We start from the raw sequence: 125,898 nt of genomic DNA, 5'->3' as shown, positions 1-125,898 counted from the left end.
CCCGCCGGTGTTGCTAGGGTAAAAATCTTCCGACGATCGTGCACGCGGCGCGCGCACACCTAATGGAATGGATATGAGCAAGCACTCGAAGAAGAACATAAGAATAGCCACACTAAATCAGGCCAAAGGTCCATCTAGCCCAGTGTCCTGTCATCTGGCAGTGACAAATACCAGGTGCTTCACAGAGAATGAACAGAACAGGTAATCATCAGGTGACCCATCCCCCATTGCCCATTCCCAGCTTCTGGCAAACAGAGGCTAGGGACACCATCCCTGCCCATCCTGGCTAATAGCCATTGATGGACCTATCCTCCATGAACTTATCTAGTTCTTTTTTGAACCCTGTTATAGTCTTGGCCTTCACAACATGCTCTGGCCAAGAGTTCCATGGGTTGACTGTGTGTTGTGTGAAGAAATACATTGCCTTTCCATCCCTTTTAATATTTTCCATGGAATCAGGCATGGCTGTTCGGTATTACACTTGTTGTGTGCTTTGGCTATAGAGTCCATAGTCTTGAAGATTAAACAACTTTCTTTGATCAGGGAGTGGAAGGGTGACATGGGAGCGGAAGCCACACCAGGCAATGTTCTCTGTGAGTTTGCTCTGGATGACGCACCTTGGTAATTTGCTGGAGCAGCGCAGGGCAGTGCCAAGGTACAGAGTGAACCATAGGGAAACATCTGACTGGTGTTTCTGCCTGACGCCACCCAGATTCTTTTACCCGTGTAACTTTAAGTGGCTCGTCAGCAGCACAATGATTTAGTGCATGCATTTCTACCAGTTTGGACAGGCTATTTATGGTGACTTTCCCCAAAATAACGTCAGGGAAAATGTTGCAAGAGGGACTGTTTTTCAGTGACAATATTACATACTGCTCTCACCCTAACCCACTACTGGAACTACGAGTGCTGGGGGTGCAGCAGCACTCCCTGGCTTCATGTAGTAGTAAAAACCAAATACATGGTTCCGGCTTTCAGCACCCCCACTATAAAAGTTGTCCCAACACCCCTATATAGCCTCCTCTATGCCAGTCAGAAACCTCAAGGTCTCCTCCCGCCTTCTGTCCACTCAATGTCATCCTACCTGTTTTTCTAACTAGCTCCCTTCTCATCTCCACCCACTCACTTTTCCTTAACTTCTCTTCCCTCTCTGGGCTCCTTTCCTGCCCCTTTCAAGCAGGATCTTGTTTCCCTTATCAAGAAGAAACCCAGTCTCAAAATCATTTGTCTTTCTAGTTACCAACCCTTCTCATTCCTTCCCTTCCAACCTGTCTATTCCAGCTGCCTCCACCTCCTTCCCTCAGTTCCCTCCAAAATGCCTCCCATCCTCACCAACCAAAAATGCTCACACTGAAGTAATTAGCAACCTCTTCCTGGCCAAAGGGACTCTTCTCTATGCACTGTCTCTTCCATCTCTCCTCTTTAGCACTGTCGACCTGCCCCTTCTCCCTCACACCTTTCCCCTCTCTGTGCTTCTGACACTATCTAGATCCCTTCCTTTCCCACCAACCACTCCTTCTGCGTCTCCCCTTTGATGACTTCTCATCCTCCTCTCTCCTGGCATTCATCAGGATCCAGCCTCAGACCCTTCCTTTTTCCTCCCGCTAAACTAATTTCCCAAGCAATTTCATGATACATGAATGACTCTCAAATCGAACTCTACCCCAGGCCTGTCACCTCAGCTGTAACCTCCTCCTCTCTGGAGAACCACTATTGCCTCGTTTTGTGACCCATCTGTGCAGTTTGAGCGTTGGTCCCTCTGTGACACTTTGCACCCCATATTCACCATGGTGATCTAATTATATGTTTTGAAAAAACTATGCCTTGTGCGGTATCATTTTAAAAGTCTTAATCGGCTGACCATTAATATCCTGTGAAGTGGTATGTGCTATCACTGCATATGAAGTTTTGCTATGTTTGTGCCACTGAAACATGGTGTGAGGCTGGAAACACCCACAAGCAGCCTTTCAGGTACAACAATAAAAAGGCCAAACAACATTGATGGCTCACTGAGGCGAATACAAACACTGACAAGGGTTACCCCAGGAACTGTGTACAATGGAAACCTCTCAGAGATCGCGCATACCCAAGGGGGACTGTTTGACTCACGTCACAGCAAAAGACCTTTCCAGCAAGTTGGAAGAAGATATAAAAGGGGGAAGTGGCCTCATGACTTGGCCTCATTCCCCCTACATCAGAGCACCTGGAAACACCTTAGGAACAAAGACTGACCTGGGAAGGGGGGCCCCAGGTGGGAAAGAAGGAAACCTGCCTGTGTATGGAAGCTGGGTGGACTGTTTGTACTATCTAACAGGGTGAGACACTGCTCGATTCAAATCCTATCCAGCTTAGAGAACATAGATTGCAATTTTGTTTTATTTCTTCGGTAATCTGCTTTGATCTGTACGCTGTTACTTATAATCCCCTAAAATCTCTCTTTCTGTGGTTAATAAATCTATTTTATATTTACCTAAAACCAGCCTGGTTTAAGTGAAGTGCTTGGGGGAAAATCTCAGCTCAGGCAAAGGCTTGTGCCTGTTCCGCTCCACATTGAGGGAGAGGCGGACTGGGTAATAAATTTATACTGGGCAGGCTTTTGACCAGGGCAAGAGGGCACAGCTCTGGGGTCCTAGGCTGTGGAGCTGGGGAGAAGCCTTTGTGTGTCCCTGCCTCTGTAAAGGTTTGTGCGCGTGCAGGACTGGGAGGGCTCTGCAGCTTGTCACAGCAGCACAGTGCGAGAGGGAGCCCAGGCTGCTGAGACAGAGGGCTCAGTGGTTCCCCAGTTCCAGGTTGCACTCTGGGGGGTCCTGTCACACCCTCCTCTTCACGTCAGTCGGGAAAGCTGGCAAACAATAAGAAAGCAGCATACTCGGATCCCTCAGCAGGAGCAATGCAACCCTCACTCTGCTTCTGGCCAGGCTAATCCCAGTTTCCCATGGAAGCAGGGAAATGGAGGTTGCTCCATCATCAGCTCCCGGTGTCCTTCCTGTAGCGCCCGATTGTGCCTGGTTAGCGAAATCTCTTTTCAAGCCAATGCCTTGCTGTAGGTCTAACTTAGCGGTGAGCAAACTTTTTGGCTCGAGGGCCACATCTGGGTGGGGAAATTGCTTGCAGGGCCATGAATGTAGGACTGGGGCAGGGGTTGGGATGTGGGAGAGAGTGCAGAGTGTGGGAGGGGGTGCAGTGTGCAGGAAGGGCCTCAGGGCAAGGGACTGGGGTAGACAAGGGGTGCAGAGTATATGAGGGGGCTCAGGGAAGGGGGAGGGGGTGCACAGTGCGGGAAGAGTCTCAGGGCAGGGGGTTGGGGTGCAGGGTGTGGCAGGGGCTCAGGGAGTTGGGGTGCAGGAGGGGTTCAGGGTGTGGGCTCCAGGTAGCAGCGGCATGCATCAGGGCCAGGGCAGGCTCCCTGTCTGCCTGCCCCAGACCCGCGCCACTCCGGGAAGTGGCTGGCACCACGTCCCTGCAGCCCCCGGGGGAGGGGTGACAGAGGGCTCCGCTTGCTGCCCTTGCCTGTGGGTACCTCCCCCAAGCTCCCATTGGCTAGGAACAGGGAACCGTTCCCAGCCAATGGGAGCTGTGGGAGAGGTACCCATAGGCAAGGCTCCGTGCGCTGCCCCTCTTTCCCTCCCCCCGGGCCTCAGGGACGTGGTGCCAGCCGCTTCTGGAGCAGGACGGGGCCTGCAGCAGCACGGGGGTGGCAATCCCGCAGGCTGGATCAAAAGCCCTGAGGAGCCGGATCCAGCCCACAGGCTGTAGTTTGCCCACCCCTGATCTAGCCAAACATCCCAGACTGAATGCATTCCAGTACCAATTGCTCCCTTTTTAACCTAGTAATATGTGCACTAGAAAAGACAAGGGCCCCCTCTTCTGGCCAGTACATGAACTACAGGGACTGGAAATGCAAGAATGCTCCATTGCAATATATTGACTGGCTCCAGCAGAGGAAGGACAGCACAGTGCCAGAGTGGATTTCTTTTCCACTGCAGGAAGCATGAGTCTGAGGGCCATCAAATAATCCTGAAAATGTCATCTTGAACGTCCTGTCTCCAGAGTGAACGTGCTTACATGAGCAGTTTTGGGGTTTGGGGTTGTTGGGTTTTTTTCGTTTGAGGCAGATAGGAAGTAAAGTGGTAATTGAGAAGAAGTAGGAAAGATTCTGAGCAGCAGCAGTTGCCTTGGAAAAGATACTTGAGTACAAGGAATAAATATTTGAGGTTAAGGACTGTGACTGAGGGTTAGGCAAGAACCGGGCAGCTCCAATCAAACAATGCAGAATGGAGCTAGTTAAACAGAGCTTTGCTTAATTTGTGGATGGAGGGGAGCTGGAAGGCTAATTAAACCATTAGTCTGAGGCTAGAAATAGGCACAGGAAGGAAGTGTGGGGGGGGGGGAACAGACAGAGGGGGAGGAGAGAGATTGCCCTTCCCTGCTTGTTGCAGGAGCTGCGGGCTCCCTCAGACTGTTGGAGCAGAGCTGTATATAGTGTGAAGAAGGTGGGCATCCACATTGCAAATAAATTACACAAGGTGTTTGACCAGCGCAAGACTCTCTGAGCAGTTTGTCAACCAGAGCACAGGGTGGGATGAGAGAAGCCCTCAAATCTGACCGCTGATTTGGCTAACTGCAACCAGTGAATTGCAGGTACCCTTTGGATTAATGAGCTTGTGTTGCTGGACGTCTCTGTCCCAGTCACACAAAGTCCTTCAAAGTCCCAGTAAAGACACTTAACATATGCTAATAAATCTGGAAAACATTTATGACTCTTGAAAATGATTCAGTTCTAAAATCTGGCTCATCCACCAGTTGCAACGGGACTGTAAGGTTCTAGAGAGAGGATCACCCCCAGTTAGTATTTCAGGCTCAGCTTGGGAAGTTAGACGTGGACTCTCCAAATCAGTGAGGCAAAGACTAAAAGGTTCATGCTGGCCCCAGACTCCCCTGAAAAATACATCATCCAAGAACACAAAGCTGAATGGTTCGCGCATCTGTAAAGACAGAACAACATACACTGATGTGTGTGCACTCTCCACGCACAGGATTTATTTAATAAAGTGCTCAGTGTTCAAGCCTGCTGCCTTCAGACGCCCGTCTATTCAGAGGCTGTTGTAACTCAGTGCAGTGCAGCTGGTGAGCGCTTTCCCTCCAGCTGTGTCTACTGTAATCTTCCTCTGACGCTGTGCTACAATAACACTCCCTCCTTGGGCTGTACAACCATTACAGACTTCACCAACGCCGCAGGTGCCTCACAGTAAACGGAGGAAATGTTTGGGTTTTTTTTTTTTTAAATGATAATAAAGAATTCATTGCTAAACTAAACTAGTAACCTTGTGAAAAGGAAAATGGAAGAAAAATATTTCCCTTGGGGAAACAAACAGCAAAAAGCTGCAGCGAGAACAACTCAACTGGAGAGAATAGTTCAAGCTCTTACTGACCATTACTCCTCCGCATCAACTAGTGGAGGTACTGGTCACTTGTGGGTGCTGTGCTTAACAGCCCAGAATTTTAGATATGGAGCACTGCGAACACAGTAATGTGCTGGCAGCAGGAGCCCAAGAGTTGGTATCAGAGATCAAGAATAACAGGTAAGTAATAGATAGAAAGGTTTACTCTTGTTTTAGTCCCAAATGTAGGCCTGCACAGAGCTAAGAGAAAATGGCATGGGTAATTGTATCTATGGAAAAGGGAATAAAGGCTTCTTTCTCCACAAACTTTCCATCTACGTCCAGGAAACTGGGCTGAAGAAAGAAGGGTTCGGGTTCTCCCAGTGTTGCTGATCAACCGTCACAGAATTCATATTCAAGATCACCACAGTACCTTAAAAAGCAGAAGGGAAGATCTATCTGAAATCAGCACTTAGTATAGAGTCAGAGCTCTCCCACTAAGGAAGAGCTAGGATGAAGAATTAACCCTTTCGTATGGTCAGTCTCTGAAATACTACGCTGTCCAGCAGGAATAGAATATGACATGAGAAATATCTGTTCTCAATCTTAGTATTGCTGCTGCAAGGTATCAGGCTTTTGACTGGGAATTCATATTTGAAGTCTGTATGGGTATGCGGCAAGCCATACTGTAGTGTAGACCACCTCTCAATAGAGTATCTCATGGACCACCTCTCCTCCCATTAGTAGTCACTTGACCACCCACAGTAACTAAAGTGATTCCTTACATAGAAGTGGAATACTAGAAACAATGCAGATTAGCTATTTTCATACAGTTAGCGGCTGGAAACGAGGACAGCCAGCAATACACAATGAGCTGTCTCTCCGCTGACCAGCAGCAGCTGCTCCACAGACCGGTGTCTGCAAACCTCTGAGCTAACAGGATAATTGAATTAGAAGCATCAGTCTCTGTAGCAGAAGAACTTTTCATAATGTGCATTAAAAGGCTCAAATTCCTGAGGGCCAAGTTAAAAACAATTTTTGGTGCCAAACACAGTTATGAGATTCAAACAGGTTTTGACAGGAAATTTTCTGAGGTTGAATATTTTTTAGAAGTGATATGAAAAGGTACTAAGGATCTGCAGAGAATCGTCTATCTGAACTGCTGTGAGCTCTTCATTGGGCAAAACCTACCTGGCACCAGCATCTCTTGGGACTGACCTGCCTCCAGAATTCCAAGTTCAGACTGAAGAGCTTCATTCTTGGATCTATGAACCTGCCTGGGAATTTCATTATGTGAGTGGGAGGGAACATCACCGAATTTCAGATTTTTTCTAGCTGCTCTCACGCTGTCTTGAAACAAGAATGAAAGATTTTTAAAAAGCTAAACTCTACCCACTACTTACTTTAGGAATTAGGTAACCATGAAACTGGACATCCCCATGGACCCCTGTTGGTGTGATGTTAGCAGGGAGAATTATAGTGTAAAACAACCCGGGAAATCCCATGCTAACTGCACTTTTGCACTAACCTAACTGCCAAATGTTAAATGGCCCAGCCTTCAGCTCAGATGAGAAATACATTTTAAATTCAGTCTCTCAAGCAATTAATAATTGGCCCAGAGATGCATGTTTGTCCTACATTGGTATTAGACAGATTACTTCTGGTTTATCTTTCCTGTTCCTCCTCCTTTTATGTAGCCAAAATTTCAGCACAAACAGCATTTCATGCATAGACGTCTATTGGCAAAAGATAACACACAGAAAATAACTGGGACATGCTCTTCCTCCTTCCAGAAAAATTCTACACTGAGATTGACAGCAACATTGACCATTCTTTCCCACCCTGCCTGGAGGTCCTTCATATTACTTGCCTTGCACTTCATGATGTTTCAGCAGAAAGAGCAGTGCCCAACGCAGAATGGTTTCAGGGCCACAAAAAAAACAAAAAACACACCATCTATGAAAACATAAACCAGGTTCTCTTCAAAGAACGTGCTGTCAGCTCCATCCTGCATTGGTTGATAGAGAATATGCCAGCCACATGCATCTGTGCAAAAGGTTTGGAAAGATCAAAGCCATGGGCAATGGGGACTACTCTGTGGAAGCTACTAACTTCAATACACCAGAGCCTGGAACCTCCCACATCAAGTTTCGCTCAGAGAGCTGCAAGTTACTAGGGAGAGCAGAAATGGTTAGATAGCCCTCAGCCCTCTCCCTGCTCACCCATAAAAGTCCAACTAAACTACATGAAGGAAGAGGGGGTCAGACTTGCACCCAGAAGTCAACTAATGGCTTTACTAGAAATAATAAATAATTATAATACCACCATCACTCTTATATAGCACTTTTCATCAGTAGATCTAATGAAAGTGCTTTACAAAGGATGATCAGTATAATTAGCCTCATTTTACACATGGGGAAACTGAGGCACAGAAAGGGGATGAGTCTCCACTCCCCTTGAATCTCTAAATATTTCCTTTTTATTTATTTTTTTTAGTTCTCAATAAGATTTCCCAATCCAGATCAGGCTGTTAGTCCACCAAGCCCAGTATCCTGCCTCTGGCAGTTTCCCATAGCCAATGCTTCATAAAAGGGCCAAAAAATTCCCAATAGAGTTGGAAGAAGAATATCTTTCAAGATGATCGGCTGACCCCATGGAGCGTGAAACCCAATGGTCACCATTTAACTGGCAAAATATTGGGCACAAATTATCCCTCTTAATTTTAAATCCTCCCACAGCACACTCAAACTTGTCCTTAATTTTCTCCCCAGAAAAGTTACAGGTGGTAGGTCCAGTACTGCCAGCCTTGTCAATGTCGTCAGCTGTTCCAGTCCTGGCAGTCTCTAGGGTGAAAGCTCTCCTATTTACCAGTGTGAGATGATCTATTTCATTCAGCAGTCCATGAAATCGAGCGGCTCCTCTAGGTCATCGCTCTCCAAGTGGCAGCTGATCTGTTCCCTCACAAACTGCTTGATCACCTCCCAGTTACAGGAAATCCTCTGATGTTGCCCTGGGCCAATTTCCATGAGGAATGGGAAGGCATTGTACAGCTTCAAAAAAATCCAGAGAAGTTTAAAAGCTATTATTGGCAGAATTACAGCGGTATCTTATTGCAACAGGAACTCACACCAAGTAGGCAGCTGCAGAACAGATATTTATTGGGTAAACGCGTAACCTAACATTACCGACCCCCAAAAAGTTTATTTGGCATGACATTCCCTCACTACTCACACTAATTCCTGAATGGCAATTTGATACTCACAGACGGCTACCAGCTGGGCTATCTCCCATAGCACTCCAGTGCAGGGCTAGAGTATTCCACACCACGGCCAGGCTGTGCACCACTTCGGAAGCTCTGCTCTCAGACAATTGCAAAGCTGATGCATAACCTGCCAGGGCCTGAATGCAAGATCATCTCAGTCACAAATGGTACCACGGCTAACCCCCAATACTTCAGAAAAGCGTCCTAGTGTCTCAGGATGGAAGTGCAGACCAACTGAATAGGAGTCTCACTATTTCCAGCAGTGACATAAGACAAAGCAAGAAGAGGCTGGTGCTCCAATGTGGAGTGCACCTAATACTGTCAAATGCACATTCACATGCGATGGAAGGACAAAAGAATAACACTATGTACATCGTGTAGGATGCAGCTGTAATGGACTCTAAAACGAAGGGTAGTTCAGTCTTGTTATTTGAAAGCACCAGGACCTCAACAAGGAAGCTGTTCTGCAAAGACAAAGGCTTGAATTAAAATGTAATAACTCTTTGGCAAACCTTGGGATTCTACCACACCAGCTGCTCTACACACCATGATGCAAAAACTAAAATCACCATTCATGAAAACCTTGTGTGACCAGGGGAATCAATTACCACAAACTGGAAAGAAATCTGGGTTGTTAAAGAAATTGTCTGGATATTTGAAACTGTAGAACAACAAGGGAGACTTTACCGTGGAGGAGAATAAACCCAATACAGAATCCTGTCGCATCTCCTGCCCAGTAGTGTAGCTAGCGGGGTGCAGGGGAAGCAGCCACTTCCCCTCAGCACATTTTCCAAAAGCGGCGCCTGCTGGGCCGGCACTGGGGGCAGCACGGCCGGAGGAGCCATGGGGGGGGGGGGAAGGGGGGCGCGGCAGGCGGGGCCGGAGGATCGAGGGGGCCGGCTCCTCGGCCATCGCGCCCCACACTCAGCGCGGCCCCAACATCGCTGCAGGCGCAGCCACCTCCTGCGGCGGCTCAGGGCTCGGCGGCCAAGCGCTCCCCGCCCCGAGCCGGAGCTGGGATCTGCCCGTGGCGCGGGGCCGGGATCGGCCCGGGACAGGCGGCGGCGCAGGACAGAAGGTGAGTGGCGGGGGTCTGGTGCCTTGCACTGGGGGGTCCAGGCGAGGGGCTCCCCGGGGCTGGGCCCGCAGGGCAGGGGCGCAAGCCGTGCTGTCTGGACGGGGGGCCCTGGTGCGGCGCAGGAGCCTGGAGCCCGGGGCGGGGGGAGGGGGGTGCAGCCCGGCGGGGGACACCTGCAGACCGGGCTGGGCAGGAGAGACTCTCCCGGGACCGCGGGGGGACGGGGGGATCTGCACTCACGGGAAGCCCACAGGAGTCCTGAACCGGGCCCCAGGGTTAATCTGGGGAGGGAAACCGGAGGAGCCAAGGGGGGGCGTGGCCAGAGGAGCCAAGGGGGGATGCCTTTTTTATGTTTGCTCCCCCTACACTTAGACCCTGGCTACGCCACTGCTCCTGCCTGTACCCAGAGCCTCCCATTCACTTCTGTAGACTCTTCCAGCAGGGCTAGAAATCACTGGTCAAAGCAATTTCCAAAGACAATGGCACAGATCACATTTGAGGTAGCTTTATTTATCATTAAATGGAGATGGACAAGCTGTGGTGACAAAAAATAAAAATAAAAAAGCATGGATCTCCTTATTTATAATGATCAATATATTTCCTTCCCCATCAACCTGTAAAGAATCACAAAAGCAGGAAATCCAGAAATAAAGGTGCCAACCCATCCATACCTCACCTTTATTAAACCATATAGAATATGAACCCCTGCAGAGTGACCCTTGCCGTGGGACAAGAGACAATAGTGCCAGGTACCTTCCCAGTGCTTGTAGATTACACACATACCCTTTAACCTTATTCTGATTCAGTATTTAAAAAAAATGCCAAGGCAACATTATTGTGTCATCAGAAGTCGGTAACTTCAGAGCCAAGGTCTCACCAGGTGGGATGGCCCTTTAAGGAAATTCAATCTCGTCATAAACATACAGCTAAGGGTAGCATAAAATCCCTCCTTTACCTGTAAGGGGTTAATCAGTTCTATTAACCTAGTTGGCACCTGACCAGAAGGACCAATGGGAAAAGAAGATACTTTCAAATCGGGGGGGGGGGGGGGAGGGGAGGAGGTTTTGTTTGTGCTTCTTTTGTGTGTTCCCTCTTGAGACAGAGAAAGACACCAAGCAGGTAATCCAGTTCCTACTAAAATGATACATCTAAAATTACAAAAATTGTAAGTAATTGCAAGGAAATGCGTTAGATTATCTTTTGTTTTAGCTTGTGAATTTTCCCTATGCTAAGAGGGATGTTTAGTCCTGTTTTGTAACTTTGAAATTGAGCCTAGAGGGGGATCTCTGTGTTTTAAATCTTTTCATTACCCTGTAAAATTACCTTCCATCCTGATTTTACAGAGGTGCTTCTTTTACTTTTTTTTCTTTATAATAAAGTTCTTCTTTAAAAACCTGATTGGTTTTTAGTGTCCTAAAAACCCAAGGGTCTGCTCACCTTTTTAACCTATTTGGTTGGTATATTATTCTCAAGCCTCCCCAGGAAAGGGGGTGAAGAGGTTTGGGGGATATTTTTGGGGAGGTAGGGCTCCAAGTGGCCCGTCCATGAATGTTTGTTTAAATCACTTGGTGATCGCAGCAATATCGTGAAAGGAATTAGTGTCTTGGGGAAGTTTTTAACCTAAGCTAGTGGAATATAAGCTTAGGGGGTCTTTCATGCAGGTCCCCACATCTGTACTCCAGAGTGGAAAGGGAACCCTGACAGATCTTAACTCTCACCTCTGACTAATTTGCTCCCTCGCACGTGATGGGTCTGTTGCCAAGGATAAAGTGATAGCCATCAGATCACCAGGCCCTCAGATCCAAGCCCAACAAAAAGCTTGGTTAGGGAGTGACACACCTGCTGGAAGCAGGCAGTCTCCTGCAGGAGATTCTAGATTGGAAGAATGAAGCAGTAACTGCAGTCACCTTATCAGGTGTATCAGCCTTTACTCTAGCAAGTTGGAAAATATATTTAGGGGCCCAGTTACTGTTCTGACAACTCAAACAATAGGATGTATTTAATCTGAGTAACAATAATAAAACTAGCTTTTGCAGATGGTTCAGAATATACAATCAACCAGCACTCTTGAGACTGTTACTGGAATACTGCATCTAGTTCTGGTGCCCACACTTCTAAAAGGATGTTGAAAAACTGGGGAAGGGTCCACAAAAGAACTCCAAGAATGTTTTGCAATGCAGAAAACATGCCATACAGTGAGCAACTTAAGATGCTCAATCTATTTAGTTTATTCATGAGAAGGTTAATAGGTGACTTGATCACAATCTACAAATACCTGCATGGGGAAGAGATTTCTGATGATAAATGGCTCTTTCATTTGGCAGAAAAAGGCACAGTGCGAATCCAGGGGCCGAAAGTTACAAGTAGACAAATTCAGTCTAGAAATCAGGCACAATTTCTTTTTTTAGCAATGAGGGTAATTAACAGTTGGAACAACTTATCTAGGAACATAATGAATTCTCCTGATTTAAAGACTTTAGAAAGACATACACTCCACCATTTAAAAGATACACTATAGTTCAAACAGAAGTTATGGGCGTAATGAATCTAACCCCGTGATTTCTTCTATGACCTGTGTTATGCAGGAGGTCAGACTAGATGATCATAATGGTTTCTTCTGGCCTTAAAATACATGAACAGAGACATGTAAAACAAGTATCACTAGATTTATGAAGGATTTAAAATGTCAGAGCAGGAGGCAGCCTGAAGGATTTTCTTACTTTGTATGTTTACCTTTCACAAATATGTTTCCATTTTTTTTAATCCCTTTGCAATAAACAGAAATGCACCCCAGAAAAACACCTCTATGAATATTCAAGGCAGCCACCAGACCCTATAATAGAGCTAACCATGGCCTAGACCATCGAGACCATAACCATTGGAATTATTTGGCATGCCAGAGATAGGATAGGACCCTCATAGACCACCACTAGTCTCCCTACTGCTAGGTCTACACAAGGATTGTGTGAGTATGCCTATGACATGACGCTGGACATAAAATTAATATTGCCTTACTGTTACATTCTTGTTTGATTAGAACTTGTGTGTGTTTACTAACCTTGTTAATAAAACTATTGAAAGCTTAGAACATTTTTCTTAAGTGTGATTGTTGTAACCACGCATTTCGGGGTTTCCAGTTTAATTGTAATTCTAATAACTCTGGACCTGGCCTAGGAACTGAAACCTGTCAAACCTCAGAGTGTTAATTTGTCAATTGGGGATTATTAAATTATTAATACACAATAAATAGATCAGGCAACAATTTCAATATACTGTAATATAATAGATAACATTTACCTTAGACTGTGGACTTTTCCCTCTCTCCGAGGCTCATGCCATGTTTTTGCCAGACAGCTCTGATGTAGCTTCTAAAATTCAGGTGTGCGGTACATCTTTTCAGCAAATAACAAAACAAAGACAACACACCCTGCTTGCTCTTCCATTTGTTTATAATATGCCACCAATTTTCATTAAAAATTGCACAGCATTCGGATGGGCGCAAAGGACAAAAATAGTCACCCTACATTAAGATTTGAAAAATTCTTGTTTAGTCTATTTCCCACAGATTACTTCTTCACTTCCTACACAATTGTGTGCCTTTCTCTCACACACCCTACTACCCACTCCTCTTTCCAACCATGATCCTTTGTCTTGTTTCTTCTCAAGTTAACAGTACAAAGCTCGTCGATATCCGGCAGGGACACAGTAAGGCAGAAAGGTTAGACACGTCACAAAGCTTAGTTTAATTTGATATTTAATCATAAGGCATCAATGTAAATTAAAAAATTTCCACCAGGGTCATATACATTCTCCCGCAAAATAAAATGCTGTAAAACCAAGGCCTGGTGCTGCAAGTGAGGCTAGTGGTCACTGGTTTTAGCCAGGCTGTCACTGCCGGCAGTGGTGTCCAGGATTCTCAGAGCCAACAATGGCAATAAAGGAAGTGGAAAGGTCAACTTGCATAAATCAGCGTAACAAGGTAACAATGAACAAAAGGAAAGAGAATTGTACAGAAAACCCCACTGAACAAAAAAGGTTAATCCCATTAAAAGAGCAAAGAGCACAGCTTGGAGATGTCAAGCTCCCAAATGCTGACGGTACATTTTGGAAACGACTGTAGTACTCTGCAGGCCTGAGTTCATTATTGCTTTATCCCAGTTTGGCCCAGGCTAAGGCGAATGTGAAATCCAACTTCATTTAAGGCCAGAAACATAGATCAATAACAGCACCTAAATCCCCATCAGTACATGGGTGTAAACTGATTTAATTTGGTGTAATATCTCCCAAGTTCCCTTCCTTGCCAATGCTATGTACATCTTCACAGCAACGCTAAAACGTCTGTCAGAACAAATGATGTTACATGGAAATCACTTTTTAAATGGGGAGGTCACTAGAGCAGGCATGTCTAACAGGCACTTAGTAACAGCCCCTCTCAGAAAACACAGACAGGCTTATTTTAAAAACACCCTTTCTTCCGAAAAAGGCCGCTTCCAGCTCAGTTCTCCTTTAGCTGAGACGACTCTGAAGCGTTCACCGTTTACTCAAGCTAGTGTACTTGCTACAATGCTACATCAGTTCCAAGAGAGCTGCAGGACGCCCACGGAGAGGCACTTAGAGACTGCCCACGCTTCAGTACAGAAAAGGTTCTTTAGAATCTGCACTGTATTGCCTGTGTTGTGTCATTTATTGGGGCTGCACTAGCGATTCCCAAAGGATTCCCCATGTGTTTATTTCTGATGAGCAACCACAACAATGCTTTGCCCACAGGGAACGGACAGTGGAGATTCTCTCTCTAGTCAGGTGAGCCTGGCCAGCGATCCTGGGGAACCACTCTGGGTAGCTGCCTGGGCACTGCACTGCCTTTAGGAGTCACGGAGCAGACTTGAGTAAACTGGGGTTTAGGCTCCAGCGTTTTGCATCCAGAGAAAGGTTGCTTCCCTCATCCCTCTAACAGACTATTATTCAGACCAAGGGAGGGGAAAAAAATAGAAAATAGAGTTTTAGCATGGTCACCATCTCCATGGTTGTCTTGCAGGTCCAGTGCACGCAGGTGGTTTTTTAAAATTAAATAAAGGTCCCATTTATTATTCCCAAAGGAAAGTAAGTAGGAAGAACACACAGGCCATTTGAAGGATGCAGATGCTCTACATGCCAGGAAACTAGTGAGGGATGAAGCTGAGCTTGTCAAAGGAGTTTAAGGGATTTAGGTTTCCAACTTCCATTGAAATTCAATGGCATCTGGGCACTGAACTCCATTAGGCCCCTTTGAAAATTGCAATCTGTTTGCTCGTCATTCCCAACCAGTGCAAAGGGAACATAGAGGGTAGGGTTGAGTTAATGGGGAAGATTTTAAATCCTCCATGAGGTTTCTATGCTCTCCATATTTATCCATCTGCTGTTTTAAACTAGATTCTCAATTATATAAGCATTAGTTCTCCACCTTCCAAATCCCACATTTCTGTCACAGAAAGGAGCACAAGCAGAAAACATGTTCGCCACCACTTCAAATTCTTAAAAGTCTATTCTTTACAGAGCTCTGGCCCAAATCCCCATTATCCTGCTTCTTGACCCTCCTGGCAACACACACACACAGAGCATGTACTGTGTGTCACCTCCGATTACTCAACACCAACAAACCCATCCATAAGAACCCCGAAGAAGAGAACTATCCACTTGCAGAGGGGAAACAACTCCATGAAGTCCCTGTCCATGACGCAATGAATCAAAATATCCATCCCACAGTAGTTCCTGCTCGCATCTGAAAAAGATCCCTGAAACCTGGCCATGTCACTGGGTTGGGCACTTGAAGGCACATTTGCTTTGTGTCCGGGGACTTTAAAAAAAAATCCAGTTACAAAAGACTGCAGCTGTAGGGCTGAGGAAAAAGAGGCATTGTATTTCTCCTCTGTTCCTGTCCCGCTCTTGAAGCGTCGTGCCTGGCATGAGATGGTGATCTAAGCAGACACGTTAACATCCCTGAGAGAAATGGCACTGTTAGCGGCTTCTGAGGGTTTGTCCTCAAGCACCATAGTTGGTGTGTCTGTGGCAACTGCTGTAGTGTCTGTGGTGGGAAGAGGATTCAAGCCCTGTGTCAAAATCTGCTGAATGGTTTTCCGCAAGTTGGGATGCAGCTGGTTCTGGGTCTGGTAGAAAACTTCTAAGGCAAAGGACTTCAGGGTGCCAGTACAGATGTCCTCATACAGTGGAATTGTGTACATTCGAGACATCTACAATAAAAATAAAACTGGATAACACATAATACCTATAAAGGTTAAGAGACTCGGCTATGCAACGAATACACCAGACAGTTCTCCATGACCTAAGATCATAGGCAGTTACTATATTTCTTCAAACTCTCTCTTTGGTTAGACTTTTATGAAATTACTTTAAATCAGGTGAACCTGAAGCCAGATCGGTATCAGTAAGACAACAGGCTTTTCTTTGAATGTCTAAGACTAGTTAATTCCACTACTCATGCACAACTAATAGCTCAACCCGCAGGCCAAGGGGAAAAGACACAGTGATGAAACGCAACAGCTTTTCACTTCTGCTCAATCAAGCAACTAATGAATGGCGTCTGATAGGCCTCAACCTAGTCCATGGATATTTATCCACTGGACAACAAAACTATCACACAGATTGGTATGGGTTGCAGTCTCTGCTCTACAGAGCCCAGAACTGGAAAAGCAGGACAAGACTGAGGTGGGCAGAGCTAGGTTGGGGGTGGGGAGCCAGACTAGAATAGTACAGACTATGCACAGGCAAGTCAAATTATGTCCTAGCCAATCCTTCATCACAGGAGGAAGGCACCAAACAGAAATATGGTCAGGACAACGTTGTGTTCTCTCACTTGCCGCCATCCCCACCCACTAGCAGGTGAACCAAGCTCAGCCCCTTCGCAACACACCTGATCTATACTTGGCCAGGAAGCAGAAGTTCCAAGGTTCTTTCACGTCGCATGTCTCATGCACATGTCTCATGCACTGAGAGGTGCAGTGCTGTTTAATCCAGCAGTTAGTACCTGGTATTCCAAGAAGTGTCGGACTTTGTAAAAATCTGGGTAATAGTCATTTCGGACTACGATCTGCAACCAGCGGATACGGATCTCTGCATTCATGGTGTCCAGCTGAGAGGAGTAACATTCTGAAAGCTTTTTTATCACCTCTGAAGAGAACGCATACACAAAGAGAGAGAGAGTTTGTTACGAGGAGGTATTTTGGCAAGTTTAAAAGAAATTAGACAAAAACGGATGAAAAACATTAACCTAGGGTGAGGGGCTGTGTGTTAAGAGAGCAAAGTTAGCAATAACATTATTTCCTTCACTGTTTGTACCAGGAACACTTGCCTACTGCTTTGCTCCAGTACTCACCAGGAGGCAACGGTGACCCATCCAGCAATCTGTCCAAAAAAAGCACAGTTTGGAACGGTCTCCATTTAGTGATGTCAACACTGCTAGCAGCAGCAACGGCATCAAGAGGCTCAGTGGTCCAGAGTTTGAAGAGTGTCTCCACTGGTCTGATCAGACTGGATCCCTGAGATAAGTCTGGCTCAGCTAATGGAGGTCCTGTAGCATTGAGCCAACGTTCAAACTCCAGTCCTGGAACGAGGAGCACCGAAAGGGTCAAGCAGGAGTCTCTGCAGCTGACTTGACTGTCTCAAGGCCCAGGACTGCTTCTAGCGTAGTTAAAAAAAGTTCTAACAAGAGCAATTGGATCAACTTCTAATGGTGGCAATACAGCAGGGAGCAAAATCCCAATAGTGACCCTACCAGTCTTAGCTATTTTCTCTGCACTATATAGATTTATCGGGTTAGGCTGTTGCTGCCTCCCTTCCAACCATAACACATCACTGTCTAATACTAACCCTGATGCTATCTAGTGCTTAGTCACTGTGCTGATGGTAACTCAAAATACCCAAGATGATAATGTTGAGATAGACAGAAAGGAAGATGAGGCATCTTGGATCCAACTTTCTCTCAGACTCCCCTTCATGCACGTCAAATTCTCGGCAATTTTAAGACCTCAGTTCTGACAGAGACTCAAGTAGAGACTAAAACGCAGGTAGGAATTGGGAGAGAGCTCCAGCTCTGTAGAAAGGGGGACAGGTGACTGCCCCACTAGGGGGAACGTAAATGATTTCAGATTTATTCCCACTATCAAAAGAAAGACCAAAATAACCTCCTTTAATGCACAGAGCCCTGCAAACCCATTTGTAGAATCAATGGCAGGATACAGAAAAGCATTTATACGTGAACTTCAGGGAAGTATACAGGCTGCAGCTACATAGTGAGAGAAATGTGTAACTAAATTCCACTATTTTAATTATAGAAAACGTTTCTTTTCTACCCTCTTTCTCTAGCTTCGATGACTGACATTACAAGCAGAGTGATAACGGCATGAATCACGTTTATAACGGTTTGAATGCCAAAGATGAATCAGTAAGGAAGTTTCATTTTCTTCAGATCCAGCATTTCCCTATACACCCTCTAATCCCAGCCTAGGCTGCTCCTTTCAAACTGTCTTTGCTTAAACAAAGAAACTCTCTTTCCCACCTGCTTTGTTGTCAACACTTTGCTCTTTCAGTTCTGGAAAAAAATTCAGGAAGGAATCCAAAAGATCTTGGGCTACAACGCTGGTGAACTTGTATTTCTCAATGTATGCCTGAAACAGAGTGAAAGAGTGAAGTATGGTTAGGAAGACAGTGAGAGTTGGTGGGAGAATCATGGAGCCTGATGTGAAAATACAGAGATGGGAGAGTGAGAACAGCTATTGGAAAGGGGTTCTGGTATAAAAGGAAGGTGAAGAGGAGGGGAGATCTGTATAAGAAGCTAGGTAAGGGAAGCACCATTGTATCCAGAAAAATGGTGCAGTCACAGAAAGGTTCCCAGTTCAGTACAAACTGCCCTAAGCAAGAGCTCTGCCACACTGAAGTATCAATGGCAGGAGGGGAAGGTTTCAGCACATTCACACTTGTGAAAATTAGAACACAACTGACCACCAAGCTATTCACCAACCGGGTACGGATTACAGGAGACGTACAGACGTCTCTGTACATACTTGATGTATTAAGGAGAGAAAGAAGATGAGCCAGAAGATATTAAGAGAAAGAGAGCATAGTGAGGTGACAGCAATGTGAAAGCCAAGGAGAGAAAAGTCAAGAGAAGAGCAAATGAGCTTGGTCGTCAGTTTTTAAACACAATTCAGCAGAGACCTCAATGTATACAGCATTTGCCATAGTGCCACTGGATACCAAGGCTTCCCCACCTATAATAAAAAGTGCTCTATCCAGGGAGTCCCGATCGTTGGGTTTGCTAGTCACGCATGCAAAAACCACAACAAACTAGGGACTCTCATTAGTAAACTGAAGGTCATCCCAGTGATAACTAAACTATTCCATGCAGTGTTTTCCACCGAAGCCCCAAATGAGTTACAAAGATACACTGATTGTCAGAGCACTATTAATTTAGTCATTGGCAATCTCATGACACCCTTTCAGCTTGCAGCTGGAGATGGACGGGAGCCTGTCCACGTTCAGTTAGGAGATAACCCAGGAGATACTTCTCTCTTGTGGTGTCTGTCAGAATTGGAGTGATGGCGGTATCGTTCTTCTGCTGTCTCAGACCAAATTGCCTCCCAGTCTCTCCTCACTTAGGCCATGTCTACACTACCACTTATGTTGGCAAAACGTATGTCGCCCAGGGATATGAAAAAAACACCTCCCTGACATAAGCGTTGACACCATAAATGTACGTGAGTGGTAGTGAGAAGGTAGTTTTACTAGGTTGACAGAGCTCTCTCCCGTCAGCATAGAACGGCTACACGAGCGATTTTACAGCGGCGCGGTTGCATCAGTACAGCTCTGCCACTGTAAGTTCGCTAGTACAGACATGGCCTTAGCTGCAGTGACAAAACCGGACATAACAGCAGTTAGAGACACAGGTGGAAATGTGCGCAGGACGAGGTATGTATTCACACTAACTCTGAGGAAGGAGTCGAAGTGTTTGGGGTCTCCGCAAAGCTGGGACAGGTAGTAAACAAAGCAGTAGCCTTTCTCGTAGGTGAACAGGTTCATCAGATTACTCGGATTCACCCCTGAAAGGAAAAGATAAACAACAGCATTGTAGGGCACTGTATAGCCTGGGATATTCTCTAAACTAAGCATAAAATCCCTATGATTTGAGCCATTTCAAATTCCAGACCAGTCTCTAAGGCCTCTCTTTGGAAAGGGATCTTTTTCTCAGTTCCATATTCTTCAATGCAAACCTTCGGAACCTCTCAGCATACACAAAGTCCTTGTCAGTGACTCTTGAGATGCCAACACTTGGCACCTTCAGTATTTTTCAACCTGTACTAAATTCTTATATGCATTTTATTTTGCTCTATGTGACACCTAGACTGTAAGACTACTTCGTGCTCTGTGTCCTTTTACACAGTCAAAAAAATATATAAACCAAGTACAAAGACAGAAAACCAGCACCAGGAAAAAAACCCACATCCGGGAGTAGAAATAAATTTAATTGAGGGAGTAACAACAGATCAGCCTCTAATACTGCAGAGCTGTATCAACAGGAAAGCAAACCAGGCATTTTAATGTGTGCACACGAGTATATACAAATATATAATTATGATATATGTGCACACCAGGGCATCTAATAGAGCAGACTTTCACCTAGGTTGCAAAACAAATCGTTTTCTTTATAACCACTTATTCTGACATGTTCAAATTTTCAAAAGTATTCAGCTTTCAGGGCAAAAATTTTCAGGGCAGAAAGATGTTTTGTCTTTGCCCAATGATGCTTATTTAAGAAACTGGGGGGAGGGGGAGAGGGGGAGAGGAGAAATCCATTCAAACATCTGAGTTTAGCAAAGGTTAAAAAAAAATAACCTTTTCCAAAAAATATATATATTTTTTTTAATTTATTTTTAAGACAGGGCTAGAATGAAAAATGCCAGGGGACCAGCTGCTCACCAAAGGCAAGTTCCTTCATTTATTTAAATTGATCTTCAAATTAAACTGACTGAAAATATAGGCCAAGATTTAAAAAAACTGGGTGTCTACACTTAGACTACTGAGTACATATTTAGGCATTTAAATATATGGGCTGTTTCTTGCAACAGCAACTCCCAGCAGTTCCAGGATCAGCCGTACCTGGCTCCAGCTTAACCTGAAGCTTGCTAACAGGGTTGTCCTCCCCAAGGAGCTTCATCTGTCTGTGGAGGGCATCAAGACGGAATGCAGTCTCCAGGCATGTGAAGGCAGCACCTGCCCCACGAGAGAGAGAGATTATACACACTATCCAGTTCCCAGGCAGACAACTGCCTCACTGGCACATGTAAAAGATACAGGTTACTGAAAAGTGAAAGACAAATGTCACAACAGGAGAAAATCAAATGAAAGTACTTTACAGAGAAACCAACCATAGAAATCCCTTGCAATTAGTGAAAAATATTTGCAATGAAAGTCTGAACTTGAAACATTGTATTTCCGAATTCTGGCTACATATCAGTCTGAAACAAAAAGGAACTCGTGGAATTAATCAACACAAAAACATTAATAGATTTCCCACTGCAGGCTCTTCTCTGATTAGATTTTACAAGCTAAGCAGAGTGGTACCTGGGCAATCTTTGAATGGGAAACTTCCAAGGAACACCCAGGTGATACAGGAAGCGATATTGGGAGTAGAGTAGTGGGCACTTTTCTTACCGTTCAGTATTTCATCAGTACCTCAGCCTGTTTGGGACACTGCTGAAGGATATGCCATCTCACGGAGGAGATATAGAGACACGTTCTGACAAAGTGTGGCTATTAAAGGTTCTATAGCTCTTTTTGAAGCAGTAAGGGCTTTACCTGTAGTCTCCTAGCCAAATTCTGATTCAAGTTGTATCTCCTTCTCTCTCTCCTGTAGCTGAAATTAGGTAAAAGTATTCTACATTTCCTGTCCCTAATTTCTGTGCAGAATTGCTCTGTGCTGTTAAGGCACCGCTGCTTTCACCCTACAGCTGGCTGCAATTTTTTGGTGACGGACGTGATCTCACCTATACCTTCACAGACACAGGGCGGTGTTGGAGAGAGGGCCTAACAGCTAACTTTTGAGTAAGAAAATGACTTAAGTCCAGGCCCTCTAAGGCAGGCTAGTTCCTACCTTTTCCGACACTGCACTGTGCCCCGGAAGCGGCCAGCAGCAGGTCCGGCTCCTGGGGGGGTGGGAGGAGGACCATAGGGCTCCGTGCGCTGCCCCCATCCCTAGCACCGGCTCCACACTCCCATTGGGAGCTGGGGGTGGGGTGTACCTGTGGGTGAGAGCCGCGCGGATTCACTTGTGCACCTCCACCTAGGAGCCAGACCTGCTACTAGCCGTTGCTGGGGTGCAGCGCGGTCCGCGGTGCCAGGACAGGCAGGAAGCCTGCCTTAGCACCCCCACTGCGCTGCTGACAAGGAGCTGCTGGAGGTAAGCCTGTGCCCCAAACCCACGCCCCAATCCCCTGCCCCAACCCTCTCCCCATGAGCTGGGAGAAGTACAGTGTCAGACACACACGTCAAACAAAAACAATCGCAACATCTATACCATAGGTCTCGGTGGTGATCCGGCGTTGTGCATATGTGGCCAGCCCCTCGCTCAGCCACATCTCCTCCCACGTGGCGTTGGTGACTGCATTGCCAAACCAGCTGTGGGCAATCTCATGAATGACGTCGATGATGAGGAAATCGTCACTCTCCAGAATGGAAGAGATTATGAAGGTCAGGCATGGGTTCTCCATAGCAACGATGGGGAAGGATGGAGGAAGAAAAACAATATCATACCTGGAATGGAGGGAGACGGAAAAAGAGAAGCCAGAGGAGCCAAATTACTTTAATTTATCCAAAATTACACAGAAGCTTTGTTGACGGAAAGCGTACTTGAAGGTTAATGTGTTTTCCCCGTTTCACCTCCTAACCCATTACTTGAGCCCTCTAGTCAATGCACTCCAGGTCAGACTGCAGCAACCCCCCGATCTCCCCCACCAGGTGATCAGCACTGGCCCATGATCAGAGAGCACTGCAATCAGCTTTGGTGGGTAGGAAAGCTTTCCTCCTGCCTATTCTTAACAAAGAAATACAGAAGCCCTGTGTACGGAGCTTACCCTAAGAACAAAAGCAATTCCCTCAAAAACAACAGACTCATCTGATAGTACCAAAGCTTCGAGTCAAAGTCAGACTGAACTCCAACAATCAGTTATAGGGGGTGTAGGACCCTGTAGTGAGGCTGTGTGGGTCCCCGCTACCCCAGAGAGAGACGAGCCCCTCTGGACACCAGAGTGGGCAGAGCCAGGGAGCTCTGAGCCCACCCCCAAGAGGGTCAGGCGTGGCACAGGAAGTATAAAGGCCCAACCCCAGAGCTCACTGGGAGGGCAGCCGCCGTGGAGACCAGATGCCTGTGGCCTACCTCCCGGCTGGGAAGCCCCAGCAACCTGCAGCAGACCCAAAGGGTGGCCGGGCCTGCCCCAGGCCAGCTACCCGGAGGACTTGCCGAGCCTGCCCGAAGCCAGCTATCCCAAGGAAACCATGGTGTTGGACCCCCCTGAGGATACCATCCTGACCCAGGTACCTGAAGAGGGGGAGTCTGGAAGTAGCCTGGGGGCAGTCGACCCTCGTCTGGCTGCAGCACTGCCAGAGCCCACGTCAGTGTGTTGCGGCCAGGATCCCCACTGACACAGCAGCGGGTCTTCTGCTGCTGCTAGGGCCCTGGGCTGGGACGCAGTGGAGTGGGAGGGCCTGCGTCCCCCCTGCCACCCAACTCACGGGTCGCTGTCTCCCCCTCTCCCAGGCCTTCAGACCCAGGGCCTGGGCTCACTGTTTATATACTGTTACTGCTCATCTCCTGCCTGAGCACCTGACTCACCATTGCCCCACCCTGACGGGCTGACGAATAACTGTGTTGTTTCTGCACTCACAAAGGCCGCGTAGGTAGACTCCTGAGGTCAGACTAATTCCCTGCTAGACCTCTTCCCGAACTTAGTGAGGCAGTGTGGGTCCTCGCTGCCCTAGAGAGAGACGAGCTCCGGCTAACCTCTCTACAGACCCACCCCTGCAAAGTGCTAAGCGCCATCAACTCCCACTTCAATAGAAGATGAGCGCATTTAGCATCTCACAGAAGGCTCTCCACACCTTGCAAGATTGGGCTCCTAGCAAAGTACTGACTCTTACACTTGGCTAGGTGAGGCTCAAGCCCACCTTGTCCCAAGGACATAAAACAAAAGTAAAAGGAAAGGGCTGGAATGAAGGAAATGGGGAGAGAGTTTGGGCTTAATCCCTAGAGGAGGGAAGGCTGCATCACAAAGTGCTATGGCACGTCTGAAGGACTTCACCACTCCACAAGATTCAGTGTCCAGAAAGCTCCAGTCCTCAACACTGCCCACCCCGATGATCACGAGTACAAATACCAAATGGTGAGAGAAAAATGGATTCTCCAAAGCAAAAATAAGAGGAAGATTGCTGTTCTTGTTTTGAATAAATTAAGTTTGCTTCCCCCATATTCTTCCTTTTTGCGACATTCTGAATTTCAGAGATTGATGATCTAACCATAACATGAACCATTCCCCCTCCCAAGCGGAATGCTGTGAAAGTTGAAGTAAAGACATTTTCCATTTTAACAAAAAAGAGTGTCGGCGAATCCAGAAGGAACTTTTATCATCTGCCTTCAAATTATTACACAAGCTACACAAATCCAGAGGAAGATAATGTAGCAAAATACACAAACGGTTTAAATACTGCAGGATGACACATGAAGTCAAGTGGGACTTAGCAAACATTAAATTTCTCAATTTCAGCTGAAAATTCCAAAGTCTCATGGGGAATATGGTGTAAAGAATAATATTGATTGCTACTCACAAAAGGAAAAAAAAAAAAAAACCACACACACACTAGGAGGTCAGCATATGATCTAGAACTGGTTAAGGCTACGCAGAGCCTAGTTAGCCCAGATTGTCTGCAGCTTCCTGGAAGGCACTGAACTTTCCCCTTGTGCCACATCCTTTAAGCTTTTGCTGAAGGCCAATTCTAGGCCGCTGAGCTTCACTTATTTTAATGTTTTGTAGTATTTTATTGTGCAGAACTTATAGAGCACGTATTGAGCGGTATATAAGTCTGCTGACTAGATAACGTGTATTATTAAATACTTTATTTTATATGTATGCTGTGTTTATAGCATAGATTTTCTTGTAATTTTCTTTTGGAAAATTAAACTGAAAAACAAGTGTGTGTGTTTGATCCTCCGCATGACTTCCGTCCACTGCTGAACCGAGACTCTGCAGTCAGTTATTAACTCCACACTATACACTCCTGAGATGCTCATCAGGCCTGCCAGATACAGTGACCCTTATGATGGAGCTCTATGTCCATCTTCTATATTCCTTTATATATTCCTGTCATGAGTATCCAGAAGAATTCTATTGAACTCACCTTCCCCATATGTAAGGGCCATAGAGGCTCTCTGCAGCACTCAGCCAACGCTCCACCATGCCAGACAGCTTGCTGATGGCTGTTGGCAGCAGACAAGGTTCTGCCCACACCCTGCTCCTGTCACAAAGCAGAAAATTGGAGCCAATAATTCAAACAGAATTAATTCCCTCTCTGAAAGAATAAAACCTCATCTTTCCACCACACTTTTATTTCATATCTGTATTCCAGTAGTGAATTGAGAGGTCTCAGGTCAGGATCAGGGCCCTTCTGTGCCAAGCACTGTATGGACACACAGGGAAAGATGGTCGCTGCCCCAAAGATCTTACAATTTATTAAGACTCAAGTAGATGTGCCCATCGGAAGGAACACGGAAGCTTGGTTGAGGGCAAATAATAAACACATAAATTAGGGCCGTCAAGCGATTAATTTTTTTAATCGTGATAAATCGTGCTGTTAAACAATAATAGAATACCATTTATTTAAATATTTTTGGATGTTTTCTACATTTTCAAATATATTGATTTCAATTATAACAGAATATGAAGTGTACAGTGCTCACTTTATATTTACTTTTGATTACAAATATTTGTACTGTAAAAAACAAAATAGTATTTTTCAATTCCCCCATTGCAAGTACTGTAGTGCAATCTCTTCATCGTGAAAGTTGAATTTACAAATGTAGAATTATGTTACAAAAAACCTGCATTCAAAAATAAAAATGTAAAACTTTAGAGCCTACAAGTCCACTCAGTCCTACTTCTTGTTCAACCAATCGCAAAGACAAACATTTGCAGGAGATAATGCCCGCTTCTTGTTTACAATGTCACCTGAAAGTGACAACAGGCATTCACATGGCATGTCACAAGATATTTACGTGCCAAATGCCCTAAAGATTCATATGTCCCTTTATGCATCAACCACCATTCCAGAAGACATTTGTTCACGCTGATGTCGGGTTCTGCTCGATAACAATCCAAAGCATGTTCATTTTCATCATTTGAGTCAGATGCCACCAGCAGAAGATTGAGTTTATTTTTTGATGGTTCAGGATCTGTAGTTTCCACATCAGAGTGTTGCTCTTTTAAGGCTTCTGAAAGCATACTCCACACCTCATCCCTCTCAGATTTTGGAAGGCACTTCAGATTCTTAAACCATGGGTCGTGAGCTGTAGCTATCTTTAGAAATCTCACATTGGTACCTTCTTTGTGTTTTGCCAAATCTGCAGTGAAAGTGTTCTTAAAACAGACAACATGTGCTAGGTCATCATCCGAGATTGCTATAACATGAAATATATGCAGAATGCGGGTAAAACAGAGCAGGAGACATACAATTCTCCCCCCAAGGAATTCAGTCATAAATTTAATTAACGCATTTTTTTTTTTACATTTGAACGTCATCTGCACGGAAGCATGTCCTCTGGAATGGTAGCCAAAGCATGAAGGTGCATACGAATGTTTAGCATATCTGGCATGTAAATACCTTGCAATGCCAGCTACAAAAGTTGACATGCGAATGTCTGTTCTCACTTTCAGGTGACATTGTAAATAAGAAGCAGGTAGCATTATGTCCCATAAATGTGAACAAACTTCTTTATCTTCGGGATTGGCTGAACAAGAAGTAGGACTGAGTGGACGTGTAGGCTCTAAAATGTTACATTGTTTTGTTTTTGAGTGCAGTTATGCAACAACAACAAAAATCTACATTTGTAACTTGCACTTTCACGATAAAGAGATTGCACTACAGTATTTGTAGGAGGTGAACTGAAAAATACTATTTCTTTTATCATTTTTAGAGTGCAAATATTTGTGATAAAAAATAATATAAAGTGAGCACTGTACACTTTGTATTCTGTGTTGTAACTGAAATCAATACATTTGAAAATGTAGAAAAACATCCAAAATATTTAATAGATTTCAATTGGTATTCTACCGCTTAACAGTGCGATTAAAACTACAATTAATTTTTAATCAGGATTAATTTTTTTTGAGTTAATCATGTGAGTTAACTGCGATTAATCGACAGCTCTAATACAAACAAACAAACAACAACATGTTAATATAAGATCACAGTGCCTAGGAACCCCAGTCTTGGACCGGGACCCCATTGTGTAGGCCAGGGGTAGGCAACCTATGGTACACATGCCGAAGTCAGCACGTGAGCTGATTTTCAGTGGCACTCACACTACCTAGATCCTGGCCACCGGTCTAGGGGGCTCTGCATTTTAATTTAATTTTAAATGAAGCTTCTTAAACGTTTTAAAAACCTTATTTATTTTACATACTACAATAGTTTAGTTATATATTATAGACTTATAGAAAGAGACCTTCTAAAAATGTATTACTGGCACGAAAAACCTTAAATTAGAGTGAATAAATGAAGACTCGGCACACCACTTCTGAAAGGTTGCTGACCCCTGGTGTAGGCGCTGTATAAACTGAGGACAAAAAGAGAGTCTGAAGAGCTCACACTAAGTACAGCTCCTGCAGTCCAATTCTGTGGAGTTTCTTATACCCAAGTAGACCTCCTGCTCTCTGAAGGGTCACAGCTCTCAATCCCAGATGGTAGCACAAAATGCTGCATTAACCCTTACCCACACTACCGTCCAACCCCCCAGCACAGCTTTACATGGACACAAGGAATAAAGTAGAAGCAGCTGGCTGCCAATCTCACCTGGGGCCAATGTCTGCAGAGATAAGGTCCCCTGCCACCAGAGCCACGAGATAGGCAGGAACTGGATATTCCATATAAAACTGGTATATGCCCTCCTGCTCCAAGTAGGTACTTTGGGTGGCACTCATCAACACCTGGATACCCGCGGGGGCCTGAAACACCAACACACATCTACTTAAGCTGGCTCAACAGGTTAAGATGATTGGGGTCAAGGGACCAGACTCGCAGATCTTACTTTTCCTGGAAGGATGTAATTTAATGGATGGGAAAACATTTGATAGAGAGAGAAAGAGGCAGAGTAAGGTCAGGTTTTATTTTTTTTTTTAAATCTGGATAAGCTGTCTGTGAAGTGACCATGACCAACCCCATTACAGAATGTACATGTGACTATTGGTGTTCCAGGAGCGCTCACATACCAAGTGGCTCCATCCACCCAAGAGATCACATTACCTGGTACTGCTTTTTCAGAACTGTGCACTGCCTCGTCATCAATGGGGAGGGTTACCCCCTCAATAACCACTGCTGGAAGCTACCACCCAATCTAATTCTCTCTTTCATAATATCCACTGCAGAACGAATGGTCCCAGAGGACCTTGGCTATTGGAATGCAAGGCCTGGGAGTTGCTTCAAAGTGGCTATTCTGGTTTTGTTCAGGGAGGACCTAAAGTCTCATGTCTGCTACTAGATCACCATTTCTTCTCTCTCATTAGTTGTCACTGGAGCACTGTGTTGTTCCTACCCAAGATTTCCACTGCAGTTACCTACCTTGACTGTAGCTGAATAGGTGCATTTCACTGCCGGTGTGTCAAAGCAGGGAAAGAAGGACCGATTACACACTGAATGGCCCTGGGTGAAGACAAACGGCTTGGCTTTGCCACAAGTTAGCTCTGGGTCCAGCCACCAGATCTGTTGGAATGTCAGATGGAGCAGAGGTGAGCAAAAGGAACAAAATTGATACAAGGGCAGAGGAGCTGAAATTAAGAGGTATGCTGAAAGAATCAGAGGGAGTTAGTGATTCTTCATTCATACGCCTGGGGTAATGCATATTTCCACTTCCAACAATTTCAGCCGCCATACATTTGCCATGGCCATCCAAACAGAGTAATTTTCTTTCACTCTCTGGCTATATAATGCAGTGCACAGCAAACCATAAACCCGCTCGGCTCAGGCCCTGCAATAACTGGAAATACGGATTTTCTTGGGGAGTAATCACCTGCCAAACCTGCAAAAAAACATCTCCTTGAGTAAAATGTAGTGCAGATGTTACAAAAGTAAGAACATATGGGGTCAGTAGTGCAAGCTTCCAAAAGCAGGTTCAAACAGTGTAAATATCATTATAGGGTGATAATAGCCAATATGGATGTGTCAAGAACCAACCAACCGACCTAGTATTAATATAAAGTGGGTGCATAACTGGTTGAAAAACCATACTCAAAGACTAGTTATCAATGGCTTGCTGTCAAACTGGGGGACATATCTAGTATGGGGTCTGTCCTAAGTCTGGTACTATTCAATATTTTCATCAATGATTAGGATAATGGTGTGGAGGGTATGCTTATAAAATTTGTGAATGACACCAAGTTGGGAAGGATCGCAAGTGCTTTGGAGGACAGGATTAGAATTCAAATCAACATGATGAAATTCAACAAATACAAGTGCAGTACTAACTACACTTAGGTAGGAAAAAATCAAATGCACAACTACAAACAGAGACTAACTGGCTAGGCAGTAGTACTGCAGAAAAGGATCTGAGGGTTAGGGCTTGTCTACACTTGCCGCAGGATCGACGCTGCGGTGATTTAATGCATCAGCAGTCGATTTAGCAGGTCTAGTGAAGACCCGCTAAATCGACCGCCGGTCACTCTCCTGTCTACTCCTGTACTCCACCCGATCGAGAAGAGTAAGGAGAGTCGACGGGAGAGTGTCTCCAGGCGATGTCACGTAGTGTGGACCCCACAGCAAGTAGATCTAAGCTACGTTGATTTGAGTTACACTATTCATGTAACTCAAATTGCGTAGCTTAGATCGACTTTTCCCTTTAGTGTAGACAAAACTTCACAGGGGATCACAAATTGAATACAAGTCAACAATGTGATGCAGTTGCAAAGAAACCTAATATTCTGGGGTGTATTAACAGGAATATCACATGTATGACATGGGAAGCAACTGTTCCACTCTACTTGGCACTGGTGAGGCTCAGTTGGAATACTGTGTCCAGTTTTGGGCACCGCACTTAAAGAAAAATGTGAACAAATGGGAGAGAGACCAGAGGAGAGCAACCAAAATTGTAAAAGATTTAGAAAACCTAAGAGGAAAGGTTAAAAAATCTGGGCATCTTTAGTCTTGAGAAAAGACAACGGAGAGGGACCGGTTAATAGTTTTCAAATTTGTTCAGGCTGTCATAAAGAGAAAGGTGGTCAATTCTTCTTCACATCCACTGTATATAGGACAAGTAGTAATGGGCTTAATTTGCAGCAAGAGAAATTTAGGCTAGATATTAAAAAAAGCTTTCTAACTATAAGGATAGCACTGGAATAGGTTACCAAGGGAGGCTGTGGAATCCCTGTTCATACAGGTTTTTAAGAGCAGCTTAAACAAACACTTGTCAGTGATGGTCTAGGTATACTTGGTCCTGCACAGGGGATGGACTAGACGTCCTTTCAAGGTCCCTTCCAACCCTACATTTCTATGATTCTATGATCACTGGTCCCCAAAACAGCCCTGCTAACTGCAGCACCATTGAAATGCAGCCATCTCTGGGGGAAATGGCAGCAGCCAAACAGAGGGGTACACAGCATACATACCATATTCAGAGAGTAGAAAATTTTGGCCAATGACACCAAAGCAAAGCTTTTTTAAAAAAATAGGGGCAATGGGATCTTTAGTATCCAGCAAAGCAATCAGCACCTGTTTCTTCTGTCTCACGCATGCAGGCAGGCAGGCAGGCTAAGAACTGTATGGAAAAAGAGAGCTCTTCTATTGTCTCACATTAGCCTCAGAATTATTACTACTGAGTCACATGGGCGAACTCAATTAGTTCCAACCAGAATATAAAGGGATAATAGTGTCTCTTTGGGCCACTTATACTGTAAACCAGTATTTCCCAAACTTGGGACGCCGCTTGTTTAGGAAAAGCCCCTGACGGGACGGGCCAGTTTGTTTACCTGCCGCGTCTGCAGGTTCGGACGATCACGGATCCCACTGGCCGCGGTTCGCTGCTCCAGGCCAATGGGGGCTGCGGGCTGAGGGATGTGCTGGCCACCGCTTCCAGCAGCCCCCGTTGGCCTAGAGCAGCGAACCACGGCCACTGGGAGCCGCGATCGGCCGAACCTGCAGACGCGGCAGGTAAACAAACCGGCCCAGCCCGCTACGTCCCAAGTTTGGGAAACACTGGTGTAAACAGACCGGTTACTGAGTCCAGGCTGTGCTGGTACAGGTGCTGGATAGAACCAGACGTAGGGACATAGCCTGGGAGGCACTGATTGGGGAAGGTACAGGGAATTAGGGTGAGAAAGCAGGACCTTTTATATATATATTTTTAATTTGTTTAAATTCTTAGTGTTTTCTAAATGTTTTAAAAGAAAGAACTTACAACACAGATGAAATCCTCCCCTTCTCCATTATCCATATCCCTGAACCAGGGGAAACACACATGCCTCTGATGGACTTCTAAGGTCTGCAAGAAAGATGCCCCACTTTGGTGCACCTCATAAGCTCCGTTGAAGCAGAGCTTCCCTCCTATAGGCCTTACACACCAACATGATTTATACTAACAGTGAAGTTAAAAAACAAAAAACCAACCACCACCAAGGAAAGTCCCAAATAAAATAAAATAAAATAAAAACTTAAAAGAAGAACTACAGCTGGATGCGTGTTTCAATGGAGTCCACTTAAAGCCCAAAAATTCATATTGCATTTTCTTTAAAAAATAAAAGAATGGTGAAAGGATCTAGTCCATTCTTCACTGCCACATAACCCTTCATTCATTAAATACCCCCAACCAACTTCTAGCACTCTCTCAACTTTAGATTTGCACAAGTGTATGCAAAAGTAAAGCCAACAATTATAAAATCCTATTTCCTTTTCAAGGATCCATCGCCAACATTCTGTAACATGAACACACTACAACATTACTCAGTACGACATACATATTAGCTGCAACACAGTTAACAATAAAAGGTATAAACTTGCAACGTCTCATGCGGTTACATAAAGCGATTATCATCTTACAATCAACACATATCCTACTGCAACAGACCACTCCAATCCTGTTCAGAAAAATATCCCGTCTACCCCACCATCACATCCCCCTGTGCTGCGTGGTGGTACTGAGGGGTGGCTCAAATGACCCCACGAAGAGCCATGCCCCTGCTTGTGTTGCTGCCTGCCCCGAGATTGGAAAAAAACTCACTCTTCCCCATATCACACATGCTGCTTTCCTTACCATCCAGTCGTGGCTTTCCCTGTCAGACATTTCCAGGTGTGTGAAATACCCAGCGTCCCCTACCTTAGAGAAACAGGGGGATGGCTGCTTTGCCTAATTCCCTCCACTGAAAGAAAGGTGGTTTCCCACAGTCTGTCTCTCCCTCTCCACATGAGAAGTGGGGCACTGACAATGCATCTCAAGCCACCAGCGCAAAACTTCATATTTTACTGAACCAGATAAGCATTTGTATGTATCCGCTGTGTGCCCCCAAGCCAGATAGTTCCTGCAGTTCTGAAACCCACAGCTGATACGGTGTTTATTATTGGTCAAGCCATTGGAAACACCACCAGCGCCCCAGTTTCTCTGCAGGGTTGGCATTCACACCCGTGGTGAGGAACGGGCTGCTCCATCTGAAACAAGAATCTCAGATCTATAGGAAGCAATTAAACTGCCCATCTGAAATACAGAGGACTTGGGTAAAAGAGAGAGACACACTTGGGGAGCAGGGAGTGAAGTGTCACTCAGTGATGTAGGAAGAACTATGACATCTCCAACTGAAATGGTACAGAGGTCAGTTGTTGTCTGAACACAGGTTGACTTTTGTGCTGTATCACAGGAAGGATGAAATACTAACCATTTTTATAACCTGCAATGCAAACCCTGGCTTGTCCCATTGTCATGGAAAGAAAACAAGAGTGGATGACAACATATTAAATGCCAAGTCAGGGACACGTCACATCTGGAGATTTGAAGTGCATGTAGAATTTACTTTCCCTGGAACGGCACAAATAAATTTTTTTTTTTTTTTTGCAGAACATCTCTAGTCCTGAAAGGTTGGGACTGAATTACCCTCACTTCAACATATTTCACACCTGTATGAAGTCCACATGCCACTAGGGTAGTGCTGTGCTTAACACACGCTTGCTCCTGGAGTGTGAAGGTGGTATACAGATCGTAGTTCCCTAACGGAACACAGCCCCAGAAAGGAACCGGAATACTCTGTGAAAGACAGATTTAAACTCCCAGCTGTCCCTTCAGAGCCATCCACCATACAAAGATATTGGCTCCTGCCAGATCTGCTTGAGGAATAATGGACAGCTGAACAACATACACGGATAGCTAAAGCCAAATAAATAAATGCAACACAATTCCATGTTTCAATCAGCTATTTCTAGCCTCTCATGCTACCTTACTGCTGATACCTCTATGCTGGATTGAAACACTAATTTATTATTTAATAACACCACCCACAAAGGTACTAGGGGCCTCACAGGAAACAGTCCCTGCCCCCAAAAAACTCATCTTAAAAAAGATCTTGCAAAGACTGAAAAGATCCAGGGAAGGGCAGTGAAGATGGTTCTAAGTCTAGGTAGGACTTCTATGAGAGAGAAGTCTCAAAATCTAAAGTTATTTAGCCTGCAAAGAGAAGAGAGTTTGTGAGGAATTTACTAATGTATTGACAATTATAAAGAATGAAAACAAATCACTCTAAACACTGGGTCACCTGTATTTACAGTATAGTGCTACACTAAAAACAATCAAACAATGGCACCACATTCTCACCACTCAATTGCTCTAGAGCCAGTAAGACCGAAAAAGTGTAAGTGACAGCGTCGGCTCAGACATGATGGGGCTGAGGAGCAGATGTTCACTGAAGGCATAATTTGGCTTGCAGAGTATTTATGCCAATGTGCAGGTCAGAAAACACAATGGGGCTTTGAGATTGTGAAGCAAAGGTGAGCCCACTCTCTGCTGCCAACAATATCCTTAGGACACCAGGCTTTGTAACTGTATTTCAACGGCATCAGTCAATGCGATCAGAAAGAGAGCAAAAAGGCCGCAAGAGAAAAGCCCCAGGAGAAAGAACATCTGCCTCACACTTAATCCCGGAAAGACCAAACCAATGATGATGGGACTGGAGAATCCGGATGAGGGTCTGGACACAGCATCCATGCATTTGTCATCTCCGGACTAGATTACTGCAATACATTGTATCCAAGGGTAAAAGCAGAAGCTCCTGCAGAACAAGGCAGATCACATAAGCAGGATGAGACAATAAGAGAACATCACCCAAGTGCTCTGCATTCTCCAGTGATTCTCAGTGCACTTCTAATGCCAACAGTCTTGGCTCAGGATGTAGCTAGGTCTGAGACCACTTCTCCATCCATGACCCAAGACAATTCTGCCTGTGGCATAATGCAGCTGGCAAAAGCCAGCACAAAGATAAAACATTCTCAGTCAAGATGACTAGACTGTGGAATCAGCTTCCAGAACAAGCATGTACACCTCTACCTCGATACAACGCTGTCTTCAGGAGCCAACAAATCTTACTGCGTTATAGGTGAAACCGCATTATATCGAACTTACTTTGATCCACCGGAGTGCGCAGCCCCGCCCCCCTGGAGCACTGCTTTACCGCGTTATAGCCGAATTTGTGTTATAGTGGGTCGCATTACATTGAGGTAGAGGTAAAGATCTAATTTACCTTTTCAGTTCTTAGAAGCTACAGTGAGGAGCTCTATAAGAACAACCAAGACAGAATATATATTGTTATATAGTTCATGCGGTAACAGCCAGAGATACTCTTTTCTTACTTCTAAGCTGAGCAAATTTGATATGGAGTTGTGGGGCCAATTTTTACTGTCACTTCTCAGGACAGAACTACACTTGAAATATCAGCACATTTAGACCAAAAGGAATCCTCACTTAAGTAGCAAATAGCATATGCAAATCACTGCCACGGTTGAGTCAAATTTTTAAGTGGCGGGATAATTTTAGATCGCTGAGGGTTTTTGCAGAGTTATAAACTATGATAAGACCTAGATACCAGTGTTCACGGTGCTTTAGAAATGCTGTGTGATTAGGTAATTTTATGCCCTATTGCCGGTCATTGTCACGAGAGAATCCCCATTTCCACCCCCTGGTACCACATGCAGCAAATGCGCAATTGGCCAAGTGCATTCTGGAGGTTTTTCTTCCATACCATCAGGCATCAAGCAACATCAGAGGCAGGATGATGAAACTGATCTGATCATATCAACATGGCAAATCTAATAGGGACCTCCAGTTTCATGACATGGTGGTCACACCTACCAGACAATCTGGGCTTGACGGAGACAGAGATCACAGCAACTAGAAAAAAAAATTCTGCGTATTCTGAATTTTAACCACTTTCTCAAGTGGCAACATTGCTGTTTATTTTCTGGACTGCTCTAAATCAGGCAGAGAGATGGCTCTTCGTGGGACATTTCCAGGATGATCATCATTCCTGACCCGGCAGCTGGGGACTTAATGAGAAAAGTGCTATAGCACCCCAGCTAAAGGTTCTAAAATCAAGATTATAGAGACTTCGTGTGTAGCACTATAGAAAGAAGAATACAGAAAGGAAGGTCCAGTGGTCAGGGTGCTAATCTGAGATCCAGGTTCAATACCCAGCTCTGACATAGGCTTCCTGCGTGAATTTGAGCAAGTCACTTATTCTCTCTGTCCAATGGGGATAACAGCACTGCTCTACCTCAGTGCAGGTTGTGAGGTACTCAAGTACTATAGTAATGAATGGGGACCCGATAAATACCTGAGATAGAGAGAGAGAGAGAAATCTGGTAAATCACTTCTACCTGGAAATCTGTTCTTTTCACAAGGATGTGTGACCTCCTACTTGTTGTCTACTAGATTATTTTGCCATAAACTGATTTTTTCAGTTTTTTTCCCCTTAGATTTTCTGTCTGAATAATTTTCAGCAATTAAAACAATTACACGTGCTAGTCCCATTATTTTTGTGACCCTAAAGCTAGATGCAGTACATTATACTAAACAAACAAGCTGCTATAGGTAAGGGTAAATCACATCAGATAAAATGAGCATGTCCATCACATTAGAGTATCAAAGTTTTGCGAGTCTCACAAAACCCTCATGAGACCTTATTACATTTTGCAAAGGGACGTACGCAGCCCAAGTGAGCAAAGCACCTTCGTATTACAGCTAAATACAAAGACAAGGGATATTGTACTGTTCAGTTACACAGAGCTGAATTTAACTTAATTTAATAAAGTCCAGTGATTGCTTAGATATGTTTATTTCCATAATCCCTTGGAATTTCAAGATCAGCTGGGTATTGACTGAAAGTTCAGGGTCCAAGTGGTTACAGAGAATTATAGGAATCCAAATGAGCAGCAAAATTTGTAAAGCTCTCTCTTTACCGCAGAAAAAAGTTGCTTGTCCCATGCAGATTAGCCAGTCAGGGGCCACCACTAGGTGGGCCTGTTGAGCATACTGTGTTATAATCCAATTAAACACTGCCAAAGCCAGACACATCCAATAGAATGTCTTCCCAAAATACTGGTACACGGCTATTCGTGCCTGAATTGTGTATTAAATGCAAGCATCACAATTCCAGCTCCCTGCTGTTGTTACCAAAATGTAACTGGCTATCTAAAGCCTAATTTTTGCAAACATTTGGCAAAAGTCCACTGTATTCTGGCTTACTTGCAGATACCCGACCTGCTCAGAAGCATTCTGAATGAGGCAGAAAAGGAAAGGAACCAAGGCCAGGTACACATTACAGACTTTTGCTGGCATGGGCAGGGGTGCTATGAGGTGTGCTTTATGACCAATACACGTGCCAGCAAAAGCCCTTAGTGTAGATGCAGTTATACTGGCAAAACTGCAGCTGGAGCTTAAAATAATGCATACCCAACATGCAAGGAGTGCTTTGGCAGTATAGATACCAATATGGCTATACTGGCAAAGCACTTCTAGTGTAGACCTGTCTGAGTGTACACCGCTTGCCAACAACCATGTTGATTTTAAGGGCGTAACTCTGAGCTGCTTATGCCCATAGTGGCAAGGAACAGGGGCATCAACTTTTGAGAGCCCATAGAAAGAGCAAGTGGCTCACTCAGCGCATGTGTTGTAAAAAGCCTTTGTTGCACCCATCACAGGTTGGGGCCTCAGAAGAGGGTTCGTGTTTATTCAGTGTCACATCCTGAGGTACGCCCTTGTTGAGTGAAGAGAGATGTCACACACACTGACTCAGAAGGAGCACGCTGAGTAGGAAGGGGAAAGCTGCTGTCTACACACAGACCATCTGGTAATCAGACAAATGGCAGGATAACGTAGCAGTGAAATTCTGATTTTCCTCTAACGCCAGCCCACACGCAGGCACCAACTTCAAAGACAGCGAATTATAGGTCAAAAATGAAAAAAACAATAATATGAAAATAAGTAACCTCATGATATTACATAGGGTAGACGCCCCCTCGTTCCTACACCTCCACTTGTCTGCTGTCATCTCCCCCTGGGTCAAGCTTTGGCTCATCTAATCTAGACTGCAAGTGCCTCAGACGGGCACTGTGTCTTCGTAGGTGTCCGATAGATGGATAACAAGACAGTGAATTGCCCAAGATAGTGAACTGCCAATATGGGAAACCAGCTCCACTGTCACTCCCATGTAATCAAACCACCTACCGCTACCATCCACAGCAGCAAATGCTTCAAAATGACAGGCAAGGTCATTTAGGCTGGGCCCAGGCAAAACCCCAGGAGAAAGCCCACGAAACCCCAAAGCACAACCTGCCAGCGAAGACAGTATTTCAACCCACCCCTTCTGCTGTACCCTGGCAGAAGGAGAGAGAAATCCAGGCCTAGGTCTGGGAAGATAGCCGAGGGCACAGGCTATACTCCTGGCCGCTGGTATTTTTGCTGCCCGTCAGGGTACCCAGACACCCCCTCCGAGAAGGAACAAAGGAGACAGGGGCTCGGAAAGGCTACTTACGGCCGGGCCGTCGGTGGTGGTGTAGCGGACGATGATCTGGAAGGGCTGGTGAGGCTGCAGGGCAGCGGGCAGGGAGATGGTGAGGGAGGAGCCATACTCAGTGAAGGGGTCTACCCTGAAGACGAGCGGGCAGCAGGCTGCGGAAGGGTCGGGGAAGGTGGGGAAGGGAGGGGGCGGCAGGTCGGGCGCAGGGGGGCAGTCCGGGGAGGGACACGCCGGGGGGCTGGAAGGGAGGGCAGCGAGCTGGGCCCCGGCCCCGGCCCCGGGCTCAGGGCTCAGCCCCGGGGTGGCAGGCGCGGAGAGCGGGGTGGAGGCGGTGGAAGGGGCGGACAGGGGGGACGAGGAGGCGGTGGAGGGGTCGGGCAGGAGCGGGGTGAGGGCACAGGCGGAGCCGCAGGGCAGGAGCGGCTCGGCCGGCGGGGGGCCGGGGCCCGCGGGGAAGCCGAAGGCGCAGGGCCCCTCCCCGGCCGGGGCGCGGCGGTAGCCGGCCGAGAGGACGCGCAGGGCCGGGTGCGTGTCCAGCACCAGGGCGCGGGGCCGGGCCCGCAGGGCGCAGAGCTCCAGCACCAGGCAGCCGGCCAGCGCGCGGGCCGCGGGCCGCAGCTCCAGCCCCAGCTGCAGGTGGCGGAGGCGGAAGAGCTGCGAGCTCGAGGCCGAGGCCACGTCCGGCGGGGGCTCGGGCGGGGGCGGCGGCGGGGCCGGCGGCGCCTCGGGCCCGGGCGGGGGCCCCTTGCGGCAGCAGCACAGGCCGGGCGGCCGCGGAGCCGGAGCCGGAGCCGGAGCCGCCATGGAGCGGAGGAGGCGGAGGCGGCGGCCGCTATGTGAAATCCATGGGCGGGCGGGGAGGAGGGAGGCCCCGCGGCCGAGGCCACCGGGGGGAGGAGAGCCGCGCAGGCCCCGCTCGGCACCGGCCCTCGGGAGCGCCGGACCCGGCCGGCAGCACCGAGAAGGGGCGGGATGGCGGCCGCCAGGGGGCGCCGGGGTCAGCAATCCCGGCCGCGGCCGCCAGGGGGCGCCGCAGGGCGCGAGCGATCGGCGGGGCGCGGCCGCCAGGGGGCGCCCGGGAAGGGAACGTGCCGGGGAGTCGCGAGGCGGGGGCTTGGCTCCCCACGGCCCCAGCTGCAGGGGCACCACCAACGCCTGGCATAGCTGGGAGGGCTGGAGTCTGTGGCTGGCTAGTGGGGGCGGCCCCAACTCAGCGTCCACCCATGGCATAGAGCCATAGACACCCCCTCCTTAAGGGCAACCCGCCACCCACCTGCCACCCAGACACCGCTCCTCCTGGGGCACAGCCTACACCCTGCGTCCACCCACAGACGTCCCTTCCAGGAGTACAGCCCATGCCCATCATCCACGTGCCACCCAGACACCCCTCCTCCTGGGGCACAGCCTACGCCCGGCATCCAGCCCCCCCAGACATCCCCCCCTCCAGGGGCACAGCCCACACCCGGCATCCACCCATGGCACAGACCCCCCCTCCCCCCGGGGCACAACCCCCCCCCCGCCACCCCCCCCCCCCCCCCCGACATCTCCTCCAGGGCAACCCATCATCCACCCACCCCCACAGATGCCCCCTCTTCCAGGGGCACAGCCCACACCCGTCATCCACCCATGGCACAGACGCCCCCTTCTTCGGGGCAACCCGCACCCACCATCCACCTGTCACCCAGACACCCCCTCTTCCAGGGGGCAGCCCATGTCCAGCATCCACCCATGGCACAGACACCTCCTCCTTTGGTGTAACCCACCCCTGGCATCCACCCACCCCACAGACACCCCCTCCTCCAGGGGCACAGCCCACACCCAGCATGCACCCACCCCACAGATGCCCCCCTCTGCCTGGGAATGGCCTGGACCCAGCCTCCATCTGCCACACTGATGCTCCCCACCCATGACCCCGACACCCCCTCCTGCAGGGAATGACCCTGAGCCAGTGTCCATCCACAACACAATTGCCCCCCTCCTCCAGCTGGGCAGCCCGCACCTGGTGTCCACTCATGACACAGACACCTCCTCCTCCAGAATGGCTGCCCAGACCCCTTGATCTGCCCAGAGCCTACTGTCTCCCAGAGAGGAATTTACACTGCTGGGGACAGGCAGGACACAAACCCAAGTGGCAGCAGTGCTACCCTGGCCCTTGCCCATGGTCCCCTGAGGATGACAACAAGGCCTCTCTGATGCTGTCCTTCTTCACACCCGCTCCGCCCAGTGGTCTGTTAACGTCCACAGATACACACACTGCACCCCAGCTCTCCCAGTGCCCAATTCAAACTGCCCTTCCCAACTGCCCACATTCGAACATCCCTATTCCCAACTAGCACCTCCCCAAAACCCCATTCAGAATGTCCTCCACAACAACTGCCAGTCAGACCATCCCTCCCCACAACCAAACTCCAACCGTCACAGTCCCAGCTGCCCTAAATCCCATCTGTTGCTTCCAGCCATCATCCCCTTTTCAAATTCCCTTCAAAAGGACCCTTTCTTACCAGCCATTTCTCATTCTCCCTCCCAGGTGCCCCAACTCCCAATGGCTCAGCTCCCTCTCTCCAGTTCAAACTCACTCCTGGTCTGCACTAAAAAGTTAAGTCGGCCCAGCTGTGTCACTCAGGGGTGTGAAAAATCCATAGCCCTGAGCAATGTACCTATACCCACCTAACCCCTGCTGTGGACATGCTAGGCTGGTGGAAGAATTCTGTAGACCTAGCTACCGCCTCTTGGAGTGATGGATGACCTATGCTGATGGGAGAACCCCTCTCATTGGTGTAGGTAGACTACAGCAGAACAGCTGTAGCTTTCCAAGTGTAGACAAGCCCTTACTCTCCTGTGACCTGTCACTGCCAACTAATGCAGATCCACAGGTCCCAATTTAAACTGCTACTTCCTGACTAGCTGTTCACACCTGCCTGGTTCCAACTGCCCTTCCCAACTGTCCCAGTTCAAACACCCCACCCCACCCCATCCCACTCCAAACTGCCACCATGACCAGGCCCGGTTCCACCTGTCCCTACCAGCGTTCCTTCTAGTCTGTGAGTGTAGAATGACAGCGCTCCAGTTCAAACCCTCTGGTCGCAGCAGCATTGGCAAACATGGTCATAGGCTGGCATGGTAGCACCAGGGCAGAATATTGGGAGCCGGTGCGGTGCTCGACCTTGGGTACTTTCTCTGGTAGTGGATGCAGAGGGCCTGGCACTAGCTTCCCCAGCAGCAGGAGAGGGAGTCTACTCAAGAATGGTGCTTCGAGCAGCACTGACTGAACTCCATGAAGGGTGCAGGGTGCATCTATGTGCAGCTTCTCGGACATCCAGCCACTGCCCATGTGGAATTGCTACAGGTCCCCCTGGAACCTTGGATCTCATTGCCCAAAACCATCCAGTTGCAAATTTGAGGCCTTTGTCTTGCCAGGGTACAATAAAATTGCTGATTTCCACTGCTCTCTTCCTAGCCCCTCCACCCCCATGGCTTCCTTGAAGTTAAGTAAGGAACACAGTTTTGCCAGGGTGCTTGCAGTGCAGATAGAAATGTAGCTACCTTCTCCTCCCAATCACAGTGATAAGTGTCCATCACCTGCTCTAGCCTCCAGCTTCCAGACCCCACTGGATTAATAAAATGGACCCTGTTTAATTTCCAAAATCTGGTCACCCTCTGTGCTGTGGCTATGATAGGAACTTGTCACCTTTGATGTACGTGTGTGTGTTTATGGAGGGGGTAGCTATACTTCTTTCTGGTCACTTATCCCCTGCAGCAACATTGCAGCATGGAGTGGAGATTGGGTGACCAGATGTCCCAATCTTATAGGGACAATCCCGATTTTGGGGTCTTTTTCTTATATAGGCTCCTATTACCACCCCCCACCCCCATCCCAATTTTTCACACTTGCTGTCTGGTCACCCTAAGTGGAGAGGGGATACACCATCAGCCTCTGTTAGCACTAATAGTACCTTATGCATAACAAATACTTCCAGGCCCCAATTCTGAAGCCTTTATATCCCGCATAACTTGCTTTCTGATTACAAGGGAACATGGGTGCTACTGCCACAGGATGGGAAAGGGGCAGGAACCGTTTTGAACCAAGAAGTAACAAGCTTCTCACACATTATACTCACTTGTTTCTGTCTCTATGAAACTTCTTTTTTTGCAGGCGGGGGGTGGGGGGAGAGAAGTAGGTGAAAGAGGGAGGTTTGCTGGATCTAAATGTAAGTAAATCCCTCAAAGGCAGAGGCCCACCTCTCTAGGGATGGGGTACAGGAAACCTGGCTCTGACCCATGCTGACTCCAAATTCCACTCCCCGTTTTTTTGAGGACACGTCTATTCAGCAAGGGGCAGCAGGGTTGGTGAAAGCGTGGGGGGAGTGACAGCAGCGTGGAGAAACCTCCACAGCCCTGGGGTGGGCCCAGCTGCACCTTCTGATTGAGTTCTCCCTGCATCTCCATATTTTTCTTTCTGCTTAGGAACCGAAGGCAGGAGCCCCTGTGCTACCTCGTTGGTGTGAACTGAACTTGGCAATTGCATTCAGGCTGAGGGTGGGACAAAACAGCAGATTTTTCAAGAACTGTCCAAACTACGGATTTGGGGGAAAGGCTCCACTCCACTCTTCATTAACGAATCTGCGACTTGTGGTCTCAGTAGATCATTAAATACAAACAAACAAACTAGAAACGAACGATGCTTTCTGTGCTGCTCATCTGCATGCCAACACCCAGAAAGCTTTTCTACTTTTGTGGTTTCCCTGTGGTAGTGATGGCCGAGCTGTCAGCCCCAGTTTCTTTGTTATTATACTCAGGCCCAGATCCTTCAAATCTGTATGTGACACAACCGGAAATACAAGAGTTGGTGTGGGTAGCGAACGGGGGTTTGAGGAGACATGGGCATAAACAGGATCCAGTCTAGACTATCAGGGTGGTTAAGTAAGCTCTACACTCCCGTCTCAGGCCTCACTCTTACTACAGGGCAGAATCTCATTAATGCCAGACTGGGGTCCCCTGTGCTCCCTGTCCGGCTCAGCACTTAAACTTGTAGCACCTCCGTACTGGGCAACGTGGAAATAATCCACTGTACTCTTAAAGAAACTGATCTGTCCTAAAGGGAAAGTCAGCTCCAGCTTGATGCCTCAAGAGAAACCCCCGATTGTGAGAACTCTTCAGCGGTGGAGCTCTGCCAACGGCCGCAACAGACCTGCGGCTCAACAGCGGTTTATGTGCCTCAAAGAAACAGCTTCACGCAACAAGAGTTTACAAAACCCAAAATAGTTTTATTCGCTTTTTCAGATTTTTGCCTCGATGAGACATTTTGCGAACATGCTAAGGCTACAAAATGTCCAAGTTGACAAAGACATGCAATGCTGACCATTCAATAAGTCACAGCTATAACTGGAGTGACCGCGCCCACCTGGGCCCCACAGAACAGGGATGGTGTACAGTAATCATGGTAACGTACCACAGAGGACTCAGCAACCTGAGGTAGGTCTCTTTACAGTAAGAAAAGAGCTTCCTTCCAGTGTCACACCCTGATCAGCAGGAACCTGTTCAAAGCTGCAGAAGACTTCAGGGTGTTGTTAAGGTAATAAGTGTGCAAGACCAAAACAGGAAACGCTGATGTATTTTAAGCTTAGTGTAAGTGAACAGCACGAAGAGTGAGTGTTATGTATGCCAATAAGAACCAACCTCAACCTGTCAAAGAACATTAGCAGCCTCAAGATATAGGATTCAGCTGGAGCAGCTCAGGAAAGAAAAGACTTTACTGCCAGCAACCCAGGGTTTGGATTTGAACTTCAGAGGGCGATTGTTTTACTGCAGGTTGTTCTATGAACATTTAGATTCTGGTCACGAGTTAGATCAGCGAAGCAGGAGTTTGATTATTTTAATGGAAACAAAACCCGAACTCCATTGATACATTAGGGAATGGTGCTGCATTCCCATTATTGCCCCAGGACACTGCACGCGAAAGAGCTGCTACATTCCCATCACTGCACCAGGACACGGAGTGATCGTGGAACTTTCCTGTGACCCAGAAGTGGTCTTCTCCCTGAACCACTCAGGGGATCATAAAAAAGCTACCCTGGGAAAGCATCATGGGAAGCAACAGCAGCAGCTGCCACCATGAACAATAGTGATGCTCCAAACAGCTTTGACAATAGTTACGATGCAATAGAGTTACACCACAGAGCCCTTCCCCCCTGTGCAGGACGATAACGATGGGACATTGAAGGACACTACTGCAAAGCTTCACTTCCATTCAGACACGCAGAAAATCCGGCACTATGAAAAGACCAGCTGTAAGAGACTAAATGATGTCTGATACAGTCTGATAACAAAGCCAGCTCTCTAGTACCGTAAACTGTACAAAAATTATAGAAAAGAATATGCACTGTTATTAATACAGTGCTCATTTTAATATAAAATAAACAGCTTACATTTCCACTGTAAATATAGGCTATGTACAGAATTATGTATAGATATAGCTACATGTATAAAGCTTCATTATAGGCCTCTGATACATTTATAACTATGGCTCCCTGAGCCATTTGTAGAGTGCATTTAGTAACAAAAAAATTTAGTAATATGAATATGGAATAAATACAATAAAAACAGGAAGAATTCTTACAGGGTCTTAAAAAGTCTCCAGGTTTGACACATTGTGCTAAAAATTAAAAAGATGAAAAGGCAATAATCTGCTTTGAGAATGAGAATGAGGAGGAGGAGGAGGAGCTGGCCTGCCACAGGCAGGGAGTGGAACCCTCCAAATTAAAGTGACTTTATCCTGAATTTTAGCCCTTGACAGCAACCTTGTTGTCTGCAGCAGCAAACATGGCATAGAAGCGCGAGTTCTCGTTGGACAGAAGGGCAGACGGAGTGTCGAATTCCACTACCTAAAACAAACAAGGTGGGGAGTTTTCATTAATGAAATTCAGCATAGAACAGGTAGCCAGAACAGAGGGTATGCTAACATCACAGTGATGAACCAGGGAACTCAATGCAAGGGACTGTGCCCAGGGCAGCTATATTCCAGGTCCCAATCTGACTCCCTGCCCACATCATCTCCCGAGGCCACACAGACAGACTGCATAATGCCAAGTTTGGGGCACCCCTTATTGGTTCAGCATCTTTTTTTCCAAATCATTCCATGGATGCCCACATGCTAGAAAGACTGCAACAGCTGACAGCCTCCTGGTTCATTATCCAGGTCTCCTTTTGCAGATCTGGCTTTAGCCTACTAATGGCATCTGCTTTAAGACTTTAAATTGTGTTCCATTAGCTTCCCTCGTTCATTTTCTTACCACCATCAAGAGTTTCCATTATTATTTTTTGCCAAGCACCCAGCCCCACAGGAAGAAAGAGTCCCTGCCCTAGGAGCATTGTTCTGACATAAATGAGTGGCACAGAACAAAGAGGGAGGAATGAAGAGCGCTCAGCAATGGATGAAGGCAACAATAAGAGCACATGATTACTCAGAGGGCACGGATGTCTCTTGGTGCCTTCACCAAATTAGCCTTAAAAGCCTAGACGTGGCTCCTGCTCCACGTGCCAGCTAGAGTTTTAATGAGAAGCAGTGCTCCCAGCTCCCTACCGGCCCAGAGTGCAAGAGCAAACTCTGACCCCCAGCAGCAAGGCATTGATAGGTGGCATGGTAACAGTCTATACATATTTGAAGGGGGTAAACGTCAAGCAGGGATAGGAATTACTTAGGCAGGGGTGTAACTTGGAGGAATGGGGAGAAATTAAGAAAATGTAAGCTAAACGTCAGGGGGAAAAAAAGTTTCCTAAGAGGAGACTGATCCAGCTGTGGACTAGGCTCCTGGGGGTCAGGGGTGCAGATGTCCTGTCTCTTGGAACATTTCAACTGAGACTGGACAAAACACTAGGAATGTACAATTGTGAGCAACCCTGCACAGGCTCAGACAGACAGACTTGGTGGGACCCAACGGGTCTTTCCTTCTCTGACTTCTAGGACCTCACCATGTTCTTCACATTTGGAGTTTACTGAATAGAGCCCCCATATGAAAGTCTGACGCGTGTCTCTCACAGCCAGTTATTACTGTAGGGCTGCACAACAGCGCTAGGGCAAATGGCACTGAACCCTAAGGAGATGCAGGCAGCTCTTACACCTGCTGGAATTAATCTGCCTGTGGAGTTTCCAAGTGATGAGATTGCTCCTACATACCTGCTTCTAAATGGGTTTGGTGTGTTTTGAGGAAAAGCGGGAGAAGGAAAATTCATTCCCTTTGATCTTGTCATGAGGAGCAGTCCCTTATTCCAACACAGAGAACTACTGCCAAAGGGGTGAAAGAACATACAGCCACATGTACCATGGCTTTCCACACTGTGGAGAGACAAGCTCAGCCTGGCTATGTAACCAGCACCAGCAAGCAGGCTATACCTAGAGCCAAAGCAATCTACAATGCCAGCCCCAAAGGCAAAGTGAGACTAATTACCTGTCCTTGTGTTAGCACCATGATCCGATCGGAGCCCAGCACAGTGTGCAGGCGGTGAGCAATTGTTAGCATAGTGCAGTCTGCAAACGCCTCCCGGACAGTCTCCTGAATCAGTACATCGGTCTCAGTGTCCATAGCAGCTGTTGCTTCATCTAGTATCAAAACCTGCAAATGGCACATAATGCAGGGTGTTACATTATAGCTAACCCACTCCCCCCCAGGACACAGGCACACAGTGCGGTCCGAAGACAATCCTGCTAATTGCCATGACAAGGGTGACTGATAATCCTAACAATGCCTCTTGCACTTGAGAAGGGCATCTTGCGTAACTGCCTTGGACGCAATCACTCCCTGGGCCTTGTTTGCTGGAAGCATTTTACGATCGCCTGTCCCACAGCCCTATAACAGGAGGGGCCGTGGCATAGGGCTCAGACATCAATCTCGTTCAGTTTTATATTCCACATCTGAATCTCAGATTTGAACTTTAACCAGTGAACTATTCCTGATGGAACCAGCACCTCCAGCACTCTCAGGAGAAGGCTTTTGGAGAGAGGATGAGATGAATGGAGGCTAGGAAGCCTGCATCATCAATCAGCTGTCTGGGACTAAAAAGCACTGTGCTGTGGGCCTGCTCACTCCATTAATGCTGGTGCCTACCTTGTAGCAGCTCTCACTAGCTAGCCTGAGAAAGGAAGAGATTCCTTCCCTTTTCCCACCATCCAGCCCTCGCTTAGCTCAAGCCCATGCCCTCATTGTCACCTATCTATGGTAATAGCTCGAACACGGCAACTCACATAGTATTTATTGTTCCCTTTAGTCTCTGCTTCGAAGTTTTCATACACAGTACTACAGTTCAGAGACACTATTCCCCTTCTGAGGATACCTCCCTCTCTCAAGGTTCCATGTTGCTACTCCCATCTGGAGTTAGTCAATATTGCTCTTTAGTAGCCTAAAGGGGATCGTTGTTAAACAAGGACATCCTCTTTCTCTTCAGATCCAGACAACCACACTACTGGAATGACAGCTCATCAAATCTCATTGGCTAAGCTAGGTGGACATCATTGGTATTTCACGTGATACAAGAGAAACCCAGGGTACTGCAGAGAGAGGTGTGGGGATCTTAGAGGAGACCACAGGTCCTTCCAAGCTTGCACTGAATCTGATGGCCTGAGTGGTGGGATGAAGGTGGGAAGGCGGTGGGGGGGCACTGTGCTGATGGAGGTGCCATTTTTTGATGAGATATAAAAACTGAGGATGTGAAAACTCAACGAGAGCCACTTTTTAAAAAGAAAAAGGCAGTTTAGCCCTGAGTCCTGGTCAAGTTCCACTTGGGTCCGTCTGTTCTGAGCTACCTAAAATCCTTTCTTCACTGAAATTATTATTCAGTTTCCCCTCCTAAAGGAGCAAAAATCTGGATAATTTTGGCAGCACAGGTCCCATGTTCCACTTCTAGGAGTTACATTTAAGTGGAAGGGGAAGTGATCCTTACACCACAAGCAAAAGACTTAGATATCGTCAGGGTGAATGGAGCCATGTAAAGTATCAGCGCTGCAACAATCTTGGCGAGCTCTAGCAAAGGGCGGGAGACAGAACCTAGTGCTCTCACGCACAGGGCTAAGCCACAAGGACAGCCTAAGACTCTAGCTGGTAACAAGTAACAAATCTCTGGATACAGTACTTGGGAGACGTATGGATCGTAGGAAGTCCTGAAGAACTGACATCTGCCTAAGGAATGCCTTCCCCACTCTCCTGACCCCACCTACTCTGTGGGTCACATTAACTGTTGGGTGTCACTCCCTTGACATCAATGGAATTAGAACAGGGATGAATTTGGCCCTGGAGAGCAGTCTTCTCATGCTGCAGTGACTGTGACCTCTCCAGCTCTTTCCCCTCCCGCAGACACTCACCTTACAGCGACGCAGCAAGGCTCTGGCTATGCACAGTAACTGTCTCTCCCCCACAGAGAAGTTTTCCCCATTTTCCATCACTTCCGATTCCAGTTTCATGGGCAGCTGAGCAATCTGGAAGGAAAGAAGAGGGGAGATTGAAGCCACTGTTCTGGGCTGTTGCGCCACCAACACGGGAACAAGACAAGTGGCAATGCTGCTTCTCTGCAACTTCAATCCCACCACAGGGCTAAGAAAAGTTCCATCCATCCTGTGCCCCTCACCATGCTGTCCAAGTGCTTCTCCCCCCCTCCATCTTCCAGAAGAAACAGATCATTTCACTTGCACCACAGCTCAGAGAGCCAAGAAGCGAACACCACACAGAACTAGAACCCGTTTAAAGTAAGCAGGTCGGATAGCTTGAACGTCTAGTAAGTCTGGCTGAAATGCCTCATGTATTTGATAACACTACTGTGAATTTACACTAGAATTCTGGACATGCAGGGCTAGACTAGAAGAGAGGTAACCTTGCAGTGACATTAGCTTAAAATAGGTGAACAAGTCTCATTCATAAAAGCCTACAGCATATTCTTAAGTCACATCAGTATGAATACCCTGTCTCCTGACATCCTCCCCCATCAAGAGCAAACCGTGAACTTGGCCCTGTGCTGGGCAAGCTCCTACATGCTAGAGCAGGGGTTGGCAACCGATGGCACGCGTGCCAAAGATGGCACGCGAGCCGATTTTTAATGTTCACTATATGCACCCACACCCTCACCTCATGACCAGAAAGTGACACACGCCTTTCCCATAAGCAGAAGAGACTGCAAGGACAGATTGAACTTTACCTGCAAGTCTTTAAAGCAGAAGTGGCTACTAGTGGGATATGCAGGTAAGATCTTTGTCGCTCTCTCTCTCTAACATAACCATACCCTTCTCCTCTCCTCCCCCTCCCACCATGCATCATACTTACACACTCCTTCATGTGAGTCCTTTCCAAGGCATCCCAGATTTGCTCCTCACTGTACTGGTTGAAAGGATCCAAGTTTGATCTAGAGGAGGAGGGAGAAAATGAAAAGGAATCTTTCACCAGATCAACACTGAATGACAAAACGGTGGAGTTCTAACCCCTCAGCATGGACAGCTCATATCCACCCAATGCAGCAACAAGTCACACCACGGAAGTCAGACACTCCTGGCACACAAGGGTTAAAATGGCCAAAAAAACAAAAGGGTGGAAAAAACCCACAAAGAAGCAGAATCTAATGGAGATTTAAAGTGGGAGGCTACATGTAAGACAACACACAGCAATGATCATGCTCAACTCAGAGTCTCTACCAATACCCAGCCTGAACTCAGATTTCACTTGCTTGTGTGTCACAAGCTTGTTATAGTTTTAAAAGCCTGTTAGAACAGTTATGCTAAAATAAAAGGTTAGAAGCGTTCTAACTAGACTACCGCTCCCGGGCTCTTGCAATACACACGCTGAAGGCAGGAGCAGGCCAGTGCCAGAAGGCCCAGCTTCTGCTCCCAAACCACCATATCGCACCAGGTATCACACACAACAGCAAATGGTAATTCCGTGGCACCCAGTTTTCTGAAGCTGCTGTTGTTGTTTCCTAGGATCAGGATTCTAGTCAGTTTCCCTTTGCTGCTATCCACACATGGTGCAAAATGTAATGAGAAAATGAACACAGGAGGAGGGATGTATATGCCACAGAAGAATCAGTCAAGATGAACTGCTGAATGCTACACTATTGAGTCACTCTAGTTAGTGCCCTGGGGAGAAACCCACTGCTTGGGACATTTAAAATTAGACTGAACAATACACCACAGAAATAATCTTTCAAGGTTCATGTCAATCTAATGGCCCTTTTCTATCTCCATTGTCTATGGTCTTACTAACCTCACAGTTCCACTGAATAACACAGGCTCCTGAGGGATTATTGAGAGTTTGCTGCGGAGATCTGCTAAACCAATGTCATTGATTTTCACTCCATCGATTTTAATGCAGCCTCCAGACAGTTCAACGAGACGAAAGAGTGCCATTCCAAGGGAGGACTTCCCTGCAAGGATGGAGGAAAAAAGTAAGTCAGCCAGTGGTTTTTGGGAGCAGCAACTCAGTACAGCTGGTATTGTAGAGACACAGAGACAGTTTAAAAGAATAGAAGTGTTTCAAAATATTGATACAAAGGGGCCTCCAAACAGTTCTGGGTGGGTCTAATCCAAGCTGGGCTTCATCATCTTTAAAATCCTAAGCAACACCGATTCCTCATTTAGAAACAAGAATACTGAAACTTAGCTATTCACCTGATATCATCCTACTCAACTGTGGTTTTAAACGAACAGGCCTCTTAAGATGATTTAGGGCCAAATTTGGCTGCCACATCCATGCAAACAACTCCCAGCAAAACCGCAACAAGCGTATTTTGGGGGAAGAATTTGGCCATTACAAGAAAGAGTTGGATAGCCATACGTTGGCTGAGTAGACAAACAAAGTAGCTACTTGATACTGGGCAACAGCCGTAGATGACAGAAGAGGTGTTACTTAGGACTGTGTTGTCTGGAGTATAGCTGGGCTTCCCCTCTTCAAGAGGGATTTTTTTTTGTTAGAGTCTTCATCTGTGTGGATCCCACTCAAGGCGTGCAAGTGCTTTATGAGCATGTTCACACACACAAGGCTCATGGCACACCTTGAGTGGGATCTGCACAAACAATTCTGAAGAACCAGTTACATAAGGTAAGTAAATCGTTCTTGTCCGGCTCCCATTCAAATGCCTTCAGTTCAGATCCTGAAGGAAGCATCTTCACAGTGGTGCAGAGGCTTTCACGTTAATCAGAGCTAACCAGTTATAGCCTCAACTTTGCCAGCAAAGTTATTTAACTCCACCCAAAGCTCCTCCTCACCTGACCCCGTCCGCCCCACGATGCCAATCTTTTCCTTGGGTTTGATGGTAAAAGACACTTTCTTAAGCACCAGCGGGAGGTTCTCTCGGTACCGCATCTCTGCATTTTCAAAGACAACTTCGCCTTCATGGGGCCAGTCCAGAGGGGGAGCTTTATTCTTAATTCGAGCTGGAGCCTCCAGAGAAAGGGTCTTTAACAAAAACAAAAACAAGACGGAAAAGTCAAAAAGCATCAACATCCCAAATTGTTTACTGCAGTTCTGAACAGGAGTTAGTTTCTTTGGATGATAGATTTTCCCCTTTCTTTTCTCACTGCTAAGCTGAGGAGGGAAGCTGTGCCCTCAAAATTGATCCCAGATCCCTTGAATGGTGCTCTGCATTTCCCCACTACAGGGTCAGCCCCACATGCTGCTTTAAATGCCACCTTAATGAGCATTTAAGGAAGGCAATGTTGCCTAGTGGCAAAGGCACCAGATTCGGAGTCAGGAGACCAGAGTTCAGTTCCTGGTTAGAACATAAGAACGGTCACACTGGGTCAGACCAAAGATCTGTCTAGCCCAGTATCCTGTCTTCCGGGTGCCAGGTGCTTCAGAGTGAACGAACAGAACAGGTAATCATCAGGTGACCCATCCAGTCACCCATTCCCAACTTCTGGTTCTACTACTGGTTTGCTGGGTTACCTTGGGCAAGTCACTCCCCCCCGCCCCATGTCTCTATTTCCCCATCTGTAAAATGGGACATTTTATTCTTAATTCAAGTTTTACTTTTGCAAAAAGTGCGGATGGAAAATGCTAAGTAAGAGCTAGATACTGTTTATAGACAGAAACCATGAAGTTTCTCTGGGGGAGGGATAGCTCAGTGGTTTGAGCATTGGCCTGCTAAACCCAGGGCTGTGAGTTCAATCCTTGAGGGAGCCACTTAGGGATCTGGGGCAAAATCAGTACTTGGTCCTGCTAGTGAAGGCAGGGGGCTGGACTCAATGACCTTTCAAGGTCCCTTCCAGTTCTAGGAGATAATAAATAATAAATTAATGGAAATATCCTAAGTTCTTGGGAGCCTGCAGAGAGATTTTATGGCTGTGGGACCCAGCAACTATCTTCAAATCACAATTTGACTGCAATGCTACACAGTGCCATAGAAATGCTGATTCACCCACATTTGCTGTGCGAGGGTCACATATTAGTTCTGCTCATGGATCAAGTGTGATCTGCATTTATAAAGTGGATAAAAAGTGAAATTCAATGAGTGGTGCCCCCCAAATTTCATCTACCAACCCAGCCAGGTTGGCAGTAGATCTGCTGTGTCCACTAGACAAATCTCTGCTTTCTAGCAAGAAGATGGTCTTGGCAGAAATTGAACATCTACTGATGTTCAAAAGGGATGCTGCTCAATTAGCATAGTACTGTATTTCCTTGAACTAGGTGCTAGTAAAAGAAATCTGAACAGCCACACTGAAAAGATGCCAAACCCAGGGCTTCATGGGGCACAGAAACTGCTGGGAGCTTGTTTTCTAGCACACAGACACCCATGCCATCCCCAAGACGAAGAACTGAGACTCTGTTTGCTATGGCCAAAGATACAGAATGCCATGGCTGGCACACAGCAAAAACTGTGATGGGAAAGGACAACAAGTCAAATGTGCTTTATATTACAATCAAAACAGTTTTAAACAAGTTCATGATACGATGACCATTTAGACAGCCAACAGGGTAGGAAATCATGGAGTCGTCTTGCTCAATAGCAAGCCGTCCAGGGTGACAGTCAGTGACTTTACAAAACCCTATGAAAGGCCTGGGTTTTGTCCCTGAAGACATGGCCATGACAAACACTGCACTGCTCAGTGAGAGCTAGACTGGGCCTTTCACAGGGTGGGAAGGTGCAGGAATTCCTGGGATGGTTACCTCAGCTTCCGCAGTTAGAAAACTTCACCTCGGAAGGCTGCACAAGATTGCTAGTTTCCTTTTGTTTCTTTGTGTAGCTACAAAATTAAACTAATGTTTCTTTCTCCTGTACATGCAGTCTCTAGAGTAGAATGGGATAAACTATCCCATATATGAGCTGCTTAAAGGCCTGGAGTTTCCAGAGAGATGCACCTCTATGGCGATCGTCTGAGATAGCTGACCTACTCACTCAGGGTCAACTCCTCAAACAGCACAAGAAGAAAGAACCGCGCTCTGCAACTCCTGTGTCTGTGGACCTGGAAAAGAGGCTAGTCTGCAAAGGCACATATCAGACCCACTGTATAAGCTTCTCTGGGCCCCCTCTCTTCCCACAGCATCAACACACAGAGCCCACTGTAGTGTAGAAAAAGGTGTGGCGCAGGATTTGCTGCTACCTTGAGCAACAGTAACTTGTTATACATTTAGCATGGCAAGCTGCACATCTGTACAAGGACAGCAAGTTGATTAGTGGCTGTCCTGACTCGTCCCGGTCCACCTCCCCCTCTTAGCTGTCTTAAGGTTCTCAGCTGCCAACTTCAATTCTGGAAAGGATTCCATAACTTTCAAAATATATTTTACAGCAGACAGCTGTGTGGACAACAAGAGTGACTCAATGGGGACACAGTGACTTTAAACGCTGAGCAAGTAGAGTCAAGTCTTCAAAGAGCCACTAATAAAGTAAACCTTTCAGGCCTGAAGTGACTCAAACATGCCAGAGAGTGGGTATTATGCAGCTGCCCTAAAATATTGAAAGGATTTCCTACAGTGAGCCCTTCTCACCGCCCCCATTTCCTTCCTTCTCGCTGCAGGACCCCTTACAAACATGCAGAGTGTATTAGGCTTCACTGCCACTGGGCAGAAGCCCTGACAGTTTATGTACCAAGCTAATGAATCCTTAGGCCCCAGTCCTGAAAACACTAAGCGCACCACTAGCCCTAGTGAAGTCAATTTTAAACACAGGCATGTTTGCAGGAGCAGGGCCTTATTTCCTATTCTAAAGCAGGTTCCAATGCAGATACAGGCCAGCTCTCCTTCCTCTCATGTCAAGAGCACGAACAGCAACAAAGAATTGCACAAGAAAGAATGAGAAGGTGAACTAATGCCTTACCTTGATGTAGTGATCAATCCTCTCCACTGAGGTGAAGCGAGCCTCTGTTTCTGAGGCCAGTCTGACTGTAAACTGGAATAACCCTGTTAACTGGGAGGGGGAAGAGACAGTAATTGAACCATTCATTTCACAGAATTCTACTGGATTTGTTTATTCTTAACATATCTAAGAGCTTTTCATAATCAATACCCTATGGAACTTGGATGCCTTGATGCAAAATAATCTTACTTGTGGTAGCTTAATAGTTAATTTTAGAAGGCTTACAATTCCCATCAGTAATTCTTTATGGTCTGTGGATCACCTGAAAAGTCAGCAAGGTGACTGAGTAAGTTTCTGATGGCAAGGCACTTAAAATGTTAATACTATTCTCTTATCGGACCAACTATCAGCGAGAGAGAGAAGCTTTCGAGCCACACAGAGCTCTGTGTAAGCTCAAAAGCTTGTGTCCCACACAGACAGAAGTTGGTCTAGGAAAAGATATTACCTCACCTACCTTGTCTCTCTAATATCCTGGCACTAACATGGCTACAACATTGCATACTATTAAGCTCTTCATTTTGTAGTTTCACCTTATTACAAGAAGGGGGTATAAAAAGCCCAACAATGGAACGAACTAACCTGTATGTATTCCAAGTACTACTAGTATAAACTAAAGATCACAATAACACACCTCATCAAGTCATCAGATTGGCTAACGTGCATGTTACATTCTTTAGAAATATCCAGGAAAGAAAAATGTGCAATATTCTATTGAGGGCCCAAAACAGCTTCCACTCGAACATTAAGAGAGAAATTCAGCTACCAATAGCAACAATCTCAAACATGACTCCTCCAGCCTGTCCCTACCCCCTAGGAAAGGCCCTAATCCTTGATTACTATTGCTCCATTATCAACAGAAGCATCAGTCTCTCTGCCCTCTCCACAACACTGCATTAAGCAAAAACTTTTCAGTAAGACGTTATCGTTACCTAAACCAAGATGCACCATGGTTAGAGATTCAGACAGAGTCTAGAGTCCAGAAGTGGACAGCACCTCACCTGCACAGCATAAGAGATGGCGAGCCCAGCATATGCTGGAGCAATCTGGCCGTGCATTAAGACAATCATCAGGCCGGTGGTTGTGATGAGGGCGATGCTGATAACATCTAGTCGTATGGCCAGCCAGCGCATTGCACAGCTGAACAAGTAAAACGGTGCTTGATTGTCATCCAGCAGCTCTTGGTACCTGGAAGCAGGTAAGGGAGAGATTTGGAGAGGGGGCAGTTGCACCTCTTTGAAGCTTTGTATTTAATGACGACACTTCTAATACTGCTGCACGAGACTAATATCAGAACTCATCTGGATGGACTAATCCTGGTTCTCGCCTCTCGTGCAGAACTCTCTCCAAACCAGGCCTGGGGGTAGAGGATTCACAAATACACACCTTTTATCCTCTGGCCCCTAAATCACACGGGAGATCTGCTCATCTTTGTGGTTCTCAAGCCAAGAACAAGCTAACATGAACAACAACAAACCACAAGGGATGCCTCTGCATCCACTAACATTATAGCAACTCCTTTCCCCACATAAACTGAGCAGCATCTTCCAGGAGAAACCCAATAGCTACAAGCTACTAACCCCATAAAACCTACAGTGCCACAGAACACTGAGCATATAAGTATTATTTCAAGAGCTATTACAGCACATTGATAGGATTTAATAAGACTAGTTGATTAAAACAGATATTACCATCTGATTTGTAGTTCCAGCTCTGTGTAGCCAAGGACATACAATTAACAGAAGATGGTTTTGAAAGGCTCACAAGATCAGCTGCCCGTTTTTCAGATCCTGAAACACTGGTTCACACCAGTTCTATCCCATGTTAACGAACTCCAGGCTGAATGCTGTACTGACCTGTGCAGGAATTCCTGCCTTTTGTTGTAGGCATGGATTGTGGAGAGACCCTGTATACTAGACGTAATATGAGACAGAAACGGAGACTGCGTGATGTTGTCCTGGCGCTTCAGCTCACGAATAAAGACTCTGGAAGAGAGGAAGGAGAAGCCTTGAGGGATGCACATAACCATCCATCCTGCACTACACCAGCCTGAAGAACACATTGCCCAATTAATTTAAGATAGAGAGGCTCTGATCCATTAAAGCGAGTGGTGAGCTTACCTAGACACAATATGTAGGATTGTGAAGAGGACGGTGAGGGGCCCCACTGCCACCAGAAACCATGGGAAGACCCCAGCGATCACCCCGGCACAGAAGAACACCAGGATGACATTCTGAATGAACATTTCAGCTTGAAATGGCAAACGGACATCAACTGGAAAAGATGGAGAGAGAAAGAGGGAGGTCTTGGGAACAGGGAGCCAAATAACCTAAATAAAGCAATTTAGTCCAGCTTCTACAACGTCGCACCAGTTCCAGGGATACTGGTTTCCAAAACTTATTTAGGTATAAAGCGTTGCTCTTTAATGAGTGTTTTTGTCTTCTACAATGTTTGTGATTGCACCTCCCTCTCCCACCCCATCAGTAAGGTCACTGCTGCAGCACCGGCCATTAAGCTCTTTCCTCTTAACTTGCCATAAAAAAAGGCATCAAGAAGGTTTGGATGGGAACAATAAGGTGGCAGGTCTGGTAGCAACCACAAGCATCAGGACTGGACTGGAGTCCCCAGGACCAACCTTACTGCATAGGGCATGGCTGAGCCTTCAAATCCTGCCAGCCTCCTTCCTTCCAAAACAATTTAAGAGCTTTAGTGCACAGAGAAGTGAATATTAGTTTTATTTTGGGGATGAACACATACCTAGAAAACCATGCAATAAAATCAATCTCATCCTAATAATCCTGTGAGCTAGTTACCAGCAGTACCCCAGCACTGACTGGTGGGAGCCCATATGCATCAGATTTAGGTAAGAAATTGGTTTGCTCTATTTCTTTTTGGACTGGTCTGATTTGGGGCTTTCCATTCATAGGAGACAGCCTATAGCCTAACCCTGACATGGCCCAATTACCGATTTGTCTATTTCAAATATGTGCACCAAAGGCTTGTAATGTCTACAGACACACTTTCAGGTTATCTTCATCTCTGCATCCAGCAATTGGCATGCACAGGTGAGTTAACTGGAAGGTCTGAATGCAGATGGTGCTGTGTTACGGCAGACAGAGAGGGACATACCTTCATCCATATCTTTGGAGAACCTGTTGAGAATCCGCCCAGTGGGTGTAGTGTCAAAGAACTTCATGGGGCTGCGAAGAATCCGTCGGAAGAGCTCATCATGGAGCCTGGAGGAGGCTCTAAGTGTCCCCTGGTAACACAGCAAATGTTACTGGGGTTGTGTAGGGATGTCTGGCTATGCTGTCATTCACATCACGCCCACCACCAAACAACTGAACTGGCTTACTGTGACCAAGGGGCTGAACCTCGCATCAGTCACGACCCAAAAGCAAATCTCTGCTCTTGCAGTCTTGAAGGCAGCTACAGAGTCTGTGCTGCTATGCGGTGGAAGGAAGATAATGAGCCAAAAGAGGTTTTAACAGTGAAGAAGGTGATGGAAGGTTGCAGTCAACCCAACTTGTGCTTGGGCTGGCCCAAATTCAGGAAGTCTTTCTTGGGAGCTGAAGACAGCCTCCTCACAATAATACCAAGAGGAGAGAATCAGAATGCCAGAGGCCCCAGCCATGCAGAGAGAGAGGGGGGAAAAAACCACAATTGGCCTTGGTGCGTACCTTGACAAAGACAACCCCACGAACAGCTTTCAGAATCAACATGACTCCCATAGAGAGCGCATAGATGCCGGCATAGTAGCGCATGTGAGGGTTATCTTTCATACTGCTGCTCACAACAGTTTCATTTCCCAACATCACTGTGGTGTTCTGTGTGAAAACCAAGATCCCAGTTACATGGTTGTATAAGACAAGAACAGGCCAGAGAGTCATCAAATTGCCCCAGGCACAGTGAGCATCTTCTATCTCTTGAGTAGTTATTTTAAAAGCTTTTTTTTTTTTTTTTTAATTTGCATGGAAAAAACCCTGGCCAATCTGGAATGGCAGAGAAATCCAAATCCTCTCAAACCCACCCCAAAGGGGAAGCTCAAGTAGAAAGCCAAGATCCTTTTAACTGACTCAGTTACATAGCCACCGTCTGCCTATGTACCCACCTCAGCTACAAACCCATTCCAGCCGAGCCCCAGTCAGGATCAGTGCTCCATTATGCAAGGCACTCTATGAACACAAGATGATCCACCCCTCTTGATTTAAGCCAATGTCCCTTTAATGATTACTGCAGCTGCACTCTGGACTGAGTATTTAATCTACAAATTGGGTCTATCAATACACCCAAATCTTTCGCTCTACTCTTAACTAATTCAGTGGCACTTAACTATAGGTTTCTTGGGAGTTATTTCTACCCAAGTGCACCAGTGTATGTTTAGGCACATGGCATTTCAATTTGTAGCTCCATCCCCCCATTTTATTATCTTCAGTAAATGAAGCGACTTGACATGTTATTGCCTGATCTCAGTCATTAATACAATACTAGAGCATACTGATTAAAATAAATACACACACTAATTCCAACCCTCTTCTGCATTATTTCTTTAGTCTCTTGAATTAAATCTCTCTAGCTGTATTTGGGGTATTTTAAGGTTTCATGTGAAATTTTGTCTAGGTACTTTCTGAAAAATCCAGAGATACTTAGTTCATATAGTCCAGTATCCCATCTTCAACATTGAACAGCAAACAGATTATTCCAAAAAAGGAGCAAGAACCCTACAGTAGGGAAATGTGGAATAATCTATGCCCCACACCCACCCCTTGAAGGTCTGACCCTAATCCCTAGTAGTTAAGAGACTGTCTTAAACCCTGAAGCATGAGGATTTTAGTCCTCCCAAAACTCCTTGTTTGTATTAACTGTTATAATGCTGAATACTCGTTACACATATAAACCCCCAACCACTCTGAATTTTACTTTAGATCCACATTTCATTTAGCAAACTAATCAAATTGGGACAACAGTTGCTGTTTTCCAGCTCCCGGGTACTTCTGTAGTATCCAAGACTCCCTAAAAATAATTGTCAATGGTTTGATTATATGAGCCCCAATCTCATCTCGTTCACATATGGTACTTGATGCTTTACGGACCTTCATCTTTGCCAGATACTTGCTCAATAATTTCAGGCTCCTATTTTTAGTCATTACTACACAGGCACATGCATCAGGAGTGGGCTGTTAATACTCTCCTCAAATGCAAAGTTATTGTCCCTCAGTAGCAAAGCATTCCTGTCACTCTATAAGGGGCAGTGCTGCGGGGGCCATAGACACCCCAAAATTTGCCTCAGCCGCCCCTAGATGTCCAAGTCACAGTGACAGCAAAGTGATCTACAAAATTAGCTATTGCACTTGTTGCTTGAATACTCTAAAGTAGCCCCCCCGCTGCACTGCTTTGCTTCCTTTTCTTACACTGACAGACCCAAGGAAGAAGGGGCCAACATCAGACTGCATGGAGCTGTTGCCTCTTTTTTCCCCCCTGTAGATTTCTGTCAGGCTTGGGGACTAGCTTCTTTCAGAGGAGATCATCTCCTAGAGAGCCCTCCTAACTATCTTCCTTTATGAAATACAGTTAGGTTTGTCCTAGACTACCCCAAGCAATCCTATGAAGGCAATCCTTACCCCGCTGCCTTGCTTGATCCAGTAACTCAGCCACCAGTTGCTGAATGCCGTGCTGCCCACATTCAGCACAAAGAGTGCCATGATGATCAGGAATGCAAAGGGGCCTCCAGCTGCCTGGATATAGGTGCCATAAACAGACCAGGGGACAGAGCCTTTGCCCTTCTCTTCCAGCTGCATCAGCTGGCCTAGGAAATACAATGGGGTGAAAAAAGGGTGAGGGGAGAAGAGTTGCTTCATAAAACTTTAAAAAGTTGTTTACTTAACATATAAGGGGCTAGTATCGCCATAGCCCCATAGGAGGAACACTCACTGTACCGCAGTGGTCCCCAAACTATGGTGCGTGCCCTCCTAGAGGGGTGCAGAGGAATGTTTGGGGGGAGGTGCAGCGGGGCCTGGGCCAGTCCCATGCGGGGCAGGGAGGAAGCCCCACTCAGTCCTGCTCTGCCCCCAGCTCAACCCCAGCCCCCAGCTGTGGCTCCGCTCCAGCCCTGCCCCCCAGCCACAGCTCCGCTCCTGGCAACGGACTCAGCCTCAGCTCCCAGCCCCAGCGGCCGCTCCCGGCCCCAGCTTCTGGAGGGGTGCGGACAGATTCCATTACGGGTAAGGGGGGCACAACAGAAAAAGTTTGGGGACCACTGCTGTACAGAGTAGTTCCAAGAGCCCAGTTGTTACTTTGCACACAGAACTCAAAGATTCAAGCAACAAATGAAAGGCACAGAAGACATTTCAATAGCAGAGTCATGAACAGCCTGGAAAGTATGTGAAGGCTCAAACACCACGAGACTGGTGCCAAAATCAGCATCTTTTGATCCCCACTAGTTTATTGTTAACAAAAAAGACGCTGATGAGGAAGATCAGACCTTTCCGTTCTTTATACACAGATGCTGCTTCCTCCCCAGAATTCAGCATGCCATTAGGTAAATACAAATGCCCCTCTTGCAATAGCAGGGAAGAGACGTGTTGGAGCTAGGGATGCTGATAGCTGAAGCCAGCAACATGTCACGTGCTGATTACATCTTACTGGGCCAACTTATTTCAACTGGAACAGTGCGGAACAGACCATCTGGCATTTCTAATGGATGGTCGCTGTTCGCCCAATGCACTTGTACTACGTGCTAGCAGCAAGCCGAGTGGCCAAGATGCAGGGCAACTTTCAGAACTTTTGAGCTTCAGAAAGTGAACATTTCAGGGTCACCAACGTATGCCAGGATTAAAGTCAGAAATTTGATTCCACAGTTACCTTCCTCCTTCTTCACCACTTTCTCCTTCTTCACAGACCCTGCTTTGGTGCTTTTATCCTGGGGCTTTTTTAATGAACTGCTTGTGCTCTTCTTTACATTAATCTGTAGAAAACAAACTACAGTTGGTAAGACAACTCCCACCTTTTCATGCTCTCTGTATGTGTATATATATCTCCTCAATATATTTTCCATTCTATGCATCCAAAGAAGTGGGTTTTAGCCCATGAAAGCTTATGCTCAAATAAATTTGTTAGTCTCTAAGGTGCCACAAGTACTCCTGTTCTTCTTACTAAAGCAGTTGTTCTCAACCTATTTACCATTGTGGACTGTATCTGCAGCTCTCGCTGTGTTACGCTGGGCGCATCCACACAATACATATACTACCTATATGGCCCTGAGGATGTCACATGGGCTGCAGCTGTGTCCTGATTGGGCCGCAAGCAGCCCGTGGGCTGTGGGTTGAGAACCACTGTACTAGAGTCATCTATTTTTTCAGACCAATATTGAGTTCAGTACCACAAATACTCACAATTTTTTTTTAAAAGTACATTCTAAGGAAGACAAGGACTTCCAGTAGCTTAGCGTACATATCCAGACAGGACACTCACTGGAAAGAACACTTGTCCATGACCTTTATACATGATTTCATCTATGACTGACTGCCAACTACCGACAGAATAAGTTCTCCCCTCCTATTGCCCTGTGCTGGTATCTGTTTGTACTGTGGTAAAGTCCAAAGGCCCCCAATCAGGATGAGGGTCCCACTGTGCTAGGTGCTGCCCATGCACGTGGGAGGATGTGATCCCTGCTTCAAAGAGAGTCTACAGTCTAATCAAGACATCGCTCTCAGAAACCTCCCCAAGCTCCCTTCGAGAAGGTACATAGGAGCTGATAGTCTCTTCCAGATACAGTGTTGCTCCCAAGACAGCCTAAGCAGTCACTACAGAGTAAAGGGAGAGCCTTACATCCCCAGACATTGAATGCACAACCTCTGAGGAGCATACACAGAGTTACTGTCCTAAACCTGGGTCATTCTCCCAAATAAGGACGTTACATTCTGTTCCCAGATTGCACATTTCAATTTTCAGGTTAACCCCACCGAAACCCTTATACATCTTCAGGACCATCTTCCCAGGCTTTATGCTAAAAAGAGCTCTCTCACATGTCAAACCAGAGAGAATAGTATCCACTGAGCCCTTTCTTCCAATTCCTACGGACTACAAATCCACTGCCCGTTCCATGCGCTAGTGCTTATGGAGAGGAAATGGAGGCCAGCCAAGTAAGCAGGTTGGAGAATCTCATATTAACCAGGATTGCTTTAATTTAAAAATGACAGCACCACAATCTTCACAGCACTGAGAAAGGCCATGCGAGGTAACAGATTACATTCCTCTGCCTCTTCCATCAGCACTGTCAAGCAGAAAATCCAATCAAGCAACTCCTATCACTAAACCCATCTCCAGACAGAGCACAATTCCATCTCACCAGAATGTCTTGGGTGGAGCATGTATTCAAATCCATGAAGCCATCGGCATCTTATCTCTTGATAAACACACCAGGTTATTTTCCTAATCTAATTCAATTAAGATAAGGGCACTGATTTCTGTTAAACATTCAGAACAAAATTCTGAAAACTCTTTCCAACAAAAAGCAAGAACACGGCTACCTCCCAGGCATGGCTTTTGAGGAAAATACTGTGGGGAGGAGGGTGAAACTGTTTTAACACTGTAGAGACAAAATCTCCCATTGAAAGGTTCCTGCTTGAAGCCTTTTCTGTAATTGCATTAAAGGATGACCAGCTGACTGAAGTGCAGCACACAAATCCCAGTTGCATTTATGGCAATTTCTCCTCAGCAAGCCCCAGTAGCATTTTTTTTTTTTTTTGGCCAGTTTCAATCAGAAGACGACACATCTGGAGTTAAATTCCAGCATTCTGCTGAGTAGGACTTTTGGACAAGTAATGTTACTTCTGTTGTGTCTAAGGGAACGTCTATACTTACCTCTGGGTTCGGCGGTAAGCAATCGATCTTCTGGGATCGATTTATCGCGTCTTGTCTAGACACGATAATCGATCCTGGAAGTGCTCACCATCGACACTGGTACTCCTGCTCCGCGAGAGGAGTAGGCGGAGTCGATGGGGGAGCCTGCCTGCCACGTGTGGACCTTTGGTAAGTACCTTTAAGTTCGAACTAAGGTACTTCGACTTCAGCTACGTTATTCACGTAGCTGAAGTTGCGTATCTTAGTTCGAACTGGGGGGGTTAGTGTGGACCAGCCCAAAGTCATCTCACGCTAGAAAAATGGGTAAGAAGCCAGGAAGAAATATATAAAACCAAGAGCTAGATTGAGCTGAGCTAACTTGGGAAGATACCATCTAAAAATGAGGTGCACATTAAAGAAAGGGATATGCATTCTCCTCTGAGCACCACAGCATAAACTGATACCTTTCCTCCATATTAGATAAACTAGCTCAGGGGCAGGACTGCATAAGAGATGTCATCTCTGAAACAGGGACCATGACACGAATTATTACAAAGTGCCAATCCAATAGAAAATAGCCTGCAGGAGATTCAAATTGACAAATCAACATACCAAGTCATTTTCCAGACTTCTTTCAAGTGACTAAGTAACTTGGTTCATCTGAATTCCAAGTACAGGCATCTGTCATAATATTTTAAAAAATGGAGTGGAGTACCTCAATGTGTGGTGCCTCTCCCAGCTGCAGGCTATTAAAAATCACTGCATAGTCGCCATTTAAGTTCATCAGTCCCTCATGGGTTCCTCTTTCGGTGATACAGCCCTCTTTCATAACGATTACTTCATCACAGTCAACAAGGTACTGGAGACAATGAGAGTGAGAACATGGCTTCATTATCTCAGATGGTCAGAAAAAACACACATGAATCTTCTCAGTAAACAGTCATCGGGCCGTAAAAGTCAGTACTCCTCCTCAGTGCACACCTGATTGGTTAAGAACCCGGCACTGATTAGAGCACTGTGATTACTTCTACAGTACATACAAAACAGCTTACGTGACTGAACAGAGACTTTCTGCAGAATGTTGGGAAGATGCATTCAGGTGGCTTTGAACACTACAAATTCTGACATACCAGTTACAATGAGTTTTCTGAACAGAACAGGTGACAAGACCCCAGTCTCAGAATACATTTATTTACAACACTAGGCTGGATTCACTGACATCAAATCCCACGTATTCTAAAATGATAAACAGGCTTTATGCACTTCAGTATTCAGGCCAGTAGAAAAACTGCTTTCGACTGGGTCATCCCTCCAGCAGACCCACCTTCAGCCAAGCATTCCCAGCTCCTACTAGCAACCTACTAGACAGCCTTGGCATCGGCTATTTACCTCACTGCCCATGCTCTGGGTACAACACACAAATGAATAAAACTTAGGGCACGTCTTCACTGGCAAGGATAAAGCGCCAGGATTCACCTGTCTACACTGGCACTTTACAGCCCTGACACTTTTCACACCCCTGAGCAAGAAAGCTGCAGTGCTGTACAGTGCCAGTGTAAACAAGCCCTTAAACTATACAGCCGGAGGGAGACGGTATCATGTTGTAACAGACCACAGCAGGAGACTCTACAGTAAGAGGCAAAAGTGACTAACGAAAAAGCAGTCTAGCTGAACAATTAGAAAAGATCCAAGAAAGGCCGTGTAAGGGAGACGGTACCTGAAGCTGATGGGTGATGAACAGGACAGTTTTTGACTTCAGATGCTTCCTTATTGCACTGTTAAAAATATGGTTTCCTACATGTGCATCTAAGGCACTAAGAGGATCATCAAGGATGTAAATACTCTTGTCACTGTACAGGGCTCGGGCAAGACTGATCCTCTGACGTTGGCCTCCACTCAGGTTAGCACCTCGCTCACCAATCTGTACAATATACGTAAAGTTATTCAGTTTCTTTTTGCAACACTTAACACAAGACCTGAGGCCACATTCATCCCTGGTGTAACTAATGCAGTTAATGGAGTAATAGCGAGAATTAGAATGGGCCACATTAAAATGTAGGCGACTTATTCATTGTAAAAGGAAACTTATAGTGAATACCCCTAATGCGAACATGCTTGAAACATTCCTATTAAATAGCCAGAGGATACTATGCCTTTTATTAATTATTTTTAATCTAAGTTTTAAAAGGTCTCTCTCTGAGAAAACTAATTCCCAGTGCAATGAAAAATTCCCACATTACAGAGTTAAAAATCATGGAGTAATCAGTCTCCATACAGTCCAGGATCTACAAGAAGAGGATTTTGCCCATCAGTTTATACGCACACCAGACTGATGGCCTCCCTACCCCACCACAGCATGTCTGGGTTACACTTCACTCCACCCATCCCACTCTCTGTTTTATCAGAACCAGGATTTTTACCTCCGTCAGGTCCCCATTAGGTAGGATGGCTAGGTCAGGTCTCAGACAGCAGCCATTCAGCACAGTGTTGTATCTGAAGAATATGGATAAGACAAGCAGTGAGCACTAGCACTTATGAGGGTACCCTGCTAATGGAGCAGTATTTTTATTCCCACACGAACACCAGACAATCTTGTAGCTTTGAGCAATGAACTACGGATCTGCCTCATCAGTAAATTGCAGATAAAACGTTGGGACCAATTTCAGAAGCGCTATGAGAAGCACAGTGAAGAGAAGCCAAATTCACTTGGGAAGCTATGCCAGCACAGACTCTGATAGAGATCCCTGGGGTGGAAAGTTTGCATGTGGGGAGGGCCACATAAGAGACCAGGGCAGCATGAACAGATGTTGCGCTGGGTAGGAGGAGGGCATGGCTAAGGAAGCCACAGAGTGCACCAAGCCTGCGCCTCACCACAGCGGCAGCTACCAGCAGACCTCAGTGTTCTAGTGAGAGTTAAAGCTGCCATCCTAGAGAGGATGGGTGCAGAAACACCAACTACCATCTGCCACATGGAACTTCCCTTCTGGTGCAGGTGACTTAGGCAGGGAGGTGCAAGTCTATCCAGCATGAGCTTTCTTGATGCCGGTGCGAGAATCCCTAAGCTTTCAGGCTCAGCAAAGTGTTCTGTTTGACAAACCTTTCTTCATCGAACTCCTTTCCAAAAAGGATGTTGTCTCTAAGCGTAGCATTGAGAATCCAGGCCTGCTGGGCCGCATAGGCAAAATTTCCATTCACTGTAATGCTACCCTCCAGCAGGGTCATCTAGAAGACAAGACAGAAGGTCTTGAAATTATGCTATTTCAGGGGAGGGTGTGAAATCCCCCTATATAAAACAAGAAAGACCTCACTGGCAATTCTCCATAGGAAGCAGAACCAGCACAGAATGTAACTCAAAGATCCAGGGTGTGTGTGTGTTTGTTTTTTAGAAGGTCCCACATCAAATACTGTGTGTTTATTCTGAACTTCTCAAAAGCTTGAATTTCAAATACTGGGCATACATGGATAGATTGTCACAAGAGCTCAGGCCCCAGCTAGGCACCTAAATGAAGTAGCTAGATCTTCAGAACTGCTCAGCACGGACAATTCCCAAGGAAAGCAGAAGAAGCTGCTGGATACAGACTCTTATGAAAATCTGTTCCACAGTCATCTAATGGATTATTGCCATCTTAAGACTGTTTGTAACCTAAATGTGATCTATTTCATCAGTGTATGATCTGAATTATAGGTCAGATTAATCATCATATGGAGTGAGACCAATTAAACAAATGCAGCTGCTGGCAGAGAAGAGAAAAAGGGAGAACCCATCAAAATATAAATTCTCACCTGTCCTAAAATGGCTGAAATAAGTGAAGTTTTTCCACTCCCCACAGTGCCACAAATCCCAACAAGTTTCCCCTAAAACAGAAAAAACATATAAGTTATGGTAACACATTAATCCATCCCCCCTAGACTACCTGCAGTATCTCAAACAGAGAAAAGTGATTTAACACTAACGCTAATGGAAATGGGGTATATCAAATGGGAGAAAGGCCAGACTTGGTCAAGCTCTCATTCTAAGAAAACAATTGGCAACCAAAACTGAGGGAACATGACAGGTGAAAGGCAGATTCACTCACCCGCTGAGCCACTAAGCTTTCCTCTGTGTAAAGACAGGTGACCAATTCCTTTCATACGGCTCTGATACAACCAAACTTTAAATGCTGAATTCAGCTCTGGGCACCCCAATACCAGAAAGATATTGCCTGACTGGACAGAACAATGAAGTGCTACCTGAGCCAAAGGGAGTCTTTCCATTAACTTCAATGGGCTTTGGATCAGCCCCAAAATGACCAAAGGAGTGAAGGGACTGACTTATGAGGAAAGCTTAACTTTGTATAGTTTGGCTAGGAGACAGCTAAGGGGGAGGAGAGGAAAGGTAACAGCCTAAGACATGTTAAGGGTTTAACACTAAAGAGTGAAGATAGCTTTTTGGTGCGATACATAAGGATATAATCAGGAATAATGGAAACAAGAGAGAGATTTAGGCTATCAGGTAGATACCTTCCTGATTGTGAGATGGGTCTGGTTTAGGAACAGCCTCTCTGGGAAGAGCTGGAAGCGTATCACTTGGAACTTTTAACAGACTGGACAACACACTCGGAAATAGGCAGTAGGGAGCAATCTTGCCTTGGCTCCCAATTAGACAGAAGGGATGGGACCCAAGAAGTCTTTTCCACCTCTAATCGCAATCTCTAAACTTCTTGTAGTCTATGAGTCCTAGTCAACAGTTTAACAATAGTGCTGAATGGTACTTAACAGGGAAAGTACTTCTGACACCACATTAAAATGCCCAATTAATTTATCTGAATTATTCTGACTACAGAAGAACCAAAAAAATAAAGTGAGCATCAGTTTAAAAAAAAGTTGTCAGCTGCTGGTACTGGATAAGAACACTGCTGGACTCTTGTACATAAGTTTTTCCTGCGCTTACAGTAATGTTGCTTTATACTATCAAACACCAATTTAGTCTTCTTTCAAGGTTCCTGAAAACTCCTAAGATTATGTGGTCACATTGTTTAAGTCATAGGGTTTAAAATACACCACCATCTGACTACACAAAAGATTTTCTGAGTTTTTCTACAAGTAACACGGTAGTCAGATGTACAAAAACATTTTTATTAAATATGCTCTGGATTAAATTTTATGTTTTTGTTCAATGTTTATCTTACTTTTATCCATCTTGAAGCGGAAACTACAGGTGCTTGTAACATCTGTAAGTCCCTCTGTATCCTTCTACTGAAGCACAATAGAGGACTAAACATTCTTCAGTGAAACACCTCTGCTATGCTAAACCAGAGCACTCAATCATTTCAAATGCACCTGCACAAAGTCCTCAGTTGACATGAATATCTGCAAAGTTACAAACAGCTGTAGAAATAAGTCCCTTGCTGCCATGTTAAGATCTCTGCATACTTAATGGCTTGCTCATGACCGATACCATGCTGAAAACAAACAACCTTCACTGAGCCCATGGCAGGGGTGATAGAGCCCAGAGTTCTGCAACGAATGGTACCAGTTTGCAATGATCCAGGTTGCTAAAAGTGGCACAGCTGCTTGGCTCAAGATGGGGCATTACATACTGGTATTTACAGTCGTCATGGGCTGCACGTGCCTGTTAGAGAGAGATGGCAGCGGCGATCTGCTCCATTTAATACGAATTAAGACTGCCCTTTCCACAGGAATGCCAGGCCAGGAGGGCTCTTGGGATAGGCTATAGTTTTTCCTTCTCACCTTTTCAATCTCCAGGTCGATATTGTAGAGAGTCCTCTGAAGCCGAAAGTTAACTAGATGGATGTTTTTGTTCTCTTCCCCAGGGCTAGGATGGTCATCACTGTCCACTAGAAGATGGCCCTTCTGCTCAGCCAGCACCGCTTGCGGTCCCTCATGCTGTAGCTTCATTTTCTCCTTCTTGCCCTTGGTGACCTTCTTGTCTCTTTTCATTTTAGGGGTCAGCTTTGGTGAGCTCTGGACACTGGCGTGGGAGTTCTCCCACGCCAAGGTAGCATTTTTCACTTCTATCGCGATGTGAGGACTGGATGGTTTTTTCTTTACCATATGAACCTCTTCCATTAGAAACAAACTCTGATAGGAGTTGTGAGAGAGGTGTAAAGATGAGACACCGGGTCAAGACTGGGGGACAAGCCTATGGCACACTCACGCAGCAAAACACATCAGGCTATACACAGTGGGAGGAAGCTGAAGAGCAAAAGGTAGCTCATTAGTGTAAATTAACTCCAGGCCAGCTAAGGGGCCTGGCATTCCTGAATGCGGTGGAAGCTCTTCGATACAGTAAGACTGTCACAGAATTATTAGATTTTGGACATCGATACGTATGCTTGGGAGTGCAGTGGGAGGGGAATTAGCGCTTTTAAAGATGTTTGCAGTTGCTTGCCTTATATTTCCAAATAGAAGGCATAATAGCAGAGGGCATGAAAATGAAGGAGAGGTGCTCACATACCTAGCACACCAACTCCTTACAGACTTTTCCCATAACTAGAAGGGATGGGGTGGCTTGTTGCACCCACGTGAAGAAGAGGTATAATTTTTGCTGGAAAAAGTCATCTGAGACAAAGTTAGCCCATCTGTGAAATCCTGGGAATGGGCAGCAGTAACAATTAACACATTAAGTCCACTGTATAGTTTTCCACCACATCCATCACTACTTAAGACCACAGTTATAGATTCTGTAGAGATTTTCCCACAGTTCAGTTACCAAACCCACATGATAAAACAGCTTTCCATTAGACAACCTGCATTTTGAACTGAACAGGCTCTTTTCAATTACGAACATTTTAAACTACCAACATGAATCACTCTAGTACTCGTGAGTCACCCCTCTGAATCATGCACCTGCAAGAAAGCCTCAGACATATTAGAGAGCCACGCAGTCAGCTACATTTCTATTTGTAGTATTACCGGCCACCACAGCCAGCCCATAACCCTCTGCACAGGTGACAGTAGGAACCTCAAAGAACTTGAGTGATAGGACCTCACTCCTTCCCCTCATCACAAAGACACTGCCTTCAGTGTTTTTGAATTTAAGCAAGTCTGATTTTAGGGCGATTCAAATTGAGGATCAAATGAAGAAGGTGCCTCATGAGCCTTTGGATTTCCCAAGTATTCCACTGTAGATTGCACTGTCTGATTGTACTTAGGTTTCTTTCATGCCATTTATTACATGAAGTCCATCTAGCTGACATTACCTGTAGGCAGACTTTGGGATACACGGTCACGTTTGGAAACGTCAGCGAGATGTTAAAAGCCTAGAACTATACAACTATCTAAGAGATCAAACAGATCACTGGCTTGTCCGGGGAGTTTACACTGGGAGAGAGCACGCACAAGCGTGTCTGCTCCAGGGATTGAGGAGTGTTTCTGTGATCTGAACTGTAAGTTTGCTGCCTTAGATTTAGTTTAGACAGACTGCAATGTTACATTTTATCCCCAAAATTCTTCGTGCCACACAAATATACATCTATCTAAGCAACCATCACCTTGGGTTAGGCATTTTCTTGCTGGCAGTTAGTGTTAAAGCAAGAGTTGAGAGCCTAAGGCTTTGTCACTGACAACTACAGTAACTCCTCACTTAAAGTTGTCCTGGTTCACATTGTTTCGTTGTTAAGTTGCTGATCAATTAGGGAACATGCTCGTTTAAAGTTGTGTAATGCTCCCTTCTAACGTCGTTTGGCAGCTGCCTGCTTTGTCTACTGCTTGCAGGAAAAGCAGCTTGTTGCAGCTGGCTGGTGGGGGCTTGGAACCAGGATGGACCAGCAGCCCCCTATCAGCTCCCTGCTCCCCTAAGTTCCCTTTGAGCAGCTGCCTGCAGTTCAGCTGTGTCCCTCCCCCCACTGCCGTGTGCTGCTCCTGCCCTCTGCCTTGGAGCTGCTCCCCGAGAATCCTGCTTGCTGTGCCAGGGGGAGGGAAGGAAGATGGGGGCTAATGTCAGGGTGTCCCCCTCCCCCCTGCTCCTGCACCCCATTTACCCCATCTTCCATAGAGCGGGGGGGGGAACGACACCAGGGCTCAGGACAGAGGGAGCTTGTAGCAGCTGCAGTCTCAGCAAGCTGATCTAATTAACAAGGCCCTGTACTTAAGAAATATCTCCCTCCATTCCTGCTGCCTTGCAGAGTGAGAGAGTTAACCCTTGAGGGCTCAGCCAATTGCTAGTTCATCATTTAGCAGTAAGGGAAATATCCCACCCTCTGACTCCTCCACCTCAACCAAGCTTCACAATCATCATCACTGTGTACCAGTATTAAATTGTTTGTTTAAAACTGAGAGAGAGAGAGAGAGAGAGAGAGAGAGAGTGTGTGTGTAAATATAAACAATATAGTCTTTTGTCTGGTGAAAAAAATTTCCCTGGAACATAACCCCCTCATTTACATTAATTCTTATGGAGAAATTGGATTTGCTTAACATCGTTTCACTTAAAGTCACATTTTTCAGGAACAGAACTACAATGTTAAGTGAGGAGTTACTGTACATGTACTTTATGTGAGGAAAGTGAAAGTCACTGCTCTCTCCTATTCTGTTCCCCCTCCACACACATTTCTAGCATCCAGGACATGCTCTGCAGCTGCAAACCTCCACTAACACAGGTTTAGAACAACCACCTAAGAAAATGAGACATGTATTGGTGGTGCCGCATGGCTGAAAAAACAGTGCAATTTTGGGCTACATATATCATGGGACGGGAGGGCGATAGGGCCACCAATAACTGCCAGAGATTAGGATGAAACATTCCTTTATTCTCCATTATGGGCTTTCTCGCACTTTTCTCTGAAGCACTTGCTATACTGGCTATTGTTGGTAACAGGATAGCTGATCGGACAGACCATTAGCCTGATTCAGACTGGAGATTAGAGAAGGTCTATTATATACCCATAGGTAAGGAATTCTCTCATTTCTCTGCCATCTAAATTTATGTTAATGTTCAGATGGATCAAAATCAGCATTCCAGATCAGGACACCTGAACTTCAGGTATATAGGGCCAGGTATTCTAGCTTGGGCCCAATCTCTGGTGTTCAAGGAGCAGAGAAAGAAGTGATCCAAGGACTTTAAATCATTTAAAAACCAAGAAAGTAAAATCCAAAAATGATCATAGTGACAAAGACTCATATGCTCACCAAGACTTACACCTTGGACGCAGATTACTCTTCAGATGCTCTAATGGAATAGAATTTCAATACCACAAACCTTTTTTGGTTACAAATAAAAACGTATCCCCAGTTCTTGGAAGATCAATCTGCACAAGTACAAATGTAACACATGCTGGGTTTCACTGAGGAAATATACCATTGAGTTCTAGATACAGTGCATTCTCCTCTATGAGGCTGCTCTTAAAAGACCGTATAGGAATTGCTGTACTAGATAAGACATGTGGTCTGTCTAGTCCAGTGTCCTGTCTCCAACCGTGTCTAGCACCAGTGCTTCACAGGAAGGTGCAAGAAATCCTGCAGCCATCAGATGTGAGACAGCCTGCTCCCCTGGAAGATGTCATCTTAACCCTTAGCAGTTTGAGATTGGCTTACGCCCTGAGTATGAGGTTTTCTATCCTTTCTGCAGGGAATAAGAACTGAACATATAACCAGAGAACAACTTCCAGCTTGCTCCAAAATAGCCTTGGCATTAAAATGGTTCCTTAGCATAGTCAAGTGCATTCATGTATTGTAAGAGATGCTCCACACTTAAGGATAAAATTATATGGCCGAAAGACCACTCACCTTATATCGGTCAACAGACACTGATGCCTCAGATAGAGACTTCACGGAGAAAGGTGTTACTTTCAGAGCAAAAGTCATTGAATTGAAGACTGTGACCACTGTGAAAGCCTAAACACGGGACAGACAAACAAAACAAAAAGCTGTTGGCGGCAGTACCCATTAACAATTCCAAACCACCACGGATTAAGTTCCATAAGCAGCGGCAATTCAAGACCATTCCACTTGAGAAGGAAAGGTCTGCAATTCAAGAAGAGCCGTTTAAATACAACATACTCTAACCCGATACAGGAAAAGGCAGGGTCCTCCCCATAACAGAGATTTAGACTAGACTAACAGAGAGATATAGTTCCAGTGGAAATGGCATAAACAGAAGACCTAGAGGGTGCTGCAGGTTATGGCTTTAGCCTTTCACTTCTCGAGACCTGGGTTCAAATTCTACCTTAGGTCACTAGGGAAGATAAATTGGTCCAACTGCACAACTTCAGCAAAAACCTCTAGTGTCCCAGTCTCCTTTTTGCAGAAGCCTGTTTCCACCCAGAGAACGCAGGTGCAAATCATGCCCACAAACAAGGATACTGGGTCTTCTTCCCAGATGAAAATTTGGCCCTGAGTCCCTGCTCTTAGGAGGCCAGGATTTAATAGCATTGGCCAACCTGTGCAGGGGAAGGTTGCATAACACCTGCCTCTACTTTGTGCCATCAAATACCCACTTGTGTGAGCCAAGCCACAAAATAAAGAAGACTCACACAGTTCTGGAGTATTTTGAACTGCACCCACTTAGGATTACAACAGTTTAACCAAGGAAAGCTATTGCAGGAGTGATATTATAAAGTAACATTCCCAACTCTGTGATGAGCCAGTCAATTACCTGAGCTGCTGTGAGATCATAGCCAAGGATCATATGGACAGAGAACGTCACCACACTGGCAATAACCACAACAATTGGAGCCACTCCCACAGTGATGCTCTGGAAGTAGCCTGCACGCTCTAAGATTTTACGTTCTTCCTCTCGGATTTCTAGAAATACAAAAGCCACCACCACATCTGAGGTGCAATTCAGACAGATACAAACGCAGCAGGCACAACTAATGCACTGGGAACACTATGAGTAAGAGAGGACTACCCTCTTCTGCTTCAGCATTTCTCATGTTCTAGAAAGAGCTACCTTTACAGAGGGTAGAACCATAAGTGTATGTATAACGCAGTGAGGCTGGCATTCTGATCACTCTTATTACATTTAAAAACTGACCAATTTGTACTAGGTCAGTCAAGATTAGTACTCATAGTAGAAGCCAGCCCAATGTTAATAAAGCTCATTACGCCCAAAAGTTAAAGGGAAGCCATAAACAGCACTGTGCTAAAGGGTGAGACTTTGGAACAGAGATTGCCATGCCAGGCATTGTAAATAAGAATAGCAGGATGTCCGAGGGATGGATGGATGGATGGATGATCTAGCATACCACACATGCAGTAGCATCTACCGAATTGAGCTAGGAGGATCCAACAGGATGTGGCTGGGTGGTGTGTTTTCTAAAGGGAGATGCGTTTACAGAGTGTCTGCACTCACTTTGAACATTCTGAGAGAATGCTTTGACCCAGGCATACATTTTAATGTATTTAATATAGTTAAGAACTTCATTCATCTTCTGCACACGCTCATCGGTTGCCGCCACACATTTTCTTCTGAAATAAGCTGTGAGCCGTGATACAAACATCTGAAACAAGAAGAGGCACCATACATCGTAGCAGCAACTCAGAAATGCATCCAATTCCACTAACTATAGAAGAAAGCAAGTAGACCGATAAAGGGACGTCAACGACAGGACAACCTGATACCCTCCCTGGCCAAAGTGATGAGCTGGAAATGCCCCTTCAGAGCATCACACTCCATTCAGCAAGCATAAATGCACTGAACACTGGGCTCTCTATAGTTTTATTGTCAACTGGGTTAGTTTTATTCAGATTTCCAAAAGACTCTTAGTGCTTTTACTAATATTTAACAGAACTAGATTTCTTTAAAATCCCTCAAGTAAAAATACAGACTAAGCTCAACTAAAACTAACCCTCACGCCAGAAGAATACAAGGTACCCAACATATCCACATCCCATATCCTTCAACTCATTCCCCTAAGACCCAAGAAAGAGTGGGCCTTGAATATGCAAGAACAATTTCTTTAGTGCACCAAATCTTACAGCAAAACTACTGTGTAAGGGTGGTAAAACAATATATTAGCACCTTTACTAATCAGGTCTAAGACAAGATGGTATCCATGTCCTCATAGACATTTCTCATTCTGTCAACAGTGACATTTATCCCTTCTTTCCTAAAACCCAGAAGAAAACACAGCTCACTAAACAGTTTTCAACTGTTTGCCCCATCTTAAGCATCCTTACTCCTTTTTTAATCCTGCTCGGCTACAGAAAGCAGTAGCGAGGAGAGAGGCTAATAGTGAAAATAGTTGGTCAAGGCTATTAAATCCCACCCCTTCTGTCACAATCCAATTTTTTGCCTATTGCACTCATCACTCTCGCCTTATGGCTGAGTAGATAAATCAGACCATCGGAGACCTCGCAGGATTCTACTCTTCACTCATAGTAGCATTTTCAAAAAAATACATTTTGATTATAATGGGAAAATTACAGCAGTCTTGTTTGTCTACAGGCAAACAGATTTTGGCTCAGACTAGTTTCCTGGTGGCTCTTTCCACAAACAGTCCCACTTGGCCAGTAACACTTCTTTCTCCAGGTGCAGCACAGTTTGTCCTAATTATGTCGGCTCTATTGTCACAGAGGAATGGAACTGCCTTTGTGGTTCATGGATGGAGAGACTGTCTCTGATGTAACTGGGTCTTGATCTGCTCATGTATTTAAAGATCAGAACCATAGGCTTGAAGTTTAATCAGAAGTGATCTGGAAGCCAACAGAGGATGTGGAGCACAGGAGTGGTGTGCTCTTGGCTTCCCAGCCTGCTGCTGAGGTAAGCCACCATGTTCTCAACAAGCCGGAGGCCCTGCATTTTTCACCTTCAATACCAAATCCAGTGAATTACAATAATCCAGCCCGGAAGTGTATCACTCCACAATTTAGTTGCCCATTTTCCATCTCACCAAAATTTATTTCCACCAGTCACTTCTATTGTTATTTCTAATTCCCTTTATCATCCAAGTTTCTTGCCTCTTAACTTTTACTTTTCAATGTCTTTTAGATTACATGCAAGACCCTAAAGGGACTTAACCCAGTATCTGTCAACATCTTCTGTTCAATGCACAGACACTTGTATTCTTGGAGTGAAGTGTGAAGCACATTTGAAGAATACTTCAAGCCTATTTTGAACAAGAGTTTGAATGCCGCTTACTCACCATCGCTGGGTAGAAGAGGATAAAGACAGCAGATCCCAAGAAGCCGGTTGGTCCTAGAATAATTACATTATAAACCATGCCTAGGATGGCAACAATTGGGCCCCCAGCCAACAAACTGCCAACTGCTGCAGCCTCAAACATTCTCTGCCCATCAGTGGAACATACGTTTATGAGCTGAAAAATACAAACAACATAAGTGTTATCCTCAGAAAGAGGTAATCAACAAGTATTCTTTTTTATATGGTAATTTCCAACAGGGTACTGTAGCTCACCTCCCCCAGAGACTTGTCCTTGATATTCTTCAGCTTGAGAATTTTCTTGAACGCCATTGTCAGGATAGCTCCCCGCAGTCTGACCCCAGTGCGGTAATTTAAAGCCCAGGTTAGAGCCAGGGACCAAGAGCGCACGATTTCCGTCATTAGGATGCCAAAAACTAACAACAAGCTGTACTGCAGGTTGGACTCACTTTGCTGCGTGTATTCCAAAAGGTGTTTCACAACGAACGCCTACAGGAAGAAATGCAAACTCGCATGAACACCCCAATGTACCAGAGGCACCATGCAACAACTTATGTTAAGTTAGAAATGAGTGGGCTACTTTGGTTTTCAATGAGCGATTTGTATTACATGGAATCTTCTTTCTAGAAATAAAAATTGTCAAAACTCACAGTACTATTACACAAAGCCCTGCTGAGAGCAAAGCAGAGAGTCAAATTTAGCAGGTATGGGGGATTTAAATTTGGAACCTCATTCCTTGCAACAAAAACTTCTTATTCTTTATGTCTTCTAACTTAACATAAATCTGTCAGTTAAGTTGAATACAATGCTTTACCATACAGAAAAAGTTTTTAAAAATAATCTGTATTTATACATTTGAACACATTAAGAGACATTCCTTTACGTGACATTAAGACCTTTTTTGTTTGCATCAAACGTGCTTATTTGATAAAAAGGAACAATGTACCTACAGTTGTACTGGGGAAGAGTGAGAAGGACATTTGCAAAACATTCCTGAAAATAAACATCAGCAGTTTAATAGTAAAGAAAAGAACATGCAGAAAACACAGGTAAGTGATACCAGACTATTAAAAAAAAATGCTTTGCCTCACCACCCACCTCCCCCCTCCAAAAACAAAAATATTTTACCTCAGGAATCATATTTCAAACATCACCTGCCGAAAGACAGGACAGCCCCAAGAACCACCGATTCCCACCTCCAGTTGTGTGTTAGTCAACGGCATAGTAGAATATCATATAAATCACATTAATCAGCAATATTAAATACTATCAACTGCGAAATAACAGTCTTTTATTTAAAAACAATAAAGTGCCATGTTAAAATGGGTAACATCTCACAAACACTGTACAACAGGAAGAGCATCGCATAAACATACAATCTGAACATACAAGAGAATTATAAAAGGCTAGTATCTAACAAACAGTCTAGCCTCTGACACAAACTAAGTTAAAACTACACACACAAAATTAAAGATACAAAAACAGAACCCGATATATGTTCACAAAGTCCGAGAGGGAGTGAAACTTGCAGTGCTAGTCAGGCAGGCTCCTGAGGGTGCATGGATTCTGAAATTTGGTTTAAGAGGTATGCTACAGTAAGGCCTCACAGCTAACAAATGGAGATTCCCTAAAGAAGGCTTTTCAACAAAGATGCTTAAAGACGTTGGTGTTTATATGGTTAGATGTTGGTACTTTAATACAGAGCTGAGAATTACCTTTGCCCACAACACAACAAAATGCCAAAAATGTGAGATCAAAGAAATGATTTGGAAAGCCTTTCACAGTCTGTTGAAGTCCTCTTGGCTAAAACAGGTTTTGCAAATAAGAGTTCTGCATAGCGTGAGCAGGGAAGAAAAACAAAAAGGCACTACTTCAGCAAAGGTAACAGCAGCTACAGCCCAGCACCGAACAACAGATAAAAATGGAGGCTGAATGCATTTGTCCTGAAGTGGCTGATTCTGTATCCCAGAACCAAGGAAACATGCTGTATATAGTTTTGCTTATTCACTTTCGAAGTGCGAATTAAAGCCAGATGTCCATCAGGTTCTGGAATGGCCCACCGAGAAATTTACACACTAGTCCCTGATCAAATGTGAGGAGCTCACATTCACAGAACTACTGTATTCCAGCTTTTTCCTCACTTACATTTAGCTTTACATCAACTGTTTTGGCCACAACTGCATACAGTTGGTTTGCAGTTACTAATGAGAAGATTGGCTTCTTTTCCTGTTTTCAATCCAACATACACAACTGAGTCACTGAGTAGTGGGAGTCAAAAGCCCCCCTTTTCCTCACGAGCTGTAACTCAGCATGATCGCAGCACAGCACGCATTTTCTCACACCCCACAGCACTGCTGAAAGTCTCCAAGGGAAGGTGTGTAAAGATAGCAGATGTTTCCTGGGGTCTCTTTCCTCCCAAAACCTTTTAAGTGCAATTTTTCAGCACTGTTCTATAGAATCAGCATCTCCCGTGATGAGATAAAAGACAATGCTTACATTATACCAAACCAAAACAAAAACAAAAACAAAAATTTCAAAAGAAAAAGAGAGGAAACAGCAGATTAAAGAATTTGAAAGAGGAAAAAGAAGTCACAATATTTAGCATTTACATTTCAAAACATTCCATTTGAAGAAGTTTAATGAAAACAAAATCCAGCAAAGTTCTTTACAAAACTGGAGTTAAAGCTTTAAAATTTTAATTTAAACTAAATGGGGACAGGGACTGCTGCGACTGTTACCACAGTAATTGGTATTAGCTGCTCGGCTGTCGTAAGCATTCCCATTGAATAAACATTACCTTACCTTTACTCTTGGCGTTGGATTCTGACCAGCTTGACTGTCTCATTCTGATCGCAGAATACAGCCATCCTGAAAATTCTAAAGAACAGCTTCTGTCATTGGTTCCACTACAGAGAAAGATTCCCCACCCACATCCAGTATCTGACAGCACAAAGCAAGCTGTGACTGGAGCGGAACTAGAAGAGTGGGAAACTTACCTCAAACGGCTCACCACTCCCCCCTCCAATAACTGTCTGAACGGTCAAGCCGTACTCCACTAAGATAGCAAGTTTCCCCATCTCCCAAACAGGAAGGCTAGTTCTGAGCAAACATACAAGTTGTTCAGGCCTGGAGTTAAACTGATTTTGTTTAGTAAATTAGAAATATTCTTTGCCCTCCCCTCCATCTGAACATAAAAGGTTTAGCAGCTGGTTAAATGGCAGCAACTGTATCAACTGGAGATGAGATGAGAAGTATCTCACCTGCACTAGTGCATTCTGATGGTTATTAGAAGGTATTCTGACACAGGAAAATAAGCTGTCTCTGAACAGGCTACAAGGTTAGAAATTGTGCCAGATGTGCAGGACTCCTCAAGGATATCAAAAAGCCCAGATATGAAATCCAATAAGCACCCCTCTCAGTTATAACCATCACAATGCTTATTAGTGAGACCACCACTACGCCATTTCCACTAGCATTCCAATGTCATGGAAGTTCAATTCAGAATTTTAAAGTTTGGGAAAAATGTTTAACTCCATTTTGGTAATTTTCACCAATACATGTGGACAAGCTAAGTGCTTTTCCAGATCTCCCTTCTCATTTAAATGTGACTGAAAAGGTGTATCAGTACAAGAAAGCACCGATACTTCAGAGGAGACAGCATAGGTGTATCACTATGGGGAGGGGGGTAAAGACTCATCTTTCATTCCAAGTGATGGACCCCAAAAGGGCACTTTCCTCATTCAGAGAGCAGTCCAATTTTCTCTAGATATAGGCAAATGTTCGAATGATAACTTTAAAGCATCCAAATTGAGCATGAATTGGAACCTAAAAACCCAAACTATTGAAGTTTCTTCCCATTCAGCAGTTTGGCTCTGACAAATAGATACAATTATTCTAAAGAAATTAGGGACAACCCTGCTGTAAGTTCTCTGCTAAAGATAAGAGCAGCTACTGGGCCCTGTAGTGAAACAATGACAGAAGCTCTTCTTGGGGGAACCTGGTTCTGTTAAAACCTTTATACTTCAACATTTTGGTAATTAACAGTGCACCCAACAGGTTGTCCAAGTGTTTCATAATTACCACAAGCTATTATCATTAATTAATTATTATTGTGAAACAATACCAAGAAAACAATTATTGTTATTCTTATTACAAGAAACAAGGCAAACTTTTAAAAGGCTCAAAAAGCAAGAAAAACATTTTTAGAAGACTTTTTAACCTAACACACCCCTGTTGTACTTACCCAAGTAATGAATCTCCATCTTAACAGCACACTGAAACATGTACTACAAGCAGTAATACTGCTCCTACTCCTCAAGGGAAATTTGTAGAGAATAAATTTAGTCAAGATCGCAACTGTAAATCTGCACAACATGTGCAACAAACAGGTGACAAGAAAATGGTGTGAATGTCAAGTCCCATACGTTGACTCTTCATTACTAACTAGTTCAAGCAGCAACAGTTCCTAGTGGCAATTCCATAGTCTAATGCTTCTAAACGTAACCCACCTGATCAATCCTTGTAGCATCGATAACTAAGTTTGCAGACTTCTCCTTAGCCCCATTTCCTTTGGTTTTTGAATAGTGATCTAACACCACCACTCAGTTTCATTTCTTGCAGACTGCACTATTAATGCCAATGCTCTACAAAGTGTTATCTTGACAGTTTGAATTTTACTTCCAAAATGATTACCTATCTAAAAGCAAAAAACTTTAGGCAAGAATTTAGTGCAATATGATCACACCAGTTAAGGAGAAACTTTAAGCTACACTCAAAACCAGAGAGACAAGCCAAGTGTGTTTTTCTTTCAGGACACCTAAACCCACTACCTCTCCAGAAACCTGGCCCTGCCATTCAGCAAATGATTCACCAGCTGTATGAAAGCTATCTTGGATTGCTGCTTCGTTCTGGAAACATCATCTTCTCTCAGCAAACTGTAAGGACCAATATTTCTAACTAATCATACTGTGTCAGTGACCCTGCAATGAAACCTTAACATGTTAGGGCTGGCCATGGGATGGAGCCATCTGTGGTTGTTAAAAAAAGGATGGATATTACTTACTGGTCCACTGAAGCCGGCAAGCTGCGTGATCATCAGACACACTATGGAAATTATGAGTCTGGTGCGACAGAAGATCCATACAACCCTCCGGAGAGAAGCATCCTCGGGTCCTGTTTCTTTCAGTTCTTCCTGCCATAGTCTCTCTAACCTAAAAGGAGCACAAACCATGCATTACGAATCTTTCTACGGGACAACAGATGCTGTATCTCAAAGGTTATTCTCTGGTAAACTTCTCAGACACACGACTGTGAGCAACACAAACCATCAAGCTTCATAACATGGATAGCATCTTCTATCCAGCCAGGGGAAATAGTTCTATCCTGAATCTCTGTGCAAAGAGGCTTCTACACTGAGCAGAGCTGAAAAAGTTAGAATGCTTTTTACTTTACTCAGAGTCCTATTATGAACATGAATCTCACCACCTCCTCCCCTTTTCTGATCTATCCTGCAGTAAAACCCTGGGGCCAAATCTTATAGCTCTTGCCCTGAGCAAATATCCCACTGACCACAACAGTTTAGCCTGACTGCAGGATTTGGCCTGTAATCAGACCATATACAGTTACTATCATTGTTATCTGGTCATTAATTCAACACTGCGTGTTCAGAAAGTGGGCTGAGAGCCACCACCCTTGTTTAAAAAAAAAACAAAAATAGTTCTGATAAGGAGCAATGGTGGAAAAGCAGTTATGAAACATCCACGGGGATAAAATCTGCTCGGTTACAGCAGTGTGACCCCACTGAAGTCAGTGAGGTTGAAACACCAGTGTCTCTCAGAAGGAACTGGCCCAAGGATAAATAAGATTAAGATCCCCTCCTCTGATAGAAAGGATTTAAGAACTGCTTTTTCAATGTTAGCACATGCAAATATCTTCAAAAATACCAGGCTAGAGTATACACCAGGCTGCAAAGGGCTAGAGTACAGGGGAAATAATATGGACCAGTCGATCCCTACCTTCTACAGTTAACCTCTGAAGACTCATGCTTTGACAAAGGCCACACATCGTCCATAAACAGCTCCCCTTTCTTGTATGCTGTGTGGGCCAGAGGAGTGAGCCATGAAAAGGTCATGCAGGAAAAAAGTCCAGCATTGTCTACTGGGTGCTGGTGTCTAAAAGAAGGAGAAATTACAATGAAATGAAAGAGAAAAAACTGCAGCATCCTTCAAGAAAAACAAAATCCACTCCAATTACAAGTATCATCTGAGAATTCTGCAAGGTCTACACAAAGTAATACTTGCTACATACATTTTCAAAGATGACATTTCAGCATCAACCAATGCATTTAAGAGCTGCAATCACACTCAGTCTATTTTCAAGAAAGCGGAGGTTGCCAGATCAGTTCTTTTTTAGCACAAAGTCTTACTTGGAAGTAGTCCGTATGGGTTTTAGCACGTTGAAGCCATGGTGATATTTGCCCTTGTGATGCTGCTCATCCAAGATTCTCAGCTGGGAATGCATGGAAATGTCCAGCGGAAGGCCTTCTGCCCGCGCTGCTGTTTCCAAGGCATCTTGACATTCCACCTGCTTTTACAAACAAGACAATGGAGTCAGAAATTCAAAAGTTCCACGATAGTCTTAAAATCAATCATTTCTGTCTCCAGCAACTTCACACCTGTTATTGCTGTGGCTCACTGTGATAATGTAGAGCCATCACTGTAACTAAAGATCTCTGGGGACAAATGGATAGCTTGGGGGCAGCAAACCAACATGGGAGGTCCCATACAGTCTAGCTCTGCTTTAGCTCTCTGGATTTCTAGAATGGTGGAGCTCAAATAGTAGCATGGTATCCATGTGTTTTGGGTTACAGAGGATTAAGTACATACACTTGCCAGACTAGATCAGAACAATGGTCCATCCTGCCCTGTGACTGGTCTCTGGCCCAGTACCAAATGCTCAGAGAAAGATGTAGAACACTCATGATGGACAATTATGCAATACCATCCCCAATGGAGAGGACTGTTCCGTAATTCAGGCAGTTGGTTATTGGCTTATGTCCTGAAACACGAAGGCTAACATATCTTATTAACTTGTATCCTACTTAGCGTAACTCAGGAGATCTGTATCCATATTAAGCTCTATGCCTCAAAAATACCCTGCAATAGTTCAACGGGTTAAATATGCATTGCGTGAAAAAGTATTTCCTTTGATATTCACAACCGTTGCCATTTACTTTCTCATAATACAGACCAGGGATAGCCATTGAAAGGCAATTACACTTGTTCATAGAGGAGCTTCCTGAGAGCAGAGACTCCTTTTCTCACTGCTTCATGGCCCCTCCCAAGGAAGCAAATACGCTACCCTCATCTTGGTCAAGAGATATTTTCACAGCTGTCTGAAAGGATGGAGTGGAGTTCCAAAGAAGGGAGGAGAACGTACCACTCTGGACATACAATGTGTCAGAGAGCCTCATGGAACTTCCTTTATTCAGGGGCCAGACACAGCAAGGGTACCAGGCGACTTGGTACCAAAGTGTACACTAGCCCAATGCTCAGTACTGTCCCCACTAACTTAAATGGGAGCAGGATTAGGCCCATTTACATGAAAAAAAGTGATACTGAGTATTCTGGTTCTTAGAGACCAGTATGCTTTGTACAGCATCCTGAATTTAAAATCTTTGCCACTTTTCACACGGAAACAACACGCACGTTTCCCCATTAACTGCCTTATCAATGGTGTGATTATTCTACTTCTTGAAAATATCAGCTGTAGCTAGCTAGTAGTCTCCTGAAGCATGATACCCTCTGGGTTAAATGTCCTAAAAGGCAATCAATGCCAAGTATTTGATTCCCATTCTCTCTGGTTATATGACTTTGTTAGAAATATTGATATTTGTCTGGGATTCAGGCGCACAGTCCATCAATATGCAAGCTTTATGGTATTATGAGGCCTCCATATACCCCAATGTGTACAAGAGACAAGGACAATAAATTCAAAGGGGCATAAATTCACCCTTCAGTTATTTAAATAGCACCCCAAAGTAGGCCAGGCACCCTGCAAAAACCCAAAAATACACAGTCCCACTCCCAAAGAGCTTACCATCTAAATCTAACCAAATGTGTGGTGACTCAGACATATGTACACCCTGAAGACTGAATTAAGATTTTATTTAATATAATGCAACTGACTCACTTCTTGTGGGCAACGCCTTCCTACTAAGCCTACCCAAATCAACATTTACCATTCACTTAAAAAGTAACAACCAAGCAAGTAGATCTATTGGATTCACCTTACCGCTGCATCCTGCAGTTATTTTCCCCAAGTTTATCAGCACAGACTCGATAGTTGGGCTCCTCTGTGGCCCACGTGACATGAAGAAGACACAAACCTAGCCAGTGTAACGCACAGGGCACAAACACTTTCCTACAGGAGCAAGCATCTCATGGAACACTGAAGAAGATTTGACTTCAATCGGCAGCTCCTAGAGCCCAATAGGAACCATCTTGGCACAGATTCCCCAACTGGATCCAGCAGTGCAATCCCTAGCCAATGATGCCCTGCTGCCTCTGTTTGCCAAGACACAGACAGATCTGTCTGAGACCTCAACACTGATCAAATGGTCTGGACCAGCCCTGGACCGGTGCTTCTCACTGTAGAGTTAGCTGCTGTCTCCAAGGTAAAAGCCAGTGCTGCAGAGAATGCACTGTATACTGCCCCAATAGCAGGTCTGGCAAGGAGAGGAGAGCTTAGAATGTACTGCCCACATTGCGAGATATACCTGGAAGCTGGATAGTCTTGCAACCAGCAAATATTAATAAAATTCAACAATCTGAATAAAGCCAAAGAAACTGTATTTGGCAGATAAAAGCTTATGCTTACGAATGAACTCACACAGATAAATGACAAAACACGCCACATCAACCGCGGGTAAACACTTTTCGCAAAACAATCACTCCCTATTTGATCTCTCAGTCTTTGTCCCAAAGGAAACCTGCACACCACCTTCAAAAGATGAGTCTGGGAGCTTCAATTCAGAACTTAGCCAGACACTAAAAATCACGGACTCAGAAAAGACACTGTATTTATGGCTCATTGCAACAATTTAACTCACTAACCCTCTTTTGTCCTGTGACTCTGAAGTGGTAACTGCCCATGTCACCTCAAACGGAACGACCTCTTGCAACATGTGTTAACTTCTTATGTTTAACACTGTTCCAAGTTGTATTTAGCTGTCACACTTTCTCAGACCTGAAGAAGAGCCTCTGTAAGATGAATAGCTTGTCTCTTTCACCAAGAGAAGTTGGTCCAAATTAACTCCACACCGCTTCCCTCTCCCCCCGGGTCTCTCAACTTCTAGACAATCCAAAGATTTTTTTAAGCACATGCTATGTAAACAATTTGGTTACCCTGAGCTGCCACTCAACAGAATTTCTCTCAGCATGCCTAGAAGCGACTGAATGGTACATGAATAGGAAACTGCTTTTGAAAGGAGTCTATATTCTTCTCAATACACAGGGCAATAGGTGTGTGTAAACCCCTGGGCAGCAAGAGGAGACTGCATCTCATGGTGTTGGCACAGCACACAGAAGCTTGAAGAGTTGCTGTAAATGCCAGATTTGAGTCACCAGAAAGCAGTGCACCACACTGCTGTATAATAATGATGTCTTTGAGAAGACACTGCAGCTCTTTGTGTCGTATTAAAAAAAGCCAATAAAGGCATGCAATTTTAAGACAAGTCCACACCAAAATGTTAAGATGACCCAGCTACACTGCTCAGGGGATGTGAAAAATTCACACCCCTGAGAGATGTAGTTAAGCCGACCTTGTCCCTGGTGTAGACAGCACTAGGTCGACAGAAGAATTCTTCCATTGGCCTATTCACCACCTCTCAGGGAACTGAATGAACTACAGCAATGAGAACCCCTCCCGTGGCTGTACTCAGTGGCTACATTGAAGCGCTATAGTGTTGCAGCTGTGCCACTCTAGCAGGTGAAGTTTAGATAAAACCTTAGGTCTGATCCACACTGGCAAGTTTCTGCGCAGTAAAGCAGCTTCCTACGCTGTAACTCCCGAGGTGTACACGCTGCCAAGCCACTTTGCATGCAGAAACTTGGATTACAGCGCTGTGATTGGCCTCCGGGAGGTGTCCCACAATGCCTGTTCTCGCCCCTCTGGTCATCGGTTTGAACTCTACTGCTCTGTCCTCCGGTGACCAACCATGAGCCCCACCCCTTAAATTCCTTGGGAATTTTGAAAGTCCCCTTCCTGTTTGCTCGGTGACGCTTGCAGTGGTCTCAGTGCATCTTTCCAAGTGACCATGCCTGCTCCACGCACCAGGGGATCCCCCGCTTGGAGCAATGCCGAGCTGCTGGACCTCATCAGCATTTGGGGAGAGGAGGCTGTCCAGTCCCAGCTGTGCTCCAGCTATAGGAATTATGATACTTACAGACAGGGGGTGTGAGTGAGTGCTGGACCCAGACTAGAAGGAGACTTGTCTGTAAAAGGAAGTTTACTGGGTGAGGTTTTTATCTGTATTCCGTTTTCTTAGACGTAGACTTGCGTGTTTTATTTTATTTTGCTTGGAAATTCACTTTGTTCTGTCTGCTATTACTTGGAACCACTTAAATCCTACTTTCTGTATTTAATAAAATCACTTTTTACTTATTAACCCAGAGAATGTATTAATACCTGGGTGGGCAAACAGCTGTGCATCTCTCTCTATCAGTGTTATAGAGGGCAAACAATTTACAAGTTTATGCTTTTTCTCCAACGGGGGGGGGGAGGAGGAGAAGAGGCGGGACGGAGGCCTTGGGGAAGGGGCAGGAATTGGGGCATACCCCCCTACAGGCCCCTGTGTGAGCACCCCCACGACCCTAGCCCACACACACCGCCCTCTGCCCACCCTGACCCCTGCACCCCCTTCACATACCCCAAGCCCCCTGCCCTGACTCATGCACCCCCACACATACATCCAGCCCCCTGCACCCTCACACACATCCAGCCCTGTCCTGACCCCTGCGGGGGGGAGGGATCCTGTTTACCCCCTCCCCAGCCCTGCTGCGCTTACAGTTTACCCCGACCCCTCACCTTGCTCCAGAGACCAACCCTAGCTCCTGCCCCATTGTGCTTTTACCCCCAGCCCCTTTTACAATCATTCCCCAGGGGGGCCCACAAATATGTTTGGCGCCGGGCCCACAAAAAGTTAATCCGGCCCTGACATTCCCACTCTGAACTGGTTAGTGACCGATCGGTAGCAGTCTGGAGTAGCCAGCTTCCACAGTGCAATGGCCATGTGCTTCTCCAACGGCAGGGCAGCTCTCATTCGCATGTCCTTGCGCCACAGGGCTGGGGCGAGCTCATCACACAGTCCCATGAATGTGGCTTTCCTCATCCGAAAGTTCTGCAGCCACTGCTCATCATCCCACACGTGCATGACGATGTGATCCCACCACTTTGTGCTTGTTTCTTGAGCCCAAAAGCAGCATTCAACTGGGCTCAGCACCTCCGTGAATGCCACAAGCAATCTCATGTTGTTGCTACTACGTAGGGTGAGATCAATGTCGCACTCCTCTTGCCTTTGTAGTTTAAGGAATAACTCCACTGCCACTCATGACATGTTAGTCAGAGCGAGCAGCATATTGGTTAACAGTGTGGGATCCATTCCTGCAGACCGAAGATACAGAGCGTGCAGTACACAAACCTTTGAAAGATGGCGCCAAATGCGGACGGAAGCACAGGGGTTGTTGGGATGCGAAGCAATGCATCCCGGGGCATTAGGCAGGACCCAGGATGGCCTGCGACACCCTCCGTCTTCCCACAACACTTAGGGACAGAAGAGATGCTCTGTGGGATAGCTGCCCAGAGTGCACCGCTCCGAATGCCACTGCAAGTGCCACAAGTGTGAACACGCTATTGCACAAGCAGCTGACAGTGTGAACACACAACAGCGGTTTCCCTTCAGCGCTCTCTGAGCGGCGCTGTAACCGCCAGCGCTGTAACCCTGCCAGTGTAGAGACAGCCACAGTGAAATGAAGCTTCTACAACACACATATACTGATTGTACCATCAATGCACAGCAACAGACTTAGCACTGTTTTTAGTTCATATCAAATTCAGTTGTCCTGGGCTTCTGAACTCTTAGTTTAGATGATCATTTGTTCAGCACTGACTTCGTGCTGAACTCCCCGTGTGGCACAGGTTTCTTTTCTTTTACTTGGTAAGTAAACTAGCATGTACATCATTAAATACATGAAATAACAGGCTTCAACTCATATCGACTGGATTCAGTGACATCCACGTTGTGGCCATGCATGCCAATAAATGGGGCAATTCCTGCCACACTTTTTCTAATTCACTATCTTGCTAGCGCAGCATCGGGGGTTATAGAACATTAAAATACAAATACATTAAAAGCACATCTAGATTGCAAAGTCAAGCACTCAAAAGTTAGGAAACGGCAGGTTTATAGCTGCCCTTTGCACATCCATCCTGTGACTTGAGTAAGGTGGGGCCTGTGATAATACGTCATCACATAATTAAGGAATGTATCATAATCTATATGCACAAGGGAGACAAATTAAGGTTGTACAGGCACCCTTTCTACTAGCATTCCCCAATTTTCAGATATTTGACTTTGCAGCCAAAAAATATTTAAGAGAACTTTTATGTAATTTCCCAGGGAAGGGGATGTTTTGTTTTTTAATTATATTACATGCAACCGTAATAAGTCATCACCCATCAAAATGAATCACCAAGTTTGGAAACCTGGACCTTCAACACTGTAGCACAGACTGCTACCACGTGAACTACAGGACTGATTACATTAAGTTGGCAGCAGGAGAAGGCTGTTCTTCCAGAAAGGGGGTGAGGGATTCAGAGGGGATGAACCACTGGGTTCAGGTGGTGGATTTGGGAAAACCAGCCTGATCTCTTCCCCTCTAGATTTGAGAGAGCTACTGCCCCATGTGATTCCCAAGGATAGCCCCACTGGCCCATTCCCCCTATGTGCTGGGGAAGCCCCGCCCAGAAATCTTCTCCCCACTCCCAACCTAGTGGATGGAGTCACAACACCACTCAGGTTTGTGACAGCCCGGCACCAAGTCACAACCCTCAGAAGGGGCTGGAACAAGAGCCACTGCTGGAGGGTGTGATGGGGAGGCTTGCTCTCCAAAACCCATCCTGGGCCTTCCCTGCACACCAGGCTTGGATTGGGGTTGCAGTGCCGGGGCGGACGGTTCATAGATGTAGCAGTGGGTCACCAAAAGAAGACAAAAAAGGCAGTTGGTGGGTTGCCTTAGTAAGAAGTTTCAGAACCCCTGATATATAAATTGCTTGAGAAGAAAGTTTGATGTGATTAAATGTATATAAAAACCCAAATATACACGCTACCCCAAAAGTTAGAAAGAAGTTGGGGGGAAGGAAGAAAGGGATGAGGGGGAAATTGCTTGGCCAAAATGGAGAACTAGTCTGTGTATAGAATTCTTCTGGGATCTTTGCAGTTAAGAGATTGGAATGGGTGAGGTTTTATCTGAATAGTTTACAGGTATAGTCAGTTACTTAAATTCATTTGTCCCCAGTACAGCTCCAGGGTAAGAGGAAGAAGCAGATATTCTGCTGAATGCAATTTCCTTATTTTTTCCAGGACCAAGGGTATATCAAGCAGTGTTTTTAATGAGAACTGATAAGAGTCGCATTCCCCTGAACCAGTTCTCACACAAAAGCACAGACTTCTGTGTGCTCATTCCTGCATCAGGAGTCCACATAAGAGGGGTCAAACAAGGACTAACAGCAGGACGGTGGCTCAGGCTTAAAGTGCACAGGCAGAGCAGTATATACTGCGAGGAACAGAATGGGATGGTTCATCTGCCAGTACTACATCAGGGTCATCAGCCCTGTTTGCACTCTAAATGCACTCTGGGTACTAGCAGAACTCTGGGATACTAACAGAAGCTCCTACTGCCCACTTCCTTACTTGGCTATGGCTTAAAAACCAACATTAGTTTGTTTTGCCTGAAGACAGGGAAGTGTTTCAATTAAATTTTTCTAGGATGATTAATGCTGCCCTTTTTCCCCTGCCTGGATTTCCTTCTTTGTCCAGACTGTGCAAGCTTTCATCTGCACCAGTCTGTCCTCACACCTCCCTGCCAATTTTCTTCTGAGTATCTATACTGTAGCTATAAAAACAGGATGGTTTCAACAAGCTCATTGCATACTTTGTATTTAATTATATATTTGTAAAAACATCAATGTGCTATATAGCCCACTTCCAAGTGCCCCAGTGGGAAAAAGGAGAGGCACTTTTAAAATAATTCTGTTTCCAATTTCCTCCCTTTTCTTCCCCCTTCCGATTTAGCCACTCAAGTACATATACTCCCCCATCAACCCACAATTCATTCACAGCAAGGTGCTGCGACACAATGGGTGTGAGTTTAATGTTTGCATGTTTTTGGTAGTTCACAGAAACACATTCATCCAATGCGTATGTATGAAAAGGGAGGAGACAGACTTTCACTCCTTGATTTGTTTTGTCCTAGGCATCATCGCAGTCATATAACCTGCAATTCCTCTGACAGGTGCAGCTTTGGTTACACAGGTTTTCACTTCACTTCCTTGCTAGTGACATCTAATAGAAGAGTGCATGAAATTTTCAGGGTCCCTCCTAGTTTGAGCTGCTCCATCACAGGAGAAATGAAAAACAGCTCCTCCCTGCATCACCACCCATCTCAATTCAGAGACAAATAGAACTTTTCTACCCAAGCCCCAAGTGAATGACTTTAGAACTGATTAACTTTTGAGAAACGTGCTCCGATTTGCCTTAAAGCTCCCCCGAGACACAGCTATTGAAAATCCAATCACCCTCTATAATCCCACACACTGCCAGTACATGCGATTAGGGGATCACCATCACTACACAAAGCCTCTTCCTACATGTGGGTGCTCATTTTCTGAGCCAGGCTAAGTGGAAGCTTACACTACAAAACCATACACACCCAGTATTAAACTAAGAACACGTAAATGCAGGTTAAGGTTAACACACCCACTCTATACATAGGTACTGCAGGAGTCTACAAATGATTTTTCACACCATACTAGCTAGGAATCTGGGAGTGAGTTAAAGCTGTAATATGTCTGACCAGTTTTTATCGTGAGTGGAGTGTGTTTAGAAATGGCCTTTAAATATTAACTGCTTTCTATGGGGTGTTTAAACCACAAGTATAAATACATACCTAGGCCCTGGCCATTACATACATAATCAGAGACAGGTGGAATTTTTTTTAAATAAATATTTTGACACCAGACTTATCCATAACAAAACTGTTCACTATATCACTAATTTATGCTACACGGATACAAAGAAAAAAAATACACAGGCCTCACAGATGAGTAATATTTTTAAAGTTCAAGGTCTTAAAAAAAAAAAATGGCCGGGGGAAAGAGAGGAAGATGTGGACCAGCTCTTTTCCCCCCATCAAAGATTATTAGTGGGAAGCATTTTATTTTATGGAACAACCCCCAAAACAGCATTTGAAGCTATATCTTAGCTCTGAAACCGAACATTTATATTTCCATTCTATGTCCCCTCCAATAATTTGCATAAATCAAGTTTTAATATTTAAACTTAACCATTAGGGCATATCATAGTAGGAGAGCAGCAACTATAGTTAAGATTGCATAACTGTTTCTATTGTAACTCATTTTCCATCAACCAACTTTCAGTTTCCAGGCTGAAATTTCATGGCGTATCTGGCTGGTTTCACTACCCTTGCAAGTTTGAGCAAAATCAGTTCAGCCATTTTTTGGCACAGAGAGAGTAAGGAAGTTTTTCCTGTTATACAAGAATGCTAGCAACTCTTTTGTACCACTATCATCGAAATCGCTGTGGGTTGAACATTTCAATTTGGTATGGGTAACATCTCCAACTGAGCAGCAGTGCTCCTGCCTTCTTCTGTAGGAAAGTGGTTTGATTTGACTATGTTATTAGCTTCCAGGAGAAAAGGAAGTCACCAGGCTGGACATACAGATTAGATTTTTTGCTAAACTTGAGAGATGCAACTAAGGAAGGTTGTATTGTGTGTGAATGTTTAGCTGCAAACCAGCAAAAACCTTGGCAGTTGTGCAAGGGCTGATGCATTGTATTTGAGTAGTAGTGTGTGATTGTGTAACTAAAGAATGTGGCAATAATAAATATGTGCAAAGAGGAAGAGTTAAGTTTGTACATAGAACAACCTGCATTTTCAAAATGGAGTGCTTCACCATGCAATCTAACAGTCCTATTTGTGATGCCAACAGGCCAGCTCAAATCAAATCCATAGGCCAATTCACTTGCGTGTGAATATCAAATAAATGTTAATGTTCTTGTCTTTACTTGCCTATAATCTGTTTATTATCACATCACATATATCCCGTACTTTATTAAACCTAGATCAAAAGTATAGGTTAGTGTTAAGATAAGAATTTACTTTGTGTAAGCTTCATGAAAACTAATGAAAGATTGTTTGGATTGCTGTAACTAAAAAGATGGTGTAGATCTCTGTAATTGGGTTGCCCATCACTGGGTTTGGGTTTGGAGCTTTGGAATTGTAAATGAAGATGCATGCTATCTTCAAACTCATGAGTCATTGGGTTTGACAGTGCGAAATCCACACAGACCCAGTGTGCGTTTAGTCAAAGGAAAAGCCCATGCTGTGATGAAAACACTTGCCAAATTGCTTTCCAGTGAAAACAGCTGTAAGAATGGATCCAGGGAATGATCTGGTCTCTCTGAGCTGTCTGGACACTTTCAGAGAGCATTCCAGATGCAAGACAGAGATCCCCAAAAGGTTATTTTGGGTAACTCAGACTCTTAGGGAAAACTAGCAGATCACTACATCTCTGCTATCACTTTGGATTTACAACCTTGGACTCACCTTTTAATGTATTTTACCTGCTTTAACCTCTCACTAACTCATTTTTTCTTCAGAGTAGCAGCCGTGTTAGTCTGTATCCGCAAAAAACAGGAGTGTACCTGTGGCACCTTAGAGACTAACACATTTATTTGAGCATAAACTTTTGTGGGCTACAGCTCACTTCATCAGATGCACAGAATGGACCTTTAAGTTAGTTTATTAGAGAAATTGGCTGCCAGCTTTGTTTTTGGTGCAAGATTGAGAGTATCCATTGACCTGCGGTAAGTGGCCGATCCTTTGGGATTGGGAGTAACCTAATTGTTCCCTGATTTAGGAAGTTAATGTGGGTAGTATGGGTTTTAGGCTCCCCGATCTGTTTGATCAGAAGATAAGAAGGTTCTTGTCCGGAATCAGACTCCACAGAATTTACAAAGGCCCCTCAGGGGTATGACAGGAAGCTCACACGGAGACAGATATAGCCTTAAAGACTTTTTATTAAGATAAATGAAGTATTAATTAAATGGTAAAATAATCAGAGTTACGAAGTTACAATTGCATTACTGCTATTCAAAAAGATACATATGGTATTATACGCTACAAAGCTTTGGTTAATATACCCACACCCTTCCTTGATGTCCTGTGTCGCTCACCATCAGGTTCAGCCTCGCCTCTGGCGGTTCAGGTTCCTCCATTCTTGAGTGAGAGATGCAACACTTAGAAGCTGGAGCTAAGAGCTATCGAAGCTAACTTAAGAGTTTAGCTAACTAACAAACTTAAAATTAAAACCTAATAAACAAAACTAAGAACAAAAGCTTAGGGAAACCAAGCTTCACCTAGTCCCCTTGGAACTTAGAAAGTTTAAGAAAAACCAAGTACAGCCTCCTAGTCTACTCTAGCAAGGTGGGTCACCTCTTTTATAGGGCACAGGTGCCTGAAATCCTTCCTCCTATGCCCAAACTTCATTCCTCACCCACAAAAATGTTAGGGTACACTTACTCCATAGGCTAGTATGTTTGTACGTATTGATGACACGTACATACATATTAATGACATTAGATCATACACACACTTTATTTTTGTTCTCCTGATTGTTTTGGTTCTTTCCTTGTGGTTTACCTATTAAGTCTAAGGGTACAGACTTGGAAACCCTCTATGCCATTCTATCATTATCTATCTAGGTGAACGGTCTTATACATGTGTGGGTGTTGACTTGCAATCTGGTGCCAGACATATGCAAGCCAACTTTGCTATCTGGGTGAAAGGTCCCAGTCACAGATATGCTAACTTCGCCTTGGCTCAACATACAGGATATGGCCTGTAGGTCCCTTGCATTACATCCAAACTTATTTTAATATAAATCTATAAACCAAATACTTAAACTATAAGAAAAAAAATTATATATATATATATATATATACACATACACACGCATACAAGTAGGTTAATTCTACAGGCTACATAATGTAAGGTGATTTTTGGTTTTAATAACCTTTTCATTACGAAGCGTAGTTTGTCTGGGCAGCAAGATGTGCTGGAGAGCCTACAAGAACTGTTTGTGACTCCATGGTAAAACTAATATAGTAATCCAGGAGTACACATTTGTTACTGCCTTGGTGAAACCTAGTTATAGAATATAGCTCCAGTTTGGATTGTCTGCCCTGTTTTCTGATAGTCAGATCTGAGATGGGCACTCTCAGTTATGAGCTACTAGACAGCATGACACTATTAATGCTGCTTTTCTCACTGGAACATAAGAAAGATGGATCAGCTCTTCACTGCAGGAGCCTGGAAATAGTCTCCTAGAAGTAAACACTCCAGAACAGAGATTCTCAAACCGTGGTCTGCGGAGTTCCCTCTAAGGTGTGCGGCTGCCCAGGCGCGCACAAGAGAATGAAGGGCCACCCACCTAATTAGTGGGGCCATGCAGTTTTTTTTTTTTAATATAGCGCTTTTATCCGAAGTACTTTACAATACTTAGCTAATGGTACAAACAACATTTGGAAAGATCGTTAAGTGGTCCGCTGAGACCCTCAGCAATTTTCAAGTGGTCCATGGGAAAAAAAAAAAAGTTTGAGAACCACTGCACTGATTTATTCTGATAAAGCGGATCACATCATCTAACACAAATGGCCAGGAACTTTCACAACAGCACTTACCTAAGGTACCTACAACATTCCTGCAGTTCAAGTATTAAAGTTTCTGCCCTGTCCAATTGTGTCTGTAGTTCAGGCTAACGGGGCTGACACTTGCAAAAACGCTGGAGGCACTGCTTGGATAGGATTCTTCACTATATGTAGGGCACACACTCCAGCTCTGTGTTAGAACCAGAGGCCATGTGGGAAGACTTGGCACTGTAGGAACAGCTAATAAGCTTTTAAAAAGTAAATTATAAATTTGGGGGGAGGGGGCACAGAGCACTGCTAAGCAGACGACTAGCGGCAAATCTGACCACATGCATCCGTGTCTTATACTGTGGTTCAGATGAAGGGAAAGGAGTTTCTTTATCTGCAGAACAGCGGCTGTAAAGATCCAAACAGCAGACCTATTCCAGGCCATGGATAATCTGAGTAAACTGGCGGTCTAGACTGTTACAGAATCAATTTCTTCCCCCATTATAACAAATTCTCGTGTTACTTTGTGAAGAACCTCATTTGCGCCTACACTGAGCTATCTACCTCGGGAAGAGACCGATGCAATGTCTTCTTTGCTTGAGTGGGACTGTGGGGGAATTTTTGCCGACAGCTGTGTGCGTTGGATCCATTCCCTTCCCAGCTGAAGCTCTATGGCATGGGGGGAAGTAAGGGGTAATTATTGATCTGCTTCCCCCCTCCAAAAAAATCATAATAGGCTTAAACTCTTTTTAGAGACATACTATGGACTTAATAGTGACCTATTATGAACACATTTTTGAATCTTTACGAAGAGTTTAGAAGGCCTGAGAGTTTCTGATCTTTGATTTCTTTTTTTAAATCTACACTAGAAGACGGTGTCATCAGTTCATTAGTTCTGCAGTCAAACAAGTCAAGAGTCAATGTTGAGCACTTCAGGGGATGGGCTTTAGGCAATTTGTTTTTGTTAAGATCTATTTAAACTTAATGAGTAGCGAACACTTGAGAGAGAGAACCTCTAATGAATATGAAGGAGTTAGAATGCTGCAATCAAAGACGAGAGCACTCCCAGAAAACACACTCAAGACATCCAGGCAGTCCTCCAGCAAAGGCAGCATTGATAGCCTTGGTATTTTTAAGGGAAAAAAAAGAATTAAAAAAAAAATTCTACTTTATTTTCTTAAAGCCTGTTGTGTCCATGTATCATAAGACAGGTGAGTGCATGAGAGAGTATCCATAAAGGGGGGGGGGGGGGAAAGAGAGAGAAGGGGGCTGTGTCTTAGTCTGTTGCATGTTTTTGTGGAGCCAATACAAATATCTGAACTGAATAAATCTTGCCCTCATTCCCCACTTGCCTATACCTCAGAGCAGGGGTGGCCAACCTGTTGCTCCTGAGCCGTATGTGGCTCTTCAGAGGTTAATATGCAGCTCCTTACCTCGGCACCGATTCTGGGGCGGGAGCTAGAGATGCTATCTTTCCAATGTGCTGGGGGGTGCTCATTGCTCAACCCCCTGCTCTGCTCCAAGCCCTGTCCCCACTCCAGCCCTTCCCCCAAGGCCCCTGCCCCTTCCCCTGAGCCTGCCATGCCCTCGCTCCTCCCCCCTCCCACCCACGGCCTCCTGCGCAGGTCAAACAGCTGATTGCAGTGGGTGGAGGGGGAGTAGGCGCTGATTGGTGGGGGCTACCAGCAGGTGGGAGGCGCTGGGGAGTGGTTGGGGGTCTGCTGACATTACTTTGGCTCTTTGGCAATGTACATTGGTAAATTCTGGCTCCTTCTCAGGCTCAGGTTGGCCACCCCTGCCTTAGAGATCCACACCATAGGTCCTCCTAGGTTAGTGTAACTGCTCAGAGGCTGGTAGGATAGTTCTCTCAGAGGGGAGAGGAACGCTCAGAGCTTTAAGAAAAGAAAAAAGCTGAAGAAAACAGATGGTATTGTTATCTATTTCCCTCCTCTTGACCGCAGAAACCACTTTCTCTACCCCCGACACACGCACTGTCAGCGACAGGCTTCCCCTGTGCATGATTGTTTTAGTAAGAACTTCTAGTAAATGAACTGTAATCCAGTTCCCAACAGTAGTGCAGAAGCGCCACTACAGGGCAGTCAAACTACTGAGAAAAGTGGACATAAACTGGATTTTTAGAACCACTATCCCCTCCAACTTATTCCTTCAGAGTTTATCCTCTTGGTCTCCCACTGTCAGATCCAACCCAAAATACTTCCCATTGTCTGTCATCTTACCTCTTGCCTTGTCTCTGTACCTCACTTTCACTGACTAACTGTTCCTTCTCTGCTCTCTTCTCCCCTCCCTCCTATAGCAAGACAGCACAACATATGCTACTACCATAATGGCAGTACCAATCCACTCCCTCCGGTCAATACGCTGCTCCCTCAGTCTACAGGACATGGGCACAGTTTCATGGAGCAATGGGAGTCCAGCAGATGGAATTGCTGGACCAGCACTCCTCCACTACAGCAATTTACTCTCAGCATTAGCAGACCAGAAACAGCACAAAAGTGGAATTTCTCCTCCAATACATGAGGTGTAGGCTCAGTGCTTGGCAGAAGCAAAGATGAGTTTTTTTAAGAATGAGTGTTTTTCCACTCATGGATGAAAATTAACACTCTGATAAACCATTAGGGTATGTATACACCGCAATTAAACACCCGCAGCTGACTGGGGTTTGCAGGTCTTGGGCTGTAAAACTACAGTGTAGATATTTGGGCTCAGGCTGGAGCCCGAGCCCTGGGAACCTGCGACCCTCCAGTCCAAGCCCAAAATGCCTACGCCGCAATTTTACAGCCCCACAGCCTGAGCCAGCTGACATGGGCCAGCCTTGGGTGTTTAACTGCAGATAAACATACCCTTAGATCTCCCACGTTTTATCAAAGCATATCCTACCGTATGCTTTGATAAAACGAACGGTTCCTTGCAGTCCCGGAATCTCCAAGTGCAGAATGAAAACATTCATTCATTAATTTCCAGCACCCAGAAATTTAATTACTACAGTATGAGATGTGAAGTCTAAGATTTCTGGCTGCAGGATTTGGAGACTGTGTACCTTGTATGCAGTTTTTCTTCTATGTCAGCTGTAGTAAACTGAACTATGAGACAGTGACCAGAATCAGACTTGGACTCTACTTAAGTTGTAGCAGATAAAGAGAAGGTAAAACTGCCAAATACTAGAACAGTTTAGATCTGAGCTTGCTAAATGCCTCGAGTTAATGCAAAGATACCTTCCAATGTGCTGCGAGATTTTACATGTGCAAACAAATGCCTCAAGCTGGTGAGCACAGTTGTAAGAGTGGCAGAACAGACTGTTATCAACAAGTTTTCAAAAAGCATACATGTAAACACAGCCACGTTTACTGTGCCCCGGTATATCGCCTCCACCGCAGCCAAATGTTGATGGATCTGCTCACTTGGGCAGCAATTAAGCAAACAAATTCAGAACTTTGTGCCAAGTATGTCATACTTGATAAATGGCACCAATGGCATTTCACCCTCTTTCTACAGCTAATCCACCAGGATTAGCTTCAAACACCCCCTACAAATAAAGCCACATAGGAACATCTTCAGATATAAAAAATGCCAGCTCAGAACAAATTCTAAAGCCCATTTGAGTCCACTGACTACGTGGGAACAGAGACTGTTTTAAAGAGTGCTTGAGTATTTCAAAGATTATCTGGAAAATGTGTGTATCGGTATTTTCCAAAGATTTTGGTCGTTTTTTTCCCCCCCAGTACCTGAATCTCAGTGAGATTCATTTGTAGGGCTCCTAGAGTACGTAATAGGAGTCTTGCTAATGTCTAATAGCAATTGTGCCGATTGCTGATCGGCTTTATGCTCAGAGTAGGTCGGAGAACACTTTGGCTGGCAACAGCCAGTGGCCAGTCTACACTCAGGCTCCCAATACTACTGACCAGCCCCATGGTGGAGGTGAATGGTGTCAGCAACAATGAAAACTTTTAGGAGTTTCCCTAGGGTAGGCAGGATCTTTGTCTGTTTCAGGACCTAAAAATGTGGTGCTGAATCCCAGCCCTCGAGACCTTTAAGCCTTACAGATGTTCAGTGCTATCCCTGCAAGGCCTGCAAACTTGTCTACCTAGCCAAACTGCCTTCACCCAACAGAGCATTCAGGAAGGAATCCTGGGTAGGAATAGGGAGAATGGGAAAAGGTTGAAGAGAGAATTTCTAGGGCTCCACCCACTCCAACTCGACAACATGGATTTTACCTGCATATTTTTAGCAGGTTCTATTGATGAGTCACAACGATCAAAAAGAAATCAATGTGAGTACAGCACTAACCACCAGTGTTTGTGCCATGTTTGAGAGGTGGTCACATCCAGGTCCCGTGGCAAAGAGCTTAAGGGTATGTCTGTGTGGCAGCTGGGAGCATGCCTCCCAGCACAGGTCAACAGAGACACACTAGCTCTACTTGAGTGAGCGTACTACAGGTCGCAGAGTGACCATGGCAGCAGTGGCTCAGGCTAGCCACCCTCTGGGTATGTACTACGGTGACCAGCCCGAGTCACTACCACACTGCTATTTTTAACTAGGGTGACCAATCAGAATGGGACCAGGGTGGGAGGATAAATAGGTTGCCTATATAAGATAAAGTCCCTAATATCAGGATATCTGGTCACCCTATTTTTAACATGCTAACTGAAGCAGAGCTAGTGTCCGTCTACCCACACTGGGAAGCACATTCCCTTTTGTTGTGTACCCTACGCCTGAGCAGAGTGTGTTGGGGAGGGGAAGAGATAAATTTTAAGAGATTACACACACAACTGCTTCAAGATTAATTAAGGACAACTCAACTCAGGAATTTCCAGGAGTATTACATATCACTATTCCAAAATGCTTTTGGGTTTTAGGCCTTCCTGTTAAATTGCTTCCTACCATAGCCCTTAAAGCTTTTCTGAAATGTAAAATTATTTCCATTCCTTATAACATGTCTCTTTTTGCAGTGGATTTCATGGACACAACTCCCAATAAGGTCCCAGCTAACGAAAGATAAGCAATGCTGTCTCCAATATACTTTAAAGTATATGGTTAAGAAATTTGAGAACAAAGGATACTAACTCATGTATTAAAATTCTAGTGAGATATTAATGGGATGTTTTAAAACATCCAGGATATATTATATCTGGTAAGACATGTTGGCTTTTTAGCATCAGTAAAATGATTGTTTGTGGAACCCTCCAACTACCTTTATATTTGTTAGTGCCAGAAAGCAGCATACTTCATCTGGAAATTAAACATTGTGAAGCATCATGGTGCCAATTAGCACAGCATCTCCTTATACAGGAGCAAAGTGAAGTGTTTAATGCATCTTACAAAATAGAATATTACAGTCTCTTCTACAAGATGGCTTTTAAAAATCCAGTGTGGCAAAAGCACATGTATAATTCGTTATTACAAACACTTATCCACCTTGCTTCAATAAGACTTTCATTTCTTATTCATATTTCTTTTAATTTTTAGGTTCCCAAAACACTTTTCACAGGTCCAAGTTTCTATGACAATGCCTCCATCAGGTAGCAGGAAACCTTGGGGATTAGTCTTACCTGTATGACAGGGCACTGGGAGTTAATATTTCAAGAATCCTGTTTGAGATAAATACCATGTTGTTCCTAAAAAGAATCTCTTTTTGTCCACACAGCCAAGATCTGGTAGTGCTGTGAGCATGATACCCTTGGCTTTTGTGAAAAGAGCAACTTACTCAGCAAATACTATACTTACCCCCTACCAACCATCCCTATAGATTTAAGATTAGCCCTTTTAGCCTTCTTTTGATAGAAGATTGGTGGCCACAGTGCCAGGCCCTGGGAGGAGATGGAATAAGAGCATCCAAATGGGAACTCCCTAGGACAAAATGACACAATCTTCACACACACTCAGGATTGGAGAGCGACCTGGGATTGACATGACATCCACCAGTAGCCCCTGGGTCTTGGCTATGCAATGGCTCATACACCATCCTTTCGCCCATGAAAGGTCTTATTTAGGAGACAACTGAACCTTTTGCTGATCTCAATTTATTAAGTAGGATGTGCACAACTACTACTTCTTAAAAGCAGTTTTTAAACACATGGAGAAACACAGAGGCCAGGACTTGAAAGACACACTCAGAGGCAAATCTGGTCTGGTGCAGCTGCAGCCTTGCCTGGAAGCATCAGAACCCAGTGACTAATAAAAAATAAAATACATACATTCATGCCACCATCTAGTTCTTACATCACATTTTTCATCTATGGATCTCAAAGCACTTTACAAAAGGAAGCCAGTGTCATTACTCAGCATTCCACTTACTTTGCAGGTCCCCACTACTTATGAGAGCCAATGAAGATGACACCCCCTCAGGATGAGACGAGGCACGTGCCTTCATGACCCTCTGCATGGACAGGAGGAAATGAACACGCCCATCTTCTTCTTCTCAGAATAAAAGCTGTGCAAACACTTCTCTGGCAGCAGACTTTGCAACACGTGTACTGTGGTACATTTGAGGCTCGGTTTCAATGCAGTACAGCTCTGAACCACCACATTTCAGCATTTTCATTTCAGATCTTTGTAGCGGCAACTTCATTGAACAGAAACTCTAGTTTCACACAACCTACTTTACAGCTGTGTTGTAATTGGGAACAACAAAACTACAACATTAGCAATCCAGCTAGCATTAGCTACATTTAGCAATGTAGTAAAATAAATTGACGTTGCTTAGTAAAAAAAAGTGTTCTGTACATGTTGTTTGTTCTACATTTAACAACACTGACCAAGATTGTTTGAGTGCTCTCTGCCAGGACCCTCACATTATTTATTTGTACTATCTGATTGGGTCTTCTGGGCACTATTGACCAGGCTCCACTGTGCTAGGCAATCCGTGTGCGCGCAAGCACTCTCACCTCTAAAAAAAGAGTAACAATGACAGACAAGCAACCACTTGATATTAAAAAAATAAACCTGATTTGAGGGTTGTTTTTTTATTTTTACTCACACACACACACACACACACACACTATTGTTCTACACCAGTCCTTTCTAAATCTTATTGTCCCCTCTTTGAGGCTTACCTGTTTTCTGACCTTTTTTTTTTTTTTAATAATCCGAGCTCTTCCTGTTTTGTCCTTCTCTGTTAACCATTTGACTTTTTTTTTTTTTTTTTTTTTTAAATCTATATAAATACATAACCCAGTCCTACCGCTCCCTGTCCAGCCTGGAGCCCTGGACTATTCATCCCATCTTTGTTCTCAGCCTTCCACTCAGAATTCCACACTTGTGGCTGACAAAGGTACAGAGTGTTCCACACAGCAGGCACCCCTCAAGCTCCAAACACTCAGAGGGTGCATGGCCTTTCCTGACCATCCACAGCAGGGAACTCCTCAGTGGGACCAGGTAGAGAGGTGCATCTCCAAAGATCCTGAACTGTAGCTCAAAGTGAATTTCAAAGCAAATGACCATGAAGCTTATTTCTTCTTCAAATTATTCTCTTGGAACCCCTGAGCACACCACCACAATCAGTACAAGGTGTACTGGGCTAACTGCAGCTCCCTTGGAGGTAAACAGCAGCTCATTCCCAGAAGCTTTAATAGGCTCACTGCATGTTCTTAGGATGCAGGCCAATCAGAAGAACCATCCTAATATGGCTACAGCTGGACTAAAAACCCATTGGCTAGGAAAGAAACAAGGCTGCCCACCAATGGTAACACTGTTGTCACCACCAATTCAACAGTGAAGAGTTGCTACTGGATAATGTATATTGGTTGTAAGCCAATCATAATAACGTAATCAATGCTGCTCAGAAGCTGCACCATGACTTCAGAGGAGCCCTGCTTCAGTATCACTGCCCGCATTAAAGCAGAAGTCAGATGTTCCGACTTGCCCTGAACAATGACTGTTATCGATATTATGCTGAGTCACAGAGACTGTGCAGAAACTAAGAGAACTGCAGAGAATGCAAGTATACACAGCACTCAGCATTCTGCCCCACTGCAGAACAGACCATTCGATAACATTTCAGCCTCTAGTAGTGCAATGCTTTAGCCAGGATTAAAACCAACTGCCAAAAAAGGAACTTGATTGCCATTGATCTGAACTGTGTTTTTACGTGTAAAGTACGATTACCTGACATTTAATATTAGCCTTTACAACAACATTCTCAATACAGTACTTGCTTTAAAAACCAAAAACTCTTTTTTTTTGGCATGAGAAAAGTGACAAACCTATTTTTCATACTGGGGATTTCAGACAGGTGATCTTTCTAGGGTGTTTACTATGAATTCTGACAAATTAGCATGTTTACTAGAGTTTCATATTGTGTGCATATACAAATAATAGAGAATCCAAATATAAGCAAGACATGTTTGCAGTATTAATCACTTATTTTATTCGTTGTTTAAACTAGTATTTATTTCCTTAGCATTTAGATAAAAGAGTTCTTGTGAAAAAGATATGCCCCAATAGATTTCAAGTGTCAGTAGTCATAGTAAACATCCCTCATCTAACTTGAATTGGCATAAATAACTGGTTCTGAGCTACACCTTTCACAAAAGTGGATCATGATTGTCAAGATTTATTGAGTAGTTTTTTTCTGTACACCGATTTGTCTTGCAGCATTTATGTTCCCATTACGATTACCAGCTAGCTACCCATATACATATGCATAACTCCATTCTTATTAACCCATCATAAACTCACTAGTCCTGATAACACTGGAGAAGACTAGCACAGCAGCTGAATGGCAGAGCCAATGCCAGAGTTTGGTTCTTAACTGGCAGGGACAATTAACTACTTGTGTCCAGCACAGGAAACACAATCAGCACTAAATAGTAAAGAACTAGTGTATACGGATATAATAAAAGATTCTAATTCATCCCGCTAAGTACAAACAATTCCTACTCCTAAGGCAAGTTAAACATCTGCTTCAGGAAAATAATCCTGAAAAAACGCAATGCATGATTAAGAATGTCTTTAAGCTGCTAGCGCTGACTGGGGCATGATTAGCAAAGAGCTCTTTATGTTTTCATGCCATTTCTGTTGCTTCTGTGTTCAGAAGCATCATCCCAATGGTTCAATCGGACCTGTGCTTACAGATTTCCCTTGGCTTTATATCACCACAATTATATAGATAGCCCCATAAATGTACATCAGAAAATGTGGTCTTTGTCAGAATAGTTGGCATAATTCAATTTAGTTTATTTAATACTCTTGAAAACATCTATTTCAGTTTTGAGCATCTGTTAAGCACTAGTCTCCCCCACTAGTGCAATTTTGCACTAGAGGTTAATATATATACAGCATGCCGTCCAACGACCTCTCCTATGCAAGAGGCAGAATGACCATCATTGACCTTCAAGGCAACAAACCTGGACAAAGCTGGCATGGCAAAATAAGGGTTGCTATATGTAATTTATTAAGCAGCCACACACAGACATGGAGAGTGGAAAAGAGAAACTGACCTTATATTTAGCTTGCTGGAATTTCAAACCTTCCTGCTCCGAGCCGGCTCTCTCCCTCACATTTCTATACCCAGGACTGGGTATAACATACTCTTTTCCTAGGTCGATGTCTTTCATCCTCTCCTTCCGTAAACGCCAGGGTGTACAGTTGTATTTTCACCTCAGAAAAATCTAAAGAGAATTAAAATCCCACTTTAAAACATATATCCTACGCCCTAAACAACCCTACATGATTTATAGGAAGCTTTTTAACCAAAGGTCTTGGGTAGCTATTTTGAAATCTTATTATAACATGTGACCAAACTACTCCACAGTGCCTTGTGGAGAACTGATCCAAGAGCACATGAACCCCTTGCTGAGCTAGTTAAAGGATATCCGAAAGTATCCATGAGACTAAAGTGACTCAGTGCAGAAGGGCCACTATAACATCTCCCTCACTTATAATTTTCAAGTATTTCTATCCTATGTAATACTAATTGATAGACATCAGTCATTTGATTCTAGCAAATTAAAAGTTTTTCAAAAATGCTTCAATATCAAACACCTAGAGCTCTATTTTCTTGATTGCACAATTTTACATATTAGTATGCTAGTTTCAAAGCCCATAGGACATACAGCATACATCTCTACAAATCTAGCACAAGATACTGTCAGTCTTCTCTACAGCACCCACAGACACTATGAAAAAAGCCTTTCTTAAAGATAATTTTTTCTCCCACACAAGTACTATTCATCTTCATTACAAATGTGCACAAGCATTAAAATGTATTTACATTGTATAGGCAGGCATGTAATCTATTTATTTAGAAAGAAATGCTTTGTGCTGCCGTGCATTTCAGACTGTTAACTCTTTCAGGTTATAATAGCAAATTCATCCATAAAACTGCTTGCATTGAAGTCACCTTGTCCCATAGCATTACATTTTTGATCTCCGTAGTTGTTGATTTAAAAAATAAGTCACTATGAAGAGGTCAGTTTAAAATCATACTGCAGCCAGAAAAATGTACTGGTGCAATGGACCATAACCCTATCATATGCAGTAACATCCACCACCCTCTCATATTAATTGCTTAAAGATCATTATCCAGGCTATTTCTGTAACATGCCCTTTGCCTCATATTTACAACTAGCCCTATTGATTTACAAGGTGGATCAAGTAACAGCTTTTATTGGACCCACTTTTGTTGGTGAGAGAGACAGAAATTGGCCTAGCACAAGATATTGCCTCACCCACCTTGCCTTTCTAATATCCCGGGACCCCCCACGGCTACCACACAACCTATTTACTTACAGAGAACCAGAATGTTTCCCACTATGCCCCTCCAGAGAGATCCACTCATGGAAGCAGGAATCCACGGGGGAAAAAAAAACACAGGGGCCTCCTCCTCCTTGCCCCCACCCCTGCCTGCCTTGGGATTTATTTGTCTGCGCCGGGCGAGAATGATTCTTCATCTCGCTGCCGCCAGGCCTCGGTTTGCAGCCAGAGCGTTCGCGGTACCTTGCTGGATGCTCCATCATCTCTGCTGCAGCACCCGCTGTGGGGCCCGCCGCACCCGGCACCCACTGGCTACAGTGCCAGCGCCACTATCGCACAGACACCAGCAACCCCGCCTGCAGATCTGCAGACGGGAGCAGCCACCTGCCCCCCCCACCCCCCTTCCTAACACCGGGCGTTTGCAGCCCCCCTCCCCCCGGTGCAAACAGCAGCGCCTGCACGCAGCATAAACAAGGGAGGGGTCCTCGGCCCTGACTGCCCTCTGCACCCCCAGCCCTACACTGCAATCCCGCCCCCCGGAGCCACAAGCGGTACCCCCCCATGGATCCCGGGGGGGGGGGGGCGGGGTAATGTCCCCTCCCAGCCTGGTCTACACGAGCCCCGCCTGGGTGCCCGGGGCACCGGCCCCCCTCTCCCACCCCGGGGGCGGCCCCACCTCACCGGTCCCTGGTGCACGGTGGTGGGGGGTGCCGCCCCCGCCCCCATGCAGCCCACCCCCACCCAGCCATAACCCCGCCCCGCCCGTTACCTCGCCCGGCTACTGCCCCGCTGCTGCGGCTTCTGCACTCAGCGGCCCCCGCAGCCAAACCACAACCTTATAGCGGCGCCGGTCTCCCCACTGCGCCTGCGCGGTGCCGAGTCTCGCGCGAGGAACGACGGGACTCGTAGTCCCCGCGGGTACGGCTGCGGAGCCGAGCCTAGGGGGCAGGAACGACACTTCCCGGCAGCCCCCGCGCCGGCCGGCTACTGTACTCTCCCTGCCGGTGCCGCAGCGCTCGCCGGGTCTGGAACGTTCTCCGCGGTCCTGTGGCCCCGCACGATGTGCAGCGGGAGGGTCGGGTGCAGGACGTGGGGGGCACGCGGCGGGGGGCGCCCCCTGCAGGGCGGGGGCAGGTGGCAGCAGCATGCGAGGGTGGGGGTAGGACCCTCTGCAAACGGCAGCCCCCCAGCCCCTTGCAGAGGGGCGGTGCGCGGCCCTGCAGACAGGGATAACGCCAGGCCCAGGGCAGGGCGGGGCGGGGGTCTCTCTCTCTGCTGGAGAGAGGCCCCTGGTTTCCCCTGCCTTGTTCTCTCACCCACTCCCGCTCATTTACATTGCATTAGGCCTGCCTGCAGGGGGGCAGCTTAGAGGGACCCTCCCCCCACCAAAAAAACAAACCCCACCTATCTTCCCCACCACCACCCATATACATGTAAAGACAGCTTCTGTTAGAGGTTGTGTCTCATGGGGAAAAGACCCTGTTGCAGGCCAACAAGAAAAAGTATTAGGAGAATCGGCATTCTCATCTTGTTCGTTTGGGGCATTATTCATCCAGGGCGGAGTACAACCTAGGATAGCAAAATACATAGGGTCTGTTTCTTCTGCATGGGGCTCTGAATAAGGGACAGGGACAATTACCATAGCCAGAAGTTCAGGCTCCTACATCCTGAACAACAACTAGACCCCATTCTGTCCCCTCACATCCTTCATAAATATTAACAGATTGAGAGATAGGGATACAGCTGTATCCCTAAACACACTTCATCCACTAAGAAACAGATGGCAGCTTTTCACTAGCAAAGACCCTTAAAAACAAACAAGGGGACTAGAGTTTCCTCTTCTGTTTTAAAAAAGCCTTACTCCAACCCAGTAATTCTATCAGAAGTTAATCTTGGCTGATGTCTTGAGTAAGCAATTTATATAAACAGGTGCCTATTGCTATACCAATAATTGTTCTCCTGTCAGTAACTTTCTTCATCAAAGCTGCTATTTTTCAGGATGCTGAAACAGAATCACTGTAAAACTGGCATGTGGGAAACCAACAAGTAAACTGGACCTTGAATGTTTGTTTCGGATCCAGGGGATAAGAGCACAAATAGATAAGTAGGCTTGGCAGAATTCAATATTTTGTAACAAATTCTTTAGATAAAATGCTTAATAAATGGATATCTGTTTAAATGTTCAGTTGTGAGAGACTATGTGAGGGATCAGAATCTAATGACATGCTGAAATTCAAAAGTTAAATACAAGTAGTCAACATCACATGTCAAAAAAACAAATATCCTTAGATCAGACTAAGTTCTCAAATGCCATTTCTCATTGCCTTTTTGTACATTTCAGTCTATCAGTGGCAATATTTTTTTCATTGGTTGTGTGTATGAAATTGACCTTTACCAACATCGACTGATAAAGATCTAACCCTTCCAAGCCTATATATAATAATGACACCACTGACAGATGTTTCAGGGTCAGCCTATACATAACTCTAGGAGTATTCATGAGCACACTGACATATCACTCTGATCCTGTACTATTTCTGGCAAAATTGAGAATCCTCTCCATGGAGGGTACACGAATATATTGGGACAGCAAGCCAGTTACTAACCAAAAGCAGAAGAATAGCATGGCAGGGTAGCCATGAAAACACAGGGCTAATATGTTGGGTAATCATGCGTCTTCCCTTAAAATACTCCACTGAACTCAGCTATGCAATTTCAAACTGGTTTGGTTGGAATTTTACTGTGTTTGGGGATTATTTCATGTCAAGTGATACTGTGCACTCCATATTTTATAAACAAGGGCGGATATTTGGACAGGAGCCAGAAGGATAAAGGGAACCTAAAACACTTTTGCATGGAGTTATAAAACTGGACTCCTATTTACAACACACAGGAGTTCTGATGTAAAAATACACACAGCTGCAACTGAACAGCACAACCCACAAGGTACAGGGTGTGAAGAATCATAGAACCTGAAGGGACCTCGAAAGGTCATCTAGTCCAGTACCCTGATGCTGAGAGAGAATCCAAGAACCCAGCAGGATTTAAATCCAATATAAAATCACTTATTATAGTGTGTTGACATGCGTCATCTTGACCAGAATAAAATATCTGCCAAATATTTTAAAACAGCCATGAGTTCTGGGCATCCTGTACCAAATGTGGGCCTTACACAGGCTTCCCAATGAGCAGTTTGCCTTGAGTCTCATTCCAAGGTTGTAATTCTAAAAGCCAGGAACACGTGTACTTTGTCCTCTGGCACAGTAATGGGGAAATAGCCCTTGATCCCAAAATGCTTGCATTGTGCTTTTTTAAACAAACCTGCATGCTGCAGTCTTGTTACCAGGGGGGTCCAGCAGGTAGTTCTCAGCCTTCCTGACCCCAAAAGGGCACAGAGTAGCTTTCAAGTGAGTCTTTGGCGCCTGAATTGTGGAAGAAACAGGAAAGGAATTTAATTTTTTGTTTTGTTTTTTAGTTGACAAAATGAGAGAGCTCAGAGGTTCTGTGGCATCTGGTTGGAGACATGGGGAAGGACTGAATATTCAGCAAAAACACCGAAACCATTGGAAATGAGATCGTGACAAGACAAGCGGAGGAGAGGAAGTCATCCCAGTAAATGAAGCAGAAGTAGAGTGCGCTGTGGCTGTGACTACACTGGCATTTTCCTTTATGTCCGTCACCTTTCCACTAGCACAAGGGCAGCTCCCCGGTGGGAGGAATAGTAGGAGCACTAGAAGAACGGGTACTGACATTTTAACCAGTATCACCTAACTTTGCTCAGGTCAGGTCTAGGCAACGTAGTGGTTGAAGCACAGGCGGCCTATTCACACTTGCATTCCTACAACTATAGATGCCCTGTGCTTTTAGTGCTGGGTTCATTCTCCCATAATGACCAATGATAGCAGACTTTACCTAGACAAGGCCTGTAGGGAATTAAAAGTGTCACTGATTCAGAATCTGGGATTTGCTATTTTCAATCCCAGACCAGGGATTTTAAAAAGTGACATAGCCAAACCAAGGGACCAGTGAGCTTTTGAGACTAGTGTCTGGCGAATCACCAACCCTAGAAAATGTTTGATATCTGACAAGTGGGATACCATCTAAGAGCTGGGATTCAGAGCATATAAAGTATCTGCTTCTAACCCTGGCAGATGAGAGGATACTGAACCTCAGCAATCACCTCATTCTGATTACCAACCTGTTTTTTTGTTTGGTTTTGTTTTTGCCACTTGAATGTAAACACTATTTTAGTGTCTTGAGAACCACTAACAAGAAACCAACCCTGTAAGCAAGCTGAAAGCTGAGAACTTGTGCGAAGAGGGAGCAAAGTCAGCTCGGAACAGCTGGCCTCCAAAGATGCAGAAAAAAGTCAGGAGCAGAAGTATCCCAGAGATGGAGAGCTGCAGAAGGGAGGGAGATGAAGCTTCAAACAAACCAAGTTACCAACTGATCTAAGCCATTTGGATTTGATAAATGGAGTGTCACCAGGTTATCCAGAAAATCCAAATTCAGTGTATGGAAGTGATGGCCTATCACTATAATATCTGAGCACTTGCATCCACCCACTGAAGCACTCAGAGCACATGTTGTAGAGAATTACTTAGTTACATTACCTGAACTTACCAAAACTTCAGTCTCTTGAGTAGAAACAAGCAGACATCGCTTAGTGCTTCAGCGGTTCTTCCCAATTAAAACTCATATGCTAGTTTAAGCATTACTGCAAACGTGGCTTGGATCACCAGTACAATATCTCCTGTTAGAAGCGCACCACAGACCATCAGTGGAAAGCCTTGTAACACAACTGCACAAAAATAAAATTCAAGCTGCAATCCAATGTTATCCAGAGCCTGGACAAAGCCAAGTAATATCAGCTACACAAAGAGGAGGAGATGGGACAGTGGGTTAGTTTAATAATTTCCCTCTGCTGCACGACTAGCTGCAAATTCTGCATAAGGCCCTAAGTGGACATGAGTTGGAGGCTGTGCTCCTAGTCCAAGGAAATTTGTCCACAAAGGAGAAAATGTAATTTAACTCAGTGTGGACTGATTGACAGGGTCCATCAACAGACCTAGTTTTGGAATAGTAGGAGATGCTGCAGGATAGTAGAGATGCATAATGAAGCACTGCTAGTGCTTCCCTAGTCTATAAGGGTTGCCACCAGTCTCAGCCTCACCCCATCTCTCCACATCCTGCAAGACTTCAGAACAGAGTGCAATCCCAATATTTCATTCAGGTAGGACAATGCATGAGAATGCATCTTGCTTGACAACTTTAAAAGCTGGAGGCCATCTGCACTCTGCTTAGTTCTTTGTTCTTGTGCAACTCACTGTTCAGTAAGTTACTCGTCCCCCCGTGACCACAGTCCACAGGGGATATAACTCTGCCACAGCAGCTCCCAGATAGGGAATTCAGTTCAAGCTGCAGAGGCTCACGTGTACAGTTCTGGAGGCCCCAGGTTCAATTCCGGTAACACGGCTTGGTTCTTTCACTTCCTCACTATGTGGTGCGTTCAGCCACAATACAAATGACAGGATTGAGAAATTCATTTCCTTTTCCTTGAGTCAACCAGGAGACCTATGACCATCTGTCTGGCCTGAGGCACCCTAGTTCCCACCAGCTCCAATAAAAAGCACAAGCTCTGAGGAGAGCCAAAGGGACTGCAATTATCAGCTTGTTCCTGGTATTTTTAAATCCACTTTATGGTGGCTGATCTTTTATTAGAACTTAATGTTCATTTCTGACCCGTCTGATTCCACAGAAGATTCCTCAGAGCTTCTGCTAGCTAGGAGTTAGATTCTGCTCACTGATAGAGGGGTGTCTGACCAATCTCTCAGCCCCCAAGAACCAGTCCTGGCTATTATGCAACTCATTTCAGGACCACCACTCAGTAGGTTGTAACAGCATGCTAGGGACTTGATGTTCTTTTGGACTCACCCATGTCAAATGTGCCAATGCCAGAACACCAACCTAATTTACACAGATATCAACGGGTCCTGTAATTGAAGTGCAGCCCTGGAAAGGATCTGTGTGTGCTGTGTAGGCTGGCTTGGTTTGTCAAATGACAGAAAGGTCACTTCTGCTTTCCTACAAGCCGGGGAGTTTAACAGCGAGGGATAAGCTTGTGATAAGAAGTCATTACAAAGGTGGCAGTTTTGTCATGGTAAAAAATGGGAAAGTCACAATTTTAATTTAAGAGAAACTGTGGCACATACTGTAGTACTGAGACATTTGCAATGGGAAATGAGAAGAGTTACCAACACACTTTACAAGTGTTTTATGCTATTAAAATTTAATTAACCATTTCAAATTAGTGCAAATCCAGATTCTGCTACACTGGCCATCTCAGAGGCTCAAAACTGGGATCTGAGCTCTCTCTGCAGAGGGTCCATCGGCTGCAGAAAATCTTCTGTAAGAGATTAGAATGACCATGGATCTCATTGCTTTCAGAACAGAGTGCAAGACTGCCCTTCCCCATAACTTTCTCACAGTAAGAATATGTAAACATAAAACATGATTATGCACCACTCTTCCCAGCAGGGACAACAATCAACTTTCATATAATCCACTCCAGTACTAAGGGGATGAGTGCGGGACAGATACAAAGTCCCAGTGGGGCGGGCAGAACCACACATACACACACACACCCCAAGCTAGTTTCCAATTTCATGCTAGGGTTAAGATCTTTCAGGAGCTTAGCTTTTTCATTAGGGACCTGATAGTCCCTGCAACTTGCACCCCTTAGATGGGAAGTATTAACAACTACTATGTTAGCCACCTTGCAAGCTGGTGGGCTACACTATTTGGGATTTGCCCCAAGCCCTTGTTAAGCCAAGTGTCATGAGGAGGTAAGGGGATGGGATCAGATCAAATCAATCAGCCCCTCAGCTCGCAACTGAAAACCAACCCGGAACTCTTTAAACAAATAAAAGGTGGGGGTAATTCCTCTGATTTCCAAGGTACTATGAGGACACATGAGATCTAAATTATGCAGTAGGGACCCCAAATAGTGCACCAAGCCTTTTCTCCTTCACCCCCACCCCATCTAATCCAATCAGGGCTCTGTGTGTAACTGGTGTATTCCAATATTAATTTTTTTGTATGCTTCTCCTGATGTTCAACATTCCTTATGCTGCAGATCAATGTATCTATGCTGTATAAGGTGTGGGGGGGAGGGAGAAAGCAGGAACTGTTTGGACATGGAGCAGCTGGGGTTTTTGACACTCATGAAGATATGGAAGCCGATTTTGGTGTCCAAGAGGGATCTGATGGTTTTGGAGCTGGGGATGGGATGGGATCGCGCACTCTCTCTCGCCAGCAGAGGAACTAAAACTGGAAGGAGGGAGTTTGAATTCCTTGTTCCCCACCCAAGGCAACTTGCTGCTTGACTGCGTACCTCCTCCGACATCTGCCCCTACATGCAAAATTGACATGCACGTGCAGTAGCTGGATGTTTATGCAACAGTGATCAGCCATGTGAAATAGTTCATGCTAGCACTCAAAGTGGCATCATGTTTCAGAATTAAACCCCCACTGGAATGAACTGGGCAGCTCACACTTTTTCAGAGCTGCAGACTCAGGCAAACATCACAGCATTGGTTTAGTATCTTCCCAACCATAAAGGCCAAGGATTACTACTTTTGCTTAAATGAAAGCCAAGCATCTGAAGCAAAGTTACGAAGCAATTTAAAAATAATCCACAATTTTGCAGCAATGTAAGTCACAATCACATTACGCACAAGGCTCCGCTTACCTCATATTACTGGGATATTTCTCTGTGCTTACTCATTTCTCTGTGCCTTTTGGTTTTAGCCAAGCGCAGAAGTCTTGCAAGAGACTATTCTCACTGTATCAATCAGGTCTGTGTTAGAAAGCTTTGGTATTGTGAGATTTCCAGTTTAAAGTGAATATGTAAAGGGAACCTCACTATTACAGTTCACCCTGTTCTATTGTTTAGGTCAGGCAGTAAGGAACATGGGAGAGCATTCCATCCAACTTTACCTTGCCTCAAGAGCCCTTTCCTTATTGTGGAAGAGATAATGCACTGGTTAAATCCAGCAGCCACGAGTCTGAAACTATTTTTGACTGGGATCAGATTTAATGGAATCAGAAGGTCAACGATTGCAAAGTCAAGAGTAAAATTAAATATATGGAACAAGCCCAGAGCAGTTAATCTGTACGAAGTGTGGGACTGTTTGATCTCTTTAAAAAACCTGATAACTTCAAGGACAACACATATGTTAAACAACAGCAGTGGAGCAGCCTCTTAGCAATAGCTGACCCTGTATTTAATACTGCTCATGCCAGATCCAGGGTGACTGCTAAATTAGAAGTCTGTTCCACAGCTAGAGTTTGATGTCTGCACATTCTTGCAGGCAAGGAATGGACAAGATTTAAGGCTTAGCCACCTCTAGCTGTTGGTTAGTAAAGGGACAGAATTACAGTCTAACAAGGCTAAAGCAAAAAGGGACAGATGTGCTTGTTTTGAAATTGGATTGGACGCTTCAGATACAAACCCTACCCCCTTCTTTCCCCCACTCCCCATGGTTCTGGGATGTGGAGTGGGAGTTTTGGTTCAGGACACATCTAGCACTCAGAAAACATAGGGCCCACCTCCCCCACAGATCTGCCTATGTTTTTTTCACTTGGCAAGTTTACATTGCAAGGACAAAGGTCATGTCAAGGGACAGGTCTCAAGAGACCACGTTCCTCGATTTGTTTTCAACTCTGTATTCTGGCAGGTTGTATTTGCACTGGAACCAGCCAGGACTCAAAACACAATTCCAGCCTAGGCGACTCCCTCACTATTGCCAAATACAAGCCCTGGCTGCTATTAGTTGAGAACTAGTCTCTAGATGGAGGAGCAGTTGGAATCCTTGGCCAGAGATAATGCTACAAAAGACTCTTCCTTTCCACCAACTCCTGAGGTGCCTACAATCTCAGTCCTGCTGCCTGTACCAGGGTGCTCCTCATACTCTTGTTCCAGCACGGCCAGAAGACAAGAGTCCCTGGTTAGACAAGCCAGGGGTGTTCATGCTTCTGGGAGGCGCACAGGGACAATCGAAGCAGCAGCTAGTTTCCTTAGCTAGGTCATGTCAGCATGTGATTTTTGTAACCGACAGCGGCTTTCCTCAAATCAGCAGAATCACTTCCAGGCCCCATCAATGTGATAGAGCAGGGGTTCTCAAATGTCATTGCACTGTGACCCCCTTTGGACAACAAAAATTACACCACCACCACCCCAGGAGCGGGGAACGAAGCCTGAGCCCTGCTGCCCCAGATATGTAGGGGCGGGAGGGTGGCAAGGGCAAAGCCAAAGCCCCACCAGGCTTGTAATCTGAGCCCCACCGCCCACAGCTGAAGCCCTGGAGTCCCAACCCACTTTGGGATTCCGACCCCCAGTTTGAGAATTGCTGTGATAGATGTTCTGGAAAAACACTAATAAAATACAGATTTAGCCAAACCAGGCCCATGGGACAGTGTGTGCAGGGAGAGGACTTCCCCCATTCTCCCTCCCTGGCAGGGTTATTTTCAAATTTAGAAAGACAGATAAAGGACAAAAAAAAAAATAGGCAAGAATTAAAGTGACCGTTGGCAAGGAAAAAGCCAGGCCCATCTATATTAGCCAACTGCAGGATCAGGGTCTAAACCTCCTATCCTAGATTTGGTATGAAATCAGCCATTTTTTGCCTTATTTTTAAAGTTACTCTAGATACTTCAGTGCACATGGAGTTTATTTCATTGTTCCTCTTTGCCACTGTTTTAACCCTTTGTCACTTTCCTAGGAAGATGAACCCTCCAGCCCCTTTTCACCTTAGGGTTGAAAACTTTCTAATAGCACAAAACCAAACACTCTTGTGCCACCCCCAGTCTCACCCCTTTCCTGAGGCCATGCCTCTGCCCCACCCCTTCTTCAAGGCCCCACCCCCTGCTCACTCCATCCCCCTCCCTCCATCGCTCTCTCCCCCACTCTCACTCAGCTGGGGCAGGGGGTTGGGATGGGGTGAGGACTCTGGCTGAGGGCGCTGACTCCAGCGTGGGGCCAGAAATGAGGGGTTCAGGGTATGGGAGTGGGCTCTGGGCTGGGGAAGGAGGTTGGAGTGTGGGAGGGGGTGTGGGCTCTGGGATGGGGCTGAGGATGAGGGGTTTGGGGTGCAGAAGGGGGCCCTGGGCTGGGATTGAGGGGTTCAGAGTGCAGGAGGGGGCTCCAGGCTGGGCATTAGGTTGTGGGTTCTGGCCAGGCAGCACTTACCTTGGGTGGCTCCCAGAAGTGACTGGCATGTCCCTCCGGCTTCTAGGCTCAGAGGGCAGCCAGGTTGCTGTGTGTGCTCTCCTGCCTGCAGGCACCACCCCCACAGCTTCCACTGGCCGTGGTTCCCAGTCAATGGGAGCTGTGGAGCCAGCACTCGGGGTGGGGGCAGCGTGTGGCGACCTGCTGGCCACCCCTGCGGCTAGGAGCCGGACATGCCAGCTGCTTCCAGGAGCCACACGGAGCCAGGGCAGGTAGGGAGCCTGCCTTAGCCCAGCTGTGCTGCCAACCAGACTTTTAGTAACCTATTAAAATCTCCCGGATTGCTTTCAGTCATCACTGGGAGATCAATGCCGATTCCGGTAGACTCCCAGCCAATCCGGGGGAGTTGGCAACCCTACTTCACCAACCCCTCAAAGCACATTGAGGGCCAAGGCCTTCAAACTAGCTTCTCCTCTCAGCTCTCACCACAGTCACCTTCCACCATGCCCACCCCCAAGGCTTTTGGTTGCAGCAGGGCTGTGATGTCACTATGTGCCTGCTCGGAGCCCACCCCATGGGCAGAGGAGAAAGGGGCTTCCTGCCCCACACATCACAAAATGTGCCCTGTCCCATCTTCTGCAGGGACCGGGCTATGGGCCTTGCAGGAGGCAGATTCAGTGGACACAATAGAGTGAGCCCATTCGATCTGCTGGTCGAACTGCGCCATTAATTCTTATGCCTCCATGCTCACCGGCACAGCAACATACCTCATGAAAATCTGGCCCTGAGCCCAGTGCTTGATTTGTAATGAAAGAGGTGCCAGGGCTCAAGCATTTTTTACTTTCATAACTGATGCAGCAGGCCCAGAGGTGCCAGGGCTAGGAACTGGCACAAAGTGAGCCCTGCCCAAGCTTCATGGGCAAGTGCTCAACACCTGGCAGCTCCCACTGTGACACTTACGGCCAGATTTGTCAAGAGCGCTCGGCACCTCACATGTACCCAATATGCTGAGTCTTTGGAAAAATCCAGCCACTTCTTTAGTTAGAGAGAAAAACAGGCTCTTTTGAAACTCAGATCCCAATTGTGGCTGCTGAGTCCTTCTGAAAACGCAGGCCTGTTTTACAGCAACCACCAGCAAAAACCTCTAGCTAGTGCCGGATGCAGCAGCAGCCGCCTCCTTCCCAGGCCGGGCAGCCAGGACAGCCCCACACCTGCCTGGCACTCTTCACTGGCTATGCCTGAAGTGCAGCATGATTTTTAGACTGGCCCGATTCACTTTGGAGACCACAAGAACATTTTTCTGGGCCTCCTCCTGACCAGCACCTGGGTTCTGAATAGAGTGGCGGCAGAGACCCAAAACCCCTATCAGATAGCACTGGTGTGTTACCCTTAGTGGCTGGTTCAGCCGGTATGTCTACACTGCAATGAAAAACATGGAGTTGGCCCATGCCAGCTAAGGGGCTGTTTAATTGCCGTGTAGATGTTCAGGCTCACACTGCAGCTTGAGCTCTGGGGCCCTCCCACTGCACAGAGCCCTGGGGGTGGGTGGATGGGTCACAAGATTATTTTAGGGGGAGGGGGTCACAGTATTGTCACCCCTTGTCTGCCTTCAGCGATGGGCAGCTAGAGAGCAGCGGCTATTGGCTGGGTGCCCAGCTCTGAAGGGATTGCCCTGCCAGCAGCAGTTTTGAAGTAAGGGCAGAGACACACACACCCCCACCCTCCTACAATGACAACACTGTTAAATTTCAGATTTCAATCACTAAAACCATGAAATGTACTATTTTTTAAATCCTATGACCATGACATTGACCAAAATGGACTGTGAATTTGGTGGGGGCCCTACTCATAGTTTACCAAGGCTGCCAGTTCACAGGGACAACAGTGACACCAGACAGCCCCTTCTGCTAGTCTCTTGTGCTGACCCACTCACTGGGAGTCCCAAGCATGCCTGGGCTCTCCTTGCACCACTGCCTCACTACAAACATCACAGAATGGAGTGGGCTGGGTGCCTGCAAAGACACCTCCAAATCCTAGAAACAGCCCTGAGAGCGATGCCTCTGCTCCGGAGGATGAAAGTTAGTACAGCCTAGCCAGGCCAGCCCAGCAGCTTAACTGAGCTCTTGTACCTCCTAGGGATCCAGGGGCTTCCATTTCCCCCGTCTGGTAAGTCAGCTGCAGGAGCAGGGTATCCCAGGTAGCCCTGCTTGGCATGACAGACAGACTTAGGAGCCCCATCATACCATGCAGTGTAACAGAAGTGCCCCATGGAGCAATCCCAGTAACTGGGAGGAGAACCTGATGGGGTTCTCTAGGAAGATCACAAACATTGTCAGGCGTGTCAGTCAGTGGCGTTGGCTAAGAGGAAATATATGAATTCATAGACGGTTACACAGAAAGATCACGTGTGCCAGCTAGGACTCCCTGCACTTTGCACCTTCACTCCCCCGCCCCCAATAATGGCTGCTTGGGAGGTGGAACCCAGAGCTCAGATTGGGTGAACGTGGGTTTGTTCTGCAGCATCCGGGGCTATCGGAGGGGTTTTTGGAATCGCTGCACAGTCTGGAAGTCACTGCTTGAGCTGTCAGCTGTGTAAGTCTGTGGCTCTCAACCTATCCAGACCTCTGTGCCCCTTTCAGGAGCCTGATTTGTCTTGCACACCCTCAAATTTCAGAACTATTTACTTACAAAATCAGATATAAAAATACAAGTGTCACAGCACACTATTACTACAAAAACCTGCTGACTATCATTTTTACCATACAATTATACAATAAATCAGTTGGAATATAAATATTGTACTTCCATTTCAATCTAGCGTATACAGGGCAGCATAAACAAGTCATTGTCTGTATGAAACTTTAGTTTGTTCTGACTTCACTAGTGCCTTTTATGGAGCCTGTTGTAAAACTAGCCAAACTATTTAAAACTACGTAAAACTATTTAGTTGAGCTGACGTACCCCCTGGAAGACTGAGGCGTATCCCTGACTGAAAACCACTGGTGTAAATGACTCAGACAAGACTCAACTCAGCAGAGGCTTCTGCAGCTAGGCAGTTGCCTTGTGTTTAATCAGAATAGTGTTAAAAGCTCTGACCCGTGCAGTTACCCAGAAGGCTTCAGACCAGCCACCCATCTGGGATTCAGAGGGACGCTAGCAAGTCAGCATGTGTTTATTACTCACCAGCACGCCCTCTTCAAGGCTGGACAGGGACATTTCCCCTCTGGCCTGGTGACATTCCATTTAATAAACAGAGCTCCTCCTCACAGTAGAGCGGAAATGAACCTGCCTCCCATTGTAATTGGTTAACTGCTTGGCAGCCGCGTTCCTCTGTGCAGCAGCCAGCCACAGGTCACCCTGTCTCCAGGCAGGTACACTTGACAGCAGTGGTGGTGCAAGCAGCGATGTGGCTCTGGGGATGGGGTGCCTGGATTGGCTCATCCTCTCTGTGCAGCAGAAAAGCAGAGAGATGGTCAGAAACTGTGACCTTAAAATATACATAGAACCACGGCTACAGGATGCAACAGATTGGAAAATAGATGTAGCAGCTGTCCATCCACCCTCTTTGAGAAGGGGAGCAGGTCAGATGGTGGGCCACAAGGACTTGGAATGGAGTAGTCCCAGCGTGGTGCAAGGAACAGTCTCTCTCTACACTCAAACTGGCAGGTGGCACAGAAGTCTGATCCTGCTACTGCATGGTCTAGTGGCTAGACCACAGGGCTAGGAATCATGAGATCTGAGTTCTAGTCCCAACTTGGCCAAGATTACATGACCTTGGGCAACTCACTGTCTCCCTCTTCTGCAGTTTCCCCAGCTGTGACACAGGGATAACGCTTCAGCATGGCACTGTGGGACCCCTAGAGGAAGCTTCCTGACAACTGGAAGGTACCTGCAGAGAGAGTAAGTGGGTTTCTTTGTTCAACACAGTAGCTGCTCCCAGAGCACTGCCTCCACTGCTGCTAACCTCCAACAGCATTATAGTAACTCTGCTCAGGGCAGGGGCAGGGAGAAACCAGGGCTGCATTAGCAACATTAATTTTACATGAAGCAAAAAACATTTATAGAAGTGGTCCTGGGAGACCAGCAGGTACCATTATCCTGGAGGCCGGCTGGCATGGGAGTGGCCAAAGCTGAAGAACAAGGACAAAGCCGTTGAAGTAAGATGGACAGCAGGCACTACCGTTCCTCCAGGAGTGAAAGATGCTCTGCCCCCACTCCTGAACTGGAGCCAGGAACTCTTCCCTTTTCCAAAGCCCCCACCCCTGAGGATGGACCAGAGCCCACTCCCAGCATCCAGCCAGGGAAAGGGCTGGCCTACCATGCCACACCTGAGGAATGGGGCATCAGAAGAATTCAGGATTTTACAATCAGTTAGTTTGACCTCCTGCATAACATAGGCCAGACAGTTTCATCAGTAATGCCTGCATCCAGCCCATAGCTTCTGCATCTCTTTCAGAGAGATTCAGTCTTGATTTAAATACTGCCAATGCTGGAGAATCCAACACCTCCCTAGGTAAGCGGGTCCAACGGTGAATTACCCTCACTGTTAAAAATGGATTTATTTGGGCATAAGCTTTCGTGAGTAAAAACCTCACTTCTGCATCCGAAGAAGTGAGGTTTTTACTCACGAAAGCTTATGCCCAAATAAATCTGTTAGTCTTTAAGGTGCCACCAGACTCTTTGTTGTTTTTGTAGATACAGACTAACACGGCTACCCCCTGATACTTGTTAAAAATGCATACCTTAGTGCTAGCCTTTCCCTAGCCACAGCTTCCAGCCACTGGATCTCCAAATGCCTTTTTCTGCTAGGTTAAAGAGCAGTCTGCGATCAGAAATCTTCTCCCCACCTAGGAATTTGTTGTCTGATCAAGTCTATCTCTGGGATAAATTTAATAGTTGAAGTCTCTTTATTCTCTCATTATAAGGCCCTTCGGTGGGAATAATGCCATTCATTTTCCATCTATTTACACTGAAAGGGTTTTGGGGCTGGGACCCAACCTTGCTATGAGTTCGTACAGCCCCTAGTCCAACAGCGCCCCAATCCAGATGGGGGCCTCTTGTACGACTAGCACAGACGAACGGACCAGAAAGCCAGGTAGCAAAGGTGCTGTAGAATAAGGTGACTGCCTTGTGTGACTCACAGGACCAGGAGAACAAGAGATGGAAGAGCCCAATGAAGTCCCAGCTGGTCTCTCTCAGGCCAGGACATAGCTGCAGTTTGAATTTAAGATTGGGAAAGAGAAACAGGACAAAAAGCAGAAGGGCAGCAAGACAGTCCTGGGGAAAACAGTGCCCCACATAGCTTGGGGGATGTGGGAAGAGCAACAAAGGAGCAGCCCCATGCCTGTTTCTGTAATTACAGGTACAACCCAAGTACTGTCTCTGGGGTCACACCTGGACCTTTAAGAGATGCAACACTCTCCACACACAGCTGTGTGGCCAGGGCTGTCTTGCTGCCTTCACAAGTTACAGGGTGGCCACTTAAGGGAGCAGCAAGGAATCACAGGATCATCCGTGGGAAACTTACTTCCCTTTGGCAGCCAAACAAAGTATCTATCTTCCCCCACTACAGGCCTCTGAACTGCTGGGCTCCAGAAAACAAGTACAATGTTCTGTAAAGATTTTTAACAGCCGCCGCTGCCGCCACCCCCCCTATAGTCTCCTTAAGCCCTAAGCTGCTCTGTGCACTGGTCTTTTAAAGCATGTGTGGCTGGGTGCTGGAGCAGGGCCAATTAGCAGCACCTGTTCTCAGCTCCACGCCTGATCAAAGTCCTGTCTGAGTCAGAGATAGGGGAGCTTTTTAGTCCCCAGTTCTCTGCTCTCCTGGCCTCACAAGGGGCTGGGTGTGTGTGTGAGAGAATAAGGATATAACTTCACTGCAGCAATAGCCTGGGGTGGGACCAGGGTTGGCCAGCTCAGCCCAGGTGTGAGCAGCTGCCCTTGCAAAGCTACACCTGAGTTACTGTGTCCTGACTGTTGCTGCACTTGCTAGTGTGTTGCTAGGACTTGTAGGGCACAACCCATTGTCCTTAACACTGCGGTGAGCTGAGCTGCTCAATGACCCTTTCCCAGTGACTTGCACCTAGTGAGGAGCTGGGAAAGGGAGTGCATCCAGTGATTTGTAGGGGAGCTTGTCTGCCAGTCTGGGCACAAGGCAGGGAACTGTGGCAAGGCATGAGAGGACCAGAGCACGCAGATAGTTTAGCCTGCGTACGCGCTGCAACATGGGTGCATTATCAGAGTACAAGCAGAACCCTGGCTCTAACCCACCCCCTAGCCACACCAGCTACCCCAGAGTGAAGGTACCATCCTGTTTACACAAGAGAGTTTTGTGTGTGGACAGGAGGAGGGTTAGGCATAACACCTGCCTCAGAGCCCCAGGTAACTCTCCAGTGAACAGAGACCCTAAAGAGAGGTTACCAATTAGGCCAAGACCTTGAGATGGTTTGTTAAGTCTACAGGAACAGTTTAATGGGAAAAACATAGGTCTGGATGATCTGTATGTCGCTGAGCAGAGCAGTCCTGTCCCATGTTCGTCCCATGTTCTACTGCTAGGAAAAAAGCCCACTGGGCATTTCTCAGCCACTAATACAAAAAGCCCCGTGTGTAATCTGGGATCAGCCAGGTCAGCTAGTAGCAAAGTTCTCTGGTTACCCGTTCTCATCCCTCTCAACTCGCTTATAACACGCTAAGCGTCATTGCACTGGGAGCAGCAAAGATTAGGCCTGCTACCCATCCTCAGCAGGGGGGGGGGGGGGAGAGAAGAATCCCAGAAGCATCCAGACAGATTAAACTAAGCGATAGCCCCTGCAGTGTTGATAGTGTTATCAAAAATCACTTCCTCCCCAAGGATTACTAGGATAGCTACACCCAGCCCCATAGCACTGCACAGGAGGCAGCCAGCACCCATAGCCCTAGGGACTGGGGGCAGGGAGGACATTAAAACCAAGGTCATAAAGGCACGACAAGGCTAATCTTGTGTGGTTAAAAGCACAGGACCAGGAGCCAGGAGATTAATTCAGTTCCTGGCTCTGCCTTGCTTTCTGATCATGAACAAGTCAAGTCTCCTCTCCATGACTCAGTTTCCCCATCTGCAAAGTAAAGATAGTGATGCTGCTTTGCCATGCAGGGAGGTTGAGAAGCCCAGTTTGTTCATGCTTGGAGACATCTTGGATGGGAGGGGCAAGGGATCTAATCTTGTTCTACAAAGTGTCTTGGGGTCCCAAATCTCTGCAGGACCTGTTCAAATAAATCCCCCCTCCCCTCCAACACAGCAAGCAGTATGGGCCTCAGCACCTCAGGCTTCCTCCTGTAGACAAAGGACTGACTCAGCCTTGCACAGACTAATGTGACAAAGTTCCTCCTCTATCTTGATGGCTCCTGCACTTATTGGCAGATTTTCTTGACTCAGAGATTCACCATGTGGGTTGGGGAACAGCCCAGAGACCTTCCCCTCTGGAAGAGCCCACAGTCCAGGTCAACTGGAAGGTTTGGGGGGAACCCAGGCCCACCCTCTACTCCAGGTTCCAGCCCAGGGCCCTATGGACTGCAGCTGTCTATAGTGCCTCCTGTAACAGCTGCATGACAGCTACAACTCCCTGGGCTACTTCCCCATGGCCTCACCCAAACACCTTCCTTATTCTCACCATAGGACCTTTCTCCTGGTGTCTGGTAACACTTGTGCTCCTCAGTCCTCCAGCAGCACACCCTCTCAGCTCCTTGCACCTCTTGCTCCCAGCTACTCACACCACAAACTGACGTGAGCTCCTTTTAAAACCCAGGTGCCCTGATTAGCCTGCTTTAATTGATTCTAGCAGCTTCTTCTTAATTGGCTCCAGGTGTCCTAATTAGCCTGCCTGCCTTAACTGGTTCTAGCAGGTTCCTGGTTACTCTAGTGCAGTCCCTGCTCTGGTCACTCAGGGAACAGAAAACTACTCATCCAGTGACCAGTATATTTGCCCTCTACCAGACTCCTGTACCCCACTGGTCTGGGTCTGTCACACTAGGCATCCGCACTTGAGCTAGGGGAGCAGCAAAAAGTGCTGGGTTTGAATCCAGTTCTTCATCTGGGCTGTTGCCTGTCAAGTGATCTTTATATTGCTGCAGCCACAGACTGTTCTGCTTTCAAAACGCCCACAGCCTCTTTCAGGGGTGAAAAAATTAGACCATCCTCCTAGCTGGGCCTCTCTGCGTGTGCACCACTTCTGCCTACAGGATAGAGGAGATTTATCCCATGCCTGGGTGGGAGGAAGTTCTCTTTACAAAGCAGGCTACGGGAGCTGCCTGCATTTTTTTTTTTTTTTTTTTTTTTGACAGCTGCAGGCCCTGCGTTCTATTCTGGATGCCACCTAAGATGCTATGGTGCCTATGGGCCAGATTCTGCCCTTCCTTGCACCTCATGTTGTCACTGACACCTGTGCAAAGTGGGTGTCAGATGCCACCGACTCAGAATTCCCCACTCCCTCCTGCGGATGGGGGTGTCATTACATCCACTGTGCACAGGTGCCAATAGCAATACCTGCTGCAGGGAGACTCAGGCTCGGTAGGTTTCCAGCCATGGCTATTTGCAAGCCTGAAGGATCAAAGTTAATCGTTATTATTATTTATTGTACTTGTATTACCGTAGCACCTAGAGGCCCTGTTCAGGACGAGGCTCCCCGGGTCCCGGGTGCTGCACAAACGCACAGGAACACACAGTCCCTGCCCCATGGGGCAACAATCTCTTTTGAAATGACAAGTTTCAGAGTAACAGCCGTGTTAGTCTGTATCCGCAAAAAGAAGAACAGGAGTACTTGTGGCACCTTAGAGACTAACAAATTTATTAGAGCATAAGCTTTCGTGGACTACAGCCCACTTCTTCGGATGCATATAGAATGGAACATATATTGAGGAGATATATATACACACATACAGAGAGCATAATCAGGTGGGAGTTGTCTTACCAACTCTGAGAGGCCAATTAATTAAGAGAAAAAAAAAAAAAACTTTTGAAGTGATTATTATATTATATTATCTCCTCATTATATGTTCCATTCTATATGCATCCGAAGAAGTGGGCTGTAGTCCACGAAAGCTTATGCTCTAATAAATTTGTTAGTCTCTAAGGTGCCACAAGTACTCCTGTTCTTCTTTTTGAAATGAGGCATGAGTGAGTGTGATGAACAATAGGTGGGGTGTGGCAGAGAGGCCAAGGGTAACCGTGACAGGATCAGTGGTTACACAGGCGAATAACGGGCACAACTCAATGGGTCCCAAAACAATAAAAGTGTCTGCTCAACCTGGCTACTGAAAAATCATGTGATTTCATGCCGTCCTCTGAAGTTAAGTTCTGGGCCCCTTGGAATGAGATCTCTGAGCCCTGTACGCACAACGCTGGGGATTACTGGTGTGTGTGTGTTGATATTGGTGCCAAGTCGCCCTCTCCTTTGAACAAGGTGCCCTGCAGCGGAGGCGGCATCCAGGACTTTGCAGGGCTCAGAAACGCACAGACAGCTTTGGCTTGACCACGCCCTGCCACCTGGTTTCTGTTCCGCAGGTGACAAAAGCCGGAAGGACAGCAGCAGTGCTGCCTGCATCCTGAACTGACAAATCAGGTGCCAGCGGCTGTAAGAACAGAGTAAATGGGGAAGTACTGCTCTCGTCCGCAGCATCCCCGAGACCGCTCAGAGACCTGGGGTCTGTTTCCAGGGCCTC

General features: G+C 45.6%; 2 protein-coding genes across 12 annotated transcripts; both read right to left on the bottom strand.

The window, feature by feature from the left end:
- Positions 1–13,440: 13,440 nt before the first annotated feature.
- RNPEPL1 (arginyl aminopeptidase like 1) lies at positions 13,441–38,965 on the bottom strand. 2 transcript variants are annotated; one of them, XM_034780587.1, is made up of 11 exons: positions 38,029–38,960; positions 28,595–28,735; positions 27,830–27,981; positions 25,160–25,276; positions 22,287–22,522; positions 20,870–20,983; positions 19,700–19,812; positions 18,273–18,381; positions 17,091–17,318; positions 16,743–16,885; positions 13,441–15,948 (listed from the first exon to the last, which is right to left on the bottom strand). In XM_034780587.1, the coding sequence occupies exons 1-11, from the start codon at positions 38,815–38,817 to the stop codon at positions 15,676–15,678; spliced, it is 2,415 nt and encodes an 804-aa protein (XP_034636478.1). In that variant the 5' UTR covers positions 38,818–38,960; the 3' UTR covers positions 13,441–15,675. The 2 variants fall into 2 exon arrangements, 1 of the variants encoding a protein (XP_034636478.1); XR_004647005.1 differs by having other exon boundaries at positions 15,812–15,948; positions 16,629–16,885; positions 38,029–38,965.
- A 4,286-nt stretch (positions 38,966–43,251) lies between these two features.
- ABCC5 (ATP binding cassette subfamily C member 5) lies at positions 43,252–119,405 on the bottom strand. 10 transcript variants are annotated; one of them, XM_034781425.1, is made up of 31 exons: positions 119,389–119,405; positions 109,299–109,399; positions 104,723–104,893; positions 82,698–82,858; positions 82,288–82,443; positions 81,336–81,483; positions 76,529–76,762; positions 76,257–76,430; positions 74,465–74,612; positions 73,766–73,914; positions 72,898–73,005; positions 68,905–69,255; positions 66,958–67,029; positions 66,272–66,396; positions 65,595–65,667; positions 64,892–65,095; positions 63,890–64,033; positions 61,195–61,297; positions 59,955–60,139; positions 58,014–58,160; positions 57,463–57,592; positions 56,454–56,607; positions 56,190–56,318; positions 55,335–55,521; positions 54,298–54,387; positions 51,251–51,440; positions 50,250–50,409; positions 49,317–49,395; positions 48,365–48,478; positions 46,458–46,622; positions 43,252–44,894 (listed from the first exon to the last, which is right to left on the bottom strand). In XM_034781425.1, the coding sequence occupies exons 3-31, from the start codon at positions 104,837–104,839 to the stop codon at positions 44,793–44,795; spliced, it is 4,299 nt and encodes a 1,432-aa protein (XP_034637316.1). In that variant the 5' UTR covers positions 104,840–104,893; positions 109,299–109,399; positions 119,389–119,405; the 3' UTR covers positions 43,252–44,792. The 10 variants fall into 10 exon arrangements, with proteins under 10 accessions (XP_034637316.1, XP_034637315.1, XP_034637314.1 ...); XM_034781424.1 differs by lacking the exon at positions 119,389–119,405 and adding an exon at positions 110,601–110,779; XM_034781423.1 differs by lacking the exons at positions 109,299–109,399; positions 119,389–119,405 and adding an exon at positions 106,747–106,851.
- Positions 119,406–125,898: the final 6,493 nt, after the last annotated feature.

The sequence above is a fragment of the Trachemys scripta genome, chromosome 9 (assembly GCF_013100865.1).
Source record: "Trachemys scripta elegans isolate TJP31775 chromosome 9, CAS_Tse_1.0, whole genome shotgun sequence".
Lineage (NCBI taxonomy): Eukaryota > Metazoa > Chordata > Testudines > Emydidae > Trachemys > Trachemys scripta.
Note: the sequence above shows the minus strand (reverse complement) of the source record. Positions and strands in the feature narration are given on the sequence as shown.

Bases quoted from the DNA above. Each gene is read 5' to 3' on its own strand.
- ABCC5 (XM_034781425.1), bottom strand. From the start codon at position 104,839: ATGAAAGACATCGACCTAGGAAAAGAGTATGTTATACCCAGTCCTGGG. The intron at 73,006-73,765 runs GTAATTGACTGG...TCCCGTGTTTAG, and splicing joins ATGATCTCACAGCAGCTCAG to GCTTTCACAGTGGTCACAGT. The intron at 44,895-46,457 runs GTAATTAGTCTC...TGTTTGTTTTAG, and splicing joins TGGTGCTAACACAAGGACAG to GTAGTGGAATTCGACACTCC.
- RNPEPL1 (XM_034780587.1), bottom strand. From the start codon at position 38,817: ATGGCGGCTCCGGCTCCGGCTCCGGCTCCGCGGCCGCCCGGCCTGTGC. The intron at 27,982-28,594 runs GTAGGTAACTGC...TTGGTGTTTCAG, and splicing joins CCTATTCAGCTACAGTCAAG to GCCCCCGCGGGTATCCAGGT. The intron at 22,523-25,159 runs GTGAGTTCAATA...CCTCCATTCCAG, and splicing joins GGCCCTTACATATGGGGAAG to GTATGATATTGTTTTTCTTC.